Source organism: Melanostigma gelatinosum, assembly GCF_949748355.1.
Source record: "Melanostigma gelatinosum genome assembly, chromosome: 8".
NCBI classification, from domain to species: domain Eukaryota; kingdom Metazoa; phylum Chordata; class Actinopteri; order Perciformes; family Zoarcidae; genus Melanostigma; species Melanostigma gelatinosum.
Genome location: NC_136641.1, coordinates 8,147,646 through 8,257,132, shown reverse-complemented (window position 1 = coordinate 8,257,132; position 109,487 = coordinate 8,147,646). Strand labels below are relative to the sequence as shown.

The window sequence follows — 109,487 nt, the reverse complement described above, 5'->3', positions numbered from 1 at the left end:
TACAGGAGAGTAACAAAACAAAAACAGGTTAAGAACAGATTAAATGCTCGAATGAAAGGTTGTGCTCCGGTTGTGGTATATAGCCTGATAAAATGAATACAAATGACACAAAGTACAAAATAATTACACCTACCAGCTGAACTAATAGTTCTGACCCCACACATAAACCATTTAACAGAATGTACACAGAGCCTGTGAATGTTTGTGTGTTGTCTTAATGTTGTACAATACTGCCCCCTGCTGACAAATACCGTGCTTCACAAATCCAGTGTTTTGTAAATGTGCCCTTTTTAGATGCAGATTGTGACTTTGTTTTCAATGACGTAATGTACTCGTTATGGGCGACTTCCTCTATATTCTGTACAATTACTTTAGTTATGTTCGTATCAAATGAAACAAGTATATAGTACATCTTTGATTTGAAACAGACCCTCATGTTAACGGTCAAATCACAGGGATTGTGTCACAAAGAAATAAAATCATATTCCTGTGGCGTTTAATATTTGTCTCTTTGCAGATTAAATATTTTGCCTGCTACCATGAAGCGATATAAGTTGTTTCAACACAAAAGGAAATAATAATGTAGAACTTTTCATGTAGAAACACTGACAGCATTACATAACCTGCTGCTGACAAATAGTCAAACTTTGTATTTAATTGCCACATTCTGAATGGAGACACGGTGCTGCTTATCTCTTTATGTACGCTGTTGCATCGCATATGAAACCTCAGTCAATTATGTTTTTCCATATTTTGAAATGTTTTTACTTCCATCTTCTTACCGTGTAAACAAAAAGAATATTAGACTACTATTCATTAATTTGTCATTAAACCAATACTTATCAAACTACACTCAAAGGAAACTTTGATCCAAAATGAACACATGGGACATCAGCGTCAGTGAGTTTTATTACAATCAAAAGAAATACTATTTGGCTCTCCAATGGGAAAAAAACAAAACTATTTAAGAGCATGTACCGTGCAGAGAGAGTACAACGTTGAGAATATCAGATTAGGGGTTTATTAATGTTTTCATTTATCAATGTTGTGTCTTGGGGAACAACAAATATGGCAACTGTAGGTTTATTATCCAATGAAAGTGTTGCCTATCTCTACAAAATTACACCAACATATCAAAACATTACAGCAGGCTTAATACTGAAAAAATACCCCAGATTATGCTGTTCGTGTCACAGAGGTGGACCTAAACTAAATCTCTGTTTAACATAAATATGACAATAAATTAAAGCCAGCGAAAGCCCTCAAAGAGCTTTGTACAAATACAAAGAGGTACATAAACTATTCTGCATTAAAATAAGAAAATGCGGAATTCTCAAATCCTATTAATCACAGTGACGGCAAGCTTCCAGGGGGGGCCAGAATGATCCCAAACACGTAGAAAAGTCCCATGAGGAGGTTGAGCTTGGCCGTCTTCTGGGGGATCTTGGCGTAGCATCGGCTGCGGAACAGCTTCTCCAAAGGGAAGGCCATGGGCAGCGTGAGCAGAGGCAGCGCCATGCTGATGGTGTATTGGGTGGCGAGGATGCAGAAGAGCACGTAGGGGACGAAAAGCAGCAGGTTGTAGAGGACGTAGGACAGCGTGGGGCCTATCAGGATGGCCAGGGTGACGATGCCCGCCTGCTTGTCAGAGTCCATGTCTCTGGTGTTGTTGCTGTGGAGGATGGCCTCAGTGTTGAGGGCCAGCGGCACGGCGTACACCAGCGGCAGCACCGACAGATAGCCGACCTGCACCGCGTGGGAAAACATGACCGCCAGCGGGCCAAAGGTGATGAGGATCACCACGTCTCCCAGGGCCACGTACTTGAGGCCGATGCCTGGGGGGGGGGGGGGGGGGGGGGGGAGACACACACAGTTCACAGCCACGTTTAACCTTTAGATTAGTGATTGTTCGACAAAGTAAAGTACAGAGCGTCAGCGTCTGTTTTCTTCACTCTCTGGTTACATATGTGCAAATTAAGTGTAGTGCCTGGTACGAATTAAAACGTGTTATACTGAGCCCCACAGGCTAACTCACGATACAAATATCAGTGAAAGTTATCTAGACTTTTATGAATACACTCTTTAAGGTGCTGAGTGTGTGTAATTAATAGTATGCAAGCAACTTAGTTTAAAAAATGATCAAAATCAATGCTGCAGAGACTGTGGTACCCTTACCTGTAGTCCTTAGTCCTTTTTAAAAGAAATCCTTTACATCCCATAATGAATTAAATATACATTTCCTTCTGCTTGGTAAATGCAGTCTGTCAACTGCATACGTTCCTTTTGCACCAATTTCTCAATAAAAAGAGGAAATACTCGGTACTTCTGCTTTGTCAATTATTTCACTCAGGTGTAAAGAAACATAGGTTTTACCATTACTAAATCCAAACTATAAATAAGTAAGTTTGTTTTTCTGCCCTTTTGTAACAACACATGACAGAGAGACCACTTTCCTGGCTTCGTACGCAAGTTCCTATTTTACAAACAAACCTTTTGCTGCCAGCTGTAGCCACTAACGTCAAATGTTGCCTCAACATAAAGAAAGTGTGTGTGTGTGTGTGTGTGTGTGTGTGTGTGTGTGTGTGTGTGTGTGTGTGTGTGTGTGTGAGTGAGAGAGAGAGATTTAAGTTAATATTTCACTCACCTCCAGTGTATAAAAACGAGCTGGACAGTCCCCCGAAGTAAATGAGGGCTAGGTGCTCCAGTCTAAGGGGAGACAGGAAGTAGAGCAGAGTGGCACACAAGCACCCCAAAGAATACAACAGCGCTCCGAACATTACGATGTCCTGCGGAGCCAAGATTTCATCCACTAGAGTCCTGTCGTCGCTCTTCTTGTGGTCAATCCCTTTGGAGAAGTCATAGTAGGTGTTCACGAGGTTTCCCGCCCCGTGGACCATCAGGACGGTCACCGCGCACACCATCAGGATGACCAAGTCCACAGAGCCCCCCAGTTTGTACGCCAAGGCGCTGCCGAGGGCCACCGGCGTGAGCGAGGCGCTGAAGCTCCACGGCCTCAGTGCGAGCACGTAGGCCGCACACTTGAGCCTCACGTCCGAAGCGACACGGGCCATCCTCGACATGTGGTTCGTGCCTGGAGGATGATGGGCCACGTTACTCAGGCCAGTCTGCCAATCTTGGCCATTGTGACCATTTGATCCAGCCAGTACAAAAGTTTCCACCCTGCTTTGTTTCTGCTCTTTGGCCATTCTTCTGCAAAAGGGGGACGGACTGTACCACCAATGTTTCCAAATGTCAAGAGTCTGGGGTTCCTGTAGCAGTGAAACAGACAAAGTTACAAGTCTAGATAGGTATTGTACCGGTTCTATAATGAAGGGCTGAGTAACATTTCAGAACTCTGAGGTCTAAAGAAATGTGTAGCAGCACTGTGTGAGCACAAACGTCAATTATTATTGTTGGTTGGCATGATCAATTGGTGAGATTGAAAAGATTTCCTGATATTTAAGTCAAGGCACTATGGACTAATATAAATATATATACACACTATATTTTGTATTTTAATGCATCCCTCTGAAGTAAACAAATGCATTGATGAGTGTGTTAAATGATAACAGGGCTGCATTAAGTCTAAATTTCCCACACTCAAGTTGCAATAACGATATTGTGCCACACCTAACTCCTTTTTCATATGTTGGCAGTTTATTGTTGCCTTCCTTACAGATCACAGTATAATGTATATGTTCATCAAGGTTAATTAAGCATTCACTTTTACATAATCCGACAATTTAAGACGTTTTCCATACGTTACATTTTTACGTCGGACATTTACTTTTAAGTAGGAGCAATAATTGCATGTAAAATATTGTTGCAGCAGATCTGTAAGAGACCAAAGCAGGCCCATTGGGTAGAGGGGGTGAGTCTGGTGTTAGCTATCTGTTGTGTAATAAAGTGAGCCACGTTACAGTAAGGTTAGTTGCTAATTGTTTGGCTTGCCAACACACGTGGCATTTCGTTTAATACCACCCACACTCAGATACTGGAGAGACCTTGTTACTACCAAACACGCTTGCGTCTTCGATAAAGACACCGTGTCCAGGAGGGACAAACAACCTCGGGCTCACTCCTGAGATTATGGGATTAAAGCTAACCGGCTAGCCACAGAGCTAATGTCTCTCGGAGGACATGTCTGACAGCGGCTCTCACCTCTTATGTCTTCACCGTCCGATACAAACTGGCTTTCTCTCCACTTACAAACATACTTCTGTGCCCACTGACCCCGATACGGCGAGAGACAGTTACATGTTAACTTCGAAGGTACTTGACTGGTTGGCAACTGTAAACCGTTCTACACCTGATGGCCGCCATTTCCTCCGGGAGGAGTGTAACGTCGCACAGGGGTCGAATAAACAGCTTCTCGTACAATGGTTCCGACTAGCATTTTATTCCTACAAACAATTACAAATACAAAATGTATATTATATATATTTAGTTCATAGAGAGGAGTTAAATACTAAACATATATTTATTATAAATCTTATTCCTCAGATTATTAACAATAAGGATTTGCTGTAATTTGTACAGAGTCAAATAAAAAACCAAAAGTAAAGTACATTTTGCATGCACATACATGCACTGTGTTCACATGAATTTGCTGGAGGAAAAATCCTGTGATAGAAGAGGTATATTCTTTTTAACCATGAGTTACAATGTTGTGTTCACAGAGTTTAAACAAATCCAGGTCACCCCTTGAAACTATGTACATGGATTTTAGAACAAAGACTGCAGCAATACGCATTGGCTTTAAAACATGTTAACTGACACCCCTTCATTATTTATGCTGAAGTTGAGGGTCGCTGGAATTTTGACTCGCCACATGGGAAAAGCACAGGTGGAAGTAATATTGTCAAAGACGTATCTATTCCGCTTACGTGTCACATAAACCAAGCCAATGAGTCAAATTGCACAACCACTATAACTGTAAGCACCAGTTGTGTTCGACCCCAGAGTCCTGATTTGATCTTGTATTCTTAATCATGGGATTAAAAAGGGAAACTCAAACTCACGTTTTTCTCCCCTGTCTGCCCTGAAAGTGTCTGTGCATGATACTAAATTTGTATCATGTATCAAAAGTTGAGAAACCTCAACTACTTTTTTCTACCCCAGCAGCATTACATAAATCTCAGAAAATCTTGTTCAAAATAAGCCATATCTGATTCTGCTTCCACGGAGCTCCACCGTGTGGTTTGATGGGCAGAGCGCGTTTGGTTTTCATTAGATCGTCTCGACGCTGACCCAATGCCCCATCTACAGTAATATGAAACCAGAGCTCTGGCAGACGCACTGCGCGGAAGAGAGCCGAACTGATGCAGTCTGCACCGCTTTTACTACCCGGTCCGCAGGTTTAACTGCGCTGCCGCACACAGCACCAGAAGCGACCCACGTACAACACACTGCCGGACGGTGCAATGGCCAAGGAGTAATGTTCGCGGGCATAGATGATAAACCTGCGTAGTCTTCTCTGAGGGATTATTTGTTTGTTTGTTTTCCCCCTGGAGGTGTGATATCGCAGCCATGACGTGCTGTCAGACTCCCAGAAGTTTGCGAAGAGGCGAATGGGGCTTCGCTCCTCTGCTGGCTGCCGCGCTTCTCAGTATTCTGGTCGCAGGGATGCAACAAACCACCGCGTTTCCCTCCTGGAGGTTAGAGGTATGCTGTGCCCACTTCATGATATGTAAGAACTGTGACTGCGACTGCGAGGTCCAATATAGTGTCTAGTTTGTCATTTCCAAATGATATAAGTTGTGTCCTTAATCATTTTTTTAAAAACGCAACCCTAAACTCCATTCAAAATTCTGGAACTTAGTATTTGCCATTTGCCATACGTTTCTGTGAAGCTATATACTAAGAATGGTGTTACTTGACCTTATTTTATGTTATTAAAAGTCACTTTTTAATTCGGCATATAGAGTATATTGTTATTACACGAGGCAGAACTTATTTGAAACAGTGTAGGCTAACTCATTTTTCTAAGTAGCCTAAATGATTCAACACCTACTCACTGTCTTGCAACAATACAGTAGCGGTGTGAAGCAATTATAATGAAATAAAGTGATACTTTATGGATACCCCAGTTCCCCAAAAGTACATAAAGATTGTGTACATTTGACAGTGAGTAAAATAAAATTCAAATATGCAGGTCTTCAGCAGATAACGACGGGCATGAGGTCCGAGAACAGAATCAATGATCTTTCAAAGTAGCCGCATCATTCACACTATTTTCTTGAACTGTTATTATGCTGAAGTTCTGCATAATAAATGTCCATGTAATTTCAATCATTTCTACAGTGTCTTAAACCGTATATTAGTTGGACATCATCACATGATATCACTCAGTTACAGCCCAGTGCATTTCAGATTTAATTAATGTTCGGTTATAAAGGCACACACTGGATGAAAACCATAATTAGATTAGGCAATGGAATGGATCCCTGTACAGTAGAAGGTTCAGTCAATTGGATAAATGTGTTCCTGCAGACTGCCTCCCACTGTGATACAGAGCCTGATGGATCGCTTTATGTCATTTCCTTTGCCACACACTCTCATAATGTGTCAATCAAGAAGACTGCTGCTGAGGATTACATAACTGCTTAGCTTCTACCAAAATGAATTGCAGCATAAGTTAAATAGTTATGAGAGTCTAAATTGATCGCTTAGTTCATAAAGTTAGGTCAAAAATGCAGTCAACGAGCATTTGGATGTGTTTTCTTTCACACTGAAGTACAATACACTATTTCTATCGTTTAAAATCTAGAGATGTATCAGAAATGCATGAAAACACACAATATTTTTCTATATTACGATATCCCATTCATTATCACTGTCAATGTTGACAATCAATTTGTGTATACCTGTAATCTGTGACAGATTCAGAACGTTTGAATTTGTTGAATTATGAACATAAATTAGCCTTTGCTTCTCTGAAGGATGCAAATCATAATCCCTGTGTTAACAGTGGTCTCACGGATTGAGGTTAAACTCTTCCAGACTCTCCCCCCAGGATCCTCTGGGATCCGTCCTCAGATCTCACCGCTGGCTTCAAGGTTTAGTCTCGAGCGTTTGTTTTCGGCCCTCGTGGTTTATGGTTCATCTCTATTTGTGCCAAAGTCTGACATTAGATTTGAAGTGAAAATAACAAGACGCGACACTGAAAGAACGGCACTGGCCTCGCTACATTAAACACTTCATAAATCACAGGACGCGAGCCTCAGGTGTGTTAGGGAAGGCCAGGAAAGCAACTGTTGTTTAAAACAATGACCAGTACGTATAATGCAATACAGAGACATCAAATTGAACGTGAGAGCAAGAGAGGCCATCAAGTTCAGCAGCAGTGTGGGACAGTCTGCCAGACTGCCTGCCCCCCCCCCCCCCCCCCCCCCCCGTTTCACTATTTTGGTCAGGAAATGAAGGAAGTACTGCTTCCATTTGTCTTGACTGGGCAAAGCAGGAACAGGAACCAGAGCACACGGAGTAGAATACAAAGTGATGGGAGTGTCTGGGATGTTTTTGCTCTCCATCTTCAGTACTTTTCCCAAGTAAGACAACATGCACTGGAGCGTTTGTTGCATACGTCTACCGGGTGTGATCAACAACAGATTTTTGTTGCTACACGTATATATATGATTTATGCTTGTCTGAAGAAGTCAAATTATAAAAGTAACCAAAATGTGTGTGATTTTGTGGAGCAGAATTATGTTTTTCTTGCTCATTTAATGCCACTGCGATGATTTTCCTCCCAGTGTATTAATCACAGTATGGTATGATCGTATACACCATAAAGGCCTTGGTATGCTTTAAACGATCCAGGTATTATTCGGTGCCATCTGATCATGTTCACAGCTGTCATGGAGACGTTGTGCAACTCGATGAATCGCACAGATGGGGACATTTGACAACCGCACATCCTTTCTGTTCGTGTTGCACACGGTTGTTCATTGAAAGCGACGGCAGTCAGGGGCGGCCTGGGTGTCGGGAGGTTTGGGAAGTCCGATTCCACTCCAGCTCACCGAGGCTTGTCTGGCCGGTCTTGCTTTGATTCAGTGCAGTGGTGACGTGCTTATACGAAGTGACGACTCAGGTGTTGGCGAGACATCCTTAAGCGTCTTGAAAGGTCCTCAACATCCTCAGATTCTCTTAATACCACAAAAACTGTATTAGTATCACAATCACTGCCAAAAAATGTTTGGCTCACGCTCTCTGACCGCTCACATAAAAGGCCTCTGCGTCCTAAAGTCCCAGAATTTCAGTCCCAGTACGTCCCTAATGGCACGAGCTTGTGTGAGAGAAAAGAAGAGAAGCTTGAAACAGACTACTTTCACACCTCCACACACTTGGCCAAACGCTGTGTAAAGTGAGCGTTTGTCTTAAGATTCTTAAGAGGTAGTTTCTGACGCTGTTGGACAATCGAACAACAAGTCATTTTGAAGCATATTGAGGCCTTTACACTTCTCATTGCAACCCGCATGCCCTCTTTTTATCCCCTCACATCTCACTCCGGATTTCCGCTTGTCAGTCTGCAAAGCACATAGTTATGGTTAAAATATGTAGTGGCCCATTGTAACTAAATCAAGATTTTGTGGTATATGAGCAGTGGTATGTAGCTTCAGCAGTTTTTCCGTATCAATGCGTGGCCCCTTAAATCCCTCTTAAATGTATCGGTGAGGACAGGAAGCCTTCCTGCTCTCATGCACAGAATGGGCTCCTTGGGTCAGAGTGACTTCAAGTGTCGGAAAGTGGATTTATTACTTAAACCTGTCTCCTCGAAAAGTGATAGATTTGATCAACTGATGTGACCCCTATTATTGAATATCGCAGCCAAGGAAAACTACAGCTTCAGTCACCGAATATTAATGAAAGCAATAAAATGCAAAGTACACCTTTCAAAGCTATACAAATATTGTGGAGTCCAGGCGTGATGATTTGGAATAGACGTTGTCCATCTTCAAAGGGACATCAGACACAGCTTATCTGTGAAAAGGCTCATTCTTTATGCTTGGAGAGCACTGACCACTTCCTGTTTCCATCAGATGGAATAATCGCATGATAAATGTCACGCGTAACATTCAGACGCAAGGCCCTGAAATAACAGCAACTGTATCTGTCAAGATCGCAGGTGGAGCTCACTTCAGTGCGAGGTGATTCATTAAAGGTTTTTCTTTGTCCAAGGAAGAAGCTTACACCACCGTGTTGCTCATCGGGATCCGCAAAGAGGCCCAGTCACAAGTGCTTCACCTCTCCAGGAACAAGCGCTACACCCTCACCCTGGAGCAGCTCAAATGGGACAAGTTGAAGCTAACATACAAGTATTCCTTTGCACAATTCTTCCTCTAGTCAACACAACAGCAGATTTTGGTGAACAAACTAGTGGACAGGTGACAACATTAATGTAACTGCTTGAGAAAAACAGCGACTTCATCTCTTTCATATTGACATGTTGACGTATATTCAAATTAAAAGTATCCATGTCAGTCTAAGCCTAGCCGAGATATAAGAGAATATCAAGTAATGGAGCTGTACTTGCAGTGCTTGTGGGAATTCAGTCTGAACAGCAGCCATTGTGTTTTGGCAGATCCCCCTTGCTGCAGAAGAATGTGTGTAGAGACCAGTAATAACCACATATCACTGTTGTTTCTGAGCAGGTTGCTCTCCTTCCCCACAAACTTGATAAATGCCAGCGACACGCGCCGAGGCATCGCCAAGGCTTTTGGCATGTGGAGCGACGTCTCGCCGTTCAGCTTCAGAGAGGTGCCAGCTGACCAAGAAGCAGACATGAAGATCGGTGGGTACTCTGCATGTGGCTGCTTCAATCCCCAACAGATGTTCCTTGGCCCCGAGCTCCAGACTTCTGCTCTCTCTGTACTGTTTTTCTCTCCGCACTGTCAACGCAGAGATGGCTTCGCCTCCAAACCTATTAAATCAAACTGGCCACGACTATATTACCGAGCTTATATTCGGCATGATTCATAATTCTGAGTAAAAAAAGAACCGCTTAACCTCCACACATGTCAGCCTATGGCAGAGCAGCCCAAATTATGCTTTATCTGTCCCTTTGGGTGCAAAGTCCAGGGTCCTGCATAACTTGTCAGGGACAGTGAGAGGAATGGTTGTCATCCTGCGAGGTGAAGGCTGAAGAAAAAGCTTTCACTTTTGTAATTTATCATCCCCCTGCTGTTGTCTACACAGAGCAGAAATAATGAAGTGAGGGTTTCCCTCCTCGGCTCTGAGGTATGTCTCTCTCTCGCTCTGTCTTGGCAGGCTTCTACCCCATCAACCACACCGACTGTCTGCAGTCCTACTTGCACCATTGTTTCGACGGCATCACAGGAGAATTGGCTCATGCGTTTTTCCCGCCAACTGGCGAGATCCACTTCGACGACCACGAATACTGGATTCTGGGAAACATGCGCTTTAGCTGGAAGAAAGGCATGTGTCTTTAAGCATGTTTGTTGAAACTGCAAATATTGAAACCATAAGGAGATGGATGCTGGTCAGCTGGTGGCGCGCAGGGCAACTGAAAGAGAAAACAATCAAACGGTATCTGTGTTGCAGGGGTTTGGCTGACGGATCTCGTCCATGTGGCAACTCATGAAATTGGCCATGTCCTGGGACTCATGCATTCCTTGAACCCGAAGGCTATAATGCACCTGAATGCAACTCTGACAGGGCGCAAGCTAATCACACAGGATGAAGTGTGGGGCTTGCACCGTCTCTACGGTATGTTGACGATCCTTCTTACTTTTCCACCAGAACACAAATGGGAACGCTCTTCTCTTGACTTTGACAATTGTGAATGCATCTGACGACGTTGTCAGTCATCCAGGACACAGGATGTCTAGAAGTAGTAAGTCAAAGGCAAAAGGACTCTTAAAGGAATGGAAAATGTCCTCAAGACCTAAAGAAGCAAATCCAGTTCTAATGCTGGGATCAGACTACATAATAGGCCTGATCGCCCGACGAAAAGGGCTGTGTGTCATAGGGGAAGACAACCGAGACGCCTCACAGCAACTTTCACAACAGGTCCCCTGATGTCGGCTGAAACATGCCAAAGCAAAAGAGGAATGATGCTGTTGATGCTTTCAGGTGGAACAGTGAAGTCGGTGCTTGGCACCACCTTCCTGATCACCTGAACGCCATGAAAGTCATGAAAGACGGCAAGCTACGATTGTCTCTCAGCCTCGTCAGGGCTAGAATTGAAGTGATGGCTTCATCTGACACATCTCCAAAAGGTTAAAGATATTGTGTGGTCTGATCCCAGTGTGAGAATTACGTCTTGAAAAGAAGCAGCTGTACAAGACCTCTAAAAATCCAATCCAAAATGTTGGCCACAATCGACCAGAACGTAGACCACAGTTTGTCTTTGACGACTAACTCTAATGAATGTTGTATAAACTACTCATGAGCATCATTAGCGTGTATTAGGATGAGTCATTTTCATTGGAACCAAAAGTAGATCGGAGATCCGAATACTTTTGCTGCCAACTTGTCTGATCCTCTTCCTACTTGCTCCGTCTGCCCCTCTCCTGCAGGATGTTTGGACCGCTTATTTATCTGTCCGGCCTGGGCTCGGAAAGGCTATTGCAACAGCAAGCGGAAGCTGATGCAGAAGCACTGCCCCTCCAGCTGTGATTTCTGTTATGGTAAGATGCAGGGGGGTGGGGGGGTGGGGAGAAGAGTTTTCTCTAAATTGAGCAGCGCAAGGAGCTGCTGTGAACCGTTTGCCAATGGAGCAACGGGAGCACACAGGTCCAGCCATGCAGGGCAGCGATGAGGGTTTTGAAGAATCAGGTTTGAAGGGAGATTATACTTGCCACTGGAGGAGTTTGTCTGTAGTTCTGGAGAATACCGGCGTCCACAGGGAGGAAATGTGCGTTTTAGCCCAGAACACTGACAGAGCAGAGCAGGTGCAGGTTGATCGATGTCTCCACACCAAGTATTGACAACACACCAGCAGTCTGACAGCCTAAGCCACTTCAGGTTTACGGCGGAGCGCGCCGGTGATCAGGCTTCCTGTTGCACAACAGGAAACGGCTCCTCTTACCCATCGCAGCCCATAGATTGTTGTGGCTTTTGAGGAGTTTTGTCAGCAACTAGGGTCAGCGTGGAGAGAGGAAAAGAGGATACGATTCCTGGCTCGCTGTAATCTGTTCCTCATTGTTGATTGGGAGACGTTGTAGGGCTGTGGAAAATTCCTGAGCGACTCCAAACCGTTGGAATTTCAGACTGTGGCTTGAGGGTTAGAGACACACAAGGTCAATTTGGATTTTTGCGGCATTAACGAGACTATAAGCAGACTTTGAGTTGATCACAAGGCAGGCCTGTTGTGTTTGTGTTTGTCATAAACCAGATGGGAGAGATTATACTGGTGGTAGGACAGCCGCGGCGCCGGCAGCTCAGGGGGTTGTGAAAAGCCCATTAAGTGACGCGATGAGGGTCTGTATCCAAAAGGTTCATGATAATCAGAGTTTCAGCGAGGGACAGTTGGAACGCCTCCAGACTATTAAAGACACAGGTGTAGGATCATCTTCTTTTCTTTGTTTTCGTTGCTCTCAGACGATTGTTGCAGTCAGGATCATTTTAAGACCACAAAGGGTCTGATCTTTGTTTGTCTCATATTGGAGCATCAGCTTTACGTGTTTCCCTTCCAATCCTCTTCAGAATTTCCTTTCCCCACCGTGGCTCCCACCATGACACCCCCGAGGACCAAACACAAGCTGGTCGTCGAGGGCAAGAAGCTCACTTTTCGCTGCGGGAAGAAAATAGCATCGAAGAAAGGCAAAGTATAGTGAGTATCTCTCCCTCTCACAGTCCCGCTGACCGCAGTGGGTTTCACTGAGCGGCATCTAACGTACGACTCCCGTTTCAGCTGGTACAAGGACGGGGAGCTGCTGGAGTTCTCTCACCCCAACTACATCTCCTTGAAAGACGACCACATTACCATCGTGGCCAACGCCATCAACGAAGGCACATACACCTGCGTTGTGAAGAAAAAAGACAAAGTCCTCACGAACTACTCGTGGAGAGTGCGCGTGCGCTTCTGAGGGCCTCCGCACACTGAGCCACACGCATCCACACACGCGGCCACACGGGGACCTCGCTCACAACGGGCACATGTTTGTTTTTAGAGAGAAAAAGAAAAACGGTTGTTCCTGTATCTTCCACGTCTAATCGACGATTGTCATTGTGTAAATGCGTGCTAATATGTGCAGATAATAAATGATCCGTGACAAGTACAACTCTAGTGGAAATACCACCTGACTGTGAAAAGATGTTCATGACAGACGCTGCGGTTTTTCATTTGATTTGGTGATGAAAGATCGGTGCGGTGTTTTTGGACAGTAACGTCTACTCCGGGTTCAGAGAGTCTGGATTTGTTCAAAGCTCTTTCTACTGCTCGGGCAGTAATGGTCCAAGGACACCCAGGGGTTCTTGAGGGGCGCCTACCTAAAATGTGAACTGATTAGATATTACTTGTCATATACAGTGAACACAAAATCTTCCTGGGTAGGACCCTGAGAGAAAGAGTCGTCCAAAATACATCCATGAGCCCAAAGTATGTTTGTTTAGGGGTCTGAACAACTTACAGGAGCCACTGCTTTGATGCATGCCTCTTGGATAATTTACACACTGACCAAATTAAACGGCTTAAGCCAGAGGAAGCAATGCCGTCTGCATCCTTTGGAACTATTTGGACCGTAAGCCACACATGGAACACCTCAGACGTCTAGCTTACTTTACTAGCCTCACAGCGAAGCCAACGGTCTGCCTCCAGAGACCGAGCAGCTCACTCCGTCCCAGCTTATTCAACACATCAGGTGTAATAATCTGCATTGGGGCTCCGGTGGGGGGGCCGGGGATGTATAAAAGTGAAAAATGAACATTTCCATTGTAACGCCGGCTTTAGACATCTCAAGACGAGGGGTTTTTCTTTTCTGTGCCTGTTCTTGTGAAAGCAGCGAGCGGTCTTGACGGGAATAAAACTGTACTCTACTGTTTGTTTGTCTTCAGCTCAAAATCAAAAGAATTTATAGCTTTGATTCTGAAGTCGCAGAGCCATTTAAAACCAACAGCAGAGCAAAGTCTGGGCCTCTTTCCCCCTGAAAGAACAACGTACTGAGACAAAGTGTGCAGTGCAAAGAATGACATCACTTTTGGACAGCGACTACCAAGTTGGGTTCAAGGCTGGATTTTTGGGTTTTTTTAGGCTCGACTTCCCTTCATTTTTCTCTCTCCTCTGGCAGTGTGCGGTTGTGTTTGCATAACTTGGACAGAGTTTATAAATATAGTGAAAACGGTAGACAAAACAAAGTTTCAAACTTTATTTCTTACAAAAACATCGTCCCGCTGCCATCAAGTGACACCGACAGTCCTAAGTAAATTTCGAGCATAATGCTGGATGGAAAACACAGCCAACGCTGCATCATTATACAGTAGCTCAGGCAGCCAGGAAATACCAACCGTTTAGAAAATCTGCTCCTCTCTCGTGAAATATAAAAAGGGAAAATAAAACAAAAGTCAAAGATGAGAGCTAAACGTCTAACAGATGTACGGCCGCGTCTCCTCTTTAAGAGCTACAATGGACACATTTAAAAATAGTTTGAGAAGCCGAAAAAAGTCGAGCGGAAAATTCGGAAGATTCGACATGCTTGAGCCACCAGTCTTTGCTGTGAGACAGTCCTGACTATTTGGTAACAGTAGCAAATGTTCAGATATTTATCTGGTTCATAGCTGTGTACCAGTGACACTGTCCCAACTTCAAAAGGACAATGAGTCCCAGATCTCTTCGCTCTCGCTTCCTCAGCTGGACAGCCAGGTGGTCCTGGAAGAGTTTTGGGCTCAGAACTTGAGGCTGAATCCTGGACCGACTGCAGACGCTCCCTGGTTGCTGGTTGTCAGGTGGAAGCCCGTGTCTTTGAGGTCGTCATCGCCGGCCTGAGGAGATTATGGAAACAAAGTTAACTCACGGTTAACGACCGCAGTCAGTTTCATTACTCTTCTGATGTCCTGCCGTTTCATTTCTTACATATTTATTAGAGAACTGATCGACACAACACTGGTGACCTTTGGAAAAAAAAAAACTTAAACTGAATGATTTTGAGACCTATTGATTGTATTCCATACAAGTATGCATGAACATGTTTATAATTCATATTTCTATAGGTATTTTATAGAGTTTTAATGTACCAAAGTTTGTTTTGACAAGCTTTTCCAAAAGAATAAAGCAGAGATAAACAACATAAAACTTCTGACATGAAAAGGTCTAATTTATTGTGCAAATATTCATCTTATATTCAAACGCATCAGTATCAGCCTGAAGCTTCTGGGTGGGTAGGACCACTGCTGAAGAAATTATGGCCCAAAGGGCGCTCATCATGGAAAACACGAGGAGGAAATACCCGGACACAAAGCAGAAGCCTGTAAGTCTGTAATCTATTTAACATGGACGGCTTTCGGAAAGCCTGGTAGCCGTGTGTAATGGAGAAAGTGGAGCCGAATGTCCTTACCAGTTGACTGTAGCCCAGTCCTCCCTCGGGTGGACGAGGACTGGTGCCTCTCTTCACCCTCTGTTGCTCACTCTTGGCCGGCCAGGTGGGGAACATGGACGGGTCGATGGGCAGCGGCGTCTCGCGGAAGTACTCGTGCTTGAGCCCCTCGTCCGATAGAATCCTCTTACTGGGGCAGTAGGTGAGGAATCTGGAAAAACAGTGGACGCTCGCGTTACTATGGAGAAGCTAATGCACTTCAGACACGTCTCAATACAGAAGCACAGGTAACAAGCAGCTGACATTGTTGTGTGGACTTTTATTCCTTACACAGAAAAGCCTGTGTGTAGCGTAATCATTCAAAACGGTAAAACTTTATTTGTGCCATGTGTAGGAATCCCCACTCCAAACATTTAGAACATTTAATATCGTCTGTATTAACTAAACTAAGTCTAGACAGACAATCTGGACACGGTGCAGGCCGGACACGAGGGGCCACTGGGTTTGTGCGAGGAGTCCTAATTGGATATGACAGGATCAACACAGCACAATGGGGAGCTGCTCAATTGTGATAATTGGCCTTCTACAAAAAAAGTGCCAGATCGGAATCTTCGCCGTGTCAGTGGGAACACCAGCGTGAAAAGGTTTTACTGATCACATTGTCTTTGTATTTTATGTGGAAGGAATCTCTGACTCTCGCTTCCAACAGTTTGTAGTAAATAAAGCAAACTCAGGACACCAAAGGCCCCGTTCCTCAAACACGTCAAACACAGGGAGGTGTGATATTTCAAACCGCTATGTGATGTCTACCTGCCCAACACCTCTTAACTTCCTTTCAAACAGCACTCCTCTACGTGTTGACCCCCCGAGGTATGAATCCGTCGCTGTGTAAACGCCCCGTGAGTCTTCTGACAGCTGGAGGTTTTGCAGCTGCGCTGGACGAGCGCCAACCTTCCACTGAACCGTGATCCCTCCACGCTGGACACGCTGTTGGCCGTCCTCTGCAGCTGTTTGGTAACCGGGCGGTTCGGTTTTCATTTACAGGTGTGGGCAGAAGTCTCTCTGAGTGGGTGACGGTCTTACAGGAGAGCTGAAAAGCTTGTCTCTGTGCTTTGCTAAACAATGCTGCTCTACGGAATGTGCAAAAAATGATCATGAACCCATTACTCTGTAGCGTGGAGCCTCGCCATGGTGAGTGTGTGCGTGTGGAACGGGACTGTTGCTTAGCCAAGTTGATGAATTACTCGTCCGCTACCGTTGTCATGTTTTAAGGCAGCTTGCCAGAAATGTGCTGACTGACTCATAACAGCTGGAAAGAGTAACAGCACTTGACCGGGCAACAATGTGTTCATCCAAGTGGCCACTGCAGGATTCATTCTGACTGTTCGGGATGTGAGTGGTTGATATTTGCCTTTTTATTGATATTGGTCTGCGTTATAACTATAATGGATGGAAAAATAACACAATACGCTATTGTGTGCTCATCAGGCCGCAAGAGCTGTGGTGGTTAGTCAAGAACACACCGTGATCCATACAGCCACCGTACACGGACAGAAACCGGTTGGAATACCTGAGCCGGACTGACTGCAGTGTAGCGAGAACCCGGTGCAGCGCATGTGTGTGTGTGTGTGTGTGTGTGTGTGTGTGAGAGGTGCAATGTGGTGTCTTGTGTGTGGAATGAGGCCGCCCTCAAGAATCCTACTTGTTCATGAGGTCAAAGCCTTGATCTGAGAGCAGCGCTCCGAAGCGTTTTCGCAGGTGGTTGTATGGATACTCTGTGAAAGTCATCTTCTTCACAGCGGGCAGCTCGTTGTAGCCGGGCCAGATCTTCTCGCTGGGTGACCCCAGGTCCTGCAGACAACACACACAAGTCAGCAGACGGCATATTGTTAGTGCAAGGAGAGATGGATATGAGATATTTCCACTTTGGTAAGAGTATTCAGCGACCACAGACATGGCAATAAACCAGTCCTAAGTGCATTTCAATGCTTCAATTCAGAACTGGTAAAGAGTGTAGGATGACTTGGGAGGCCTGAATGACATCAGTCCCCGAGGCCGTCATGCTGTAAGCAGATCATAAGCAGCGCCGGCCCGTCAGCGTCTCCTCCCCTCAGCTGTGTCCTCAGCGTCTAAACTCGTGCGTCTGTGCTGGAGAACCAGAGAGAAAGTCTCTTTGCTTTCTGATCTCAGTTCCTTTGTTGCTCTTCCCTGAATCTCTGCGCTCTGGAGTTTAATTTCACTCCTGCATTCCTGTTTGTACTTTCACATCAGCCTTTTTTTTTTTTTTTTTACTGTTTCCTGATTGCTTTCAAAAAGGTGTCAGAGCGTTACTGCTGATGCACACAAATCTCCTGCTGTTGCAGCTTCACAATAAAAGTTTTCCACTTGGTAGCAGGCGGGTTGCTTTTATGGTTATAAAGCAGCGCTGCTCTTAAAGAAAAACAGGTCTAATGAACCATACATGGACATACACCGCTCTATTTGGTGGGCTTATATCATTGCAGGGAGGAAAAGTACAAACAGCAACAGCCACATTTCGGAAAATTGTGACACCTCCAATAGGTCACCAAGGTAAACAGCTTTACCTTGTTCCAGAGCAGCGTGACTGCTCGCTGCCGTTCACGGCACGGTTCGGAAGGACTCCCTCCCCTACTATAAAAAAACAACTCTACATAGTTATCTTCTCAGTTATCTTCCCAGCTCACGAACTTCATGAGCTGGGTTAACCTCTGCCAACAGCTCCACCCTGTGGTGCACTACACGTCTCCACGCTGACCTCTGACAGAAGGCACACTCAAAAGAGCTACAGCCTCTAAATCAAAGGGCTTTACCCTTTACGCTGAGGATTTACTTCGTTTTACAAGGGAAAATGAGGACATTTACCTTAAAAACCTTGTTAATTTGGTCGATTTCAGATTTTCCAGGGAAAAGAGGTTTCTGGGTGAGGAGCTCGCCAAATATGCAGCCCACTGACCACATGTCCACAGCTGTGGAGTACTCCTGTGGAGAGAAGAGCAAACACGGTGGCAGTCCGCAGAAACACAAAGTAGACAGTCTGCTTGGCACGTTTCTACGTTGGAGCCGACGTGTGTGTGAAAGTGGATTAGCTCTGATGGGTCGTGTTGCAGTGGTATTTGGTATCTTAAAAAAAAACTACACTTCACTTGGAAATACATATTTTGGTAAACCAAATCAATCAAGATGGCGTAACCGAAGTACATGGCCTTAATATTTGTACTTGTGAGTTATTGCATGGGTGTTTTTACGTGGGAGTAGGGTGAAGGGTAATTCTCACCTTGGCTCCGAGCAGCAGCTCCGGTGATCGGTACCACAGGGTCACCACTACAGGGGTGTAGGGCTTCAGGGGGGAACCGTACTCCCGGGCCAAACCAAAGTCACCAATCTACAGTACGGGACAGTGAGCTCACATCAACACCGGTAAAACTCACTTTGGGTAAAAGACCGATGCCTCAGCATGAATAAGATTCTCCATTAGTGTGTATTTCATGATCCTCTGACGTCTCATAGGAGATCAAATGACCAGACACCCTGGTGCATTGTGGTACTACAATGTCTCATTGGATTTGAAAAACTACAAGATGCAGTATGATTCATATTTTCTATTGTCAGCTTCCATAAAACTGAACCTGTCAATAGTCTGTATAAACCTTGTTTATTTACACATGGACTCTCCGTTCATTTTGCCAAAAATTCATGCTCCAATTGACTTCCAGTAATCATGAGCAGTTTGTGTAACTGTGTTGTATTGCTGCTAGCTCGGGAGAAAGATGGATTAAGAGGCTTTTTCAAGAGTTTCTGTATAAAATAAAGATTTTGAATTAGAAAATATAAATTGAATTGATGTAAGGGCTTGGCTTTTTTCTTTCCATACATTTTTGGGAAAATATTTAATTAAGTGTTTACACCGTCTCAATTCACAGGTGACATACTCCTGATACTCTGACTGGAAATCCATTTTCAGACAGTCAGTCATGGCCGTCACACCAAAGGCAAAACTTGTGTTTGCCATTCGTGTGAAAACGGTCAACGCTTATATTAAACAATCATACTTTCACTTTGAGTTCAACATCAATCTGACACTGCTGGACTAAGAACACCAGTTAACAGCTACTATAGCAGACAATGGCAACAATTGTGAACTTCCTCATTTATAAATTCAACTCGTCTCAATCACAAAGCTCCCTGAAAGTGAATGCATATTTTCTTGCATTAACCATTCATGAAAACTAAATTTAAAAAAATCTGTCACAGTTACACCACATTGTTCACACTATCTGCTATATTCTAAATCTTCTGTAATAAAAATGGGACACCTGTATTCATGAGTGGCACGTAACGGTGGAGTCTGTGAGGGCCCGAGTGAGAACCGCAGTGGGATGCTGTACCTTGAGGATACCCTTGTGGCTCAGCAGCAGATTGGACGTCTTTAGGTCGCGATGGAGGATCCAGTTGTCGTGGAGATGTCGGACACCTCGCAGCAGCTGAATCATCAGAGTCTTCACTTCGCCTGAAAGAGAGAGAGGCGTCGCGCTTTAACAGAGCTGCTGTGAGCCAGAGGATTTAAAGCCCGAGCTGTGCACAAAGGAAAACAACATAAAAAGGCAGTGGACCATTTTTTAACCCCACACACGGAACTGGACCCAGAGCTCAACACGGTGTCACTTTACCTGGCAGGAAGGGCTGCTTCATGGTTTCCATCAGACTCTTCAGGTCATGTTCCACGTAGTTCATCACGATGTAGATCTTGTCCATATTACTTCCAACAACTATTTCCTAATATTAGAGTAAAAGCAAAGGTTAGACTTCGCTGCAGCACATAACGTTAAAAGAGTTAATACCTAAATTAGTCACGTTCGAGTTCTCTCACCCTCACTGTGACGATGTTTGGGTGCTGAGCTTTCAGGATCGTGTTGATTTCTCTTAAAGACGTGATGGGGAAGCCCTCCTTCTCCTTCTCCATCTTCAACCTTTTCAAGGCCACAATCTCATCTGCAAACAGGAGGCAGTATCCATTGTTTCACCAATAAACACGTGTGAGAACGCAGAGAGCGAATGGACCGACGCGGTTTTCTCTTCATACCCGTCTTTTTGTCCTTGGCCCTGTACACCACGCCGTAGGTTCCCTCTTCTATCCGGTTCAGGCACTGGAACTCCTCAACACTGCGACAACCCTGAACAAAACAACACACAATGCAATTGAAGACCTCAACATACTTATGACCTGCATTACACGATTACATGTAACATTTGCGTGCATGTTGGTACCGACCTGTAACGCAGGCAGATACTTGGGCAGCTCCTTCTTCAGCTCCACGGGGGAGATTGGAGGGGAATCTGGGATGTAGTTCTCTTCGGGGGTGGGGGAGCGAGAGTGAGTTTGAGAGTGAGGCGTGGGGTCACCCTCTCCTGCGTCGTCGTCGTCATCATCCTCCTCCTCCTCCTCCTCTTCTTCTTCCTCTTCTTCCTCCTCCTCCTCCTCCTCCTGCTGCTGCTGCTGCTGCTGCTGCTGCTCCTCCTCTTCCTCCATGTCCTCACCGCTCTCCTCGGAGTCGTGATCGAAACGGGACTCCGGCACTGTGAGGCCAAGTGGGACATCTGTCAAAACTCCAGCAACACGTATAGCATGGAAAATAAACTTTATAGAATCTATACTTGGATCACAGATTGTGCCTTTAAGAACCCGGCAGAGATGAATCCTGGCAAAGCATTTTATTAACTTCCAAAAGAAGAATTATAAATGAACTTCCAAGTATTTAGCAGACGAAGCCAAGCTGTAACTATCTCTCCCCACTGGCCACACAACTCTTCCTTCTAAAAAGGTTTCCAGACATAAACTGTTTACATAAAAAGGTTTTAACAACACTCAAAGCAAATAATTACAATTTAGTCACGCTGCACGTAATTTGAGTCATGAGAATAACTTTGCAAACATGCCTTTAAAAGGTTCAGTATCTTCTTAGAATTAGAAACAGTCCCTTCACAGAAGTCACAGGTGACATTAGGGCTGGGCGATAAATCGATTTAATCGATTAATTCGAATGTGTGCTTTAAGGCGATGTGTTTTATTGAAAATCGAGAAAATCGCCCCCACCCCTCCCCCCCGTTGGGTTCCCGTAGTAGAGTGCGCGCGCATTGTTTACAAACGAAAACAATGGCGGCTAGCAGTGAAGCTCTCGTTCTTAAGAGAGGCAAGAATGTGTCTTCGGTGGTCTGGAAATGGTTCGGGTTCGTGTCATCTGACACAGAACAAACAGCACCACGATGTAAGGTCTGTCTAAAAGCTATTGCTACAAAATCAAGCAGCACAACAAATTTAATGCAGCACGGAGAAGTTTAATGCAGGGAGAAGTGTTGTTGCCCTGAGGAGGGAGCAGGACCGCGGGAGCACAAGCGACGCCGCCGCCGCCGCCGCCGCCACCTCACAACAACAACCCAGCATTTTGGAGACATTCACCAACTGTACTCCGCATGAGAAGAAGAGTGCCCGGTGGAAAGCCATCACGGATGCAGTCGCGATGTATATCGCAAAAGATATGGTGCCCATATACACCGTGGAAAAGCCGGGGTTTATTCACCTTCTCAAAGCTTTGGACCCCAGGTACGTGCTACCAAGCCGTAAACATTTTTCTGACGTTGCCTTGCCTCGGCTGTACAATAGTACACGCCAAAGGATCTCTGCGGAGCTGGAGGGGATGTCATTCTACTCCGCAACAACTGACCTGTGGTCCAGCAGGTTGACCCAGACACCGATCCACTTGACTGGTGGAAGCGTCACCAACGTAACTTTCCAAGGCTAAGTACTTTAGCAAAGAAATACCTCTCTGTGCCAGCTACAAGTGCCCCCTCTGAGAGGCTTTTCAGTGTGTGGGGGGGCATTGTTACATGCCACCGTGCATGCCTGAAGCCAGAGGTAGTAGACAGGCTTGTCTTCCTGGCAAAAAATATTTAGAAAAAACATGCACTACTGTTTAATACTGTTGGTTATGTTGTGAATGCACTTGATTTTGTTTACATGCACTTATTTACTGTGCAAAATATGTTATGTTGATGTTAGAACAGATGTTGCACTTTTGAAAATGTGAATGTTAAAGGGTCACATACATTTTATTTCATGCTGTGTTTGTATCAGTGTATTCAGTTAGAAAAGCTTACTGTAAAAAGTTACATTTGCACAGTTGTTTACAATGGAAGGCTACTATTTAATGCCATTTAATGTTATGTTTAATTAAATTGTATATTTAAATGATTCAGGGAAACAAAAGAGTGACCAAATACTTTTTGTATACTACAGGCACCTTTCTACAATGTTCAGGTTTTGTTTGCACTTTATTTTTATCAACCTACGAGGGAAAATCATCACAAAATGAAATAAAAAATTGTTTTCAACAGCTTCTGTCATCTGCAAATTTTTTTGGGGGAAAAAAATCGATTTAAATCGTGAATCAGATTTTTTGTAAAAAAATCGGAGATTTTTTTTTTAGGCCATATCGCCCAGCCCTAGGTGACATGTTTACCTACCGGCAGGTATGTGATTCCCATTTTCTCTCTCGTCTTCAAAGTCTTCCGCTGACTGCTCGTCCTCGCTCACGTCCTCTGAAAGGGTGGAAGCCACCGTGTTAAACCCGTGACGCTGTGTAACCGGACCTGACTCGGCAGCATTAGTCAGTTGATTTTGTTTGACAGTGTTACCTGCACTCTGCTCGGACCGTCCCGAGCCCGAAACAGACTGCCCTTCCTCTTCTTCACCCTCAGTCTGGCTGCTGGACTCCTCTTCATCGTCGTCATCTTCATCATCTGAGCCTGATCCCGATCCCGATGCTAGACAAGGTGAATAAGATACAAGAGAAAAAATAATTAGAAGCGATTTAACTAACACTGAAAATGTCCAACAACAGAAGTCAGGCCTTCCCATTTACAATGACAGAGTGATTGGACAACCCGAGTACTGCATAATGGTCATGTCTTGTTATAATATAGTTATTATAAGCCTTTACCGACAGAGGATCCTCCTGAGCTGGTCTTCCTCTCGCTGTCACTGATGTCCTGGAGGTCTGCGAGCAGGTCTTTGCCCTCTGGCTTCTCCTCCTTCGACGCTGCTGACAGAACGCAGTGGGAGTTATGCTGAAACTCGGGGGTTTGCAACACACAGATATTGATGATAACTATATTTAAAAATTCAATATTGATATCATGTTAATACACAAATAATCCTGCGCCATTATGCTTACAGACTCTCTCCACCTGCCAACAATCGTATGTTGTTTAATAAACAAAAGGTTAAGATGAATTTAACTGACAGCATTATTTATTTCTTTTTAAAATTTTCTCTAGACATCGCGGGAATATTGTTATCACTAATTAGTTTGGCCACTATAATCATGGAGCAAAACTCTGATATGAAGACAGTGCTAGCTGACACGTTACAAGAGTGCACAGTTGAGCAAAAATATAATAAACTCAAATAAGACATTTATTAGAAACTGTGAAATTCCAATCAATGAATGTATAAACTCACGTGCACTTTTCCGTGGTTCGCTGAGTTCAGATCTGTCCCGGGGAATGCGTGTGGGACTCCGGCTGTGGCTGTGACTTTGTTTTGGCTTGTCACCGTACTCATCCGGTAGCATCCGATGGTGAGACGGCACTGTGGACGGGAAAGTCTCTTGTTCACCAATGCTGCAGTTTAGCCTAGCTTAGCATAAAGACTGACGGTGCTAGCCTGGCTCCATCCGAGATGAAAAGACGTGCCTCTTGTCCAGCGGGGGGGCGTTCATGTTCATTCACTGACCTTCTCGCCGACCGTCTCTCTCTTTGCGTCGCTCCTCAGCCCTCCTCTCCCGCTCCTTCAGCTCGCGTTGCTCTTTCTGCTGTTCGCGCAGCTTTCTGTCGCGCTCGCGCTGGCGCTCCTGCTGTTCCAGGCGGTCCCTGTGGTCCAAAAAAAACCCAGGAGAATCCAATCGGGGTCTGTCCAGACAACCAAAAGCCCAATCTCGTCAATGTTAATTTTGAGTCTGGGTTGATAAAGCGCATCTTACTCAAACATACAGTTAGTTTGTGGCTGCAGCATTGCTTTGTCATCGTCACAGCTGTACTCAATGATTAATATAATGCAATAACATAACCCAAACTGTTGTTGAGTTCCACTTGAGGCTGCATTGTTTACATACTCGACTTAAATTGCTTAAAAAAGAAAACACACCTACAATCCTACCACCTGAACGTGAGAGAGAAAAGTCTCAATAAACTGTTTTTTTTAACAATTACTGTTGTGTCACTTCAGATACATCACATTTACAACTAGAGCACAGAAGCTATAGATTTGAAGGAAAAAGACATTTAGATCGATTTCATGTTGCTCAAAGGCTTTAACATAGTGGCAAGTTGAATACGTACTCTAACAAAACAGGCATTTAAAAACATGGATGCTGCTTGAACTCCAGTGGAAAGCAGAAACACTTCTGTGCATTAGATAATCTGATATGTGGTACTTTTCCAGGGCTGGTGCTCACCTTTCTCTGCGTGAATGAGCTCTGGCCTGCTCTCTCCGTTTCTGCCTCTCCCAGTCTCTCCGGGCTTTGTCCTCCTCCCACTGACGCTTCCTGCGTTCGTTCTCTCGCTCTTTTTCTTTGTCTTTGGGTCGTACTTGTTTCCCTGCTGTACAAGTAAAAAGCCATAAGTGGAAGCAGATCCTTAAAAAAATCCTTCATAAAACATGCTTGTGTTTATGTTATTTAGCAGCACTTCCACACCTCCTTCTGCAGAGGTACTGCGATGGCGTCTTTTGTCTTTTCTCTTCTCCTCCTTTCTGTGGTGAGACTTGTCTTTTCTTGCTATTTGCTGTGGAGGCTTGATAGCCAATGATTCGTCTTCCTCGCCCCTGTAGAAATGTGAAGGAAACATTGTGAGTCTCTAAAGAGTCAGCAGCACTGTGTTGTTGCACATCATTTTTAAACCATGACATACATACTTTGGTGTTTTTTGTTTTGTTGTCATGTTTTTCTTGTGTTGCAAATGGGCTACAACTGCATTTCTTTGTACATCCCTGCGTTGCATAATGACAATAAATGATCCTTGAATCCTTAAGTATTACATGTACACTACTGCCACCATAGAAATACACTCATGTTAGTTTCTTACAGTTGCAAATACCTGTCCTCTGTCGAGTCCTCCCGTGTGTACGGGGAATTACGAATTGTTATTTCCATCTTTTGATCCCGTAGTTCTCCTTCCTCCGGAGTATCTCGTTTGGCTTCACGATCATCCGCCTGTGGAACAGGGCCCTGTGTGGACTGTGCAAGACAAGAAGAGCAGAATATGTGGTTAAAGCGTGGGAGGCATTATTAAAATGTCCTCAGCTAATTCAGAGTGATAAATGAGGCACACTACAGGTTTCAATTGTGTTGTGGGCTAAAGACCTAAGAGGGGATAAAGGTGGGCAATGACACTGTTAAGTTTACTTTTGAAAATATTTAAAAAAAAAACGTGTATATTGTATTTCTTGTAACTGCTTTTTCCTCCAACTGCCCAATAAACACATTTATTAAAAAATGAGAAATAAGAAAGTCAATACAACTACCAGCCTATTTGGAATGTAGCAAACACTATTCAATTTCTTTGAAAATATATATATTGATACATAAAACATATGCATCATTCCCCACTGGAACCATTTCAATGTGATTGAAAAAAGCTTCTGAAACAGCATCTAGAGAATGGATTATCCAACTCTTACATAAAAGCACTCAATAATAATAAAGATAAAACACATATTTATTACCAAGAATAATATCTATATGTAGTCATTTATTACACAATCGCCATTTCCAATCATTTCTTTTTAAACTTACCATGGTAGGTTTTAATGGAAAATTCTACAACAAATAAAAATGAGGCTAGGATTAGACACTTTTAACACTTTATCAACGTGTAGGGGTCACATGGGCTTTACATTAAATGTGGGATACTTTACATTTTTCTGGCGCTTGGGATCTGTTTTCTCTTCTAATTCTCTTCTGCGTTTTTTCTCCTGTAGAATTTCGTCAAGAGTTTTTACTTTCCAGGTCTCCTTTTCGTCCCCCATCAGCGTCCACTCTCCACCGCCTGCTCCACACACACACACACACACACACACACACACACACACACACACACACACACACACACACACACACACACACACACACACACACACACACACACACACACACACACACACACACACACACACACACACACACACACACACGTTTATTAGATGTCATTTCAGTTCAGCTTGGACCAATACAGTTATAATGGAGACATGACAGAGAAGCGTCCCACTGTTACTCCCTTGGCCAATACAGGAACAATTAAAACGTCGCAGATTTAAGGTAAAATGTGAGATTTTGAGGCATCGTTGGAAATCAGCAGTTGTTAAATAACCACATAGTGCCATTAAGGACTTCAAATAAAAGTTGACATTTGTTGCAATGGTTTTAAACCAATGTCAACTCTATTCGTTGTGAGGAGCTGCAGCACTATTAGCACTTTTAAAACCAACTTGAAAAGTCTTTTAAAAACTGCACAACACTGCACACACTGACCTCAATTCTTGTGGTCTTTTATGATTTGATTTTATTGACACACATTCATTTTTGATGTGCTATTTGTGTGTAGTGTTGTATTGGGTGTCCTGTATGTTTTTTGTGGTATATCTCTATATTATGTCGTTTCCTTTTATTGTGTTGTTGTTCTGTCCTTGTTTGACCTGCCAAGGGACTGCAGATGCAAATTAGCTTAAACTATAATCTGGTACAGTGCATCGAATGGAGACATTTATGTTTAAACTGTACATGGTCCCTTTTAAATAAATGAAATAAATAAATAAATTACAGGTTATTCGCCTGTTGTTCCCCGGGCTGTCCGACCACAATGCATTGCGAGAACCAATTCCAAACACTTATATTGCAAACGTAACGCTGATCATGCTTACGACATATACATGTGATACCATTATTTAGACACAAGTTTATTTCTTTTTTATTTTCCAGGGACAATGCACACTAATCAACAGTTACACTGTAAGTGAGCCAGAGTGGCTAATTTCCATCTGCTGTCCCCGGCCAGATGTTTCAAGGCAGCCTAAAATAACAAAATCTCAAGTTTAGCACGAGGCATTCCGTTATTTATGTTAAGCTAAAGTGTACTAACGTTAGCTAAACGTTGCAGCACACCAGTTAGCTAGCAGGTAGCCAACGTAAACAGGCCAGATGTCAGGAGACGTAGCTACATAACGTTAGCCCGCTAGTTCAGAGTTATGGCTGAATAAAGTCATGATTGATTTACAAAAGGTACCATTAAGGTCGCACATTCAGCGAAATGGAAGATGAGTTAATTCCTTATAACGTTAAACCCGCTGAGTGAGTCCAGCGGATGGTGCCAACAACTAACGTTAGTGGACGTTAGCTAGGTCAAACTAGCATGGTCGACTGTTGCTAAACAACTTCTGGAGCTAATTACGTGTTTTTAAAGGGAGTAGATAGTACAGCTGGTAGAGCTGTAAACTAAATAACATGTGACTGTGTCCGTAGCTGTACGTAAAGGCCTGAGTACATACAATTATGATATTAACCAGCGAGCAGGTGAAATGGTTAAACAAACCTGATGTATGCGCAGCGGTATTATGGCACACCGGAAGTATTGAGGCCTGAGTAACGTCTGTAAAACGTCCGACGTGAAACAATGGCCAAATCCCAATGTCGCCCCCTAAACCCTCAAACCCTGAACCCTCAAGGACTTACTGACGTCACCTGGTGAGTGTGAGAGACTGTGAGGGCTTGAGATGGTGTAAATAGGAATGGGACAGCACTTTGCTGCAACATATCACGTTACCATAAAAACGACAAGAAATATGATGTGTAATTGTGGGTATTTATTTTATACTTTGTACTCCCTGATTTGAAAGTATTCCTGGCTCTTTCCTCACAAGATGAGAGGTAACTTCATCTATCTATTTACACGTTTTTGTCAAAACAGCTTCAATGACAAAATCAAATATTTGGTGAATAAATAAATACATATCTTCTGATTTCATGTTTGTTTTTTTGTTCCATTTGTAACCCTTAATGTTTCTGAACACATGTGAGCCGTCCTCTTTGTTTACCTTTTTTTTACGTCTCCATGCCTCCACTGGTTACCCCATGTTTAACGTCACATTGCAATGATTTGTGGGTAATTCCCTTAGGCTAAGTCAGCATACCACGCTGACTTACGGAAAGGGTTCATAAAGGGCTCAAAATGTCTGCTAGAGAGCCCTCAAACACTTGATGATGTGACAGTGGGACATCCCTAAACCCTCACGGACTTCGCGGGAGTGCGCCTCAAAGTCTGTGAGTCCGTAAGGGGGGACATTGGGATTTGGCCAATGACTTCGTTCAATGTAATATAATTGATATGATATAATATAATATGTTTTAATATATAAAAATCAGTTTTTCTTCAGTCTATAATAAAAACATAAAGAAACGGTATCCTTGTGATACATGTGTACTTTCCACTTGGTGTTCAAGAATAGTTTGTTTCAAAAATCTCTTCATCAAATGTATGGGTGTTATTGAGGGATAGTTCAATTACTCTTTGTTAGATAACATTGCTCCTTGTCAGCTTCATAGACTGTAAATGATTAAAGGAACTTCCGAGGCCTCTTCTGTGGCTTTGAAGACTCGAATTGTTCAAGGAAAGATTGTAAACCTTCTTTTGTCGCGTCATTAAATAGTTTTATAGAAATACAAAAACATTGCTAACTCAAAAATTCAGAAATGTGCTAATGCCTGTGAATGAATTCACAAATGGCAGCACGACATATTTTTTGTATGTATTCCAGCATATTCTGAATCCCATTACAAAGTGATATTATATTCAACCAAAACACATTTTCATACAGGGGAGGGAGTATAATGAAAATCTACAACACAAAGGTGTTTTTGCATTGCAGTCTATTACCGGCACAGGATGTGATGAAACCGGAGATAAACAAACCACACAGAGCATAAATTGCCTTTTATCACTGAGAAAGAGTCAGATAAGAAAAGCTGGAGTGCAACCAATGGATTTATGACAGGTTGACCTCAGTGAACACATTAACCATGACCAAGGTCTCATACCAAGGAGCAGGCTTCCTCATTCTCAGTCGTGGCTTTAAAAGGGAACAGCAGAGCTGTCCTGGCAGGTTGAGTGTTTCCGACTCATACAGGTGAGCCCTAATTAAGTGTATTTGAATGTAGGGATGTAATTGGGATTAGTTCTTTGGGTGACAATCATCAAATCTTTGTTTTTGAGTCCGATTATTTCACTCATGTGGTCTGATTTAGCTCCGGACTGATTAAACGCTGTGAATACTTGTCTGACATGATTCATTGACACCTAAACTAATTTAGAATGTCATATTATGTAAAACATGTTTACATTTTATTGAAAGCCAATTGTGCAATGCATGCAGATTTGTTATGTACTTTGGACAACAGTTGACAGCAATTGACAGCAGTAAGTTACCTTTGATTCTCTTCATACACATAATGATGCCATATTCAACTCAACATTTTCTGTCCATGTAGTCAAAAGACCTTAATGGACAGTTTGCGTGTCCAGGCCAAGCAGTGACGCGTTGAGTGACCGGTTGATTCCAGGCAGCAGATAAACCTCTGAGGAGAGGAAGGACTTCCCTCATGGACTCCAACAGTGCCGGCAGCGTGCAATATGATCGCTGGAACGAGGACAACATCAACATGAACGTAGAGGCAACGCAGTCTGCCGAGATGAGGTGAGACAAAGAGACGCCAACCATCAAACAGAACGTTTTCATCTTGTTGAGGATTGTCTGATGCTACTGAAGAACAAACCTATAGAGACGTAGGAAGATGTGGATGAGATAAAACCATATACTCGGACATGAATGGACTCAACTAATGTATAAGTTTGAATGGGGTTAAAAAAGATGAATCTCAAGTCACAAAATACAAAGTTAGCTTTTAAACCTGACACCGTTTGTATGCTAAATAAGAAAGTAAGCTTTGTAAAATATCATTAGTCAGAATAAAGTGACAATGTGGTGAAACCAGGTCATGAAATAATGCTAGAATGAACACAGTTGACCTGACTCTTTCTCTATCTCGCTCTCTGTCACATTCACAGTATCTACAACAGAGTGTGTAACGGCAGCTTGGGAGTCGCAGTGAAGGCAGCAGGAGCTTTGGCTGCACTGGTGTCCATTTACATCATAGGATATGTGACAGGATACTACGTCCACAAGTGCTCATGATGGAGACTGTCAGAAGAGACAAGAGCTCGGACATTTTTGAATGAACCACGAATTACAAAAAAATGTTCCGTAAATATGAATCACTAAAAAGTGGTCTCATCATCATCATCTCTGTCCTTTCTTAGCCTCTTTGTCATCAGAGCCCTGAGTTTATATTTCAATATCTGAGTGTTCAGAGCAGAGGTCTCTTTGTTGCTTTTCTTCACAGAGACTTGCATCATGTTAAACCCTGACTGCCAGCATGCATTGGCTTTAGGTTCACTAGTGTGATTATTCTTTAGTCTCATTAGAGCGCTCACTGCTGTGGGGGTCAATGTTGCAGCTGGTTGAGCATTAAAAGTCCTTTTAATTATGATGATCTGCAAGGAACAATTTTCCCGTTCAGTAGCCATTCAGCAGCCAACATACAACTTCAAAGTCTTTTGTGTCTTTAAGTATTAATGCAATGCATGATATTAATCCTTCAGCTGAAACTCTGTTTGGTTACCAGTTTATAAAACAGCATTACAAACAGAAATCCTGACTTCATGAACAGGAAATCTTGAGCTTAACACTTAATATGGAAACCATGTTTTACAACAAAAAGAACAAAACAATTGATTTTGACTTGTTGAAATGGATTTGCTCTGCAATGAGAAATCCCTCCTGCATTTAAAATAAACACCATACCACTTCATTTCACAGTCTGTGTATTATTTACATTTCCTTTGCAAACAAAAGGTTTAAATTTCAAGTCCCGTCTAAGAGTTTGTCGTTCAGGCTCGTGGCCTTCATCGGGGTCTTCCTACAACATATTACAGAGAACATTTAATATGATTTTTCAAATAAGACTTTTGAACCAACAAAGTGTGGTCCTAGTCATCAAAGGATAGGTTCAAGGGTAGATCTCTTCCTAACAGGCTCCCTCTGGATCTAAATCCAGAGTCCTCGACTTGTGCAAAAATGCATTCCAAAGTTTATCTTAAGATAAAATGAGTCACGAGTCAGAGTTAGACAAATCCTCCAATGTTGAAATCTCTTCAATGGCAAATTCTATCTTTTTGTTACATGTCCATCTTCCACCGCGGCTCAATGGTAAAACACTGTCTGTGGAACACAAACAAGATATTTCATTCAAAAAAGGCTGTACATTTGGAAGATATCGGCTTGATTTGATTCACTCAGACTGCTAAAGCTTCAATTAAACTTTAGATTTTTTTGTAGCATAAAACAAAGATTTTGAGTTACACTGGACGAGCAAGAGAAAGGGGCTTTTTTTAATGGCTCTTTGGAAGCAAGGACTGAATTCATTGTACATACGGGCACCTGGCTATTGTTTTAGGACAGACTTGAGCGATCAGAGCGTCTATGACACCTTTACAGGTCTGCAGGCTGGTTCAACTCATGACCTACAAAAACAAATCTTGAGTCTTCTGTACAGTGCAATTGGCTGATAATGTAAACATTTATATTTGGCATATGTATAACCAAATACTTATACCATAAAACAGAAAAACCTCAGACTATAAGAGAATGTGACGCATAAGAACAGCTGACATAAACATCAGTTGGGCTCCAATTCCCTGTTACAGTGTTTGATTCCTCTCTTATCAGAAGACACAAATTTGATAATGAGGAAGCAAATATAACTCCGGTAGCAATAAAACAACATTTATGTGTGTAACCAGTAGCGGTTTAGTCAGCCAATGTACAGAGTCCAGGAAATAAAAAATATGCACTTTGTTGCCAGTCACTTTTTATTATTCTTACAATTCCATGTAAACCAAATATGTGTATGATGCTGCAGAAGGTCTACCTTACTTCATTAGATCCTTGAGAAGTGAACAGATTCATTCATTCAACCTGCACTGACACTGTGTTGTTCAGCGGTGGTCCAACAAACCCACACCGCCCCCATGTGTCCAAACTGAGGGCACAAAACTGAGGCAATGCTTGATGAAACAATGTTAATTTGACCTGACTTTTTAAAAGGAGATTTACAGTCACAAAATCATAACTGCAGTGTGTCGTTAAATATGCTCACATTTACACATGAGGTTTGTCTTTTTCCAAAAATATTGCCATTTTATTGTTTTTCATAAAACTTAATAACCTGTATTAGGGAGCATAATTCAATGTCAAAATGAAATAATTGAATCTGCTCGATTTTAAATTTTTTATTTTCTATTCATGTGAATGTAATGTATGACAATAAAAATTATATTTAAAAAAGGAAATGCAACAGTATTGTAGTTTAAAATCCGTCTGTCACATCTAAAAGTTAGAATAGCAAAGGTATGGGAGGTTGGGCCATAACATGAAAGGCTACTATGAATAATCTAACGATGCAAGACTGTTTACAGAGTTATAATTATAGAAATAAGCAGACATGCAAAACTTTTTTTTCAAACTATAATTATTTTACTCTTTTATACTGTTACACAACCAATTTATTTCGATATTCACGTTTGTCTTTTCGAAATAGGGACGAGGGCCGCAGCCAATAAGGAATCAGTCGCTGGTTTAAACATAGTTCACATATCACATGTTCAGAGCCAACAATAAAAGGCATCTTTTACTTTTTCTTACAAAATAACGTCACATAATTTGTTCTTTGTTGACTTGCCACTTTTGGCCCACTCCTAAAACCAGCTGTGCAGAGGGGGGTATCAGGCGGTAAACCCGTCAGTGTGATGTCAAAGACGGTCGAGAGGCGGGTCTGAAGCGGCCCAGGACGTCCAGCTCCAGCGTGCTTGAGCAACATGAAACATGGATGAGGAGGTCGCAGAAAGTTGGGAAGAAGCTGCTGATAGTGGGGTAAATAACGAAAGGCGCAATATACCACAAACTATAGGTGACTATTGTATCGGTAGCGTCTTTATATGTGCAGGGTTACTTTTAGAAGTTATCATAACGGTGATCTATTTCAACTACTCTCACGAACCAACAATGTGGCTAAAGCTAGCATTAGCTTTAAGAAACTTGGCGAGCTAACGTCAAGTAACGCTAGCTAGCTCGCTCGCGAGACGGGCTTAACGTGGAGTTAGCCAACTAACGCTAACGAGCCAAAGTGAATGAAGCGAATGAAATAACGTCAATATGCCTGATTATTAGCCAACGGTGACAAGGTAACGAACCGGTTGTAGTAACATGATGCGAGCTAAACCCACGAAATAAGAGTTCCCTGTTGAAATGCTTAGGTTGACGTTAGCTAATGCTAAGCTAGCGATTTATTTCAAGGCTAACGTGAACAATGTATTTGTTCACTGTTAGTTTACGTGTTGGCAAATGTACAAACACTTCACAAGTCCCACGATGCTTCCACGTCACACTCTCGTCTCACATTAAATTTGGCATACATTTTAAAACGTTAATATTAAACATTGATTCACGAACCGAACCATTCTGTGAACGAAGACGAGCAGCGTTGTGAACGGTTTAGTAGGTCGACATTTTACCGTCAAAGTCGAGATAAGTAACTTTGCAAAATGTGCACGACAACGGTTAGATTCTCGTTCATTTGGCACATTTTAATGGAGCCTGGCTTATATTCTACATACTACTGTAAAGTGTCAGCTTGGTGTTAACCTGTACCAAGTTGTTGTGGGGCAATCATTTCGGCCATGTTGCCAACTAACTTGCCGGGGACGAGCTAGTTTTGACGCCACACTTGCTATTTGGTAACATTTAGCTAAAATTAGCTATAGTCGATGTAGTTTTGGCACACTGTGGCTAGCTCGTGACGCCGATAACGTGGCTCTAAGAAACGAGCGTGAACGTCAGGCGCTCGTCAGTTTGAAGTTACAGATTTTAAAAAACATCTTCATGTTGTAAGTCCGTGTAAAATGCTCCTCATCAAACCTTAAATGAACACTTTTCGCCGGTTACATCATCCGGCTAATGTGGCTATATGAGCACTTTCTGTTACACCGTGGCAGCTGTGTTACACATCATAAATAGCTTCTAACTGAATCCTGCTTTCCAGCCACTCAGACTTGCCTACTTACTTGCCGCACTTTTCTCTCTACCCAGTAGGACCATGTTTGTTTATTTTCATGAGTACATGTCTGCGCTATGTTTCAACAGGAAATGGAAAGACGGCTAGAAGAGAAGCTAAGGATCAGCCAGAAAGAAAAGTAAGGCCTTTAAAGGTAGAAGAAACGTGGCCCAAATATGTGACTTTTTTTTTTTAAATGATTGCGTCCATTAACATTCAAAACAATGCTGTTTTGTTTGAAAGTGCACACCTGGACAAAATACTTTTGTTTTACCAGTGACTTAAAGCCACTCACTATCTTACCCTACAGGTGATCTACCTGGAGCCAATGTGTTTTTTTAGGGAAGCACAATCCATTTAAATTAGTACATTAATTATTTCATCCATTGATACATTTTTCAAGTGACCTCAATGCTAGTGTGTATCCTGATAATTAAGACATAATAATTCAAATTTTCTTCAGAAATGCTGGACCATGTACTATGTATTTGGATTGATGTCACAAGTCTTTTGGCCATCGAAGCCTCCCTCGGTTCAACGGCCTCTTCCTGTCTGTCACGTCACTCATTTTTGTTGTACTGGGTCCTGTTGGGTTTGCTTCTAGGGAGTCCAGTGATAATTCCCCACGATCTCCATTGAATACCACCGTGATGATACAGGACGACTCTCTACCCGCAGCACCCCCACCTCAGATACGCATTTTGAAGCGGCCTGCAAGCAACGGGTCATTGGGATCACCCTCGAATCCCAACAGGCCCACACCACAGGTCAAGTCTCTGGCTCAGCGCGAGGCCGAGTACGCCGAGGCCAGGAAGAGAATACTAGGCAGCGCCTGCCCGGATGAGACGCCTCAGGACAAACCCAACACTGACAGGTAATAATCCACAAAATATTTTTGTAGTTTTACTCGCAGCCTGATAACACCTTGCCAAAGGGCATTTGCATTTGGTGTATTTGACTGAAATTGAATTTGACTGAGTTGCTGAAAACTTTGTTTTACTTTTTGTGATCCAAGTATCCAATAGAGAGAGAAAGAGGCAGCACATGAGTAGGCATTATTTGAGTCTTTCCATTCACCTTGATTCCAGTAATTAATATGCTTTGGTTAATGATTAATGAAATGTGTTTATCACCAATGCACAGTGTCATATATTACTCTTATTTCAGAATCAAAGTTATTTTCAATTTGACCTGTGATTCAGAATGTGTTCACTCCCAATCTGTACTACTTTTAGACTACAATCTTGAATTAGATGGAAACTACATCAGTTTCTATATAAAAAAAACACATGTGAACACTATAAATAAGCTTCAGACTTGGTTTTGATTGACAGGAGGTGGATCCTAACGATAATCAGAGAAAGCTGTTTAATGCAGCGTTGCAGAAATTGATTGCATGTTTCTCGTTAATCGTATATCATTTAATGAACTGAATAAGAGGATGTTATTTTTGTTTGTCCTCGGTTGGATTTGAATTGTGCCAACATTTATATGAAAAAAAAGAACAATCAGAGGAAAATGAAAAACACTGTCTTGAAGCTAACTCCCTAAAACCAAGAGGGAATACTATAATTAGAATCATGTTAGAATACAGGGATCTTGTAATTAGAATACTTCAGGAGAAAGACATCCATTGGAAAGAAAAATGGTGGAAACTTGCCAACAGCTGGCACGTTTAAAAGGCTGCTGTTGCTAATGAATTCCTGTTTCATCTTATTTTCTGCCAGGGCAGGGCGCAATAACTCGACATTGCCTTCAGATGACACCCGATCAAACAATCACACTGTCCGGCAGCCAGCCGGCCCCGACGGCACCCAAGGGTTCCGACAGCACAGATAAGGGGGCCCTGGGGCCGCCCAGCCATTGTGGGGAGAGAGAGAGAGAGAGAGATCAACGGCCAACAGAAAGCAACGACAGCACTGTATTCTTAAAAAAGTCCTTCCTTCAGTTGCATTATATCGAATGGGCCGCGAGTACAGCCGCACTTGCTGCCCGACTCTTCCCACTGTGCGATCGTGTGGAACCGACAGGAAGCGAGGAACTCGAGGAGGAAGTCAAATGGAAATGTGCTCTCTTCTCTCCTCACTCCAGCCCGGTTGACACTGTGATAATGGACATCTTCTGGACTCACTGTGATTATCCCTTTAAGAGACGCCCCTCGCCTCCAGCGCTCTCCTCCCTCAGTGCCCAGCGGCTCCGCCTCAGGACGGCCGCAAGGCAGAAGCAAAGACTCGGACAAAGGATGGCAGAGAGAGGAGTGACGGGCCATAGCAAGATGAGCTGCCTCTGCCCATTAATAATGCCAGACATCCCCGTCACACCTTTTACATACATGTTTTTAATTTTCAGATGTTTGCTCACAAAATGATTTTGTTTTTCTTGCTTGTCTTTAATTATCTATACTAGGGATGCTCTGATATCTACAGATACACCACCAAGAACCTGTTCTTTTAAGCAGTCTTCATTTTTTTGAGATTTAAAAAAATAAACGGCATCTGCATGTTCATGAAATAGGGATCATTCATATTTTGGTTCATATAAATGACTGTTTTGGTTTGACATCCTGGGCTGCAGCTTGAGTCAGATGTGCAGTAAAACACACCAACAAAGCTGAGTACTTAGCCGGTACCGGCCCTTTAACTGAGCCTGGAGCATTATCAGTGCACCCCTAATATGTAAATTACCATTTTGTTTTTAAAAACTGAGGCGAAGGATCATGTGTGTCAAGTTGTATATCTGATAAGTTCTGTTTACGGTTAGTCTTTCTTTTTCTTTTTTAAAATAAGCTTTTCAGCTGTCTTCCTTGGACTGTCGCATCATTGTTTCTATCTAAAAGCAAAAAAAATGACATGAAAAGGAGATTGTGGATTTCAGTCTGTTTTTAAGTAGCTTTTATGCCGTTTTCTATGAGATGGTAGCAATGTCAGAGCAGTATTTTAATCGAAATGAACCAAAATCCCATTTTTAAAATCAACCTGTATATATCTGTTAATTCAGATGTCATTATTTGAAGGTGGTGTCGGCAGCAGCTCGATGGAGGGTCAGTTGGGTGAATGAATTCACTGCTGTGCTTCACAAGCCCCTCCGTCATGTCTCCACCTCGTTTCTTCAAGTCTCTCGCTGGCGTACAGTACAGCAGGAGAACTCAGGTACAAGTGAACGAGACGGAATGAAATGAACTAAGATTGTATTTTTCCAGCCGGTTTCGATTGCTCGAACAGCAAATGGCTGTATTTTGGCACTGTTAGAAACAGTGAGATGTAACAAACAATGTCCACGTCCCAAGATTAATGAATGCTGGTTGTTTTTGTTTGGCTGACTGTTGGAAAATGGTAACATCGCTGCGTGTGATTGTTGGATAACTGATGGTCCTGTGCTGGAATGGAACGTGGAGACACAGCTGTATGTGAACCAGAGAGGTAGCGACTGCCTGTATGATGTGGACCATTGTGCCCAATAGATGAGATCTCAAAGCCATATTCGGTGGTGCACAGCAATAGAACACTTCTTACAAATGGTTGAATTCAGCTCGTGCGTCCTGTATCACGTCTTTACTTCCTGGTTGTTCCTGTAGTTAAATGAAGCTGAATATATCCAGAGGGAGAATTCACAATACTGTCTGAGATTTCACTTGAGGAAATAAAGCAGCAGAGCAGGAGACGGACGCATTCAGCTGAGCTCAGAGTGAGAACTCCAACTGCCTGTAAATAGTGATTTAATAAAATGATTTGCAAAAAACTCATTTGTGATGCATGTTCAGTACTCGTGATCTGCATCTGAACTCAAGAGGAACTTGATTGCAGGAAGAGCTGCAAATTCTTGAGCACTGCAAATTAAATTAAATTCTATTCAAATCAATGTTTTGCGCAGGTGAACTCAAACCCAACCTGTCATGTATGTATAGTCAGATGAGAGAAAATGTTTTGGTAATTTGGCTGAAACATGCAAACCCACCAGTGCTATATGGTCCTTCAACACCCCCAGGACTCCACTATTACATCACACCGAAAATACAAACTGCTTTAAAAACACACGGAAGTTTACAAAAAACATTTTTTATTAATGAAGGTAAACATAACATGATTCAGGGGATGTAGCTCAAACATCCACAGCACTATATTTTTTGGCTTAAATGACGCTAGCTACACTGGATGGCTGTCTGTTCTGTGGGGGACAGGGTTTGATTAAGGGGCGGCCATGACGGGGATTCACACAGAAGCGTGTTCAGACGTTTGTACTGTTTCTTGGACTGACGTTTCCCACGCAGCGCCCGAAGACAGTTCAGGATACCATTGTCTACTAGCACCTGGGGGGGGGGGACAAAAAAAATGTTCAGGTTTTTAGGAATATACCACACAGCAAAGAGATGACAAATCTTTTTTTTTTTTTGTGCAGATATTTTGACTCGTCACAACAGAACATTAACGGTGGCTCTGTTCTATTCAACGTCCCAGTGAGCCAAACCTCTGTTACACATAATATGCATTATGTCAGCAGGAATATATTTTGCTCTTTGAAGGAGCTCTTAAAGAATGTGAGGATTCTGCTGGGAGAAATAATCCCCACTAACACATAAAAAGGTACAGATGTCTGTTACTTGTATCCACACACTGTCACGCGTCTCATCCAGTTGGTGTTGGAGCTCATGACTGAGCCAGCTGTTTTTCATGTAAACATAAATCAACACTTGTCCTATGAGGGAGTTCAAAGTATCATGTCGTCACTCACCTCCACAACAAAACAAATGAGGAAGTTGAGAGCAGCCACGGCGACGAGCACCATTTTAAAATCCATATCTAAGAAGTTGTGCAGTTTAAATAGAGGACAGGCGGGCCCGGGATACAACACCAGCCAAGTCATCACAGCAAAGAGGACAAGCAGCAGAGAGACGAACATCCCTGGAAAGATGAGAAGAAGAAAAAAGCAATTCAAGGTCCTTAATCTTCAATAGGTTTCACTTGTAATATATTTAATAAAGCTGAACGACAGACAGCATCCCCTGCTTTGACCCCAAGTCGCCATCCTCGGACATTTCTGCTGACTCACAGTTGAAGAACAGAGGTTTCTTGTGAGGGTAGCCCTTGGTGACCACCACAGCCATGATGATGTACTGGAAAGCTGACAAGGAAAACACGCTGGTGTTCTCCATGTTGGGCAGATTGGCCACGCCAAACAATGTTGAATTGAGCGGAACGTACCTAAAAGACAAAAAAACCCGGGGAATGGAGTTTTACAGCAAGTGTAGCTGGGATGCTGTTTCTTTCTTCTACATCTGAGCTATTGTAGAAACAAATACAAAATGCTTGTTCAGGATATCCTGAATCAAAATAAAAGCGCTCTGTTGCTGCGCGTGGCCTTTTCACTGACCAGTCCTGTGAGGTGGTGATGAAGAGCGCGGCCAGCTGGCCCAGGACAATCATGCAGGTGTGGACGAGGAGGCTGCCCAGGACAGGCAGGGCCAGCAGACTGGCTGAGGGTCTGCAGGGGTGCAGCTGCTCACCGGGGCCTCCTCTCCCCATCACGATGGCCAGCGGAGTCACCACGAATAAGTCACAGAACAGGAACTGCCAGTCAGCCAGGGTCGTCCTCACCTAGAGACACAGACACACACCGTGTGATCAGGATGCTGGTCATTGACAGCCGATGAGGTGCAAACAGATGGCTTTGGATTCAAACGCATCAAGTCAAATCGATAGTAATTAAATCCTGTATTGACATAGCTTCTTATGAGTAAAGCTTTGCCTGTATACACTCTGCAGTCATCTCTCATATGAGTTTCTGCACTAATGTAACACATCTGGCTTATGTCCAGTGTCATGCGTACTGCCCCGTTCTGGAATATGTGTCACGTTAGCTGGCCAGAGCCGATGTCTGTCTAGACAGACATCGTGTATTAGCGTGTGGTCATATGACTGGCTTCCAAGCAAGTTGCTTTGTTTGCAAATACTGAAAATATCTGTAGTTAAGCGAACATGACAGTCTTTTTTTTTATCTTCAATAAAATGATTTATTTAAATGAAAATGGCTCCACTGCTACTCACGGTGTAGAGGACGAGGACGGAGCAGAACTGGATGAGGCTGTAGAGGGCCATGTATCTAAAGAGACTGAAGGAGGTGACCAGAGAACACCGGCCCTCTCTGCACAGACAAGGAGAAAAACAAGTGTTGTTATTGTTATTTATTCCGCTCACTGTACTACAAACATGTCCGGTTCAGTTGCTTTTCAAATACTTCGTCCACATTTACTTAATGCCTCCTGCTTCCTCACCTGATGAGCAGCGGCACACAGCTGATGTTGTCAGTCTGGGAGGTGAAAGGTGACGCGACTGAGGCCTCGGCTTCGGACAGGGAAACCCCGACATCAGCAGCCCTCAGGGCCCCGCAGTCATTGGCTCCGTCCCCACACATGCCCACCCGGTAGCTGTAGGAATAGAAGTAGTATTAGCTTCTTCTTGGGTGTTGAAGCCAACATGGATGTGCTCCAAAATGCAGTTCCTCTAATGGCCACCAGACGGCAAAAAACCTCAAAAAATGATACACTTTTTGTATTTAAATTGTAGTGGTGGATTAGTCAGTGTTCCGACCCCATGATTGGACAAGAAATACAACTCAGAATTTCATATTTGACAGTTATTCTATCAATCCATTTATCAATGAATATTTGAAGTAAGTGTTGGGACTGCAGGTTAATAAGGGTTTCATTTCCCACACCGTTTTCTTTTCTTTCTGGTCTTCCCGTGTGTTTCCCATCCTTCCCCTTTTTTGTGTCTGAACTCACTTCAGTTTCTGCAGCTCCTTCATCAGCTGGGTTTTCTGGTCGGGAGCCATGCGCGCAAATACGGTGGCTCGCAACAAAACCTGCAAAGACAGCAATGTCAAGGAAAGTTGACAAACAATTGATCACATCCTGAATTCAAATACAGTCCATTAGTCTAATGCCTCAGTATAATCTAATTCGATCATTGTCCCCCGTCACTACTCCCCTAATTGTTGTGCGCTAGCCTCAATTTGTTGTCGGAATAGCACGGCCCATTGTCACAATATCCCTGCTGGGACGACATAGAATACATTACCTTTGGCAAATACTCCGGGAAGTGATTACAGAGGGCAGCAAAGGACTTGCCATTAATAGCCAAGTGGAGGTCAAAACCACTCTGGTACAGGCTCTGAGAGGAGAGAAGTAAAGCATTACCAACAGCAGCCAAACTTCACCCTCACAGTTTACACATGTAGGCCACGAATGCCTATTATGTGTGCTATAGAGAGAGCTACTTAATCATTAAATATCTTTGAAATCAGTTCAAATGATCTTCTTGCCACACCGCTCAAACTGTACAAGAGATAATAGGACCCAAAGACTTGGGACAAATATTTAGGTTTGACTTCAAATCAAACCAAATCACTGTTCTCTTTCAAGTTCCAGAGCATGACAGCTTGGGAAAATACTTGTGACATATGACGACGGTCATCTCCTTTTATGTTTTGTCTAACAGAGCAGAACAAGTATCGCTACAATCCAAAATGCCACAATTGACTGATTTATTGACACGGGTGAAAGTTGCTACAAGACACAGGATTCCACTCTTCCCAGATATTGACAATAGAGTACCCCCGAGACTTAAGAAGACTAAGCAGGACCAACCCGAGTGACAATAGAGGTTTGGGCATCAGGGACCCCTCCTTCTTCCAGGCTGAAGTTTAGGGTGGGCATGGACTGGGCAGAGTGGGGGGTCGCATTGACGAATATCACCTTCTCATCGACTCCCAACATGCCACAGTTTTTTGCTACATTGACTGCTGTTAAAATGTTGTCCCCTATGTGAAGAAGGACAAAAACAAGATTGGACATGAGGTTGATGGCATTAAAGTAGACGCCTGAAAATGAATGCTTTATGATAAAAAAAAAGAAAGAGGAAGTGAAAAATATCTCTCACCAGTGACCATGACGCTGCGGAGATTTGCCAGTCTCAGGACGTCAATAACTTTGGCACTTTCTGGCTTCACCATATTCTTCATCATCAGCAAGCCCAGGAACTGCATGTCTTTCTCTACTTCCTCTCTGTGGACATACAAACAGCTGCATTTCAGCATGACCGGAAAATGGGTCTATTAAAAAAAATTTAAAAAAAAGGAGCGTTGGAGCCCCAAAGCAGCCAGAAGCACAGACAGGCTTCCCACCGTTCAATGGTCCTCAGGTCAGTGTTCCCATCTACTGGTTTATAGGCGAGCGCAAGGACTCTGAGGCCGTCACTGGAGAAGCTGCTCAGTTCACTGGAGAACTGCGCCGGCACTGTAAACATGAAGCAGCCCGTTTAGTATGAATGTGATGTAAAAGAGCCGGCAGTAGACATTCATATATATATTTAAAATAAAAGGAGTCTCCTCGTTATATTACTAATGTGAAGTTACTGACCGGTTTCTGGTCGGCAGAGGCTTGCCACCATCTCTGGGGATCCTTTGATGAAAGCGAGTGGCGAGTGTCCCCCGCGGGCCACCGTCACCACGCTCATCCTCTGCAGGGCCGAGGAGAAGGGAAACCTCCGAACAATGGCCATCGCCTCGCTTGTGGTCTGACGGCAAAATGAAAGAGAAGGATGTCAGTTTTTCATAACTGGAAACTCCAGACAGATATTGGCACAGTAGGGAGGGACACCGCAATAAGAAAAAGAGGTATCACTACCTAATTGCTGACGTAGCAACTTTTCTCCATCCATTTCTAATTTAGTTTCAGAAAATGAAGTTTGTAATTTCATACATTTACCACAATGTCAAAACCTAACGCTAAAGGTTAAGAAAAGGAAAGATCAATACCTGTGCAGCAGTTTTAACTGGAGTTAAGGGGATTTGACATTTACAACAAAGAAGCCCTGGTGATCGGTCAATATGAGGGTGAAGGTAGGGACACTCACAGTCCCTCCAGACACAGTCCCTCCAGACAGAACAGCCAAAACTCTGTGGCCTCCAAACTCTGCATCCAGCTCCTTTCCATCTCCCTCTGGCTCCCGGAGGGTCTGGAAAATAAATTGTGATTTAGATTAACATGTTTTAGCAGAAGTAAGATGAAATGTTATGAGTGGGAGAAGAGATCGCTGTGGTCGCGCAATAACAAATGTCTCAGAAGTACGAACAAGATGCTTTTTAAAGTAACAATACCTGCAATATTTGTTCATATTGATCGGTAATAATGGCAAAAATTAAAAGGTCATGCTTTACAATTTTTTGTGTACCCAATACCAACAGAATATTTCAAATAAACTGTCCATATTGGCATTTACTTCCAGATTATTTTGAAGTCTAACTGAGTCCTGCATGGGGCTTGGTATATCCAACCTCAACACAGTTATATAATGTGTTCATTACTGGTGGTCAGTCCCCGATTAAAATATTTTTTCCCCAATTCTAGACTATCATAGTTCTTGAAGGGCTTCTTATGTTTAGACATTTAACATCGGAGAACTTTGGCTTCTTTCGTGAAAGAACAAAAGGGTTTTGTAAGTATGCCAGTACTGTTTTAGTATCAGTACCAATTTTGGTGATCTATCAATATTAAAACATGTGCAATAAACACCCAGTTCTAGTCAAGAACCTCTTGAGTTAAATAAAACACACTTTTAGAGTGTCATACCCAACCAGTGGACTCGACCATCTTGAGCTCCAGGGGGTCTCCGAGGGGCTTTCCTTGCAACAGCGTCACCGTGTGACAGCAGGCCAGGCCTGAGAGCATGGGCCCCGGGGGCAGGAGCCTGGGATCTGGAACCAGCGCTGAGAAACCGGCAGTTCCCCCCTCCATCACCCCCCACACATCCAGACCCTCCTCCGTAAGAGTCCCTGTCTGGAGACACACCAGCGCTTCGATGAAAGGCAACTTCACCAGGTCAAACGGCCGCGATGAGCTCTCCCACCTACAGACGGCAGCTCGTGGATTTCCCCCTCACCTTGTCAAAGCAGAAGAGGGAGACCTTGCCGCAGATGTTGATGCGTGGCGGACTGATGCAGAAGATTCCCTGCCTCTTCAGCCTGCCCTGGGCGTAGATGGTGCCCGTGGTGATGGCAGCGGGCAGGGCAGGAGGCACTGCGATGGTCACCACATCCAGGCTCCTGATCACCAATTCCAACCAAGTCACCTGGACACACATCCAGACACACGTCAGTGCGGTCACTTGCTTTATTGTATGAAGACAAAAAAAGATCTGGTCCTTGCGCTTACATCAGTCCTGAAGAGGACCACAAAACTGTAAATGGAGCCAAAAAAAGCTGAAAAAGGAAGGACACACAACATTGGGAAGAGTTTATTAATGTTCAATTGTTGAATTATAGTAATCAGAGTAAGATTAGCTTCTTTATAAGAAGATAAGAAGATAAGGTCACTGTTAAACGCGCTTACCGACTAAACCCAGGAGGAACAGGAACTTGATAGAGTCTTGGTAGAAGCGGAAGTCGGTTGGCTGAGGATGCATGATGGAGCTTACCAGGCTACCTTTGGCTGTGAAAAACCCTGAGGATGAGATAAAAGCAGACCAACTGACTTGACTTGGCGAGCAAACGTAAGCTCTTAAAGGAATGCTTCACAGTGCAAGCCTCACTAGTTTAATTATTGCAGACTCGCAGGCGTGAGACAGCTTATGCAAAGTGTTTAGAAAGGTACGGTTTCAGCGAAGATGCATCCTTGAGGACTAACAAACGTATCGACTGCATTTCCCCCCCCCCCCCCCTCATAAAACATTTCATTCATTCATTTACTTTATCCGGGTTTGGGTTGCAGGGAAAAGAGCCTTAAGAGGGAATTTCAGACGCCCCTCTCCCCAGAAACACTTTCCAGCTCCTCCTGGGGAACCCCGAGGTGTTCCCAGACCAAACCAGATATGCAAGTTACCAGTTAGATGTGGCCGGAAAACCTCTACAAAGGGAGGCGTCCAGGAGGCATCCTGATCAGCTGACCCCTTTCGGTGCGAAAGAGCAGCGACTCAGAGCTCCCCTTGGATGTCTGAGCTCCTCACCCCATCTCTAAGGCTGAACCCAAACACCCTACGAAGGAAGCTTGGTTTCGGCCGATTGTATCCGCGATCTCATCCTTTCTGTCGCTCCCCAAAGCTCATGACCATGGGCGAGGGTGGGAACGTATAGATGGACTGGTAAATCGAGCGCTTTGCCTTCCGGCTCAGCTCCCTCTTTCTTCACCACAACGGTCTGGTACAACGCCCGCAGCACTGCTGACGCCGCACCGAACCGCCGGTCCATCAGACGCTCCATTTCACCCTCACTCGTGAACAAACGGACACTCTCCTCCACCCGGCTGCTGAAATCCTGTCCATGAAGCAGGTGACAAGGGATGTGTGCGCCCTCATGTGCGAGACCTGCTATATTATATAGCAGGTCAGTATATAGCTTAATCAGCAGTTATATATAATATATAACTGCTGAATAACTGCTTCAAAGCAACACCAGAGGTCAAGAACTCCACGGATTGAAATGTTACAGAATCACATCAGTGTTTCTACTCACCGGTGCTCGTGACCACAGCAACAGCATCGCTGCCCCCCCCTTTGGCCTGAATGAGCTGGGTGCCACAGAAGAGGGTGTGTCTGCGCTCCGTCTCTGAGCTGTACCTCCCCTCACCAGTCGGCAGTGGCGTTTTCAGCATTGGGACACTTTCACCTGGACACAGGAGAGACGAGGACAGGTGAATACAGCGCCTCCTCACGGGGCCGATGGACAGCAAGCCACCACTAAATGCTGAATCATGCAACTAGACAATGCGTAGCTGAGTGTTTCGTCTTTCTTGGGGGGGGGGGGGGGGGGGGAATTAAATAGAACTGCAATTTTCATTTCAGATTTGAGTGGTTTGCCAAATCAAAACGGTTCAGATTTAGGATGTAAAGAGGATGTAAGTCAGAAGGCTCATGCACCATCTTTAACAAGGGGCAATAAAGCAAAATCTTGAACCCTCACATGTGTGCAGTGATCTTGAATATCACTTTTGACAGCTAACTTCTGACTCGAATCAGCCTCAAGGCTGATATAAATGGCCTTTTCTAAGATCAGGAAAACACAACTATTCTTAGTTTTGGGTGATCATACACGGATTAAAAACATATTTAGGAATACTATATTCAATATCTGTCAATAGATCCCCCTAAATGTTAACCACTGTTCCTTTAGAGGGCTTTTTAAAAATCAAATCCGATATAATAAGTGTGAAACAGTTACTGCCTGGTGTTGGCGTTGAGGTTTTGTTGATCACCTGTGAGCATGCTCTCGTTGACCAGACACTCCCCGGCCAGCAGGGCAGCATCACAGGGCAGCAGCAGACCTTCCTGAGGGATGATGAGACAGTCGCCGGGGACCAGCTCCTCCGAGCTCACACACTCCACTGAGAAACCACACACACACACACACACACACACACACACACACACACGCGCACACAACTAGTGAATGTCCCCACGGGGAGATGGCTTCACTCACACTAGCATACAGCAATTTCTCACAATAAACTAGACCTGCAAGCTACCGAAACAGAATCAAATTTTCTTAGCATGTCGTCATCTCATTTGCTTACTAACAGCTGTTTGCCCCTTATGACCACCATTTGCCATCCATGCCATATGTTCAGTATGGACATTCTCATATATTCCATTGTGTTCTAGGACTGGGACACTTTTCATCGTTGAATATTTATGACAACAGTTGATCAATACATTTGTAAATTAACAGTTTTAAACATTTTGTGACCCACTTCAAATGATGGTGATTTATCACGACATGAAACCACAGCTACACATTAATGCAGGACTCATGTTAACGCCAAGAGAACAATCCATCGCTTAACACACATCATTTTGTGAAACGACAAGAAATCCCCATTAGAAGAGGAGTACGTTTGCAGAAGCTCACCTCCCGAGTTTCTCCGTACTGTGACATTTGTGACAAACTGGGCCATGTTGCGGAGAGTGATGCTTTGCTGTGGAGTAAGGTTTGTATAATATTAGTTCATCCATATCCAGAGCTAAACCCACAACAGAGTACCGTCAGATTAAGTACCCCGCCACAAACTCACCTTGCGGATCTCATAAAGTGAGACAACGATGGAGAAAACGGAGATAATAAATATGCATATGGCGTATGAATAGTATCGATCGACCATCCACAGGATGATGCTGAACACTTGGAACACGTAGAATGGGTTGAGGACCTAAAGGAGCAGATAAAGAGAGAGACGGAGGGAAAGAGCGAGTTCAATCTGATACTTCGCCTGGTCGTTGAATAAAATATGTCACTTCAAACTTTCCGAACCTCTCATAAAAAATAAAACAAGACAATCTGAGGCAGGCAGTACAAAGGACAGACTTTCCATCTCACCTCCTCAAACAGCAGTCGTATGTAAGGCTTCACAGGCACATCGATGAGGTTGGGCCCATACATGCGTCTCCTGAAATAATTCAGGTCATGAATAACTCTAAAGAATAATAAATAACTAAAGAATCAGATTCATTCTCCACTCGTGCATCCTTTCCTACCTCGAGCTCTGCTCCAGGTGACTCAGGCCCTTTTGGAAGTCATACAGGTCCTTGCGGGTCCAGTTCTCATTGAGGACGCTACAGACAAAACGATGGAAGAATTCAACATTGTGGTTAAATATTTGACTTTCTAGCTATATATTGAAAATATAACTGAGGAAAAGCTGCTCAGGACTGTGTGCACTGCTGTGTTTTTCCCCGTTTCAGTACCTGACACGACAGAAAGCTCCTTTCCGGGCCATCCAGATGTAGCGCAGTCCTTCAAACAGGTAGTAGCGCAGCAGCGTTTTCTGGAACACAATAACGGTGACTTTCAGCCTGCGAGAGAAGATCCCCTCCTGCACACTGTTCTGCCAAACGTTCACTTCCTCCTCACCTCCTCCTTGTGCAGCTGAACCGTATCGCTCCATTCATTGTCCTCCAGCTGTCCCAATAGCTCCTCACTGAAAGGGACAAACCCAGTGAGCAGAGCCTACACACAGCTTTCCCAGACACGCGCATACTAGTGTTAAAAAAAGCCTAAAAAGGTGACGCTGACAGAGGACTTGAAGCTGACCTGCCGTCCTCCATCTCCTCTGTGAGGACCTCCACCACATGACGCTGGTCAAAGCTGTCCTGAAGGTAAAAATGACAGATACATTAGTGACTGTTGGAAACTAGGCACGACCAAGATCCTTATTCTTGCTGGCTGACGAGAATGTCGTGGGACAGAACCAACAAATATAAAGCAAAGTAATCAAGGTACAAATCTACTTATTATAACATTAATGCAACGCTCCACCCAGTAAGAACATGTGAATCCAACACAGGGCTTGGGTGATGAATACTGGTCACAAACTGGTGAAGCAAAATGAGGTATTTACTGCAACTCGGCCTATATTTTTTAAATGAAGCTGGTAATTGCTAAGATCTCTGTGCCGAATTTATTCTGGAAAAGACTCTGTAACAGCTTTTCAAACTAACATTTCAGCGCAGGTTCTGTTAAAGAACAGGGAAAAAAACATGGGACAAAGTGACAGTTAATTTCCTCACTCTTATCAGCAGAATATCTGCCAATGCCAGAGGGCAGGAGCAGCAGCGGGCGAGGACAGCGAGGCGCGGGCGCCAGTGAAACACGACCAGGAGGAGGCCCAAGGACAGCACGGCGGCCAGGCGACACAGCCACACCCGCCAGCGCACCCACTTATAGCCCTGGACATCCTTTCAGATTCAAAACAAAAGTTAATTTGCATAAAACTGGTTAGCTTATAAGCAACCACATCAGACAATTAAAAGCCGCATTCTAAAGTCAGATTGTGACAGAGATACCGAAAACCAAACGTGAGTAACTATTCAAAGCCACTCATTCCTCTGCATCTGTAAGGGCAGCAGGGTTATAGAGACCGGTGCACATCTGTAAGTTCTACATCTACAGGGGTCATCAGGACACTTACCGCTCCCACCTGTCCACTCGCTCATCAGAGACTGAAAATGTACTTGTATTGCTGTATTTTCCCAGACATCATTTGCCACACTTGGGTTAAGCAGGAAAAACTGTGGACGCTCTTACCATGTCTGAGTCAGGGCTGAGCACGCGGTCGCGTGGACAGGCTGAGGGGAGTCCGCTCCGCGACTGGACCGCACTACCTACAGAACAGGTGCAGTGTTTCACGTGAACTGAGCAGGACAACACACACACACCCTCATAGACAACACAACACAAAGCACACACTGCAAAGCTCTAGTCGAGGTCAATGAGCCACACTGTGAGAACTTGTTTTTTAGTCGGCCTGTTTTAAATCCCATTCTTCGTATGAAGTCAGTGGCATGGAAGGTTTTCAATGTGTACAATATGGTTCTAAACTGGGCTAAGGTGTGCTCAATGGCCGACTTACCTGACATCCATTACACTTAACAGCAGGACATTTACAGCCTGGGTCAATGTGGTGAAAACTATGTCTTTTACATGTTTAATTCAATGAATTCCTCTGCAAAAAGCCTCGGAGTAATTATATTGGGGGGGGGGGGGGGGGGGGGGGGGTAGGAAAATATGTCAGATAGCGGGAGGCTTTCATAAAGTGTAATAAACACCCCGGAGTTTGGCGGAAACACTGCGCTCCTCTAGAAACAATAACTTTGAATGGCTACAGAGGAGAGTAAACTAGCCCATAAAGTATCACACGGTTTGCTACAATCTCATAGTCAAGTCGCTACATATTAACAGCTCAACAATAACAGAGGAGCTTAAGAAAAACACCATGAAGTTGTTTGTTTAGCCCAGGAATGTTTAACGCGAACCCGGATTCTCACTTCCGCTTTCTCAGATATGGAAGGATCGAAACAAATCCTACTTCATTGCCATTTAACACATGAGATAGGGGGGAGGGGGGGGGGGGCAATTAGCTTACCGTCAACCCGAGAACGTCAGCATGTTAAAATTGTTTATATTTCCCAGCAGATGGAGAGTGTGGAGTGAGCAGATTGCAGCGCACTCGCTGTTGTTTCCCACCTTGCTTCACCTGCATACGTGTCTCGAGCGAGCGGCACCTGACGAAGGGGCGAACCGAAACCCGACTACGAACGAACCGACTTCTGGCTCATTCTCAGCGAATAAAAACACGATGAGCCTTTGTTTTCAGGTGATTAAACACGAATGAAAAGATACGTATGAATATTATATTCCATTTCTGCCAATAGACTCCCCCTAAATCCTACACACTGCTCCTTTAAGTGAGGTCTGATGTTGACATACATAAAATAATGATCCAGTCACCGTCACGTGAGGCATACAGTTTATTAAGTAAAAACTGTTGTCAGATCTTTAGTAGAGTGGTATTGTGAAGAAGTTGGATCAGTGCATCCCTAACCTTAATGTTAAAGGAATGTTCAGTTGGATGCCATATGCAGAAAGACACCAGAACAGATGTTCATCTTATTTGTGTCCCATTGTTGCTCTTGTGTTGGCTTTTATGGACAGTGACACACGCATCACAATATACACACTGCACAAGAAACCAAAGAAGTGAGTCATTTGTTTGATCATAATACACAACACATGATCGTGGTACAGGCTAGTCATGTGAAAGCTAATCAAGGCGTATGTAACGGAATGTGAGATATTTTGCCAAATCACATGCTTGCTTTGCTGTAACTAGGCCAATCTCTACCAAGAAGGTCATCCGTCATGGTTTGCTGTGTGTCAGACTGTTTGGAAAGATCTATTTAAAGAAATCCCTGACACAAAAGGCTACACCGTAGCAGCCTGTCTTTTTATAATCTTTAAAGTGGTATTTCATTCCAGCTGGTTTTCTCACCTACAGACTGTCTCAGCACTCACAGGAATTCCAGGCTTCTAAAGTCATGATTATGCCCCTTTTAAATGACTGTTATCTCAGGTAGCAATCAGTAACTCCCTGTTCAAAGGGACACCTGCATTAGGTGGAGGGAGGCCACAATGGATAATATATCCCTACAAATACGACTTTATGAATCCTGCTGTGGTCAATGAGCTGTGGACTACCCGAAGAAAGTCCAGTCTTTCAGTTTCATCTTCAACCGGACCATTACGCAAAAAAAGGGAACGACTATCCACAAAGGACTAGACAAGCAACAAGACAGTTATCTGCGCTGATTATGCAAAAATCCAACCCTTAACCTCAAATAGCACCAGCTTCATCAACAGGCTATGCCAACAGCCTGTACACTCAATTGATGGTGGGCCAACCTGACACTTATAGTACCTGGCTCTGTTAAAGTTAGCCATCTCTGGCCAGCAATTGTTTATTACTGAACGGCCAACATATATACGCCAATCCTGAAGCCAAAAATGTATCGGTCCAGCTCTAATTGAGACACTTAGTAGAAGTTATAGTGGTGTTTGTATTAGTACCTGTGTTTGGAATGTTAGTAAGGAAGTAGGGAGGTTTGCGGTGCTTCTGAAAAGGCATGTTAGTATTGGAACTTAAATGCACAAGATCCGAGATTGGGAGCGTTTTGATTGCCTCTAAACGGCTCTCAACATGTCAACTAACTACGCCAACAGTGCAAACTATTGTGAAAGTGCTGACAGATGACACACACAGAGGGACTTCATGCTCTGCTCAGGTAGACATTACTCCACTATATCTGTTCATAGACAACAGTTGTTTGGTGCCATAGAAATGTTCAGAATGTTAAATAAAGCTGCTTTAAATGTCTCAAATGTAATGCTGCCCCCCTCCATTATAATGGGGAGAAAGCAGACAAACAAAACATCTGCTTGGCTCTATTCTCATAGAGGTAAGAAGGGTGATAACATGTTTTTCTTTTTGTAATTTAGGGGAAATTGCCCTTTAAACTCCACCAGAGAACGTGTGTATTTGAAGCACACTCTTTAATTAATTACACAACGATAGGAAAGTCCAATACTTATTTATTGATTTGATCAAAACAACTTATTTTCTTCATTGATTGCCTAATGGTGGTGATTACATTAAAGTCTTGGCTAAAGTACAACACTAGTTAGCTCCTAGCCACAGTATTGATTAGTATACTTAGCTGCTGGTGATTGTGGAGTTTGTTTTTCTGAATAACGCGAGTTGACAGCAGAACATTGTCGGTTATTGCCACCTTAAAACCTGAAGCTAATCAACATTTGCACAGACGAAAACTGAACCGGTTTGCAGGTTTTAGCTAACTAACCTTGTTCGTCAACAGCATTCAAACACACTCACCATTTATATCCATCCTCAGGTCACGATGACTGGCTCTGCATTAGCATCGTAACCTAAATGACAGAATGTCTTCTGACCAGAACAACCACACACACAAACAAGCTTCCTTGATCAACATCCAGCTGCTAACCCATCTACAAACTATACCCTTCTACGGCAAGTCGCGATGTCCAAAATAGTCACACGCGTGCCAAAGTGTAGATAGAAACCGCGCTAAAGCCAGCCTGCTGCATTGGTATCGCTTACTGTAAAACCGCATTGCTTACAAAAGTCTTAGCCTCTATATAGCGGAACATTTTCTCTGTACGACAAGAGATTTGATAATTAAATTTTGTCCCGATGAATAATTAAAAATCCCTACATCAGTTTGATTACAGTAGTTTCATTTGAATGTTTTTGCCAGTCCTACAATTCTCCAATAGGACTGTAAACATTCACAGAAACGCAGTCTAATTGCTTTCCTAGGGCATCATTTGAAAATTGCTGATAACACTAAACCTAATGCTTTAACTAACTTACTGAAGCTTTGAATCTTTATTATAAACCATTTAAAATAACTTCTTGGTTGCCAAAAAGTATGTGAATCTCTTCGGCAGGTGTTTATACTCCCTCTGCACTGCACTTGCTTTTTATTAAAGATAGCAGTGATTTACATGTTATGTTTTTTATAACCTTGTTGTAGAGTCCCTGATTATATGCAGCTTAGTAACTTCTCCACAGACCAATAAATACAAATAGTGACCACATTCCTATGAAACTTTTTTTTCTCCCCAGCAGACATTTAAACCTGTGCAGGAAATGCACAGGTTTAAATAACAGCATTAACAATGGCTTCATTCCGTTAAGTCTCCCAGTTAGCCATATCAATGAACGAATATAGACTACACAAGAGCCCTGGATCTGGCTCATCTAAATGGAAAGCAGCCATCTTTAATGTCACTAATTCCACCTGTCTTTTACCGAGTAAAAAAATAATTGTATATATTGTGCATTTAATATTTTTTACTCTGCTATTTTTATCGTATATATTGTGCATTTCTATACTCACTGTTTTATTTTTACCATAATGCTGCTGTTGCAAACAAATTTCCCTGGGATTAATAAAGTATCTATAAGTGTCAGCTGTGAAAAGGGCCTTTCTGGCAATTAAAAATGTCCCATTAGATGCATTAGCACATCTTTAATTAACACATATCTAAATATTTACAGTCCACAAGCTCCATGAGCTTTTCCCAAATAGTAAATACAACAGAGCCAAGTATTTTAATTTTGCAAACAAATAGCAGAAATGTGGTCCAACCTGTTGCATCACTCACAATGTTCTTCTTTTACAGTTTTTTTGAGCAGCCTTTTTTCACAATGTATTCCTCAACCTCATCAAATCCCGCTCGGCGCACGCCAACACACTCGCATCCCCCAAACTAAATAAAAATGATGAAAAGGTGCTGATGTCGGCAATAGTTTCTTGGTTTGCTGTTCTCTTCCTCTTCACTTTGTTCAAGGTATTATCAGTGGATCTCTTGAGCCAGCTGGATTTTCACACGTTCATATAGCTGCTGCTTTCGTCTCTTTGTAAGTCGCCATCATTTTCTTGATCTCTGCGATGGCTTTCCCCGGGTTGAGTCCCTGTGGAGCATTGTGCCGAAAACAGACAGTGAAAAACCAAACCTCTGTAAATGATGTGAGAGAATGTGCGTGAGAACACTTTTGAAGTACCTTGGGACACGTCTTGGTGCAGTTCATGACAGTGTGGCAGCGGTAGAGAGAGAAGGGGTCCTGAAGTTTAGACAGACGTTCCTCTGTGAACTCATCACGGGAGTCAATCATCCACCGGTAGGCCTAAAGAGATAATAACACAGTTGCCATCTGCCGTTTGCACAATCACGAATCATTTTTAGTATAATTAATTTTTTTCAAAAACACCCACCAACTGGAGGATAACCTCATTAAATATTAACAACATGGCCTTTGCTCTGGCACTGCCCTCATAACTAAATATGAAAACCCACCTGAGGACAGCAGGTCCCAAGTATTTGTCTCCGTTCCACCAGTAGCTGGGACAGCTGGTGCTGCAGCAAGCACACAGGATGCACTCATACAGGCCGTCCTGTCGGGTTAAGAAGAAATAAATCATCACGTGGTCATTGAAAGTGCGACTCTGCTACAATACATCGTGAAAATAGACTGGTGGCATTATCAATCCTGCGGTTGGCTGGCTAAAATCCTTGTGATGAAATGACAACCGTGACCATGTTATGAAGACCTCCAATATGGCTGCCCCAGCATGCATCGTATAATTACCAGTTTCTGCCTGTCTTCCACCGACTGGAAATACTGCTCCTTCCCTTCTTGAGTGTCATCCTTCTTTTTCAGGTAGGGCTCAATGGATTTGTACTGCGCGTAGAAGTTGCTCATATCCTGGTGGAAATCACACAACGAGGGGGAACTCATAACAGGCACTCCAACAAACCAATAAATGCACCATGTATGATTTGTTTTATGTCATGCTACTTTCACACACTGTTCGCGATCATCTGCTGAAGCACTTTCAAATGTGGCCGTGGAAAGAAACGCTATACACTTGCAGTAGTTACAGGCACCAGATCTTTGACCACATACATGTGTGGGAGCGGGTAGATTTTCGTCGGTTTGCTTGTGTTGGTGTCGATTTTGTTAAGGCATGCCAATGTGTTGCCTCCATTTATGTTCATGGCACATGAGCCGCAGATACCTGAAGAAATGAAGAAACAATCAACGGGTCACTGACATCTGGCACAAAGCTCAACTTAAACAGGCCTGTTCACGCATTTCATTTCTTTTGATTATTGTTATTTTTTTGTATCCAAGTGGAAATTGTTAAAATGATGTGCAATCTCGAGTAATTTCTTGCCTTCACGGCAGGAGCGTCTGTATGCGAGTGTGGGGTCAATCTCATTCTTGATCTTAATGAGGGCATCCAGAGTCATTGGACCACAACTATAGCAACAGGAACATGTCAATACGTTATTATGACATTGATTACGTTATTGTAAAAAGAAAAATACAGCTCAGCAGCGTTCTGTTCATGGGCCCGGCTATGACTTACGTGTTGAGATCAATTTCATAGGTCTGCATTCGCGGTTTGTCTCCAGCGGTGTCTGGAACTTCTTGATCCTGGGTTCAGGAGCCAGGGCAGCGGCCGTCTGAGCATGCCGTACCATCTGGATCATAGATAATAACAAACAAATAAGAAAGACGGTATGAAGTAATCACTCATTTTTTTCTAATCCCTCCAGTGTGTTCTTCTTTCATCCTTTCTACAGAAAGCATTTTATTTTAGGTAAGAGTAAAAGAAAGAGCCATAAAAGCGAAAGGTACTATGTACAAAGGAACACGCCATGATGTGACCTTGCTGTTTCCGTGAACTCAGGCCAAAATATGAACCACTTGGTTATTTGATCTTGCAACATCAGAGAATACTACTTACACTAATACATTAACTCATGCAAACAACTTGAAGCTTGATTTGTATTTCACGAATCTAAAATAATGAACAGCGTGTGCTTTGCAGTAGATTGAAGAGACAAACTAACAAAATAAAAGAAAGCCACCATAAGATCACAACCACAAATCATTTTTTTTAAAACATCTCAAGGAAAGCATTTAAAAACCAGTCAGAATATATTAGGCCTGATATTAATTGTAAGATATCAAAAACTACTGTTAGAAGATAATAAACAGACAGCAGATAATATTTCGGATAAGATAAATAACATGTTTTTGCCAGTTATTCAATAGTGTTTACCCTTTTTCATAAGAAGGTAGAGACGCCCCCTAGTGGTAGTTTGGGTGAACTAACATGAAAGCGTTACATCACTGAGCAGTCTTTAGTTACCGAACTGACTTTCAGGACAATGAAAGAAGGACTTCAGCACAATAACTTAAATTATTCTATATGGCAGTGAGAAGTAAACATATCTTTCTTTGTCCTCACCGCTAAAAAAACCCGTTTTGATTTGATATACAGCCTATAATGAGAGATGTTGTAGAACAAGCTCAGTTAATTAACTGAGCTTTACTAAGCTCAGGGTTAGGGTTAGGGTTAGGGTTAGATAATAAGGAAGTAGATTTACTAAGCATTTATCAGAAAAGCCTGTATTCACAATTAAGCATTGACTGTTTGCTAAATGTAAATACTACTATAAGTTAATCTTATTCACACTACAGGCTTCTTCTATAGAATCTTCTTCTTCTGTCACATCCACACACACATACAGAGCCCGGGAGCAGGGTGTGTTGTTACAGGTCGTTTGATGACCAAACTAATATTACACACTTTTGGGATTATTCACACTAGCCTAAGCATAAACGTTACAGTCAATAAATCAACACAAATACACACATTTCAAAAGTAGCCCATGAGGCATGTCTGTTCTTATACCGAGTAAAGAAATGTTTGTACTCACCACCATCATGCTAGAATTCCTCACAGCCAAAACATTTCGACACAAGGCGCCACCGACCACCGACATCTTCCTGAATGACAGCGTTAGAGACTAGAGACAGTACACTACAGGACAGACAGGGCAGCTAACTTTTGTATCGTCTAGCCGCAACTACCTGTACAGATGAAAAGCCCCGCCCTACACGTGCGTCGAAGTGACGTTGGAGTGCGGCGTCGGTGTTGCCTTCACGAGCTAGCTGTGTGATGCCTTAAAAAGGGCCCATGAAAGAGCTAGGAGCCGCTCTGTGTGATTGCAGTATGTCCATTTTATGTATGTAGTGTAGTAATGTAATGACTGCCAGTCTGTTCTCATTCAATATGCATCATATCACTGGAACGGGGATGTACACAAGAAGCTATTCTAAAACGAATGTACTCATGTAGATTTAGATTCATTCAAAGATCTTTGTCCACATGTTCAATACAATTTAACGCACGTGACTGACCCTCCACATTATAAATAACCTGCACCCCTCATCATCACTGGCCAAATATATTTTCCTGACTCAGACCGTAAAACATGTTACACCCGTGTTTCCTCATTGGATACAATGTTGTCTGATGTTATTCATTTCAGTCTGAATTGTAAAACTAGATTTTATATCTATCAATCACACAAATAGACATGCAAATAAGAATAAAACAACAAGCAAGTGATAAAACATGACTTAAATAATGGCTGTATTGGACAGTATCAGTTACAGTGATTTTATTTTGTTCATATTTCCATTATAAAAGCATAATGAACATATCAATAAAGAATTATTGCATATATAACATCGCATATGTCAACATAAAATTAAACTCAGATTTCAGTGTAAATAAGTAAGATTACCATCTATCTGTCTGAATGTTTTTTTCTCCTCTTAATTAAAGGAACTCTGGCTCACACTCCAGCCTAGTAGGTGGCGGTAATGCGCATTTCACGATAGTGGCCACCTGCTATTAAACAAAACGAAGAAGAAGAATAAGCACGGACTAGTTAAACCACCACAGTGGAGTATTTGGAACAAAGTACAGCAGGTACAGCCTGTTGCTTGAACGCTATCAAGGCAACATGTGGTGGCTCTTCGGCTGGGGAAAGGGCTCCGGTGCTCCGCCGCTGGAGGAGCAGACAGCGGCCGCTGCTGAAGGGGCCGGAGGTGCACCAGGAGGCGGCTCTGGGGGAGACAAACCCGGGGACAAGTGGAGTAACTTTGACCCGACTGGACTGGAGAGAGCTGCAAAAGCTGCAAAGGACCTCGACAAATCACGTGCGTACTAATTGTACCATAATCAAATCAGAGCTCGTGCTTTCTTTCATTATTTCTGATATTTTACTGGACCAGACCTAATTTCCCATGTTGGTAAACCAGTGTCAGCCAAGCAAAGTTAAAACATGTTGTACCCAAAAGTGTAACTATATTGTCTCTGTGGCTAAGATTTAAATGAATGAATAAAGCAGCACCACTCACTGTTTTTATTTCTTTATCTTGAATTTGACCAGGACATGCCAAAGATGCGTTGGAACTGGCTCGTATGCAGGAGCAGACTGTTCAGCTGGAGCATCAGAGTAAAGTGAAGGTATGTTTTTGGAAATGTGATCGTGTGATAAGTATTGGTAATTGTTAAACCGTGATGATGTCACAGTAATAAGCGTTGCACGAACCAAACTCTCCCAACAGGAATATGAAGCCGCTGTGGAGCAGCTGAAGGGCGAGCAGATCCACCTGCAGGGCGAGGAGAGACGCAAAACACTGGCAGAGGAGACAAAGCAAAACCATGCAGTATGGAAATCAACACTTTACACACACACACACACACCATGCTCTTCTGATAGTAAAACACATGTTCCGCCTACAAGAGTTTACCTGCGAAGGTAATTCATTATTTTCTGTATCTCCTCCAGAGGGCACAATATCAAGACAAACTTGCCAGACAGAGGTACGATGATCAGCTCAGGCAACAGGTAAGGCTTCCTTTTTTTTCTTTTAAGAACACCTGAACAGAGCATTTATCATAAGTTTTTTTTTTGTTTGTTTGAATCCACAGCAATTTCTCAACGAGGAGAACCTTCGCAAACAAGAGGAATCGGTTGTGAAGCAAGAGGCCATGAGAAAATGTAAAAGACAAAACCAAATGCACGCTTTCGTTATTCATCACAGTGCCATGTAAAAACAAACTCCTATTAGCCTACTTACAGATGCAATAAGGGGGATTTGTACTGCTCCGAAGCAGAGGATGACCATAATATGTCCTCAGGGGGTCGATAAGGTTGTTGGTCATTACTGATGACTCAGAGATTACATGGCTCACTGTGAGATTTGTGACTCACTAAAGACTCCCTTGGGCCTGTACTCTGTGTTGGGAGAAACTACACAACCCGGTGGAGTTTGAAGACACAAAATACAACCATTCTTCTAGTATCTAATGTGATCGATTCAATACACATTTGCATTGAGTCAAAGAGTTCTTTTTTTCATTGGAGATCCCAGTGAAGCACCCACAGAGAATTACCTCCTGACTGTGCAGTGTCCCTCAACTCTGCAGAGCTTTTATGCTCTTTTTTTAGCTCATTGTTTTCTTTTTTTTCAGCTCACAGCATTACTGTTTTGGTTGACTCTCACTGCTCTCATCATTACCAGCTACAGAAGGCAGCTCTAATACAACTAATTGTGCAATACTGGACAGCTCTAAACAGCAGACAGATGACAGAAGACAGAAGTCTGTGACCAGCTGGTGGTAACAGTTGAGCATTTAGCTGCTAAGGAGACGGATTAGTTGGTCGAGTCCCAAACCAAACTTAAAAAAGAGTAAATATCGGAGTAGCGACTGCACACATTCTCTAAATAACATAATTAAATGATGATATTTTGGTGTCGTTGTTTACAGCTGGTTCCTCCGCCACCCTGTGGCAATAAATACTTTATTGCGGCTTTCATTTTTATCTATGCATGCATGGTAGGGTTGACCAAAAAACGCTCTCTTACAGAGTTTAAAGTTGCGCTCGGAAATAAAACGGGAGCAGACGGACACATCAATAGAACAGAATAATAAACAAGGAAAAGGCTCATATATATATATATATATATATATATATATAACAGTCAACAACAATAATTGCCAATAAGTCAGTAGATTTGTTTGCATTTTCATGGAAACATTTATGTCCCAAGTCAGAAAATGCCATTATTTACTACTTTGAAGTCAGATATAGGCCACGATAAGACTGATGGAAATTCTATATTAACAGCCCCTTCTGTGCAAAATGCAAAGGGTTTCCATATTAAAAGTAGTTCAAAGGAGCTGTGTGTTATAAATCAGTTTGATCTAGTTTTGGCACAGTGTTGAGTTGAACCACACTGATTTAAAGTAGGTCAAATTCTCAGCCTTGTCAGAAGTGGTCATAACCAAGCGTGCAGTTAATAATATCGGCCTCTTTTGCTCCCAGCTACCATTGAGCATGAAATGGAGCTGAGACGCAGGAATGACCTGATTCGCGTGGAAGCGGAGGCCAAAGCCCGCGCCCAGGTGGAGAGAGAGAACGCCGACCTGATCCGGGAACAGATCCGCCTGAAAGCTGCCGAACACAGACAAACTGTCCTGGAATCTATAACGTGAGGGCAAAACGACTTCCCACTTTCCTTAATCCTCTTGAGTAACTGGCACGTTATCTCCCAGTGTCTCTCTCAGCTGCGAGTGAAATCCCAGAGGGCGGCGCGGCGAGTGCGGCTGCCACAGTGGAGGCAGTCGGTGTGATAATTGCATTTTTGTTCCTGGCAGGACGGCGGGAGCGGTGTTCGGGGAGGGATTCAGGGCCTTCGTCTCTGACTATGACAAACTCACAGCCACGGTAAATCCATGTGAGACCTGTCACGCTTTGTCACATTTTCACCACAGGAGGACTGCAGAGGATTATGGGAAGCAGCGGCGTTCATGTTTGGTCTGCTGTACAGCGCGTTTGAAGATGTGTGTTTGCCTTCTTGTCCCCTCCCCACAGGTCGCTGGGTTGACCCTGTTGGCGGCAGGCGTGTATTCGGCCAGGAACGCCACGGCGGTGGCCGGGCGATTCATAGAGGCTCGTCTGGGCAAACCCTCGCTGGTCCGAGAGACCTCCAGGATAACCGTCATTGAGGCCATCAAACACCCAATCAAGGTGAGACGACATCCTAATTCTCCCGTTTTTACCGTACATTGTGGGGATGTGGTCATCTGCACAGGAATGGGAAATTAATTTTCTGTCAAGAAATTGTTTCAATGCATTCGTTTGTTCATGTGTCGTCTGGGATCCGGCTAATCCCGCCCAATGAGCTGAATGTGGGACGACTTTAGAGCGTAACGTGAAAAATGGCAAAAACTGGGAAGTGAACGAATGGAGTGTGTAAAATGAATGAGAACATTCACCAAGATATACGTAACGGTGGGGTCGGATGTGTGCTGAATGATGCAAGTTGTTTTCTGGACTGCTTTTGGTTATTTCTCACATGTTCACCACAAAATCTGTATAACAGACAAGAAACGGAACATTTTAAATTGTCTAAAGCAGAGCGGAAGAGTCACTCATAAGTAACGAAGTGTTAAATGATAATTAGAAACCATATTTATCAGCACAAATATTTCAGATATATTTCTCTGTTCTCGTCATTTCTAGACTACCAAGCGCCTGAGAAGCAGGCCGCAGGACGCCTTGGAGGGCGTGGTGCTCAGCGTGAGTCATTTACTCTTCTTGGCTTTTGTCGTATGGATATCTTCCATCCGTCTACTCTTTTCATGACTTTTGTGAAAAACCGCTGAGTGCTGTCGTTGGGCTGTGGGTCCCAAAGGCAGCTCTGGAGGGACGCGTGAGGGACGTTGCCATCGCCACTCGCAACACCCGGCAGAACAACGGCTTGTACAGAAACATCCTGATGTATGGACCCCCGGGAACTGGAAAAACACTCTTCGCCAAGGTACGGCTAGGTCAAACACCTTTTTGATTTTTGTGACCGTGTACTATATATATATATATATATATATATATATATATATATATATATATATATATATATATATATATATATATATATATATATATATATATATATATATATATATATATATATATATATATATATATATATATATATATGGCTCACGGTTCGGTACGCATGACGAACCGAATACGTTTGAATAAAAAATAAAAAATAAAATTTCTTTTTTTTTTTAAAACCTTTATTTAACCAGGTAGTCCCATTGAGATTAAAAATCTCTTTTGCAAGATGTAAGTAACAATACTACATAACATTAAGGAGCAGCTTTTGTTTTTTATGCTGATGTGTTGCTAAGAAGACACCCCAGAAGACGGGTCACTCAGGTATAGTTCCATCATTGTTCAAAGTCAAAGAATAACTTTATGATGTTAGTTGGAATGAATAAATATATTTTAAAATCAAGTACATTTCTCTGGCATTTATAGTTTTCTACTGTACCGAAACGTACCGAACCGTGGCTCCACCGTATCGTACCGAACCCAACCGTGAATTTTGTGAACAGTTACACCCCTAATATATATATATGCCCCTCTGTTCTGTTTTGAACAAAGCTCTTTCCATTGCCTTCCAGAAACTGGCTCTCCATTCGGGGATGGACTATGCCATCATGACGGGTGGCGACGTGGCACCCATGGGGCGCGATGGAGTCACTGCCATGCACAAGGTGTTCGACTGGGCCAGCACCAGCAGGCGAGGGTAGGACTTTCATTTTCTCCATTAACACTCAATGAATTAGTACTATAATGTGTATCAGCTGTTAGATATGGACCGGGAAAGTTCACTCGTGTAGACTATATGCCGTGTTCAATAACATGCAGAGCTGCTGTTATGGTACCGGCTAATTTCATTGAAGGCCTTGAAGAAAGAAAATGGCGTTGTTGTTTTTTTAAAGCACATTCTCTTTGATGTCCTCTGATTCTCCGCAGCGTCTTGCTGTTCGTAGATGAAGCTGATGCGTTCCTGCGTAAGCGATCCACAGTGAGTTCAGCTGCAGTGCCATATGCATGGTGATGATGCCCTGCGTTTGAATCATATATTCACGAGTCATGGTTTTTGCATTGCAGGAGAAAATCAGCGAGGACCTCAGAGCCACGCTGAATGCATTCCTCTACCGCACTGGGGAGCAGAGCAACAAGTTGGTGTCTTACCGTTATTCACTGTGCATGGCTGGGCATGAAAAGGTCATCGGCCATGACTGAAAAGGTCGCTGGCTGGCTCTAAGTAGTCTCATCCTCTCTCCTCAGGTTCATGCTGGTGCTTGCCAGCAACCAGCCGGAACAGTTCGACTGGGCCATCAACGACCGCATCGATGAGATTGTAAACTTTGCGTTACCTGGTCTGGACGAGAGGGAAAGATTGGTGCGCATGTATTTCGACAAATTTGTGCTGGGTCCTGCCACTACAGGGAGACAGTGAGTACACTTCTTGTATTTCAATTTTCAAACCGCTACTGTTGCAGCTCCGTGGCAGAAGTGATTTACTACCACAAAGGAAAGCACCGGTCCCTAGAGCTTGCATAATGTATTCAGTCCTGAAAACAAAGTGGCGTCTGGGTCATGGACCCATTACTTATTGCTTTCATGAAAAGGTGTTTTAAGTCCTCAGGAAGTGCAGCACACGAGGCGTTGTAGAGCGCATTGGCCAGTTGAAATGGATGATGAATGACATGTTTCAGCTCGAGGTTCACTTACTCTACAAACCTCTTGTGCTTTAACTCAACAGGAGATTAAAGTTGACTCAGTTCGACTATGGACAGAAGTGTTCAGATATTGCAAAGCGAGCAGAGGGCATGTCCGGTCGGGAAATCTCCAAACTTGGTGTGGCCTGGCAGGTGAGTAGAAAAGCCTGTTGGCACAAAATATGAATCTGCCATGAATAAATAAATCCAAAGCCAACCCCCCTTTTTTTAAATTTAATTTGCTTTCCCGGGAAGGCTGCCGCATACTCTTCCGAAGACGGAGTTTTGACCGAAGCGATGATTGACTTGAGAGTCGACGATGCCGTCAAGCAGCACGCACAGAAAATGGACTGGCTGCTGATGGAAGCAGGCGAGGGGGTCGGGAAGGTCGGCGTACTCCTCCCGAAGGCAATGGCCGCAGGGCTCGCAGCCCAGGAAGCGGCGTCACTTGTGCAAACCGAAGACGCAGCCCCGACGGTACGAGAAATCCTTCCACTTCTGGAGGTTGTGAGCAACGCGGCCCAGGCAGAAGCGGCCGCCCTACCTTCAGAAGTGGAGGCAGATGCTGTCCTCAAAGAGGCGGCCGCTTTGGTTAAAGAAAGCCAAGCTGTAGCTGCAACAACTGCAGGAGCTGCTGTCTCAAGGGAAACGGTTGAAACCATCGTTGAGGCCGCTGCTGCTGTCCCGTTGGGGCAGGAGGCTGAGGCCATCAAGGACCCGACTGAGGAGGTTCTTGGCACAGCTTGGGTTGCTGACTCCGTTGTTCCCGAGCTGAAGGATATAGCCACTGAGGTTAAGGATGCTGAGGGTGTACCAGCTTCCGCCATCCAAGAGACTGCTGCTGTGATTAAGGACGAGCCAACTGCTGATGTAGCTGTGCGAGAGGCTGAGGCCATTGAAGTAGTCAAGGAGGAAGCGACAGTCTCTGCAGTTGCTCAGGAGAAGGAATTGGATGCTGTAGTCTCCAACGTTGTTCCGGAGCCAGAGGCTGTGGAAGCCACTAAGGCTGCAGTGGAATTGGCAACGGATGCTGCAAAGGTTGCAGAGGAAATTGCAAACAATGTAGCTGAAGTGTCTGAGTCCCTGGCAAACATTGCCAAAGAGGCTGAAGCAATAGCAACTGATGTGGCCAAGGTGGCTGACACCGTAGTAACCATCACCGAGGAGATGGAGGCAGTAGTCACGAAGGAGGTTGAAGCGATGGGAAGTCACGTCGCCAAGGACCCAATTGAGGCTGTAGCAGAAACTGCGCCTGAAACATCGGAGGTCGCTAAAGAGGTGGAAGTGGTGGCGACAGATGTGGTCAAGGAGTCCGAGAGTGTTGCCACAGACGCTGTTAAGGAGGTCGAACCTGCGATGACTGAGGCCGCTGCCAAGGATGCTGAAGTCATCTCAACAGAGTCTGCCATTGAAACCGAGGCCAAAGTTTCAGAGGAAGCCAAGGAGCCTCACACTACTGCCAGTGAGTTTGTCGCAGAGGGTCAGACTTTGGCTTCTGAGGTCGCTGCCAAGGAAGCTGAGGATCAAACAAAGAAGGCTGCAGAGGAGGCAGAGGCCGTAGTAAAGGAAGTCACCGGTGAGACGGACTCAGCAGCTGTTCCCAACATGGAAACCAAGGTAGATACAGAGACCTTTGTGTGTGAGAAACTAGAGAGTCCAACTACCGAGAAGTCCGCTGCCTCCCAGACTCCCGGCACTGAAGGAGCGGAGCCCGGTCCAACTGAGAAGCCTCTGTCAAACAAACAGAGCGGAGATGACAACGACAAAGCTCAAACCAAGCCTGGTCCAAAGAAGTGATCGCTTCAATACTTCGATGAAACGCTGTTGTGAAAGAAGAGCTGTTGTAATTGTTAAACAGTCGAAACATTCACCTCAAATTCTGTCTACTCTTCTGACTATGTTTTTAACTCAAGTCCTGTGACTGCCAATATATGGTAATGATTTTGATTGTGGTCTGTAGGTTTGTAGTCTGAGTAAAAGCACGTGTGGACCACTTGGTCTGACTTTTGCATTCTGCTTCCTTTTTTTTCCCTCTCTCTCGTCTGGTCCTCATTGCCATTTTCAAAGTCTGTGGCTGGGTGACATTTTGAAAATGTGTCCTCTGAACGGGACGTTCTTCTCGCATGTTTGCTGACCGGCACTGGCAAGAGTTCAACAGCGTGTCTGCAGAATGTTCGCTGGGTGACATTTCTTCCCCGTCACTTCTTAGCAAGAGCGCCAGTGCGGTTGTATAGATTCTTTCACCTTCAATAGAATGACTGCGGTTTCTGCCAGACTATAATTTAAATATAGATTGTTTCTCGCACATGTGCGAGAAACAATTTTGGGAATCAAATTTTGGGAATCAAATAATCGCTGAGTGTCATTTATCATTGGTTTTTTTTTGTGCCATATCTATATCACTTCAATTTGAACATCTTTGGCTTTCAGTCGGACGGTACGAACCATTTAAAGATGCCAACTCAACTTGTTACGCACATTTTATAGATTAGATAATGACTACAACATTCTTCAGAGAAAATAAATAAATAAAATAAGTATTCGCTTCAGCTGTGGTTTGTATGTTTTCAAAGATTAATAGGATAATGCTAAAGAAAATATTCTTGTAAATGCCCTCGGTGTCACTGGAACGTGTCGTATTGTGCCAGCGGAGAACAGTGGAGCGCCCTTCTCAGTTGCACCAGCATCTCATTGGCGTTGTTAGTCATTTCTGAAGTGTTGTTAGTCGGCGCTGTTATAATTCTAACAAACCCGACTGAAGTTGTCAACAGGACCTCTCTGTATAATCCGTCTGCTGTCGCTGCTCTGACATAACCTCTCGCTATGAGAACGTGTTCTCATCTTCGCTCGCATGACACAATCAAACATCAGAGGTCACTGTTGTGCTTCAATGGCACTTTTAATAAAACAGACATTTCATCCTCACAACAGCAATGTCTGGACAGAGGACGAGGAGGAGGAGGGAGAGGGGGGGTGGCTGGGTGAGGGTTCCCTCTGCTGATAGGCTGGTTGCTCCTGATAAGTGAGCGGGAATTGGATAAAGAAAATTGAACTGTGCTGCTGAGCACTGTGTGGGGAAGATGGAGGGGTGTGTGTGTGTGTGCATGTGTGTGTGTGGGGAACTCATCTTGGCTGGCATTTCATTTCTCCTCCCTTGTCTACTAAAGAATGACAATATATCAGAGAGAACCCCGACCTCAACCGTGCACGCTCCCCTCCCCCTCATATTTACAGGAAAAAAAATTAATACATTCAGTTAATTCACTAAGTAACAAAGCTAATTAATCTGTGTTTAGCAGAAATCACATGGTTTCACATCCAGTTTTCAAACAGACTTGTCTTCCCGTTCCATTCCTCTAATCTCTAACCACACAGTCCATCGTTATGGTTTTCTATTGACAAACAACTCGCACAAAAATCCCCCCACGCACCCCCTTTTAAAGACTGTTAAATCCCTTTTGCCTGTATTCATAACTATTTACAGAAGCAGCGATCTAACCATCACAAACAACCCGCCCACCCACCAGTCTCGTTCGCCCCTCCCCAACGCCAACAAAGTCCCACTCCCACCCGATAGTGAAAAAAAAAAAAAAATTCATGACACCCGTCTTGCCGCCCCATTCCATACGCTGCCCACATCTTACCCTGTTCTAAAAGAGCATGCCAAGTTTAACAATGAACACAGAAAATGTCTCTATACAGAAAACACCCTTAAAAATGTTTTTTTTTCTTCCTCCTCCCACAATGGTGGACATGGACATAAGACAAGATTTCAGTGGCAACAAATAATCGTTATCTTTCTCCATTTTTGGATTTTTAATTTTTTTTTTAAGTGCTGACAGGGGCCAGTTTTAGTCATACGAAAGTCCTTTCATGGGGGTTTAAGGGGGCCATGTTGTGAATAGTGGGAGGGCAGTTTTCCAGGGTCTCTGAGGCAACAGTTGGCCAAGGGGAAGTTTGGGATGAGGGAGAGTAGAGGAGGAGGGGAAAGGGGTCTAGGGGCTATTTTTTGTATTATTTAGTTTTTTAGAGTCAGAGGTGTCGGGGACTGGGGTGGCCGTTGTGGTAGAGCTTCTGCTTGATGTGGACCATGTTGCCGCTGGAGTCTTCCAGTTGTCTGAGCTGGGCTCGGCGACGGAGGTCTCGAAGGTTGCAGAACTGGGGCAGCCATGACCAGGACGGGGTATCTGGAGGGAAGAGATGAGAGGCAACAGGACGGTCAGAGGAGGCAGGTGATAAGTGTGTGACCAACAGGGGAAATTTTCCTTTATCTTAAAGATATGCTGCTCTGAATCCACAACTGATGGATGCAGTTTCCCCCTGATGGATACGCTCCTTCCATGTGTCGCCTATTGGAAGCAGTTACCTTTTGATTCCTCAAAATAGAGCATGGAATCACAGGGTAATACAATTGGACAATATCAAAATTACATGAGTACATGGTAAGAAATACATCGTCCATGAGCCTAAAGAGGGAAATTAACTCCTAAAATTGCCAAGCAGGAATGAAACCTGCATTGTATTGTTTTTATTGCATTATCAGGTAAAAAAACGAAATATATTTATTGAGGCCTAGAGAGCGAGTACCTTTTGAAGCAAACTTGTTGGCGATGTATTTTATAAAATCTTTATTCTATGTTATCCATCAATTATAGCAGCTGATGCAATTTTTTTTTTTTAACATCACACAAAGATGATATACTGTATGAGGCCATATACTGTGGAAGCTTCTCACATACGGCCTTGAACAACGTGTGCTAAACTGAGTCCAAGCACTTTTTAAGCTGATTATTTTTTGGCACTTTGCCTTCAATCGGTGGGTGACTCATTAAGACTCATTAAGAGTAAGAGGGGGGGGGGGGGTGCAACAAAGGTCCCACGCAGAATTGAACTGGGAGAGTTACGATTACATCGTAGATTTAATGCGCCTCAATACAACTATAGGTCGTGGCTACACCCGGAGTCTGAGCATTTAAAACACACATCAACATGACCACCTGCCAAAATTCCAATGACAAACGGACGCAAACTGGCAAAAGACTGAACTGCCAGAGAGTCGAACACTTCAGAGTTCAAATGCTTGCAGGAAAAGAAAGAAAGGCCTCTGCATCAGCAAGGCAACGGAAAGTGAGTATCGATATTTTGTCAGAATCACAACATGTCACAGTCACAATATTGATTCACTTCCTTCTCTGCTCCCCTTCTTCACTCCTACTCACAAGTGTGCAAGTGCATGCGACAACAGTGTAGGACTACGTGGTTTATCGTTGGGCAACGTCGTCTCACTTTCGTTGCTGTGCAGACACAAGCAAAGAACTGAATGCAGGACTTTCGAGGACGCCTCAGCCAGACGTTCATGAGATCAAGACACACAATGGTGTAAAATCCTTCTTAGCCTGGTTTTCAGGCTCCAAATCCAGTTAGAGGACACATCAGCAACCAGCTGCACAGAGGGCTGATCTCCGTGCTGTGAACTGTCCTTTTTGGATGTTGATGAAAATGAGGCCAAGTGCTTCTTTCACACTCATTTTCTCCACTAATTCTGTATGAATTAAGGATAGGCTGATAATGACTTTCTATTTAAAAGCAATATAATGGCTTGTCATTTTGTGTTGTTTTTTTTCGTGCTCAGTTTCAGTTTACCCTAAAATACAATTCTGAAATTTTAAACTAAACCCCAAAAATGTCTTCCATACAACACGGAGCCAGAAAATGACCCACAATCAGATGCATTGAGGTTTAAAGGTGAGTTGCTGTAAAAGCTGATGTTTATTTTGTCTTTTAGCCGCCGGCTTCATCAAAGCTGTAACAACTTTTAATTCTGGGAAGTAAGGGTGAGCTTTTTTTGGGTAGAGTGACTGAGACGGGATAAAAGATTGGACGAGAACAGTAATTGGCATCAATCTCATCAAGTGCACCACGGTGTTGCCTTTGATTTACCCCACCCCACCCCACCCCACCCCATTTGTGTTTGGACTGTTGCACATGTGACCGCATCCAGGTGTCATTTCTCTACAGTCACGGGGATTTTTACAGGTGAGATTACAGCTGAGGCGTCGAATGCATCTACCTGTCTTTGACCAATTAGCCGACAAAGCGGGAGAGGTGTATAAACGTGAGGAGGGGAATGGTTTGTGTCTGTCGGGTTATAAACTGGAGCTGGCGAGGCGGAGCCAGGTCCACAGAGACAGGAGAGAGAGAGCGAATGAGGGGAGAGCCCCAGACAGCAAACCCAGCAAATGGCCCTGCTAGAGGATGAGCGAGAGGAGCAGGAGGGGTGGTGGTGGTGGAGTTGGGTGGAGGGGAGGTGAGGAGGGAGAGAGAGTGAGTTATTTATAGCTGTGAATGGGTATGCTGTCCACAAGGACTGCTCTGAAGGGTATCCAAAGGAAAAGGGGCAACAAAGACAGGTTTATCTCATTTGAATAAAAGGATGGGGATGGAGTCGGCATAAATGGATGCAAGGCCAAAATGGGAGGCGAAAGGCACAAATGCTCTTTTAGAGGGAGAGGGGGGGCTTGATGCTGAATGTCATCTTTTTCTAATTTTCTCTCTCTCACCAGTGTCTTTGCAAAAGAGACTCTGGTATCAGATATTTGCAGCGCATCAATGATAATATGAAAAAGAAAGAGTGGGAGGCATTGTAAAGGAAATGGCCAGACTAGATTCAATAAGTGGAGAGGGAGGAGCAAGAGATGGAATTAGGGGGGGGGGGAAGCAACAAGAATCAATGTGCATCTCAATGCACACAATGTATGTATGTATGTGTGTGTGTGTGTGTGTGTGTGTGTGTGTGTGTGTGTGTGTGTGTGTGTGTGTGTGTGTGTGTTTTTCTCACTTGCCATTCCAGCTGCTCTCTCTCATTCTATTTATAGCTCTGGAGGAGAGTGTGTGTGTCAGTGGGGGTGGGGATGTGACAGCATCTCCATCCTGCACCCCCAACACACACACACACACTGCTCTGTCAGCCTCACCTTCACTCATCTTCGGGAGGCAAAACGAGCCTGACCTAGCATCAACGTCACAGTCGACACACACACACACAGAGAAAAGGGGCATTCCCTCCCAGCACACACACACACACACACACATGCACTCTCTGCTCCTAATGAAAACGGATGTTTTTTTTTGTATGTATTTTTTATGATGATGTATTTTACACTGTTGCACTACTGCACTGGAGAAAACAGCATTGCCTGACTCGCTGCTGCAAAACAACCTTCCACAGCTCTGAGCAAAGCAGCAGGCTGCAACTATTACAGCTCATACAATTCAAGCCCCTTAGCAGCTCGTTAAAACACTGAAAAATCCAAATATAACATGATATTTTCGATCCAAAAAACGTATTAGTAACAAATAACAAACATTTGAACTGTTTTAACATGGTTCATCCTGCCTGAGGAGCTTTTCCATGGCTCCGAGAATCCAAGCCACATATCACCTTTAGCATGATCCTATATTCTGAGGATCCAGGCCACCTCCACAACACAGTGAGCTCAGACAGAATATTCAACCTCCAAATCCTGTTTTTAAAAAGCCTTGTTACAATATTCAGTATCTTGTAAATCTAGCTTTTTCGTGCCAACAGAACGCAAAAACGATTAGATGTCTGCCCCCCCCCCCCCCCCCCCATAGAGTTTGATCCTGGCTGGGTGGAAAAGCCTGTGACCGTGAGAAACTGAAACAATGTAATCCAGGATGCTAATACTCAGCTCATCAGCATCATCAACATCTTGCCAGTCCTCTGCGTCGTCTCTTCAGCAAAGCGCCAGACTATATGAGGGATTTCATGCTGCCGTGTCATGATCTCACACGTGTGTCACATATCTGCGCAGCTGAAAGCCTTTTATGTCTTCGCTCGTGTCCGCACAACCACACAGGCCAAATGTTGGTGAACTGAACACCACATGTTCCGTCTCATTAAATCTGCCGCATTCCTCTTCTTCTACTTCAATAACATGCATCCGTCATCTGTCAGGGGGGGAGATGGTAAGAGAAATGAAACAGATATTTTTTACGGAGAGAGCGCTGACAGGAGACAGGAAATTAAGGAGCAGCTATCACAATTTGAGTTGGATTTAAACACATGTGGGTATGTGGGAATGTAGCTGTCACTACAGCGCAGCAGATGGCGGGAGTGAAGTCATCTATCAAATCACAGTTTTTTCGAGCCTGGTTCGAACCGGTCTCCGTAACTGCTGTATGCGTATTCATATGTGTAATGGTTTGGTTATCACGCCAAAGCGATGCTTGTTTAAAACAAATAACAGCTTGGCCAGATATTCTCATTACACAACACATTTTCATCAAGCGCTGCACATTAATTCATGTTGGCGTCAGCGAAATGTGAATAGACGAGCCATGCACTTATCCACACCAAGACTCTTTCTATATGTATGGCAATATAATGCATACGTTACACATCATGTATGGTAGCTGTAAATGAATGCTATCCTCTTATTCTCATAGACTAAAGCAGGAGTGCTCTGCAAACTTGCAGAGAGCACTCATGTTCTGTAACTCCATACAGAGTTACAGAACAGGACCAGGGTTCAAACGAGGACCCTCTCGCTGTGACGTGACAGTGCTAAGCACTGAACCACAGCGCAGACCGAATGTTCTCAATGACTGATCGACACGCAGCCATTTCTGGGACGCACAGTTACCCTTGACTCAAAAGTAATATCGTTAGTTGAGCCAAAGGCCCTGCATGCCCATGCATGGTAAACCCACACAAGTGATTTTAGGCAGATTAGGCCCCCTTTCAGGATTGTATGGCCGTGCACAATACGTGCACGCTTGGTTGCTGTTAGCTTTGTTGAGTGGGACTAATCCACTTTATTGGCACGTTGCTGGTTTGTGCTGGTTTGTGCTGGTAGGGGTTCGATTCGGCAGGCGAATGGCAACTGCCGCCTTGAATTGACAAGAAAACAAAATACCACGTGTAGCAGTGTGAACAATACAGACAAAGAAAAACATATTTTACATGGCTTGTTCTGCCTGAATTCAAGTGAAAAAGTACTTTTCTGTAATGTGCATCATACCTGCTGCCTCATATGCAGCATGCACTCCATTGCAGGTTTTCCCACCCTTGCCGCTAACAAGGGGGCACAGTCATTATTTTCAACTGATGAAGTTCGGTGGAATTACGTAAATTATATTTTAGCTCCGCCCACTTTCAACCTGAGGAGTCCGGATAATTAGAAACACTCGTGAGTGTGTAGGGCCTTTAGACATCCATGTGCCACAGAAAAGGACGCTTTTTTCACAGATAACATTTTCAGGCAACATGTGACAGTAGAAAAAAGCACAGGTGTAAATAATGAAATGAGTGATGGCTGAGTTCCATTTAGCTGCTTTAATTTCAGCGTCCTGGTAGTGTGTGTGCTTGCTCCCAGTCACACAGTCATGACTAACTGGGACACTTGGAGAGAACAGAGCCATCGCTTGTGTCGTGACACCTGTGCTTTTTTTCCTACTGCCATAAATGTTTGCTGTGGAAAGGGCCTATACAGTAGATAACACACGTGTACATTTTGCTGACCAAAGCAAGGGTCCAATATCCATTTTCTTTCTGCATGAATGGATGAGGGCATCCACGACCTGCTCCCAATCTTCAATGCAAGTTTTGCCATGCTCAGCCTTTGTGTAAAAAGATTAAAACAGGTTTCTATAATAAGTATGGGATTGCTGTGGGATTATTGAAAGAACAGTTTGACATTTTGGGAGACATGTGTATTAGTTTTTTTTCTGAACTTTATATGAATATATATACCATCCACATGTCTGTGCAAGACTGGTTTAATTCACAGCTGATAAAACGCCTTTCTTCTATTGAGGGTGATGAGCTCCACTCTGTTGTGGCATCCCCCAAAGATCTACCTTGGGTCCCTGATTGTTCTTAATCAATATGTTCTCCGTGGCGCATATCAAAGCTGACAGGCTGTTATAAAGCCATGTATTATGTTATATGTATCCTGCATTTCGCAATGTCTCTCTAATAATAAGTGCTGATGTCCAAATATTTTTGAAAACAATTTAAAGGCTCAAAATAAGAGATCCCAACAATCCCCCCTCCTTGTTCCTGTACTATTCCTATGAATCATTTTATGTATAATCTGCTCAGAGAGAGTGAACAAACATGAAGCCAGAAGCCCATAATCTCAGGTCTGTCTTGTGTAGACGCTCAAGTGGCGTAATTGTGTTTTATTTAACTAGGGCACACCATTAAGAAGATTTAATGTTTCTTTCCTTTGCAGGACTGGAGAAGGTAATTCACGCTTGCGTCCCCTCCAAGCTTGATTGTTGTGACTCACTTGTGGTCTTTCCAGAAGAAATATCAACACACTACAGTTAATTCAGAGTGCTGCTCCCAGGCTAATCACGCTCTCCAAGAGGAGTGACCACATTATCTAAGCCCTTGTCTCCCTTCACAGACTGCCTGCCAGTTGTAGAATTGATTTTAAGGTTTTCAGGGTCACCCTGTTTGTGTGATTTGTTAACCCCCAAGTGAGCCTGATTGCTGCTTGAGATCCCCTTTCAGGGCCCTTCTGGTGATTCTTTCCTCATCACCATCGGAGACCTATGTGTTTGCCTAACCTCAGCTGTTGAAGTCCATGCCAAAAATGTGTGTCCCCTTTTAAATCCTTACCCATACTTCTATCTTTTATAGTCCATCCTTTTTTTTAAGTGCTGTATAAAAGTGTATTCTTTATTGTTAACGTAAACTCATGCTTCGCTAAACTTCCAAATTTCACGAATATAAATTTAGGGAATTGCCATTTTGCCTGTTAGCTAGCTTGTACCCAAACCATTGCTGAAAAGTGATTCAGCCAAACATGCTGAGAAGTTATTTTGTTTGCTGCCACAAGGACACAAACTGTTTGGTTTAATGCTAACACAACATTTTAGCTAATGATTCACATTTAGTTGATGTGAATCAGCAGTTGAATCATTTAGTTTACTTCGATTTTTTTTTCATCATGTTCTCGATCCTTTGAGTCTGTATTATAGCAGCAGCTCTGATTGAGATATGGTTTTGTGTGGTCTTTTTAGATAACTATCTCATGAATAATGAGTTTCACATATTCAGAACATAATTACACCTAATGAGGGTGCTCTCGCGTCAGCCTTTGACTGCTGCTGTTACCTGGAAACAAATCAAGAGGATTTTTTGTGAAATAGGGTTTGAGGTATTTTGGCTGTCCAAAACAGAAGACAACACTTTAAATGTAGTTTTACCTCAGCCGTGAGCCTTCGTCTGACTCATCACACTGTTGGAAGGTTTAGCTTTGATTTTCCAAGAGGTCGCAGAACACTGAGAAAAAAATCCAGTGAGGAGAGCCAAAAATGGACCAAGCAATGGGGGGGAAGTTCATTTACCAGAGCAAAACCAACTGCAGTGTTAGCCTGGCCAACGCAAGCACATGCAGAAGATACATGGCGGATAGATACAGATACATATATTCCGGCTGCATGCAAGCATTTGGCCACCACAAATCCTGATTTTAAATCATAGATACTTTGTTATTTTCCCTGTAAAATTAGGAATATTGAAGTTTCCGTTCCTGTGAACATGCTATAATGTCATTTCCAGTCATGTAGCACCAGTGCGTTCACACCTCGGCACACACTTCCGGAATGAGAAAGATTTTATGATAATTTAGGGTTCGCTGAGCTCTTTTGAGTTTGGGTTGTGTTCATGTGTATCTGCAGCAGACGGTGTCCGTCTTACCGTAGTAGCGGCTCGCCCTCCAGGCCCTGACGGCACAGTGTAGGACTCCGTCCAGCCACAGCAGCAGCCAACTGATGCAGAAGCCCAGCAGCAGCCCCAGCATCAAGTCCATCTCCTGCTTGGTCACACTGTCGCTCACAAAGTAGTTCTCTGATGAGTCCACCAAGGAATGGTCCCCATCATATGGAATTACATAGTGGACATGATGCCTGGGGAGGTGATGGTGATAGGAAGTGTTAGATATAAGCCAACATATCATTTTATGAATCAAAGATACAAATGAACATTTCTTATCCGTCACAGAGACATACAGATGGGTGTTAAATCAAAGGAAAAAACCAGTTGGGCTACCAGAACGGTTTCAATGCTGCTTGGCATGTATACTGTGGAGCTCTACTGGAGGGACGAACACCATTCCTCTCAATTGGTGGTTTGATGATGATGGTGAAGAGCGCTGTATAACATGTTGCTCCAAATTCTCCCACAGGTGTTCAGTTGGGTTGAGATCTGGTAAGTGTGAAGGCCATTGAGTATGTTATGGTGCAACGGTTTACCCTATATATGGTGTTTTTGTGTTCTGTATACCCATCCTAACGTGGATGAAATCCAGAGATTTATTTTCTGAATTTAAAACAAATTGCACCAATCCACCCTTTGCTGAAAAACCCCTTGAAGCCCTCTCAGGGACCCTTGGGTGTCTCCAGGCTGCACTTTAGTGCAGCTGCGACTGGAAAAGTTGAAGGAGACTTTTGCTCACGGCCTGAAATAAGAATAAGCAAACACTCCACTATCTCCTTCAGAGACTACTGTTAAAGGGGACTTTAAGAAAGGCATGTACTCCAATATCCTAAAAAGTTAAGGCAATGCCTGCTCAGTGAAATTCTTTCTGGATTAACTCAATTTTGCAAATACATCATCCGAAATTCATCAAGTATGGTTCTTGAGGTACCTCATAACTAGCAATTATTTGGTCAAAGTGGGCTTCTTCTTCTTCATTTCGTAAAATTATTTTAGAACCAAACGGGTTCTTACTAGACAGTCTCTTTAAATTTGTGCCAAGTTGGAGACATTAATGGACTCGCTATGAATCCAATTTTTATTGTGTTTTCCACAAATCCGCAGCGTCTGTGATTGCTACTAACCAGGTGTTCACATCTCACAGGAGAAGAAAGAAGGGGAAATATGGAAATGTTACGCTGATGGCATGCAAATTAAAAGACGACTGATCCGTGAATGCATCACTCTGTTGCATTGCAGCTTAGGGACACCATGCACGATTACACCATGAATATATCTCTGCATATCAACTGTTGCAGCAACTACTGATCAACGATCATCCAGTCCCTCACATTCATTTCATTGTGCAGCACCGACTCCGCTCCATGTAAAACAGATACAGCCACGTGATATTTAATTCTTACAATACTTTTACTATCATTTTACAATCTAACAACACAGGCAAGTTGTCTGACAAACTCTGTAAGTGAAAGCAGTGGGAGCTGAGAGACTTAACCGCTGGAAGGAACACCTTTGCGCACACACTTTGGGACATTGCATCGATAACGGGTTTGAACTGATGCCGTGTTTAATAAATGTCTGCTTTGCTTATCTCTGGCGGACATAACTCATCATTAATGAAAGCTGATATGCTTAACACCCAGTGTCTAATGTGTCTTTGCTAGCAAAGTCCCAAGGTGCACTGGAAGTTTGACTGTTTACTGATGTTTCTGACTTGTCTGCTGGTAAGTGAGGGAGAAGTGAAAGATCTTCACCTGCAGGAATGCAACTTGTTTAACAGTCTGTGCAGTCTGATTGGCAGATGATCCCTGGGAAGTGCAGTGCTGAAACACCCTCAGCACTTAGCGCTGAATATGGAGGAAAAACCTGATCTTAAGTATCTTACCGAAGAAGTAGTGGGGCCACACGGGGATCAAACCCCCTGAACCTAACTAACTCGAGCCTTACAGCCACTGAGGTCCATTAACGCCAAAACATCCAAAAAACAAAGCGAAGCTACGTGCAAAGATAAGCCTAAATCTTCCTCTTTCATTGCCCTGAAGAATAAAGGATTATTTTGTGTTGCCTGTGTTGGGGTCTGACCAAATGGCTTCAATACGTGCTGTGGACAAAGAGAATCAGGCCTTAACTTTTTCAAGCAAAGGTTTCATCCTGATTTGTAGTTTGATAAGAGCAAAGGAATTTCACACTCGGGCGTGAATTCCCCCCCCCCCCCCCCCCAAAAAAACCATGGTAACCGCTGCAGTCTCATTGGCCGAGAGCCAAGGGGCTCCGGGACCCCCTGTGGTTCAGCCACTGTTCTATAAAACTGTCTTCAGATCACACCTCCAATGCTTTTTCCCTTCGACCTCGGTTGAGTTAGGGAGCACGCAACCGCTCTTCACCCGGACCTTCGTCCTGGACGCATGAAGATACATCGGCCTCTCCTCCCCCCTCCAACACGACGGAGGCCACGAGGACGCAACGGCCCTTCTCCCCTACTCAAACCCTGACAGGTCACGAGCCATTTCGCTGGACGAAACAGCCCGCGATAACGAATCTGCTTCAGCGATCCGTTCTCTGCTTTTTGCTCCTTTTTCTTTTCGTGCACACTCCGGCAGGAAGACGTCTAATCCTCTCCTGACCGATGATTACCGGGAGACGTACGGACAACGTCGTCTCAGCCGAAGTTAAACTGTCCTCCCTGCAGCGAGGATAGTTCACGTCTGCGTTTCGCTCCAGGACGAGCTCACGCCACGACGGACCGAAACAGCGCCAGCTCAAACGCCGCGCTGAGAAGCAGCCCCCCCCCCTTCCTCTCGAGGAAAAAGGAACGCTTTGCCACGAACACACTTCCACGTTGCAACGAAGCATCGACAAGTAAGATTCATGGCATCTGGGCATAGCTTAGCTTAAATTAACGTAAGTTTAATTCAGGTCATTCATTTATATGTTGATATTCCCGTGTTTTTCTGTGTTTAAGTTACTGTCGCGTGATATTGAGATATTACGCAACTCTTTACGGAGCAGAGAAGCTCCGCTGTATTCGTATATTAACTATGACTGTTTGCTTGGGATTTATTTGATTTCTTTTCATTTGTGTTACTACACTTCGTGTAGTATTCTCTCCTCATTAAATCAGCTCTGTGAGTGAAGTGTGGAATCTCGGCTATCGTACATAACTGCTGGCAATTCTACCGACAACGGCACGTTGTGTACGATACGCCAGCGACCCCCATTATCACTGCAACGCGGACCGCCCGCAGAAGCTTGATTCATGACCCCCACCTTTGCTCTCTCTTTCTTATCTCTGCCCCTGGGGAAACCCCGTTGAAACGATCGCCTCACAACACACGTGCTGCATCGACACACGTGATTACATACCGCAGTCTCACCGCCATTTTGTCCGAGTCACTCGACTCCGCCATCTGGTGGTAGTTTAGCTGTAGTTCTTAAGGCCCCTCCCCTTTTGGCCCGCGTCACTCGACGCCGCCATCTTTGTAGTTTTTAGCGGTAGCTGTAAGACTCTCCTTCCTGTTCACCCACAGACCCACACACACATACACATACACACACAGACATACACCCTCATCCACTTTATTCATTCTTTAGTTTAGGCATATAAAATTGTATGATAACGTTTGTTGGTTGCAATATTAATTGATCTGATCATTTATTATTTTGATTTAATAAACTCTGTTATACTTTAAGGAGCAGTCGTCTGTGATTACTTGTGCATATGTATTTGATAAGACTGTATGTAGTAGCCTGTGCTCGAACTTAAAAACCTTCACTGTCACTGAATGTATAGTCATACGCAGACTATTGACATTATGAGTGACTACTAATTATGAGACTTAGTTTTATCGTTTGGTTATTGGTCCCTGTTCGCAGGGTGGTGCCCCGTTTTTATTAATAATCATTAATAATTGTTACATACATCAATAATTCTGTTGATGTCAAGAATTCAGTTTCTTAAATGCTGATAACCCAAACACGCTCCTTTAGATCCCAACACCTGCATTTCGTCCTGTTCACCCGCACCCTGCAACCACTGTGTTTGGGTCTTCTTTTCTCGTACAAAAATGAAAACGATGCAGTTTTTCTGTAAGACTTCCGGATGTAAATGCCACAAAGAGAGCATTTAGATCATCTTAAGACAAACTGCCCTGCAGCCCCTCTTAACAGCATGACACCAATCAGCAGGGTCAGAAACTCCTAGATCTCTCCCCTGCCACAGAGCCAGGCCTCGGCCCGTCAGAGAAACTACATCCGAATCAGAGCACATGAGGCTGCCAAACATATAATGACACCGGCCGTGTCCTCAAGCCTGATAAGGTGAGCGCTGGGGGCGTCACGGCACCTCCACGTCTAACGGGTGGGAGTGAGGCGAGTGAAAAACCAGAGCTCATCTGCTGTTCATCCACGCATCCCGCTCTTTCTGCTGTTCGTGTGAAAACACGGATGACAGAATCTCATTCAGGAGTGTTTCCAGGTCAGGGGGAAAGACACTGTGTGGGTCACCTATAAACTAACAGGAGAGGAAAAGATTTGACTTTACCATCAAGAGCATTGGCTTAATACTTGTATTGGAGGAACAAAATACCATTTTTTGGTATTATCAATGTTGAAATCAGTGCTTAACACTGCTGATAATTGCCTATACTTTTTATTGTCATATCGTTAATGCACACATAACCAAGCCCCCTTCGGCAGTGGCAAGGATGACATGACTGTCAAAATATTACAAAATAAGACGTTGAGTGATACTTCATCTTGTCACACAAATCCTGTCTCCAGACATATTTGTTTGTCTTGACCAGTCTCTAATCCCATCCGTCAGTGGGTGCGAGAGGCCTTTCCAAACTTTCCGTCAGATTATCCCCCTCTGGCATGCACATAGCACCTGATGATGACCCACTTCTGAATTTACAGGCTAAAAGAACACACACAGTGGAACTGGCCTCGCAATGCTGCTCATGAACTGCTACATCAACCCCCTCACTGCAGCATTGCACAGTATACACTGCTGTTTTGTTTTAATGTGCATCTGTTCAGCTTGCACCAACACCACTGGTGACATCCCCCTTTCCTAAAACACTGATCGGTCCTCGTGGCCGCATAGGTTGTCTGCAGGACGCGGGTCAAGATCTCATACCTGAGGGCAATATAGGTGTGAATCTATTGGACGAAAGGACTCTTACTTAAAACCTTGCTAGCTGACAACACTGTTGCCATACCCTCAGGCACTGACTTGAGAGAGAAAAAACAAAAAAACAGAGGCCCACTTGTGTCTCTCTGCATCTCTCAGCCTGATGTATTACATGCTTACTGTTGAATGAAAACGCACAGCACTGCTGTTTAAATCCGGATAAATTTATTAATGACTGTCTTTGCTGCTGTTTTTTTTTGTTCAAAACCCGCTCTCACTGAGGAAAGCAAACCAGCAGGTACAGGCTGCCGAGCAGCCACCAGTGCCCCCAGCCCTATAGCACTTCCTCAGCCATAACCAGTCTCCACTCCTGCACTCATGTTCGTAATAAACCCAGCAGGTTTATCTTGTCGCCGACACCGAGTAGGGCCTGCGCACTTGATGCTCAGATTGTTTTCTTTTTTTGAACGGCCTTATATTGCTCATAGTTCATTACCTATTTATGGCTCCGACACACACCTTCGTAGATGCAGCAAAGCCGAAATCCTCGCAGCCCTTCTGTATAAACTACATAAAAATAAAAATATGAAAAAAACCGCGACCAAACGTGTCTGTTAGAGCAAATAATAAAATGTCAATGTAAATATCGGCGGCTGTAAGCGCTACGAAGGGCTGATATCTTTGCGGGGCTTCGCCGCCAGAAATCGTCGAGGCCTCTTCGACAATTAAGAATTGACGGTTGAAAAAAAAAACTGAAGAAAAAAAATCACACACCACCATGTTTACCCCAAATATCGAACGAGAATTACGGCATTTACCTTCCACAGTTGCAGTGACAGACGCGATCCTCCCCTCGTAGATGCGGTAAGATGTAGTTGTGAAAGCGATCCAGTAGTGCGTTCATGTCCATTAAACAGGCTATCGCCTGCAAAGAAGCACACAAGTCAGCTGGGACATGTCAAGCAATGGGGTATGGGCTATTCCTACAGACAGCGAATTATTCTCTTCATCAGCATCAAGACACATAACAACAACAGGGATCGTAAAGAGAAAGAAGGAGAGCGCCTGGGCAGATCCTCCCGATAAGAGGGGGGACTCGTGCCTCAAAGCGGACTTCGATTATTTATTTATGACAGCAGGTAATTATTGGGTAACCTACTTCCACATGTCATTGGTAGGCCTGCCGTGAGGTGGGTTTCTCGCACAGTGTGATACATTTATGCCACATTTGCAACGCTCGGATCAAATATTCGCCTGCATTAGAAAGAGGAAAAAAACCTTATCGTGGCTGAGGGAGGGTGAATGTGTCTTACCATTACAACTGAAGCACCAAGAATCATAAAAATCATGGTGGTTGTGATCATATGCATCAAAACTTCCAAACTGGCCGCCGTTCCGGTAGCCCGGGGTTCTACCCGCGGCGCTGGAGACGCTCCGGCTGGGCTCTGGGCGCTCTGTCCCGACAGGAGCCGCTCATGGAGCCGCCGCGCCTCTCCTGGCTCCCCGTCCCTTCAAACTGCCCGGTCTCTCTCTCCCCCCCCCCCTCCCCCCACCCCCCCCTCCGTCTCCTCCTACACACGGCAAGCCGCTCTCACAGCCCTCACTGCGCCCTCTCCATCCAAGGATCCAACCCCCCCACCACCACCACGGTCGGTCGGTAGGTCGGACGCGGTTCCAAGGAGGCAGCTCTCTCCTAATTACCGATACAAAAGTGAGCTGTTCTTCCCGGCACGTGTCTATCGCTATCCCAGTTGAAAAAGAACATAAAGAAAACAAGTGACGGGCTCCCACAATATCCTCTAAGGGGTGCCTCGGTATCCTCTCTTCCGTTCTCCAAGTTATTCCAAACCTGGGGCTGCGCTTTAATGCCGGCCAATTCTGTCCTCCATCGGCGAAAACGGTAAATTTCTCTAGCCTTGGACGTTTCACACAGCTGCACCGACTCCTCTCACGGCCATCGCCCTCGTCGTTCTGGGAATGCTTGACACCATCGACATCGAGGTCCAGATAGCTCCAGTCGGGAATTAGACCCACCCTGCGCCCCGAGTCCAGTCCGGATCCAGCAACGGCAGCTGCATCAACGCCAGGAGCCAGACACGCATGATTATCCCATCCCGGCTTCCAGCAGCGACACGAGCATCCACTCCCACCTCTATCGTGCGCGTGCGCGTGCGCGGCGGCGCCTGTGCACGTGCGTGTGTTTGAGAGAAAGAGAGAGAGCGTGCACGGTGGGCGGTGTGAGAGGGGGGAAACTGCAAACTGCCTTTGTGGCATCGGCTTGTAGGCTCATTATTTATAGTGGGTATACCTGCAGATGCGCCGGAGGGCTTCAAGAATGGCGCTCCTCGTGATGATTTCACCTCCTTTTGCTCCAGAGGCACATAAAGAACACATAAACGCCCTCTTCCAGACATTGCAGCTCTTCCGTTTTTGCGCCATTCACGCTGTTTATACTATCCTGCATGTTTCATGTCCAAAATAAATCTTTGATTTAAAAAAAACAAAACAAAAAGAATTCTACACTTTAAACTTGTTTATGTAATATATTCTTTCTTTAAACCACTGAAGGGAAAATTCAGAAATCCCAAATTTGCATTGTTTAAAGCCTCTGCTAAATGACTGTAATGTAATGTAATGTAATATCTTTCATCCAAAACTCAAAGACCTAATAACTTGACCAGCCGTTATGTATTCAGACCAAACTATAAAAGCATCCAATCAAATTTGAACCTGCAGAAACGTCAAGGTAAAATCGAACAGCATTCAAATGCATCAATTAGACCAACCAATCAGCCACAGCAAACAATGTGTTGACAGATGGTTTTGTTCATCTGTGTACTAATCACTACAATGGCCAGTGTTGAACATTGTTTCAGCACCATGGTCAGCGATCACACAGCCGCCTGCATTTACCAGCTGTAGTGAATGCATTTTCTGATTTGTTGTAAAAACTATAACGTTGTACATACTTTATGTACTAAAATGAAAACATTGTGACAAAATAATATGATATAAATATATATATATTATATAATAATAATATTCTTTAGAAAACGCCCTTTGCTGGTACAGAAAACATCTGCTATCTTCAGGCATATACAGTGTTACTTCACTTCAACCTCCCCCAGTGAAGAAACACAGCCAAGCTGGGCACCAGTGTAGCAGACTAATTAAAATCTACAGGAGGTAGAATGGGGGTATTGTAATCATTATAAAAAAGACTTAAAACCAAAACAATCACAAATACAAAAGTGGGACCAATCGTAAGCGACATGAGACAACAAATAAAGCTCCAGATACATCCAGAAGATACATTGCTGTTCACTATCTGCATGCAGATGCCACTAGCAGTGTGCCAGAAAATGTTGAGTGTAGCCACAGTAATATTGTCTACTTCCTGTGGAACATCTCCTGCATTAAAATCCCAACATTTACAAAAACGGAAAATATTGTATTTGGTTTCAAGCAAAAAACAACTGTGCTACACTGGAAGAGCTCAGCTGGGAAGAAACAGTTTGACACAACTGTAAGCCGTAATATATATATATACAAGTCAGTGAAGCTGTCAAAGATTTGTAAGTGTCTCCAGAAAAGGACATCAGTCATAAATATAACATTGTGAAATCAGTTGACATAATGGTACAACAGGCCTACAGTAAAAATGATATGTTGTCCACACTTCGCTGACCGCTCCACTGTTCCACTCAGGTGACTGACACTGATTGCTGCAAATGCACAAATGCATGGCTAGCCTTCAGGCCAAAACACAATGCCATCACTCACTACGCTCTGTAATACACCACACACCAGCTGACGTCTGCCTATGTATGTCCGGTTTCTGTTACGCCAGATGGTTTGATATACATTTTTTAATTACATTTTTCAGGTTTAGGAAGTATAGTCTTACTGTTTCCTTCTGTTTTCTGATGCAATTTTATGTCTTACGGGTATTTTGTCTCAGTGTGTCTGCTGGTCTTTTTACATAGCAAATATCCTGTTTATTGCTTCTCGGCCCACTCCTCCCCCACATTATTTTCACCAACTGGGTGGAGTCATCAGAAGCAGCAGATTTTCTAAGAGTTGAAGAGAGCCGAGTGTGGAGGGATTTTCAGAAGTAACATATTTTTCAAAATCGTAACTGAACCTCCTACTTTGTCCTGAGTCACAGTATATGATGACTCAGAGTTTTCAAACTATTAGATGGATAGATGGATAGATAGACAGACAGACAGACAATCTACGTATCCACGTATAATTATTTCAAAGCCTTCTTTAAAACTTGTCAAGACATTTGTATTAATATTTATTTGGTGTAGTTAGTAGATGCAAACGTCGTTAGCTTGGCCCATTCCCGCTTCCGTACGTTTTTGACGCACATGGATTACGTATGCGGAAGTTAAGTTGTAAACAAAAACGGACAATACACTCACTACATTCATCTCCTGAGCCAAAACATGGTCATATTTTTGTAGAACGCAGCTTTTTGAGGGTAAGGATACATCTATTAACTGTTACGTTTTCCATTCGTTTACTATATAGTGAGTGCTACCAGCGGGGAGATAGGATGTTATGTAACGTTAGCTCATATCCAGTCGTTGTATGCTAGCTAGCTGTCGACTTCTTGTTAGCTAACCTGACAACGATGAAACTCCAAGTAACGTCACTTAGTGCTAGTTATCAACAATACTGTTAACTAGTTAACGTTTGCTAGCTAACTCATATAACGAAACTCGTCATATTGTTATCAAACGTAGCTTATTATTATTAAGATTTTATTTGTACAGGGACAGTTCACATTAATCGACAGCACACATTAATAAAAACATGACTGTAAATGTGACAGTGTTAGCTAAAAAAGCTAATTTTCAACCGTTGTCCCTGGGCACGGTGTTAAAAGCCGCTAAAAACATTTAAACATTTAAAAACTGTTTAAAAAGACAACAACACAAAAACAAGCAAACAGAGCTGTGCAATACAATCCTGCAGACACAGGATCAAACATGACAGACAAGCAGGCAGGCAGGCAGGCAGGCTACATACGGACATGGCAGGCATGAGACTGTTAGTGCTGACACACCTGGTTGTTAATGAGCCAGGCTTTGAGGTTGTGTGTGAAGAACCTGTATGTGGTGCTCTGTCTTATGTGTGATGGGAGAGTGTTCCAGGTGACGGAAGCTTCAGTAACAATGTGACAAAACAGTCAACGTAATTAAACGCTAATATTGTTTCAGTTTCGGCCATATCACATTTTATCGAAAAGAAACATTATCCCTCAAGTGTGAAAGAATCCGATACATTACTTTTTTCCCTTTCATCTTGCATGCAGTCTTCAACTTATTAAACATCTAACTTACACCAAAACCCCTTCACTAAGCGATCCTGTTACTCAGACAATATGCTTTTCATCGAAACACGTCTCGGAGAACATCAGTTAGCAATGTGAACCAAGCAGAGATTACACTGCAACAAATTGTTGCTTAATAAATAACATTTAGAATGTTTGCACCAGAGAATCAGACCAATTATATCGTTCAAGCTGTCCACGTGAAAGGTCGAAGACTCCCAGCATTAAAGTGTCAGAGCTCCTGATGGAGTTTTGCTTAAGGTCTTCTACATCAGGGACAGATTATGACTGAATCTGTATCTCTTTCAAACTACAGCTTCACAGACGACGAACTGGCTGAAATGACAAACTTGGTGATGTTTTAAGAAAACAATACATCTCTTTAAATATTCTGTTTCTGTGTCTTTTCAAATCGGCTCCAGATGTTTGGCAGTGGTTGATGCAGGCGCCGGGTCATTCCTATAAGAAGACATATTTTGGTGTTGTAGGCCCGCAGAAACGACTATAGCCAACATGTCTAGGAAGCAGACGGCGAAACCTGTACGGAGCAACAAGAAGAGTGAACTGGAGCGCAAGAGGGATGAACGGGCGGCACGCAGGACCATCGTAAAGGACCGCAAGAACCGGCCTCAGGATGGCGACGAAGGAGCAGAGTTTATCAGTTTCTCCAATCAGCTCCAGGCCCTGGGGCTCAAGCTGAGAGAAGTCCCCGGAGATGGGTAAGAGCCAAAAAAAAACAAGATTGTGGGCTCTATCGGTGCTTTGTTTCCCTCTGTGTTGTCCACCACCCTCACTGATGCTGCAACACGTGTCTCCTTAATTTTACTATGTACAGAGTGCTTCAAGCTGGAGACAGCAGTCTCATCATGAGGAACATAATGTCTTCAACCTCTGTGCCTACAACTGCCCAGCCCACAATCAATAACAATGTACAGTAAATTTAAATGCAAAGTATTTGTAGTTGCATGGTGGCTGCACAGTAGAGGCAAATTTAACTTTGTTGAAACATGACTTGTCTTCCCCAACGGACGATAACGGCGGTATTGTGTCAGTTACAATATGAAAACAACCAGGGAAAGCTTATTGAACAGATGAGCGTTTGATTGATTTACTATACAGTCTTGTCTATCAGTCATGTTTACTACTGGGCAGAAGGTTTGGGAGCCTTGTGATCTTCAGGACTTAAGTCATTGGTTTCTCCAACACCCAGACGCTTGCCAGCTAATGCCAACTCTGTTGAATGCACAAGTGGAATACAAGCCTTTTACTTAAACACACCATAACCTTCATGCTGGCCAAGAACCTTGACACTGAGTCACTTAACTATGAGGCAGTCATGTGTGGACACACCAGTCTTTGTTTCTTGCAGGAACTGCCTGTTCAGAGCTCTAGGCGACCAGTTGGAGGGTCAGTCCCGGGGTCACCTGCGGCTTCGGCAGGAGACTGTCCAGTATATGATGTCCCATCGACAAGACTTCGAACCCTTTGTTGAGGACGACGTTCCCTTTACACAGCACTGTAAGAGAATCACCCACTGAGCAAAGACTTTTTCTAATGCCTCAAAAACAATTAACTATTCTGTCATATATGGGAAGTCCATGGAGTTCCATGTGGGACAATGTTGACCAGCAACTATACAGTGACCCCTGGTGGCTCTGTTCTGTTTGCAATGGAGGGACATATCAGTGTTATTCTCAGACATTCCTCTGTTTGCTTTTTTTTTTACCTGTGAATTGCAGGATCAATTTGATTTTCAGGCCTCTAAAAACTGGAGAAAGTATATAAAACACGAGGAAACTCACTCTTTGGTTAAACTAGTCACAATGAGTCGACGTGTGACTGTTGATGAAGGATGCACATGGACATTGCTTTGTTTTAAGGTGTCACAAGCCAACACGGTTGTGAAACACATTTGCGTTTGTCTTGACTTCAGAAATTAAATTCTTGACCGATTTAACCAGTTAACATGTTTTATTTCATTACAATGAAATGTATATACAATTCTTATATGATCAATTTAGAAATATATGAAAAAGGTTAAATGACAGTTCAGGATATTGACAGTGTTTTAGGAGATATACTGCATATCTGCTGTGACGGAACCGTAGAAAGTTCAAGACAGGATGATGTGTGGTCACAGGGTAAGATTATCTTGTGAGTAATTGTTTTTCTTTCCTGCCGCCCAGTGTCCAACCTCTCTCAGCCCGGTACATTCGCTGGGAACGATGCCATTGTGGCTTTTGCTCGCAGTCAACAGGTGAAAGTGGTCATCCATCAGCTCAACACACCACTGTGGGAGGTATGGACCGAGGCAGAGACTTTCAAATCATGTCACCTAATTGATGATGCAGTCTAATGATGAATTCTAACTCACTTTTGGGACACCACCTAGTTTGCGTGTGCTGTTCTCGTTGCAGATAAATGGCGTAGAGAAGGCGGCATGCAGAGAGCTGCACATCGCTTACCGCTATGGAGATCACTATGACAGCGTGAGGCGGACTGGAGACAACTCTGAGATTCCTGCTCAGCTCCGCATAGAGGTATGTTGGGCATTCAGTGGATAAGAATTTGGGAAAACATCCCCAATTAAGTATACTCCAGGTCCACCTCTTTCAATTTAAAGAGTGCATCATGTCATGTTTGCAGCTATTGAAGCAACCTTTACCGATTTTAGTGTTTCTCGCTGTTGCTGTTCCCAGAATCTTCAGAAATCACAAGGCCACCAGCGTGCGTTCGGGGACGGCCAGAGGGACAGATGGAAAAACCCGTCTCCCACAGCCTCAGAGGAGGACAACGTGATCCTGAGCTCCATCAGGAATAGAGGAATCCACGGTCAGAAGCTCCACTTGATTCATTTGCTCCCGGAATAATTAGACTGTTAGGGCATAAAAAAACAACTATGAGTGACTAGGAGGGACTTTTTTTTGTTGCAAATGTCATAACCATCATGCATTCAAGCTTGTCTAATCAGCTACGTTTTCGATTGATCCCATAAAAATGTCAGTCTGTAATTCAGTAGACTTAGTTGCTTTACGTGACCGGGATTGATCAGATCACGCTGACTGGTTGTATTCGTGTGTGTGTGTGTGTTTTCTGCCCCAGGCGACGAGGAGAACCTGCTCCAGCTGAGTGCGGCGACCATCAACGTGGAATGGCTCGTCGGCTCCGTGCTGTGCCAGTCCTGCCAGGACCAGAGTGCCTCAGGGTCCTGCTCAGACTGCTGCGCTTCAGCCACAGACTGCAGCGATTACAGACAGCCAGCAGAGGGCAGCAACGTACAAAAATCAAAGGTAGACTGACTTATCACCCAGCCTGTCTAGTTGTATTAATTGCAATCCAAATTCATTTTAAATTTTAGATTTCACTGGAATGTTTTTCTCACTCACAAACTGACCAGTCCTTCAGACTGCAGCATTTTTGTCATTTAATATGAAGTGAAACAAATACTTGACTTCACCCAGAAGGGTTACAATTACCGTTCATGAATGAATTAAAAACACATAAACATAATCTAATTTACTCTAAATGGATCATAATTTACTAAATGAACATCATGCTATATTGAAGAAGACTTGACACTAGCAGTTGAGACCATAAACTCATGTTTACAATGTTTATTGATTTAATAAATCAAGTGAGAATTCGGGTAATTTTCTCATAGACTCCTATAAAAGTAGACTCCTTTTTGCAACCCCCCTGCTAGCCATTAGAAATAATGCAAGTTTAGGGCACTTCTGCATTGGCTTCACTTTTCAAACCCAGAGTTTGCTGCCCTGATCAAAATGCTCCTCATTTACGGGGAAATTACTGAAATAAAAAACAATTATTTCCCCCCCCCCCCCCTTACTCAGGTATCTAACAAGCAGAGGAAAGAGCAGCAGCGGCAGGAGAAGAAGAAGCGTCAGGAGGACAGGCATCGGCAGAAGTTTCTCCAGAGTAAAGGAGGTCCGGACCAGAACCAGAACCTGCCAGAGGCTGTTACTTTAGTACCAGCTCTCAATACTCTCAGCATATAGACCGGAGCATGGCCAAAATGACATACCGCTACCCTAGCTTCCGGTGGCTGGCGCTGTTTTTGCACAACCCTATAGTTTCTTTGCAATCGGTATAACGGTGCCTGCAAACTTGTGTGTGAGAGTGAGTGAGAGAGCTGTGTGTGAGTTGTAAAAGACAGTGAATGGGCATGACCTCCAGTGTTTGCAGAAGCTCCACAGATCCGGTCTACCTACCACGCTACCTTTCTCCTTCTATGCCGGACGTCTGGCTTCACACAACAACCACGCAGGCAATCTGGTGCAGCTGGGCTTAGCAGAGGATGACGCGCAATTAATGATTGTTATGCACACTGTGTAAGGAATGTGGCAATAAATGATTTACTGTTTTTCAAATTAGAGGTACATTAGTCAAGCTCAACTTCTGACATATTTCAAGTTTTTTTTTATTAATTTCCTTTGGTGTTGGAGAAAATAAGCTTAATATACAAAACTGGACATTAACAGACATAAGGCAGCTCTTAGCAAGAGGCTTACAAAACAAACATGGGAAATTTACTTTCAAAATTTCTTCTTGAAGGATTTGAACCCCCGCAATGCGAAGGTCCCGTCAATGTTTTACAGAGTACACATTGAATGTTTCCCCAGTGCGATCAGTTAATATGTAATCAAGTATTTGACTTTCTGTTATTCTAATTAGATATATCTAATCTGGAGTGGCCAAACAGTTTGTGTCATTTTTAAACCACAGTAGATGAATGATAAAAAGCCTCATCGGGGAATACTTGCACCAGCAATGAGTGTCAGGCAGCTCCTCCTGTTGTGCATGCCGAGGATTTAGCACGCAATGTAATGTTTAATAGCGTTTTTCTAACAGGTAATTGGGCCGTCAGTTCTATGGAAAATTGAAATTGACCCAGAGGCTGCCTGTTGATCATATGGGGAGTGAGAATCTACCGTACAGTCATGCAGTAAAGACACCGTCCCGTTGCATGAAGGTAGAGGAGACGGAACACAGGAGACAACGAATTACAAAGAGAAAAGTGATCGTATCAATTACATATGATTTTCTGATGTGAAAAAAGTCCATTCCACTAGAAAATACAAGAAATGTTTATTTTATTAAAACATAAACAAAATAAAGTACGTGAAGTCAGGGCGAGGCTCACAGAGATACTTTGCCGACAGACTTGACAAACTATGTACACTCAATTCTAGTCCGCCTCGAAGACTGAAACCTACACGCTGGTTATGAACTACACTTTAAAGCGAGATTATGTACATGTTTCTTGTGGCATTTATGGAATGATGTTAAATGCTAGTATAACTAGCATAAGAAAATGATCCTAAAGCCAATAAACCAACTTAGAAATGTCAACAACATAATATCCATTTTGGTAGCATTAAATCACCAAAACCTTACATTTATTGCATATTAATTCAACTCTCCATTTGTAAGACTTATCTTGTTGAAAACCGTACACAGTCTCGCTTTAAATATCTTTTACCGTTGAAAAAAAAAGCTGCATTTCACCATATTTCACTGTAGAATTAGTGGCTGAAGATGTGCGTCTTCACTGAGGTTTCTGGGCCGCTCCTTCTGAACGTGAAAGTTATTTGATGATGCAGTTGAACATGAGCTGTTTCCCGTTAACTCCCCTCCACACAGGTGACTTTCCCTCCCCAGGTTGTTTCTTAGTGCAGTCTGTTAATGAAACAAGACGACATCCTTCCGATTGAGGGGTCACCAGTTTGTAGATCAGTGCTGCGAGGGTGACATCTAGAAGTCCTGGCGTATATTCTCCTTGTTCTCGTCCCCCTGCTGTTGTCTGAGCTGAGTTCCTTCGTTCTCCAGCTGGACGATGGCTCGCTCGATCTCAAAGTTCTTACTGACCAGAGACACCCAGCTGTTGAGGGACAGACACAGATGTTACAACGGAGGGGGAATCTTGCCGACACATTCCCGTGTACAGTGATATAAACTCTATTAAGCAACATACTTTGACTCCAGCTCTCTCAGTTTGGCTCCTCCGGCTAACTGATCATTCTTACGCTGCCAGTTTAAATCCTGAATTTGCTTCCTGTTTGGCAAAAAAAGGAAAAATGGAATTAGTAAACGTGTGAAAACTTGTTTGACCACACTTTGATTCACCACAGACGTTCCAGCGATCCAGTCACCTGAATTTCTGGAGTTCCTTTTGAGCCATCTCATTCATGACGGCCAAGTACCTGACGGAGGAAGAGAAGGTAACATGTTAGCAGTCTTTAGACTAATAATGCACGGAGTTAATGTCTGTGAGAAACGGCTGCCGTCACGTACTTGTTGTAGACTTTCCATGCGTTGGTTCCGTACTGCGACATGAGCTCCAGGTTCTCGATGCGGACGGCCTGGTGCTCCAGCTGGGCCATCGAGTTGTTCACACACTCCTGCCACGCTGTGATGTCGTTCTTCTGTCCCGACGAGGGTGCTGGCAGCTCATACCTCCACAGGAACAGAAGCACGAATAAAAATACACCCGTGCTATCATTTTAAAATGGTTGAGTGGAGTTATAACTGCAGCTGATACTAACAATTGTTGGCATTATCTATTACAGTTTGGGTTTTTAGAAATGAGCACCGACATGAAACTCCACCTGATTTAACATCTAATATTCTTACAGCAGCAAGGGGTTTGTTCAGAGAGTTCACATTTGAATCCCCTCCACACAAAAATACAATTAGCTGAGAGCTGAAACAATTAGTGAAATGATCAATTCGTCAATCGGAGAATAATTTGACAACTATTTTGAATATTTGTTAATACTTAGAAGTAACAGCAAAAAAAAAAAGGCAAATTCCCCGGTTCGATCTTCAGACATATGATTCTGTTTTTTGTAGTCTGCTATGATACTAAACTGAATATCTTTGGGTTTTGGACTGTTGGTTGAAAAAAAACAAAAAACATTTGAAGACTTTACTTCTTGCTGTTCGTTGACATTTTGTACCAACTCAAGGAAATAATGATGACATTAATCTATCGTGAAAATAATAAGTTGCAGCTTTAAATTTGTGATGTTGCAGCTTTAAATCTGTGATGTTGCAGCTTTAAATCTGTGATGTTACAGGATTGTGGCGTGTCTCAGTATTGTTAACTCACTCACCCCACCCTGCAGTTTACCCAGCGGCAGCATAAATGCCCTGTGGCACATTTTGTAACTTCCTGGCCTGTTTTGTTATGGGAAAATATGTCATAGTCTTATGCTTTAGGATTGAAGAATGTAAGTCTTTAAAAGTGCAGGCACAAAACCTATTTGAGTAGATGATTCTATCAGTTTTGCATCCAGGTGTCTTGTTATTTGTTATCTTGTTATCTGTTTTCCTGTGCATTGTTTCTGTCTTCAAAGACGGGGACACCCACAGGGGTCTTGATTACAGTATTTCCTTGATGGGCATCAGCTGAAGGGCATGACCCTCTGTAGGCATATATGATGTGTGATGGTAAAACAGGTTTATTCCGTCTCTGCAATACATCAGACATCAAAGGACGCATCTGGCTGGGTGTATCCATGGTTTATTGTGGGGCAAACTGATAACAAAGGGATTTGTAAACAGGCCATAAAGCGCCTTCAGGGTATCGTAAAGACAGGACATTATGCTTCAAAGAAAAACATCTGCCTTGACTGGTTTCCTTCTTCTGTTTATTCTTGTTTGCGAACCGAGATAACAGCATGCTGGCTGGGTATAAATGTCCATGCATTTGAATGTGTCGTTAGAGCACCTCAAACAGATGACGGTGATGTATCTGTGAGACTGTGCTCTCTTTGCTTGCAAGACATGCATCTGACTGTGTTATTCAGAGCACCTCCTGCAGATGACGTGATGCGTCTGTGGGACAGTGTTCTATTTGCTTGCAAGCAAATAAATTGACTATTACAACTTTGATCGTTCATCCAGACTCTGTTTCATTTGACATTGATTTGATAACACTTTAACACTCTTCTCCCGACTATTCATAGAAATATTCCACAACAGTTTCCATGAACTGAATTCGCTCATTGGTTCGTTACAGGATTAAGTTTACTTTTCAGAAAGCAGTTAGACTTCAAAGGCATTCCTAACGCGAATTAACAAGAAAAGCTTAAAATATATCCACCACTGAAAACATTGCAGTACCTCACTCACCAATGTCTTTTAATTTATACGTGTATACTCTTACCCGAGGCAAATGAGCAAAAAGTATAACTTTATCAGACTGTTGGACGCAGCAGTATTTTTCAATGACTGTGTGTATGTGTTAGGTGCCTATAGAGACATGCAGGCCATTGATTCAGGCGTTCTGCTGCTTTAATTGTAAACACTCCTGCCGTGTGTGAAGGTTTACCTCTTCATGCTCAGGAGATCCATGGGCTGCCGAGCCGCCAGCCGCTCAAATTCATTCCTCATGATTTCTGTCTAATGGGGGAGAAGAAAAATGAGCTCTTATTTCCGTCATGCCGGTTGCGATGTGAAAAGGGTTTCAGAGGTCTGAGGAGTTTGTCACCTCAAAAGTAGAGAAGTCGGGTGTTTGCAAGTAGCTCAGGTAGTTCTTGGTCGGCCGGTATCTTCTGGTCTCTTCCTCCACCAACGCTGCAGCCTAGAGGACAAAAGGTTGTTCAGGGGTTTAAAAGCACTGTATTCAGGAAACCAAAAGGAAGATCAACTATACTCCACAACAGAGCTTCACAGACACTGATGGCATAATTCTTGTGGAATTATCACACGAGATTTCTTTTGCATAACGTCAGCTTGGCTCATACTGACGGTACTTTTTCTGTTGTCTATGTTTTGATCTCATCAGCAAGTAATAATTACGATCTCAGAGCTCAATTTTTCTTTTCTTTGATGAATGTAATGTGCCTCCTAAATCAGATGGCAAACAGTACCATCATGACTGTTATTAATCACACCCATGCTTTACCTTCTATGACAAGTTGTGTGCAAGTGTCTGCTGTGAAAATGGTCTTTCTGTTCTCCCCTAAACTGAACCCATATACACTGCATCTTACTTGGATTAACAATGCAATGTGTCGGTGCTAAACTGGATAAACAACCAGGCAAAATGGGCCCCAGAAGGCCAAAAGTTTACTGTGTCTCACTAGGGCCCTGTTCTAAAAATATAGCTGGTTTGGAGACGTTGTTTCGTTGTTGTGCTGTGGTAATATGGTTAAAAATAGATATAAGCTGATAACACACTAACAGGGAACGTAGGAACAACTTAACATGAATACAGCCTAGCACTCACACGCCATCGCTGCTAATAAAGACCCTGAACTACTAACTTATGGTCTAACATGATATGTTCCTTTAAATTTCTAAGCGGGATGTGGCTTCCGCTGACCAATGCTACACAGGCTAGCAGGAAGCGACGCTAACGTCACATTGAAACGCTAACTTTAACGTTACCTACCGATAGCATACTATTGCATTTAACCAATGAGTGTGATAAACACGAGCATGTGCACAAACTAAATGCCGTAACGTTAGCTTTGAACTGCCCAGTGTGCCATAAATAATGTATAGTGTGCCGTGTCCGTCTCGGTTAAGCATGGTTACGTTACATTAGCAAACACGCTGCGGATAGCTAACGTTAGCTCCCTGTTTACTCACAGCTTCTCTCACACCTGCTGCATCGTAACCTTGGTCAAAATATGGCAAAGCATCGACGAACACTTCGCCAGCTACTGAAGCCGTTCCAGCCATTTTAATCAGTCTATATTGTTGCGTTTGTTTGATATACGCCTCTCGTAGCTACAAAAAGAGTATAATCTTCCCAGCTAACGAAAAGCCGGTTGTTCCGGTCAGGATCTTCAAAATAAAATCCTTAACCAGCACGGCCGTGTGTTATTGATGTGACATCTAGTGGAGTGGAATGTAACTGCTGCTTGAGTAAGACGTAAGAAGTTGCATTTTATTGTGCTCTGACAAAGGTGTTATGCTTTTTTACATTTTTCTTCACTGTAAATGTAGACTTCTGAGGCTCCAGCCCTGTATGTTTTCTCAAAAGCCCAGAATACATTACGTTTTTTAAATACTTTAATCTTTGTGTAATTTCCCCCTCATTCTCTTTGACAAGGCTTTAAATGAATGGACCAAAAGTTCTATCACTGGGTAAATACACAAAATACCATACAAAAATTCCTACCCTACTATTGTTATGTAATTAGAAATAGTAACTTCAGACAATTTTAGGTGGCAGGAGTTAAAATTAGTTATTGTTCCATAGACAGTTGGAGGACAATTATATACAACAATGGACAGGCTTTACAGGAGGATTGTTTTCTTGGTAACTATCATGTTGACAGTTTTTAGGCATTCTGTTATCAAATGGCTTAAGAAAATAGTGCAAATCGCTTCAGTAGATTGGAAAAAGAATCCCCAGGGGAGGATGCATCTGAGCCCCGAATGTTTACAACATCTGGCTTCGCCCCTGCCTGCAACTTGTTTTTCTATTTGAGTTGAGAAAACAGTTGACCTGACCTGTACTTTGATGGTCACGTACTAACATTAAAAGTATGTATCCTCAGCATACGGTACTTCTCCACGTTTCGATACCAAGAGTGCCGTATTTCTTTCTTTTATTGTTGCTGAACTTCTTAATATATTAATTGTTAAGTGCACACATGAAGAATGTTGGCTATTAAGACAGGTGACAATGTTTTAACCATTGGCTAACTGGCTGTTGATCATTGTTTCTTCCTTCTAAACGAGCGTCACCATTAGATGCCACAAAAAATAGTTTCTCTTGTATCTGGCCTCACTATTCATAAGATAAGTAGGAAATAATGACTGTACATGATTCTGATGTCATTTCAGTTGATGATGTAAAGGAAAAAAAAAATACAATATGTGACAATACATTAAGATCCTTGCGATTATGACTTTACGGTAATTAAAACATCTGGAATTGTAATATTATGACTCGCGTTAATCTTTTGATTAAACCAATATAGGCTAACGTCCGTTGGCACTTGTTGCCTTGTAAACTTGCATTGTACTATTTAGAATGATGAGAACCCATAAAACCTATTGACTTGGATACATACGTGTTTAAACACACATATATATCTATATATAGATATATATATATATAGATATATATAAATCCAAATGAATAGAATTTCAGAATCTCCTCGACCGTTTATCAAACATGGCAATAATGACAGATAGCCGTCTGGAATTAATAGTGCAGCTGGTACATATTCCTCATGTCGGGGGTACGAAAAGAAAACCAAAAGACATTTTGGATGATGAAGTTATCAGGAAAAAAGGAAGCTGTCTCCACAGAATCATAAATCCTGACAACCAGTTGTGCTTTGCCATCAATCTGGCACTTCTGTTAAATCCCAGATTAACCAGACATGAGGCTATTGTACAGGGTAACGAACTACAATTTAAGGCAAATTGTCGCCTCATATCCCTGTGTCATTTAAGAACGTTGTTAAATATATATGGCACTAGGGTGTCTAAAAGTTGTGTTTTTCAGACCGGATGGTGAACGGATGGTGAGTCTCTTCAAATTCCAAAACATTCGAGGGGCCGCACCCAAAAACTGTGTTTCTCTTCCTTTTCCGAAGCCACTACTACTATTGTCAATTTGAAAGAGTTCTTGGGTGCAAAATATGTGTGTGAATATTGTTACACATTACTCAAGCTCTGTAAGCCATCAATGCACCGGTCATTGTATGTTCTACAGCAGAATGTACAAAACAGATTGAAAAACTGGTCTTGTGTCGTGATTGTAATGAATTCTGTTGCTCCCTGTTCTGCATGATTACGCACAAAACACCAAAATATCACCATGTAGCCAATGAGTGGATGAGCGATTGCGATATTACTAAAAAGTGCAAAAGGTTTTACTACAGGCCCATTATCTCAGGAGACTCAAAACACAAATGTGAGGCAAAAAAATGTACCGTGTCCGGTGAAAGGAGATATATGATGACCATTATCTATCTGGTTCCCTTTTACGTTAGTGAGATAGATAGACTTCATTTCAGACTCGGGGTCCATACAGACAGATACATAAAAAGACAGACACAAACAATAAAAGTACATAGGCCTAGCAATGCCTTCCAAAGAGACAGCTGTACCAATGTCGCCACAGCTGGGACTGGTAGCGTGTGGTGCTAAACCTTATGTTGGTTCAAACAAGTATGATCCCATTTACAGAGTCATTCAGTCTACAGATGAATTTGTACATGAGATTTCTTAAAACTGTTTGGAAAGTGTTGACTCGTGCAGCCACAAACATTTCACTGGCACTACTCCATCTCGCTCTCTTTAAAAGTATTCTCATGGCGTCATTGTACGCTACTTGAAGTCTCTGTAAACTCTTTTTTTTGTAGTTTGACCACAAGTGTGCAGTGTAGAGTGGAGTACAATATGATCTGAACAGAGACATCTTCACTCCATCTGTACACAGACCAAACTTGCGTGAGAGACTGTTTGCTTGTGCATACATCATACGACATTGCCTGGAAATGTCGTTATTATCAGACATGTGTTCTGTTAAAAAATGACCAAGATATTTTACTTCACTACAGACACCAAGATCATTGTCAGACAATTTGAAGTCAGGGAAGTTTAGACATTTGTCCTCTTTAGTTGGACAGATCAGGACAGAACTCTTACTGGCGTTGTATTTGATGTCATGTTCCACACCGTACACAGTACATATAGTGAGGAGCTGCTGAAGACCAGCGCTAGAAGGACTAAAGATCACCAGATCATCTGCATACATGATGTAATTAACCAGAGTATTTCCAATCATGCACCCAGTATTACAGGCTTTCAGTTGCTTGGACATATCATCAATATACAGATTAAACAGAACTTGTCTGACACCATTGCTAACCCCAAATGGGGCTGACACACTTTTACCCCATTTGACTTGCATACTCTGGTGCGCATACCAGTAAGCCAGAATTCTCACTGTGTATGTGGGGACACCTCTTTGGCTCAGTTTAAAAAATAATTTCCTATGATGAACACGATCAAAAGCTTTGGAGGCATCAATAAAACACATAAGAAGTGATGAGTTTTGACCTCTGTATTTGTTTACAGTTTCCTTTAAGGCATATATACACAAGTCGGTGCCATGTTTGGCTTTGAAGCCGAACTGGTTATCTGTGGAGGTGATGAAGTCCTGTATTCTGTCCAGCAGAATTCTTTCTAGGACTTTTGACAGGACGCTGGCCAAAGCAATGGGCCTGTAATTCTCTAGGCTACATACTTTACCAGCTTTGTTTTTAATGACTGGCACTAAGAGAACAGACAGCATTGAGTCTGGTAACAAGCCGTGAATCATGAAGCCAGTAAAACAAATAGCGAGGAGAGGAGCTAACCTCGGACGAGCATATTTAAGGTGTTCAGCAGTAATATGGTCTAAGCCACTTGCTTTGCCTTCAGACAGTTTGTTGATAGCTTGGTGCTCATATGATGTAATTACCATTCACTCATTACTCTCAGAACTGTCCACGCTGTACAAATCACTTTTGATGCAGTTAAATAAGGTGCTATAATGCTGTCGCCATAACTCAGCAATGTTGTCTGTTCCTGAGATTCCATCTATAGTGCATGGTAAAGATGTTTTACAGTTAAGAGCTCTCACTTCTTTCCAAAAATCAACTACGTTGTTGCTTAGCAGCTTCTTGGCCATGGAGTCAGCCCTCATGGCTTGATCATTCTTGCAAATGAAGCGAATGGCATACTTATATCTTGCATTGGTGAGCTTCTTGTACTCAAGCACTGGTCCTTGTCTGGGTCTACCAGCTAGAGCCCATGATTTGAAGGCTTCACAGGCTTCAGCACGATACTCAGCTACATACTCGTTCCAGCCAGGTTTGATGTTATGGGTCTTATTATGATGCTTGTAGTAGGGCTTGCTGTCTTTATACAGAGCACTTACTATATCATTGTACATGAAGCAGAGATCTCTCCTATGCACCACATCCTTACAGTTAACGTCAGTACACATAGCTGCATCTCTAGCTAGATGAATATGACTGAAGGACTGGTATGTACGAGCAGAATACACTAAGACGTCCTCTTCAGTGAGAGTTGACCAGTCAAGTTTTTCTGTGTTGACACTATTTCCATTTCTAGATAGCGCCGGTAGATGTTCAACATTTATCGACATAGCAAAAGGTATATGATCAGTTGTTGCTGCTCCATAAAGAATGCCCATACATCCCAATGAAGCATGAGCATCAGCTGTATGAATACAATGGTCCAGCCATGATGTAGTGTGCCAGGCCTCACTAATGTATGTGTAGCTATCTGTAGGCAAAAGCACTTCGCTTGATAATGTAAAATAATTGTCTTTACAAAACTGAGCCATGTGCTTGGCAAATACTGAGCTTGTGTCTGAGATATCTGCATTCATATCCCCAATAACATAAATACTAGAAGAAGTATTATCTTGAATGAAGGAATTGATGAAGGCAAGCCTATTTAGATATTCATCCTCATTGTGATTGCACTCATAGGGTGTATAAACATTGAGGATAATGAATTCCTTATCATCATGAGAGACTTTACGAGGTGTAAAATGGAGTTCCTGGGGTCTAGAATGTGTAGGAAACTTTTTCTGTCATTTCAGAACAAGGAAATACAAAGACCACGTCTTTCTTGCTCACAATTCCAAAGGGTTTGGCGGTTATCTTTTACTCAGATATCTCGTCAATCAGGGAAGCACGCCCAAATGAATCATGCAAGGTAGCAAGGTGCTTCTGTTTGAAGATGAGAGCTTTGGTCAGAAATACATTGACTCACTCTCATTCTTAACCATGCGGTTGGCGCAACTGCCTAAAGTAATGGGTTTTGATGCAGAGCTCAGACTGTCAGAAGAAGGTATACGCAAAGGTTATTTTTCACACCTATTCAGCTCAGTGGAGATTTTAAACTACATAAGTCCTGTAATGGTAATTTTTTACACAGTATATATTTCTACTCAGAATATTGTATTCATGCATTAGTAATTTTGCTCTGAACTTTGTTGAACTTCACCATGTCTCTGTCGTGCAAAAGACGAATTCTCCCTTGTTCACATCGATAACTAACTGTTGTATGAGAATGTTCCATTTTCGAGGCCTTTGCGCTGCTTGTTTTTCATTGTTGTTCCTATCAGTCTGAGACCAAAATGTCTGTAACATTGGCCATCGGCCCCCACCTTTGCTCATTCTGTATAAAGAAAGCTTGTTCACATTTTTCTTGGTTCTTCCTCACTGAGTCTGTACACATTCTGTTGTGATGATTGAACCTTCTCTGCACAGAGAATAAATACTTAAAAGACAACCTGGTTTTTGGTATTATGTATTTCAGCATTAAAAGACTCACGCAAAGCGGGTATAGGAATATTTTACACCACAGTCCCTACCCACCCAAAGTAAATATGGCATAGACCGAATGTCAGAAAACAAAAGTCGAGAATTTGATGTTTGGTACGAAACCAAAGCAAGCAAAACGTTTGATTTTAAAACAGAGGTCATTCTTTACGACGACACCAAAATCCTAGCAACTGCAGTTTTGCAACAAATACATCTCTGAGAGACAGGCGTTGATCCTCTCAGTTGCAGTTCCTCCCTCCAAAAACACTGGTCATCCCCTCACAAGACAACTACCATCGTCAATTCAATTAAATTCATTCAGTGGTTAGCTGGACCAATCCATAGCTATACAGCATGCCTTGAATCGGGGTGAGAAAAGACTTGGGGCAATATGTTGTGGAAGGTTCTGCAGAGATTGACGGTTTGAAATCAGTGTGGGAATTTATCGGTTGTTTCTATCGCTGTATGTACACGTCACATCCTTCTATCCTTTCGTCAATGCAAACTTTACCTATCCCACCGGCCACCCCAAAATGATCCAGAAGGATTTCTGATCAATGCCGTTGTGCACCCTCCTCGAAAATCCATATCTGCCAATCCTCCCTTGCAGAACTCTTCACAGGAAATTAGTGTTTACTCTTTGTCGCACATGTGCAGAGACCAACCATCAGAACGGTCCTTGCATGCACCGTGAGGAAGACAGAGCTTTGACCGGCACCTGGACTACCCCTGAATTTCTTTAGGCTTTAGAAAATAGATATCGCGTGTCCAGAAGTGTGGCATTTTGAGGAACAGAGCAATATCTTTGAAGGCTACATTAACACATTTTGAAAAGGAAAGCAAGAAGCCTGAGGGTAGCCCGCGGATGCTCTAGATGAGGAAAACTTCATCGGAGACTACCATGCTAACCAGGGCATCCAGCTAGATAGTGACACAATTCTTAATAACCCTTCCAAAAGACAAACGTCTACAATGTGCCTCAAAAGTTTCTGGGGTAAGTTTGCACAGCGAGTAAATCTACGACCCACCGCCCTCATCATAATTTTTCTCTGCATTTGACCCATCCCTGTATATAGGGAGCAGTGGGCTGCCAATGACAAAACCAGAATAGTTTTTTAAGTACCTTTTTTCAGGACAGTATGACATCAGTTACTTTGCGTTCCTTTCCTTGGGACAGCTCACGGATGAGCTGGGAGGCGATACCATTCACGAATTTGTAGACGCCGGACCGAAAAGCCACGCCTATCGAACGCAATCTGGCAGAATGGCGATGCGTGTCAAGGGGATCACACAGACCCATGACAGCTGCAGAAAAATGAACTTTGACAGTGTGAAACATCTGGTAGAGAGTTACATACAAAATCCAGACAGCTGCGGCGTTATCACACCTCAGCAAATCATTTCTCGAGATAAATTGGGTTTCCGCCTGAAAAATTCTTCATTTCAGAAAAGCTTCAGAGTCTGACAACTCTTGTCAGATGGACAGAACCCTTTGGTCATTGATTTTCTTTTGATGACACTGCTTTGTTTCTATTTATCCCTTTTAGGGGGAAATTTTTCTCTGCATATAGGGAGCAGTGGGCTGCGAATGACAGGCACCCGGGGAGCCGGGGGTTTAGTGTATTGCTCAGGTACACTTCAACACGTGACACATCCCAGTCGGGGATCGAACCATTGACCTTCCGGTTCCCAGACGACCTCTTAACCCAGTGCGCCACGGTCGCCCTATTAGAGGAAATTTCCTCGAAGTAGGAAAGGAAATTGATTTTAATCCGAGATTGCAATAATCGTTTTCATGTTTGGCTCCGAGAAACGTTTTTTTGTGAAGATGCTAATGTCCTGATAATATTGTATTGATTTATACTTCTTTTCAACCATTGTAGAATTGCAAAAGGAAAAATAAAAGAATTAGGTTTGTGAACGGATTGCCTTTTTCTTTTGACGAGGCTCTTTTTCTTCCTGATCAAACACACCACTCTGGGTGTTGCTGATCTTCTTGACCTCTGAGGGTGTAATCTGTGTGCTTATGAATCACTTAACTCAGATTATTCTGCTTTGGATCAAACCAATAAGTGCAGACACGTTTATCTCTCTGTCAGTTTCTTCCAAACTAAAACTAGTTTTATGTGGAACTTAGAACGTTCTATGATTCGGTATGCAAATATTTTAAAACAAGAAAGCTTTACAACATCTAACTTCTTTAGAGACATTGTGGACATTGCCAGATGTTTGCTTTTTTTGCAATATGGATTATTGCATTTTTTTGATCTGTGTTTGTGGTGTTTTTCCTTTCTTTCGATGTTTTTCTTGTGTTAATGTATTCATTTCGCCCCAATCCTCCCTGTAGGGATATTTATTTACTACAGATATTCATATCCTGAACAGTTCAGACACAGTGCACGAGCGCCGAGCCAACCCCAATGTATCTCTGACATGGAATGTGTTGTCGGCGAGTAGAATACTTAAGAGCATAAAAAAGTGGCAATGCATCTCTACCCAGTAAAGTGCTGAAAGCTGCAGATATTCATGAAAATGAAAAATCAACTGTCCTGAGCCACTTTTCTGAAGAGAATCTTTGAAACTATGTTTACTTTCACAAAATCAACTTTTGGCCTCCTCTCTGCCTGAAACGTCCTTTAAATCGTGTAACGTGAACTAGCCGTAATAAACAAGTAAATTGGGTCTTGGTCGACGTCATGACGTAATCATACGTACTCATGGTCCGAAAAGTTACGCAGGGCGTGCAGCGGTTCAAAGAGGAAGGAAGATGGCGGATAACAAAGGCGAGGAGGCTATGGAATCGTCTGCTAATTCGGACTCGGTGCCCTCAGCGCAAGATAACGAGCAGCCAGAAACGACAGTTGAAAATGCGGTAATAGTCATAGAATCAAACACGAAGGATGATGACGCAATAGAGTCTCACGATAACGCTCACGGGACACCTACACCCACCAGCAACGGCGGAGACGTTAGCAGCGGCGGGGCTGCTGCTGCTGTCGTTGGGGAAGTCAACGTTAGCGTTATGAACGATGTGAGCCCGGTTGCGACCAGCAGCACCAACGCAGAGCCAACAGCAGCTGAAACCCTGGCCGCCACGGATGCCCCTGTTGGCGGGCTCTCCACTGAAATGTCCCCCCCACCTACGGCTCCAGCGGCTGCGCCGGTGCCCGCTCCCATCAATTATTTGGATACGTGCGCAGTCTGTAAACAAAGTCTTCAGAGCCGAGACTGTGAACCCAAACTTCTGCCTTGTCTGCACTCCTTTTGCCTAAAATGTATCCCGCAACCAGACCGACAGATAAGCGTCCAGGTACCTGGACCGCACGGGCAGACTGACACACACATAGGTGAGTTTATCACGAGTAAGTTAACGTTATCTTTGCACAGCCATTTGCTCTGTTAGGATGAATTGCTGTCTGTCAAAACTTCGGGTTTCAACAGTTGAAGTTAATTTATTTTCGGCGACAGTTGAAATGGTCTAATGGTAACTGACAGAGCTAGGCGTTTGGGCTGATTCTTAATACCTGACGATATAAACACTGATGCCTACTACTATTGCGTTACATGAAGAAGGTGGCGGCTCTCTCTGTGGTTAGATAGACACAGTTCCATCTCTCCTGGGAGCCCACCATTGGTCAATCCGTCTAGGATTTCTTTCTACCATAATATATTGTTATTTTATTAACAAGCGGCAGTGAGAAACATCATTTGAGATGGTTCTTACTGGTCAGTTGAGACTAAACTTGCATCAGACTTCACGTTCTGTCTTAACATAGTTGTCATTGTCAATAGCCAGGCAGTATTATAATTTGACAGATGTCCGATGTGTCCTGACATAGCAGTCTCTCTAGGGGTTAAAATAACGTTATTAATTTCCAATCCCTCCAGAAATTGAACAATTATACAGTTTTTAATGATGATTTTAATCTGTTTAGATTGACAGTTAACGCTAGGCCACATTAACTTGAATGGATGGTGATCATACACTGTTGTTAACTATTCATTAGTAGTAGCAGTGAGCTATTCTCTAGTGAAGAGACTGACTGGAGTTGAAAATACTGTAACTATTAATAGTTACTTAATGTAGAAAGTATTTATACTGGATCCACGTAAACAGCATGTTCTGGATATTAAGCGTTTCATGCTAAATTGTTATCCAAACGGCATGTATCAAAATACAACTGTAGGACATCTCTGTGCTATTTATGGTATATTTTTTCTTGAACTGTCACAAGTCTTGGGTCTTAGTCATAACCATAACTATGGGACATGAAAGGCATAATTACGAGGTCTCCAAAATGAATTGCCTCGGGGAATACAATGCAATATAATTAACAGTGCCATGTAAGTGCAGACACAAACTTGTTTCGCCAATATGTTTGCTACCTTACCGCTTTTAAAAGATGCACGCATCACACGTCTGCCCAGTAGACTCCATGATGTTTTTGTTTTTTTTAAAGCTTGATTGTCTGATACCTCACAAAAAGCCCAGAGAGTCAGTCAACAACAGTTCAGCTGGAGTAACAAAAGCTTCACGCTGCAAGCAGACTTAGTAAACTTGGTTTTCACTTCCCACTCAGGGAAAACAGACTAGGTTGGAAAGGTGTATTTACTTCTCAAAAGTAGATTCATGTTTTGTCTCTTCCATTTTGCACACTTTAGTCCATAAAAGTCCTCACATAGCATCCCCCTTGAAGGTAGACTTCAGCCAGTCGATATTTTGCAGAGCAACTAAACCGATGGTATACTGGCAGGTGTCTGGACTCATTTCATGTTTATATGTACGACACAAAAATATATTTTTTTGCAGTGCTGAACCAGATAATGTAACTCCAACATCCATTAAAAACAGACCTGAGCACTGGCAACTACAAAAAACAATTGTGTTGTTATTTACTGGTGAGTTTAACGAAGGGGCTCTTAGTGTCTCCTGGTGACATCTCAAATTACTCTTTTAATCTCCAGGTTTTAGTTCTTGTGGGTAGACCTCACTTCCTCACACTACCTGCCACCAAGCTACAGCTTGAAATTCAGAATCCAAAGTCTGAATTGTATTTCTAGAACTGCCCAGCTTCTGGTGTTCAAACTGTAATATTATCTATATATATGGGGGGGGGCAGGCCATCCTTAGTAGATGATTTGTTCATATGACCTCACTCAGCCCGACAATTTGAATTTGACATGGGAATATCTTTTCACTTTAAATGTTTGGCCACAGTTGCCTCTGACTGGAGTTTTGGAAGGTGGGGGTCACATAATACAGAACTACATCTGGCCCAGTCTCTCTGCACTACTTGCCTGAGTTTGTGAAAGCTCGAACCTATCAGAAGATTATTCATTGGCCTTTTTCACTGTTGCAGTTAAATCCTACAAAAAGTGTGTCAGCAACTAGATTCAAAGCATTTGATTGACATGGCTTCACTTAAAGGGTTAGAAATGATGTCTCCCTTCCCAGGTCACAACACTAACCCAAGCTACCGATTGATAGTATTAAACCCTGTGCTTTACCAGATCAGAGGAAAGAGGGGGGGGGGGGGATACTGATACATGATCAGAAAATCTTCTTCATGATGATGTGCATGTTAAGTGGCGTACATAAAATGAGGAAATGTCAAAGCTAGTTGAGAATGCAGTTCATGAATCCATCCTGACTTCTACTTCTCTTTTGTGATGTCTGCTGTAACATGGCAGCAGCTTGTTACGTGACATGTTGTTTTGCTTCTTACTGATATTGCCCGTTGAATATCCAGAAGTACCTGTCAGGTGTGTCCTGAAGACTGCTCTATCTGTTAAACGTGCATTGACCTGCAGAATACTACGATTGCATTTTTTTTTTTTTTTTACGTAGCATGACTCATGGTTTCGTTGTAAACGATAAGAAGTAAAGATGATTAAATGTGACTTAAGATACAAATGTTTTTGTGGTTGGACCAAATTTTGGGTTGGTTTCCATGTTGTGATGAAGTGAACACTGACACCAAGCAGAGTTGAAATGTGATATCTGTCACTTCTACAAGATAAATTATTTCTTTCTTTTCCTGTATTTCAGGGATAGTTGGTGCTATAACTTGATCACAGTGTACGCGTGGTAAATCTCTACTAATGCACTTGCAAATCGACGAGGTTAATGTATATTTGGCAAAGCAATCGCCCAATTTAGTCAAACCGACCTGGTTGCTTTTATAGTCTTGTTTCCCCTTTTTATATTTTCTCTAGCAGTACTTTTAATGAATATAAGGGGGGAGGGGGGGGGGTGCACTGCTCTAGTTCACAGTGACAGCTGTGTGGTACGTGTGTATGTAGGGGTTGTGTTGGTTCCTCCACGCAGTGTGCGTTCCGTCACACAACCCCAGTCCATCTGCTTTCACAACCAATCACTCAGAGACCCATGCAGCTGGAGCTTACACAAACCGGCTGTGTGCTGCTCAAGCCAGTGTAGACCGGTTTAAACTGGCATCAACCAGTTTTTTACCTCAGCTAGCTGATGAGGGGGGGGGGGGGGGGCATTTTATGGGCTTATGAGGTAGAGGGGGAGGGTGACATATATTATGCTGACTCAATTTAAAATGTTGATGTGTTAATGTGAAGTTTGATATTTTGCATATTAATAGACTTGAGAAAATAAATGGCCACGTTAATGCACTGAACTAATTATTTTACGGGTTGTATGATTATAGCAGTAATTGCGCTAATTCCATTAGCAAAGCCAACTAATGCGATTAAGTGAAACAGTCCTCGTTGTTTGGCCATGTGATTTCATTTTCTAATAAACATGCCAAAGATGACAAGATTGAATCTCCTGGAGACGGACGCTTAATCAATTAGCTCCCATGAATAGGCAGTAGGTGTCCCACGGTGCCAAGAATATTTTTAATAACGACAGGAATTTACCGAAAGGAAATAAGCAGAACATATGCAGAGGGCCTCTTATTAATCCTCATTAGTTTGAAGCAGGACTATATTTCACCAAGAGTTAAGGGGACTTCATAAAAAGTCAGGTAATTGGTTTCACGTGGGCTTGTCCTAGTCACCGCTTCTCTGGCTTTGTTTTGCATTTGTCTTCAAAGATCAGTCATCAATCATCAGCAGGCATTGAATGTGTCCTAGCCCAGGGGTTGACCTTTTGATCTCATGTGTGTGTCCCCCTCCCTTGTTTTCTGTCTCTTTTCTGTCCATAGTAAATGTTATGCGCTGTTCAGTGTGCCACCAGGACTACAAACAGAGCGACATCATTGACAACTACTTTGTCAAAGATACCACAGAAGCCACCAATGCGTCTGATGAAAAGGCCGCACAGGTATGTCAAACCGGTTGGCCTTGCGGCCATGATGTTGTACTTCAGTGTATCTGCATCGATGCTTTACCACATAGGTGTGTGGAGGGGTGATCATTTTCTTGATAACTGCAGAGCGTATCTCAAAGAGATATTCACCGTGTACTACAGGTTTGTTTGGGGCTTAAAGTGAGATGTAAAACAAATTAGTTAAGCTTCATGCAAAACATAGGAAGATGCTTATTTTTCATTTTGATTGCACTGGATTTCCTTTAGCACCACTGATAAAAACAAACTATGTACAGAGCCAAATCCAGGCCAATAGTTTTGATCATTGATCTCACAATGAAAGTGAGGGCCAGCGCGCCGGCTGAGGTGGGATCTCGATCCCCGGTAACCGGTCGTCCGGCCTGGGTATAGGGGCGAAAGACTAATCGGACCAGTAGCTGGTTCCCTCTGAAGGTTCCTTCACGTCTCGCCGTTTT

The 109,487-nt window shown here is 43.2% G+C and overlaps 12 protein-coding genes across 31 annotated transcripts in view; 6 read left to right on the top strand and 6 right to left on the bottom strand.

Moving 5' to 3' along the window:
* Positions 1 to 897: 897 nt before the first annotated feature.
* On the bottom strand, positions 898 to 5,120 carry ubiad1 (UbiA prenyltransferase domain containing 1). Of its 2 annotated transcripts, none has more exons than XM_079274344.1 (3): positions 5,022 to 5,120; positions 2,645 to 3,269; positions 898 to 1,835 (listed from the first exon to the last, which is right to left on the bottom strand). In XM_079274344.1, exons 2-3 carry the CDS (start codon positions 3,204 to 3,206, stop codon positions 1,348 to 1,350), a joined length of 1,050 nt encoding a protein of 349 aa, XP_079130470.1. In that variant the 5' UTR covers positions 3,207 to 3,269; positions 5,022 to 5,120; the 3' UTR covers positions 898 to 1,347. The 2 variants fall into 2 exon arrangements, with proteins under 2 accessions (XP_079130470.1, XP_079130469.1); XM_079274343.1 differs by lacking the exon at positions 5,022 to 5,120 and adding an exon at positions 4,162 to 4,321.
* A 249-nt stretch (positions 5,121 to 5,369) lies between these two features.
* On the top strand, positions 5,370 to 13,229 carry mmp23ba (matrix metallopeptidase 23ba). 2 transcript variants are annotated; one of them, XM_079273301.1, is made up of 8 exons: positions 5,370 to 5,664; positions 9,185 to 9,317; positions 9,654 to 9,793; positions 10,270 to 10,437; positions 10,564 to 10,728; positions 11,541 to 11,651; positions 12,670 to 12,796; positions 12,878 to 13,229. In XM_079273301.1, the coding sequence occupies exons 1-8, from the start codon at positions 5,571 to 5,573 to the stop codon at positions 13,050 to 13,052; spliced, it is 1,113 nt and encodes a 370-aa protein (XP_079129427.1). In that variant the 5' UTR covers positions 5,370 to 5,570; the 3' UTR covers positions 13,053 to 13,229. The 2 variants fall into 2 exon arrangements, with proteins under 2 accessions (XP_079129427.1, XP_079129426.1); XM_079273300.1 differs by having other exon boundaries at positions 9,181 to 9,317.
* A 1,086-nt stretch (positions 13,230 to 14,315) lies between these two features.
* cdk11b (cyclin dependent kinase 11B) lies at positions 14,316 to 28,233 on the bottom strand. Of its 12 annotated transcripts, XM_079273905.1 has the most exons (22): positions 28,155 to 28,233; positions 26,485 to 26,615; positions 26,363 to 26,386; positions 25,653 to 25,804; positions 25,483 to 25,557; positions 25,265 to 25,392; positions 25,025 to 25,169; positions 24,304 to 24,479; positions 24,031 to 24,159; positions 23,510 to 23,608; positions 23,205 to 23,333; positions 23,034 to 23,108; positions 20,785 to 21,089; positions 20,596 to 20,686; positions 20,383 to 20,504; positions 20,183 to 20,288; positions 19,901 to 20,022; positions 18,790 to 18,897; positions 18,378 to 18,494; positions 17,197 to 17,345; positions 15,516 to 15,705; positions 14,316 to 14,943 (listed from the first exon to the last, which is right to left on the bottom strand). In XM_079273905.1, the coding sequence occupies exons 2-22, from the start codon at positions 26,593 to 26,595 to the stop codon at positions 14,848 to 14,850; spliced, it is 2,649 nt and encodes an 882-aa protein (XP_079130031.1). In that variant the 5' UTR covers positions 26,596 to 26,615; positions 28,155 to 28,233; the 3' UTR covers positions 14,316 to 14,847. The 12 variants fall into 12 exon arrangements, with proteins under 12 accessions (XP_079130031.1, XP_079130023.1, XP_079130027.1 ...); XM_079273897.1 differs by having other exon boundaries at positions 23,034 to 23,333; XM_079273901.1 differs by having other exon boundaries at positions 23,034 to 23,333; positions 25,665 to 25,804.
* Positions 28,234 to 30,217: 1,984 nt separating this feature from the next.
* smim1 (small integral membrane protein 1) lies at positions 30,218 to 30,810 on the top strand (the record flags this gene model as incomplete). The annotated part of the gene is made up of 2 exons (XM_079273067.1): positions 30,218 to 30,312; positions 30,684 to 30,810. The coding sequence occupies 2 exons, from the start codon at positions 30,218 to 30,220 to the stop codon at positions 30,808 to 30,810; spliced, it is 222 nt and encodes a 73-aa protein (XP_079129193.1).
* Positions 30,811 to 33,496: 2,686 nt separating this feature from the next.
* Positions 33,497 to 38,512, top strand: szrd1 (SUZ RNA binding domain containing 1). The gene is made up of 4 exons (XM_079273963.1): positions 33,497 to 33,606; positions 34,876 to 34,925; positions 35,391 to 35,660; positions 36,514 to 38,512. Exons 1-4 carry the CDS (start codon positions 33,559 to 33,561, stop codon positions 36,623 to 36,625), a joined length of 480 nt encoding a protein of 159 aa, XP_079130089.1. The 5' UTR covers positions 33,497 to 33,558; the 3' UTR covers positions 36,626 to 38,512.
* Positions 38,513 to 38,821: 309 nt separating this feature from the next.
* Positions 38,822 to 53,135, bottom strand: atp13a2 (ATPase cation transporting 13A2). 4 transcript variants are annotated; one of them, XM_079273424.1, is made up of 29 exons: positions 52,995 to 53,135; positions 49,853 to 49,929; positions 49,336 to 49,503; positions 48,860 to 48,918; positions 48,680 to 48,746; positions 48,514 to 48,593; positions 48,304 to 48,381; positions 48,146 to 48,215; positions 47,844 to 47,978; positions 47,681 to 47,747; positions 47,028 to 47,156; positions 46,289 to 46,441; positions 45,171 to 45,281; positions 44,994 to 45,040; positions 44,722 to 44,910; positions 44,412 to 44,618; positions 43,696 to 43,797; positions 43,200 to 43,356; positions 42,965 to 43,076; positions 42,721 to 42,845; positions 42,429 to 42,601; positions 41,860 to 41,952; positions 41,565 to 41,644; positions 41,055 to 41,207; positions 40,828 to 40,924; positions 40,154 to 40,377; positions 39,833 to 39,984; positions 39,515 to 39,684; positions 38,822 to 39,092 (listed from the first exon to the last, which is right to left on the bottom strand). In XM_079273424.1, the coding sequence occupies exons 1-29, from the start codon at positions 53,005 to 53,007 to the stop codon at positions 38,925 to 38,927; spliced, it is 3,456 nt and encodes a 1,151-aa protein (XP_079129550.1). In that variant the 5' UTR covers positions 53,008 to 53,135; the 3' UTR covers positions 38,822 to 38,924. The 4 variants fall into 4 exon arrangements, with proteins under 4 accessions (XP_079129550.1, XP_079129552.1, XP_079129551.1 ...); XM_079273426.1 differs by having other exon boundaries at positions 43,711 to 43,797; XM_079273425.1 differs by having other exon boundaries at positions 49,336 to 49,494.
* Positions 53,136 to 54,539: 1,404 nt separating this feature from the next.
* LOC306780632 (succinate dehydrogenase [ubiquinone] iron-sulfur subunit, mitochondrial-like) lies at positions 54,540 to 57,578 on the bottom strand (the record flags this gene model as incomplete). Its single annotated transcript, XM_079273065.1, is given in 9 exon segments — positions 54,540 to 54,620; positions 54,711 to 54,833; positions 55,000 to 55,101; positions 55,296 to 55,412; positions 55,589 to 55,725; positions 55,885 to 55,970; positions 56,080 to 56,123; positions 56,126 to 56,194; positions 57,440 to 57,578. Coding segments are annotated over 9 exon segments (825 nt in total). The 5' UTR covers positions 57,506 to 57,578.
* Positions 57,579 to 58,445: 867 nt separating this feature from the next.
* Positions 58,446 to 66,167, top strand: LOC306780512 (ATPase family AAA domain-containing protein 3-like). Its single transcript, XM_079272914.1, has 16 exons — positions 58,446 to 58,730; positions 58,964 to 59,040; positions 59,142 to 59,243; positions 59,366 to 59,425; positions 59,509 to 59,578; positions 60,908 to 61,073; positions 61,240 to 61,309; positions 61,457 to 61,612; positions 62,108 to 62,164; positions 62,280 to 62,405; positions 63,058 to 63,182; positions 63,413 to 63,464; positions 63,551 to 63,621; positions 63,731 to 63,898; positions 64,209 to 64,317; positions 64,420 to 66,167. Exons 1-16 carry the CDS (start codon positions 58,535 to 58,537, stop codon positions 65,959 to 65,961), a joined length of 3,147 nt encoding a protein of 1,048 aa, XP_079129040.1. The 5' UTR covers positions 58,446 to 58,534; the 3' UTR covers positions 65,962 to 66,167.
* A 1,636-nt stretch (positions 66,168 to 67,803) lies between these two features.
* Positions 67,804 to 82,527, bottom strand: tmem240a (transmembrane protein 240a). The gene is made up of 4 exons (XM_079273976.1): positions 82,361 to 82,527; positions 81,866 to 81,972; positions 75,899 to 76,107; positions 67,804 to 68,351 (listed from the first exon to the last, which is right to left on the bottom strand). Exons 1-4 carry the CDS (start codon positions 82,415 to 82,417, stop codon positions 68,197 to 68,199), a joined length of 528 nt encoding a protein of 175 aa, XP_079130102.1. The 5' UTR covers positions 82,418 to 82,527; the 3' UTR covers positions 67,804 to 68,196.
* Positions 82,528 to 85,435: 2,908 nt separating this feature from the next.
* otud3 (OTU deubiquitinase 3) lies at positions 85,436 to 90,748 on the top strand. Of its 2 annotated transcripts, none has more exons than XM_079273173.1 (8): positions 85,436 to 85,536; positions 86,814 to 87,110; positions 87,761 to 87,909; positions 88,578 to 88,690; positions 88,809 to 88,931; positions 89,091 to 89,223; positions 89,494 to 89,681; positions 90,243 to 90,748. In XM_079273173.1, exons 2-8 carry the CDS (start codon positions 86,905 to 86,907, stop codon positions 90,405 to 90,407), a joined length of 1,077 nt encoding a protein of 358 aa, XP_079129299.1. In that variant the 5' UTR covers positions 85,436 to 85,536; positions 86,814 to 86,904; the 3' UTR covers positions 90,408 to 90,748. The 2 variants fall into 2 exon arrangements, with proteins under 2 accessions (XP_079129299.1, XP_079129300.1); XM_079273174.1 differs by lacking the exon at positions 85,436 to 85,536 and adding an exon at positions 87,227 to 87,320 and having other exon boundaries at positions 86,970 to 87,110.
* Positions 90,749 to 91,491: 743 nt separating this feature from the next.
* Positions 91,492 to 96,185, bottom strand: bcas2 (BCAS2 pre-mRNA processing factor). The gene is made up of 7 exons (XM_079273383.1): positions 96,010 to 96,185; positions 94,904 to 94,996; positions 94,745 to 94,815; positions 92,704 to 92,865; positions 92,562 to 92,612; positions 92,384 to 92,464; positions 91,492 to 92,290 (listed from the first exon to the last, which is right to left on the bottom strand). The coding sequence occupies exons 1-7, from the start codon at positions 96,100 to 96,102 to the stop codon at positions 92,164 to 92,166; spliced, it is 678 nt and encodes a 225-aa protein (XP_079129509.1). The 5' UTR covers positions 96,103 to 96,185; the 3' UTR covers positions 91,492 to 92,163.
* An 8,278-nt stretch (positions 96,186 to 104,463) lies between these two features.
* Positions 104,464 to 109,487, top strand: part of trim33 (tripartite motif containing 33) — a 23,866-nt gene continuing 18,842 nt past the window's right edge. For 2 of the 3 annotated variants that reach the window (XM_079274265.1, XM_079274264.1), the window contains exons 1-2: positions 104,492 to 105,076; positions 108,908 to 109,026. In XM_079274265.1, coding sequence (XP_079130391.1) covers positions 104,497 to 105,076; positions 108,908 to 109,026 — 699 coding nt within the window. In that variant the 5' untranslated portion in view covers positions 104,492 to 104,496. Of the gene's footprint in view, positions 105,077 to 108,907; positions 109,027 to 109,487 lie in introns of all 3 variants that reach the window. The other variant, XM_079274266.1, reaches the window with a different exon arrangement.

What these genes read in the sequence shown, in the direction of transcription:
- ubiad1 (XM_079274344.1), bottom strand. Translation starts at nt 3,206, where the DNA reads ATGGCCAAAGAGCAGAAACAAAGCAGGGTGGAAACTTTTGTACTGGCT. An exon ending in CTCGTTTTTATACACTGGAG is followed by an intron (nt 1,836 to 2,644) that starts GTGAGTGAAATA and finishes CCCCCCCCCCAG; the next exon opens with GCATCGGCCTCAAGTACGTG.
- mmp23ba (XM_079273300.1), top strand. Translation starts at nt 5,530, where the DNA reads ATGACGTGCTGTCAGACTCCCAGAAGTTTGCGAAGAGGCGAATGGGGC. An exon ending in TTCCCTCCTGGAGGTTAGAG is followed by an intron (nt 5,665 to 9,180) that starts GTATGCTGTGCC and finishes TCTTTGTCCAAG; the next exon opens with GAAGAAGCTTACACCACCGT. An exon ending in GCGCTTTAGCTGGAAGAAAG is followed by an intron (nt 10,438 to 10,563) that starts GCATGTGTCTTT and finishes TCTGTGTTGCAG; the next exon opens with GGGTTTGGCTGACGGATCTC.
- cdk11b (XM_079273897.1), bottom strand. Translation starts at nt 26,595, where the DNA reads ATGGGGGACGAAAAGGAGACCTGGAAAGTAAAAACTCTTGACGAAATT. An exon ending in TGGGAATCACATACCTGCCG is followed by an intron (nt 21,090 to 23,033) that starts GTAGGTAAACAT and finishes TTGGCCTCACAG; the next exon opens with TGCCGGAGTCCCGTTTCGAT. An exon ending in AGCTGCTGCTCGGAGCCAAG is followed by an intron (nt 18,495 to 18,789) that starts GTGAGAATTACC and finishes TTCTCTCCACAG; the next exon opens with GAGTACTCCACAGCTGTGGA.
- szrd1 (XM_079273963.1), top strand. Translation starts at nt 33,559, where the DNA reads ATGGATGAGGAGGTCGCAGAAAGTTGGGAAGAAGCTGCTGATAGTGGG. An exon ending in AAGAAGCTGCTGATAGTGGG is followed by an intron (nt 33,607 to 34,875) that starts GTAAATAACGAA and finishes ATGTTTCAACAG; the next exon opens with GAAATGGAAAGACGGCTAGA. An exon ending in GACAAACCCAACACTGACAG is followed by an intron (nt 35,661 to 36,513) that starts GTAATAATCCAC and finishes ATTTTCTGCCAG; the next exon opens with GGCAGGGCGCAATAACTCGA.
- atp13a2 (XM_079273424.1), bottom strand. An exon ending in CACCTGGAGCAGAGCTCGAG is followed by an intron (nt 48,216 to 48,303) that starts GTAGGAAAGGAT and finishes GAATTATTTCAG; the next exon opens with GAGACGCATGTATGGGCCCA. An exon ending in GACCTGAGGACCATTGAACG is followed by an intron (nt 42,846 to 42,964) that starts GTGGGAAGCCTG and finishes GTATGTCCACAG; the next exon opens with AGAGGAAGTAGAGAAAGACA.
- LOC306780512 (XM_079272914.1), top strand. Translation starts at nt 58,535, where the DNA reads ATGTGGTGGCTCTTCGGCTGGGGAAAGGGCTCCGGTGCTCCGCCGCTG. An exon ending in AGACAAAGCAAAACCATGCA is followed by an intron (nt 59,244 to 59,365) that starts GTATGGAAATCA and finishes TATCTCCTCCAG; the next exon opens with AGGGCACAATATCAAGACAA. An exon ending in TCCTGCGTAAGCGATCCACA is followed by an intron (nt 63,465 to 63,550) that starts GTGAGTTCAGCT and finishes TTTGCATTGCAG; the next exon opens with GAGAAAATCAGCGAGGACCT.
- tmem240a (XM_079273976.1), bottom strand. Translation starts at nt 82,417, where the DNA reads ATGCATATGATCACAACCACCATGATTTTTATGATTCTTGGTGCTTCA. An exon ending in TGTCACTGCAACTGTGGAAG is followed by an intron (nt 76,108 to 81,865) that starts GTAAATGCCGTA and finishes TCACCTCCCCAG; the next exon opens with GCATCATGTCCACTATGTAA. An exon ending in GAGGGCGAGCCGCTACTACG is followed by an intron (nt 68,352 to 75,898) that starts GTAAGACGGACA and finishes TCTTCCCTCCAG; the next exon opens with ATACCCCGTCCTGGTCATGG.
- otud3 (XM_079273173.1), top strand. Translation starts at nt 86,905, where the DNA reads ATGTCTAGGAAGCAGACGGCGAAACCTGTACGGAGCAACAAGAAGAGT. An exon ending in TCAACACACCACTGTGGGAG is followed by an intron (nt 88,691 to 88,808) that starts GTATGGACCGAG and finishes TTCTCGTTGCAG; the next exon opens with ATAAATGGCGTAGAGAAGGC. An exon ending in GCAACGTACAAAAATCAAAG is followed by an intron (nt 89,682 to 90,242) that starts GTAGACTGACTT and finishes CCCCTTACTCAG; the next exon opens with GTATCTAACAAGCAGAGGAA.
- bcas2 (XM_079273383.1), bottom strand. Translation starts at nt 96,102, where the DNA reads ATGGCTGGAACGGCTTCAGTAGCTGGCGAAGTGTTCGTCGATGCTTTG. An exon ending in CAGCAGGTGTGAGAGAAGCT is followed by an intron (nt 94,997 to 96,009) that starts GTGAGTAAACAG and finishes TTTGTCCTCTAG; the next exon opens with GCTGCAGCGTTGGTGGAGGA. An exon ending in AAGGAACTCCAGAAATTCAG is followed by an intron (nt 92,465 to 92,561) that starts GTGACTGGATCG and finishes TTTGCCAAACAG; the next exon opens with GAAGCAAATTCAGGATTTAA.